Source organism: Solanum pennellii, chromosome 1 (genome assembly GCF_001406875.1).
Source record: "Solanum pennellii chromosome 1, SPENNV200".
Lineage (NCBI taxonomy): Eukaryota > Viridiplantae > Streptophyta > Magnoliopsida > Solanales > Solanaceae > Solanum > Solanum pennellii.
This window is the reverse complement of record NC_028637.1, coordinates 96007772-96148196: the sequence shown is the minus strand read 5'-3', so window position 1 is coordinate 96148196 and position 140425 is coordinate 96007772. Positions and strand designations below refer to the sequence as shown.

The 140425-nt window shown below is 32.4% G+C and overlaps 15 protein-coding genes and 1 pseudogene across 26 annotated transcripts in view; 5 read left to right on the top strand and 11 right to left on the bottom strand.

The window, feature by feature from the left end:
• The window catches only part of LOC107025219 (O-glucosyltransferase rumi-like), a 2228-nt gene extending 557 nt beyond the window's left edge, over nucleotides 1-1671 (bottom strand). The window contains exons 1-5 of the mRNA XM_015226026.2: nucleotides 1423-1671; nucleotides 806-1308; nucleotides 514-706; nucleotides 319-383; nucleotides 1-204 (exon numbers count right to left, since the gene is read on the bottom strand). The exon at nucleotides 1-204 is cut by the window's left edge and continues 7 nt beyond it. Coding sequence (XP_015081512.2) covers nucleotides 1-204; nucleotides 319-383; nucleotides 514-706; nucleotides 806-1308; nucleotides 1423-1602 — 1145 coding nt within the window. The 5' untranslated portion in view covers nucleotides 1603-1671. The remainder of the gene's footprint in view (nucleotides 205-318; nucleotides 384-513; nucleotides 707-805; nucleotides 1309-1422) is intronic.
• Nucleotides 1672-2544: 873 nt separating this feature from the next.
• LOC107028992 (O-glucosyltransferase rumi-like) lies at nucleotides 2545-8004 on the bottom strand. Its single transcript, XM_015230265.2, has 6 exons — nucleotides 7783-8004; nucleotides 6189-6730; nucleotides 5322-5514; nucleotides 4648-4712; nucleotides 4297-4507; nucleotides 2545-3078 (listed from the first exon to the last, which is right to left on the bottom strand). The coding sequence occupies exons 1-6, from the start codon at nucleotides 7945-7947 to the stop codon at nucleotides 2710-2712; spliced, it is 1545 nt and encodes a 514-aa protein (XP_015085751.1). The 5' UTR covers nucleotides 7948-8004; the 3' UTR covers nucleotides 2545-2709.
• An 8504-nt stretch (nucleotides 8005-16508) lies between these two features.
• Nucleotides 16509-20199, top strand: LOC107008449 (remorin 1.4-like). The gene is made up of 5 exons (XM_015207493.2): nucleotides 16509-16847; nucleotides 18662-18709; nucleotides 18933-19020; nucleotides 19362-19443; nucleotides 19781-20199. Exons 1-5 carry the CDS (start codon nucleotides 16739-16741, stop codon nucleotides 19976-19978), a joined length of 525 nt encoding a protein of 174 aa, XP_015062979.1. The 5' UTR covers nucleotides 16509-16738; the 3' UTR covers nucleotides 19979-20199.
• A 91-nt stretch (nucleotides 20200-20290) lies between these two features.
• Nucleotides 20291-23112, bottom strand: LOC107008448 (transcription factor MYB41-like). The gene is made up of 3 exons (XM_015207492.2): nucleotides 22461-23112; nucleotides 21369-21498; nucleotides 20291-21235 (listed from the first exon to the last, which is right to left on the bottom strand). The coding sequence occupies exons 1-3, from the start codon at nucleotides 22591-22593 to the stop codon at nucleotides 20569-20571; spliced, it is 930 nt and encodes a 309-aa protein (XP_015062978.1). The 5' UTR covers nucleotides 22594-23112; the 3' UTR covers nucleotides 20291-20568.
• A 4980-nt stretch (nucleotides 23113-28092) lies between these two features.
• On the bottom strand, nucleotides 28093-37766 carry LOC107008061 (DEAD-box ATP-dependent RNA helicase 8-like). Its single transcript, XM_015206962.2, has 10 exons — nucleotides 37241-37766; nucleotides 35325-35385; nucleotides 33735-33969; nucleotides 31647-31885; nucleotides 30963-31214; nucleotides 30695-30875; nucleotides 29931-30019; nucleotides 29775-29848; nucleotides 29580-29692; nucleotides 28093-28763 (listed from the first exon to the last, which is right to left on the bottom strand). The coding sequence occupies exons 1-9, from the start codon at nucleotides 37522-37524 to the stop codon at nucleotides 29614-29616; spliced, it is 1494 nt and encodes a 497-aa protein (XP_015062448.1). The 5' UTR covers nucleotides 37525-37766; the 3' UTR covers nucleotides 28093-28763; nucleotides 29580-29613.
• A 910-nt stretch (nucleotides 37767-38676) lies between these two features.
• On the bottom strand, nucleotides 38677-44091 carry LOC107004153 (acetyl-coenzyme A carboxylase carboxyl transferase subunit alpha, chloroplastic-like). Of its 7 annotated transcripts, none has more exons than XM_015202429.2 (11): nucleotides 43870-44091; nucleotides 42570-42946; nucleotides 42264-42338; nucleotides 41891-41998; nucleotides 41628-41788; nucleotides 41198-41312; nucleotides 40947-41101; nucleotides 40592-40643; nucleotides 40455-40523; nucleotides 40241-40318; nucleotides 38677-39897 (listed from the first exon to the last, which is right to left on the bottom strand). In XM_015202429.2, the coding sequence occupies exons 2-11, from the start codon at nucleotides 42924-42926 to the stop codon at nucleotides 38890-38892; spliced, it is 2178 nt and encodes a 725-aa protein (XP_015057915.1). In that variant the 5' UTR covers nucleotides 42927-42946; nucleotides 43870-44091; the 3' UTR covers nucleotides 38677-38889. The 7 variants fall into 7 exon arrangements, with proteins under 7 accessions (XP_015057915.1, XP_015057886.1, XP_015057908.1 ...); XM_015202400.2 differs by having other exon boundaries at nucleotides 42570-43022; nucleotides 43816-44090; XM_015202422.2 differs by having other exon boundaries at nucleotides 42570-42983; nucleotides 43816-44090.
• A 1819-nt stretch (nucleotides 44092-45910) lies between these two features.
• LOC107011643 lies at nucleotides 45911-52646 on the top strand. Of its 3 annotated transcripts, none has more exons than XM_015211264.2 (14): nucleotides 45911-46036; nucleotides 46316-46382; nucleotides 46477-46678; nucleotides 46828-46902; nucleotides 47021-47122; nucleotides 47247-47275; nucleotides 47501-47614; nucleotides 48615-48729; nucleotides 49054-49244; nucleotides 49354-49467; nucleotides 50085-50165; nucleotides 50288-50520; nucleotides 51475-51514; nucleotides 51835-52646. In XM_015211264.2, the coding sequence occupies exons 2-14, from the start codon at nucleotides 46329-46331 to the stop codon at nucleotides 52411-52413; spliced, it is 1929 nt and encodes a 642-aa protein (XP_015066750.1). In that variant the 5' UTR covers nucleotides 45911-46036; nucleotides 46316-46328; the 3' UTR covers nucleotides 52414-52646. The 3 variants fall into 3 exon arrangements, with proteins under 3 accessions (XP_015066750.1, XP_015066830.1, XP_015066909.1); XM_015211344.2 differs by lacking the exon at nucleotides 45911-46036 and adding an exon at nucleotides 46143-46190; XM_015211423.2 differs by lacking the exons at nucleotides 45911-46036; nucleotides 46316-46382 and having other exon boundaries at nucleotides 46523-46678; nucleotides 46818-46902.
• A 3093-nt stretch (nucleotides 52647-55739) lies between these two features.
• Nucleotides 55740-58264, top strand: LOC107028175 (LIM domain-containing protein PLIM2b-like). 2 transcript variants are annotated; one of them, XM_015229227.2, is made up of 5 exons: nucleotides 55740-56139; nucleotides 56994-57093; nucleotides 57186-57211; nucleotides 57321-57410; nucleotides 57798-58264. In XM_015229227.2, exons 1-5 carry the CDS (start codon nucleotides 56005-56007, stop codon nucleotides 58116-58118), a joined length of 672 nt encoding a protein of 223 aa, XP_015084713.1. In that variant the 5' UTR covers nucleotides 55740-56004; the 3' UTR covers nucleotides 58119-58264. The 2 variants fall into 2 exon arrangements, with proteins under 2 accessions (XP_015084713.1, XP_015084709.1); XM_015229223.2 differs by having other exon boundaries at nucleotides 55742-56139; nucleotides 57183-57211.
• A 759-nt stretch (nucleotides 58265-59023) lies between these two features.
• LOC107025211 lies at nucleotides 59024-60668 on the bottom strand (annotated as a pseudogene).
• Nucleotides 60669-69732: 9064 nt separating this feature from the next.
• LOC107002560 (K(+) efflux antiporter 2, chloroplastic) lies at nucleotides 69733-80910 on the top strand. Its single transcript, XM_015200625.2, has 21 exons — nucleotides 69733-69953; nucleotides 70146-71808; nucleotides 71973-72144; nucleotides 72245-72335; nucleotides 72620-72756; nucleotides 72847-72906; nucleotides 73021-73140; nucleotides 73521-73589; nucleotides 73812-73877; nucleotides 74084-74173; nucleotides 74581-74685; nucleotides 74787-74915; nucleotides 75269-75478; nucleotides 75930-76079; nucleotides 77118-77171; nucleotides 77291-77349; nucleotides 79435-79501; nucleotides 79574-79750; nucleotides 79977-80033; nucleotides 80237-80311; nucleotides 80424-80910. Exons 2-21 carry the CDS (start codon nucleotides 70214-70216, stop codon nucleotides 80544-80546), a joined length of 3606 nt encoding a protein of 1201 aa, XP_015056111.1. The 5' UTR covers nucleotides 69733-69953; nucleotides 70146-70213; the 3' UTR covers nucleotides 80547-80910.
• A 418-nt stretch (nucleotides 80911-81328) lies between these two features.
• On the top strand, nucleotides 81329-84532 carry LOC107008442 (bifunctional protein FolD 4, chloroplastic). Its single transcript, XM_015207481.2, has 5 exons — nucleotides 81329-81637; nucleotides 81981-82306; nucleotides 83026-83262; nucleotides 83397-83564; nucleotides 83854-84532. The coding sequence occupies exons 1-5, from the start codon at nucleotides 81433-81435 to the stop codon at nucleotides 84022-84024; spliced, it is 1107 nt and encodes a 368-aa protein (XP_015062967.1). The 5' UTR covers nucleotides 81329-81432; the 3' UTR covers nucleotides 84025-84532.
• Nucleotides 84533-86691: 2159 nt separating this feature from the next.
• Nucleotides 86692-90206, bottom strand: LOC107008445 ((+)-neomenthol dehydrogenase-like). The gene is made up of 4 exons (XM_015207489.2): nucleotides 89814-90206; nucleotides 88172-88273; nucleotides 87708-87887; nucleotides 86692-87217 (listed from the first exon to the last, which is right to left on the bottom strand). The coding sequence occupies exons 1-4, from the start codon at nucleotides 90072-90074 to the stop codon at nucleotides 86840-86842; spliced, it is 921 nt and encodes a 306-aa protein (XP_015062975.1). The 5' UTR covers nucleotides 90075-90206; the 3' UTR covers nucleotides 86692-86839.
• An 11193-nt stretch (nucleotides 90207-101399) lies between these two features.
• LOC107008432 ((+)-neomenthol dehydrogenase-like) lies at nucleotides 101400-119595 on the bottom strand. Of its 3 annotated transcripts, none has more exons than XM_015207467.2 (10): nucleotides 119302-119595; nucleotides 118595-118665; nucleotides 117720-117838; nucleotides 108247-108443; nucleotides 107020-107568; nucleotides 106682-106934; nucleotides 102478-102736; nucleotides 102300-102401; nucleotides 102017-102202; nucleotides 101400-101910 (listed from the first exon to the last, which is right to left on the bottom strand). In XM_015207467.2, exons 6-10 carry the CDS (start codon nucleotides 106837-106839, stop codon nucleotides 101650-101652), a joined length of 966 nt encoding a protein of 321 aa, XP_015062953.1. In that variant the 5' UTR covers nucleotides 106840-106934; nucleotides 107020-107568; nucleotides 108247-108443; nucleotides 117720-117838; nucleotides 118595-118665; nucleotides 119302-119595; the 3' UTR covers nucleotides 101400-101649. The 3 variants fall into 3 exon arrangements, with proteins under 3 accessions (XP_015062953.1, XP_027771808.1, XP_015062962.1); XM_027916007.1 differs by having other exon boundaries at nucleotides 119331-119595; XM_015207476.2 differs by lacking the exons at nucleotides 106682-106934; nucleotides 107020-107568; nucleotides 108247-108443; ... (1 more) ...; nucleotides 118595-118665; nucleotides 119302-119595 and adding an exon at nucleotides 102842-103488 and having other exon boundaries at nucleotides 101401-101910.
• An 872-nt stretch (nucleotides 119596-120467) lies between these two features.
• On the bottom strand, nucleotides 120468-123756 carry LOC114073840 ((+)-neomenthol dehydrogenase-like). Its single transcript, XM_015207562.2, has 5 exons — nucleotides 123607-123756; nucleotides 123161-123407; nucleotides 122999-123070; nucleotides 121912-122091; nucleotides 120468-120988 (listed from the first exon to the last, which is right to left on the bottom strand). The coding sequence occupies exons 1-5, from the start codon at nucleotides 123627-123629 to the stop codon at nucleotides 120608-120610; spliced, it is 903 nt and encodes a 300-aa protein (XP_015063048.1). The 5' UTR covers nucleotides 123630-123756; the 3' UTR covers nucleotides 120468-120607.
• Nucleotides 123757-125531: 1775 nt separating this feature from the next.
• LOC107008501 ((+)-neomenthol dehydrogenase-like) lies at nucleotides 125532-127968 on the bottom strand. The gene is made up of 5 exons (XM_027916006.1): nucleotides 127816-127968; nucleotides 127360-127612; nucleotides 126654-126713; nucleotides 126220-126396; nucleotides 125532-126140 (listed from the first exon to the last, which is right to left on the bottom strand). The coding sequence occupies exons 1-5, from the start codon at nucleotides 127848-127850 to the stop codon at nucleotides 125763-125765; spliced, it is 903 nt and encodes a 300-aa protein (XP_027771807.1). The 5' UTR covers nucleotides 127851-127968; the 3' UTR covers nucleotides 125532-125762.
• Nucleotides 127969-128369: 401 nt separating this feature from the next.
• Nucleotides 128370-139224, bottom strand: LOC107008018 (NAD-dependent malic enzyme 59 kDa isoform, mitochondrial). The gene is made up of 20 exons (XM_015206905.2): nucleotides 139133-139224; nucleotides 138884-139021; nucleotides 137527-137623; nucleotides 135603-135721; nucleotides 135337-135504; nucleotides 134061-134189; nucleotides 133526-133586; nucleotides 132660-132763; nucleotides 132499-132582; nucleotides 132280-132386; nucleotides 132064-132157; nucleotides 131638-131751; nucleotides 131389-131454; nucleotides 130614-130686; nucleotides 130445-130531; nucleotides 130221-130275; nucleotides 130074-130145; nucleotides 129854-129916; nucleotides 128926-129040; nucleotides 128370-128806 (listed from the first exon to the last, which is right to left on the bottom strand). The coding sequence occupies exons 2-20, from the start codon at nucleotides 139010-139012 to the stop codon at nucleotides 128738-128740; spliced, it is 1806 nt and encodes a 601-aa protein (XP_015062391.1). The 5' UTR covers nucleotides 139013-139021; nucleotides 139133-139224; the 3' UTR covers nucleotides 128370-128737.
• Nucleotides 139225-140425: the final 1201 nt, after the last annotated feature.

Below are 140425 nucleotides of genomic sequence, written 5' to 3'. Positions count from 1 at the left end.
GCATTCTTATTGCCCCAGTCTACTGCAAACTTGATGGATTTGCATTTGTCTTTCTCATTTATTGGCCAATAATGGACTGTTGGCAGCAAACTCCTTGTGTAGAAATCATAGTAGTGAGGATTTATGAGCAGAGCCACAGAATCACAGGCTAAAATGTACTTTTGACTTACTGACCATGCTAGCCCTTCAACATAAATCTTATATCTGTTTCATCATGTCAAAATTAGTCCAACAGAAATGAGTTGAGAACAATTCAAAACCTCGAAGATAACGAAAGATTCAGAAAAAAACAGTCTTTCTGAGAGATTGCCAGCTTACCTATGAGTGCATTGAGCGGCCAAATCTGAGGTTTTATAGCCTTGTTTGCGTTCGAGAGCCCATTGCTGAATAAAAGATCATTATCAACTTATCAAACATAGCATAGTATGAAATAATGTTCGACTTTTCAGCATCGTGAACCTAAACTTGCAAGGTTCAGCCTGTTGAAATGAAATGCACAGAGTTAACACTTACCAAGCCATAAATTCGAGCATTCCAGTCCTGCTTCCCAGAGACGTTACACTTCATAAGGTCACGTCTAGCTTCGCCTAACACTGCATTCCCTTTCCAATAAGCATAAGGCTCCCTTTCTGTCCACTTAATCATCTCATTACTCTGCTGCAAATCTTTTTCCAACTTATCCCATGGCCTTATGGAGAGTTCAGGCCTGCACAAGTACCAAAAAACAAAACCATTTCTTATACAATTCAACACATACTAATTCAAAAACAAAAACTTGAAATAGATATAAGTATATGTTGTTTACCAACCCCAAAAGGACCAATCAGGGAAAACAATATCAAAACTCGATCGATTTCCACAGTAATGAAACAATGGTGGTGGAACTGATTCCTTTGATTTTCCATAATCACTTCTTTGTGTTACTGGTTGATCACCACACTCGAAAACTAAATCTAAATCAGGTAACATGCCTGGATAAAAACTAAGAAGCTGCAATATCCCCCACAATGTAACTATATCCCTTTTTTGAAAAGTTGCTTTATACTTCTCAAAATACACTCTTCCATTTACTACAACTACTCTAAAATGAGCTACTTCTCGTGCTTTTTCTACCATTTTACGCGTTATCCCTGTCTCTTTCCATGGCCTTAAATCTTCATGAATCCATCTAAAATACTCAGGACACGACTCAGATGATGACATGAACTTAGGCTTCATTGGTGAAACTCGCGGACATTTTATAGAGCAAGAAACTTCAGGGAAAATATTAACTTTATTACTCTTTTCCAAGGATCCTGTTTCCACAGACTGAAAAAGAATTTAAAAAACAAAAAAAAAAAACACTGTTAATTTCACTATCACTGAATTTTATCCACTATAACAGTGTCACGTTATACACGTTCGAGTTATGATGATACTTACTATATTCATCCATTGAATTGTCAGAGCTAAAATGGATAAAAGAATTATACAGAATCCAATAGTTGTTTTAATTGAAGAAGTGATGTGCTGCCTGGTAAACATTCCTAATTGTTTGGGATGTAAAAAGATAAATTTTTTAAATAATAGTATTTTAGCTTTATATGAATTCTTCATATTCATATATTCAAGCAAGATCAAAAGTATATATATATGTGATATATCAATCCTTAAATGTTTATATTTAGTAAACAAAATGATTGTGTTTTTCTTTCTTCTATATATCTACATGCCCTCTTCTTGCACAAACTTTATTAATGGTTGAGAAATTTTAGCATTTTGTTCCCATGTGGGGTGAATCTTGATTTCTTCAAATTAAATATGAGGTATATAATTGTTTGCTCCATTAAAAGAGCAACATTTGGTGGAAAAGAATAATAAGGATTCTCTTATTTAATTGTGTTGCTTCGAATTTCTTAGAAATATTGGAGATTTTTTTATTTTATTTTATTTAAAAAAATTTAGTAATCACGTAAACGTATAGTCTAAAGAAACACGTAGAGGTGGCAAACGGGCAATGATTTTTAGTGACAATTTATTAATGATAATATCTTAATCGTCACTAAATATGTATCTTCAGTCACTACATCAGAAATGATCTTTAGTGGCAATTAGTTAACGATAATAACTCAATTGCCACTAAATATGTATCTTTAGCGTTCAATCAACATTTTTTGTATATGTTCCTAAAGTCTTTAGTGATATTGAATCTAATGACACTTAACTAATGATGGTAAATGCTTTAACACTCTTTATTAATGTGTCTATTTATTGCCACTAATTAAATGTTATTTTTGTTGTAGTGGGTGACGGTTAACATTCTTTGTAAATGTAAACATTGAATCTAGTGGCAATAATTAACTAATGCTTGTAAAAATTTTAACACTCTTGCTTAATATGCATATTTATTGTCAATAAAACTATTTTTATTATAATGAGTTAAATATGAACATATAAAAAACGAATCAAATGAAAATGAACAAAATATCCGAATCGACCAATATTTGAAAATGTAACACACACATAGCTTGTATGTATATAGAGAGAGAGCTACTAACTAAACTCTACTTGGAAGTCTATAATTTATTAAGATGAGAAATAGGTTGAAGAAGATCTACATAACAAATCATCAATACATTAAGTTAATATTTTTCCTAAAATACAAGTACAACATAACTAACATATATTATGTATTTATAAGTTGCATATATAATTAAAAAGGTCCCTAAGCTATAACAATTGCTTGTTGTTTTGGTTACTCCAAAACTCATTTTCCCATGCCTCCACTTGTTGTGTGGCTTTTATCTTTTGTTCAACAAATGATTTGATTTCTTGAGGTTCATAAGGTGGAGGAAGTGTACATGGATTTGTATAACTAGGAGATTTCTCTAACCCTTCTTCCATGAATTTTCTCCATATACCTTGTGAAGTACATGCCAATGATTCTGAACATATTTCAACTGCCTCTAATGGAACTTTTGGTTCAAATTTTTGTAACTTTGCATATTCATTTAACAAATGGAATATGTAATCAAATACATATTCCATCTTCATATCTTCATGAATGAAATCACTTCCTGCCTTTCCAATTTCCTCTGCCTGAAATCATAATAATATTTAAAAAATTGTTAAAAAGAAAATGAGTCATTCACTCAATGAACTTAAGTCTTATCGATGCCTGGTGAACAAAAATGTATGATACAGACACTCTATCATATCATATATTATTATAAGTAGGAAGCTCTAAAGTGAAAAGTTGAATTACTATTTTGCCCTTCAACTAAATTAAAACTTTTATAATTTTTTTCTATATAAATTTAATCTTCTTATTCTCATTTCAAAATCTTGACCTTTCAAATTTCTCACACAATTTTTAAAAAATAAAAATGAGTAATTATTCCTTAAAGACAAGAAATTAAATGAGATTCATGTATCTTTTAAGTTAAATTTTATCTCTATTTTTTTTATATTTATTTTAATAGTATTTGACCTTTCAATTTTTCATGTGTCTTTTCATGTCTCCGTAATTTTGTTCTATAAATTTAACTTTTCAAAGAAAAACTTTTATTTATTTTCCCACAAGAAAGTAGGAACTCTAAAATTTATTTCACTCATATAATTTTCTTTCTTTCGTCTTCCAATAACTTCTTTTTTTATTCTTCATTTATATTTTAATATATAAAATTTCTCTTTTATTGTTGGTCACACATAGTTTAATCTTCTCAATGATATTTATTCTGAGCAATCTTTTTACATTCATTAATTACTCTATAGAGCGTATCATAAGTTGAGTTTTTTCAATTATTTCATGTGCCTTCGTTGGTTAGATTTCTCCTCCAAAAAGAGTCTACTTCAGGTAAATCTATTTCAATATAATTGATTTAGCTACAAAAATTGACCAACACTTTTTGTATTATTGCTAATCTAGCAGCATATTCACTTCTTTTAGTATAATATCTATTTATGAAAAGTTTTTGTTGTAATAAAACTCAAATTCAGATATAAGTTGATATGTGCATGCATTTGCATCTTTGAACTTTGAAATGTAAACATGAACTATGTTTAGAGCACATAGGTTCATAGTTGACTGTGTGTTCGTGTAGTTTAAAATGGTATGAAATACACGTGCGTTGCACGTGTTCGAGAACTAGTTCTAATACAAACATAATTAGTAGTTGCTTGTTCTACGGCCTGAACATGTGACCTAGGTCACTCGGAAACATTGTAACTCTATTGTTGCTGCAAGGCTCCCCTTCAAGTCTTATCGACTGACGATATACATGTATTTAATAATGTAACATATAGAAGTGAGTATACCTTGTGAGTGTGATTGTTGCCCCATTGAACAGCAAAGTTGAGGGAACCACATTTATTATTTTCTCTAATGGGCCAATAATGTTTTTGAGGAATCATTCCTCTCATGAAAAAATCATGGTAACGAGGTTTTATGTACAATGTTGGTGAATCACAAGCCAAAATGTATTTTTCACTTACTGACCATGCCCATCCTTCCACATATATTTTATATCTGCAATCAACCCACAACAAATATTTCAATTATAACAATATACACCCCAACAAAATTAAAAGCTATTTTTTTTATAAAAAAAAACATGTTTTTTTTTTGTTTTAATTAAAGGAGACTATAAAATAGAAATATGGCAATACCTATGGGTGCATTGATTTGCAAGATCTGATTCCTTGAAACCCTTTTTGGATTGATCATTCCAGTCCTGAACGGTTAATTATGAGGTGGAAAATCGAACCCTTATCAATAAGATGAAAATGTATGTAGATAACTAGTTAAACTATATTTAAGATTTCAGTATTATACGTTATGAATCAAAAGTAATTAGATTGATTTAGGATAGACCACCATCTATTATTTTATTTTTCATATAAAAAAAAAAGAAAGAGTAAGATGGATTGAATCAACAAATGAGTCATTGTCCAATTCGTAGAAAATTGGTTCATAGTTGAAAGTAGCGTCAAGATAGACAAAATAATGGGTAAGTCCAAATACACTAGTTGTTTTCTAAATTTACTTAATTAGAAAAAATTAATAATTTAAAATATTTTTCTTTATTATAGCTTTCTATAACATATCTAAGTAACAAAAAAAGAATTTTCATTTAAATTTTTTGACAAGATTTCTTATGATCTCTTTAGAATTTAAATCCGGACCAGATTAACACAACTTTTAAATAAAACATGTTCAGATGCTTTGAGTTGATAAATAATGATTCATCCAAATTCGATATTAGATAAATTATTTTCAGAGACTAACTTTTACGATACTAGTTATGATGCAAATTTTGAGAAGTCAAATTGAGAGTACAAACCTGGATATATAAGAGAGTATTAAAGTTTTGTTTGTCAGTAATATTACACTTGATGAGATCTTTTCTAATTGGTGTAACATGTGGATTTCCCTTCCAATAAGCAAAGGGTACCCTATCCTTCCATTTTGTTCTTTTGTTACCTTCTTTTATCTCCTTAATCACACTTCTCCATGGCCTTATATTTGTCTCAGCCCTACAAAAATAATTAACCATAAATAATCATGTCCTAATGAGTCAACAATTTCTAATCAGAGCCTCAATAGTCAACGTTTAATTAGTGGTGCTATATGAGTTTTATATTTATAATTAATTTTGCCAGCAAAGTTAGGACAATGGAAAACAAAATATTTATGACACATGATCAATATCATAAATAATTATTCTCTTCGTTTAAAAAAGAATGACTTCATTTCCTTTTTAGTGTGTTTCAAATTCTTTGTTAGGTAAAACTTTAACTTTAACTTTTCATGTGACATATTTAAGTTCACGAGATTAAAAGACATTCTGGTACATTTTTCATAACTTTAATTTAGAATTACAAAATCAAAGAATCTTCTCTTTTTTTTCTTAAACTTCGTTTCAAGTCAAACTAGGTCTTTTTTTTTAAACGGAAGGAGTTGTACTTTGGAAGACTCAAACAAAAATTCAATCGTTTACGTCAAACACACTACAATGTTTTGTCTTATTTCTCTAGCAAGACCAAAAAAACACAATTTCATAAAATCTGCGTATTTTATTTTTTTAAAAAAAGGAAAAAAAAATTCTAAATTATGTGTAAAAGGTGCATTGTATTAAAATCTTAAAAGACAGATAAAAATAACGAACTTCAGAATAGTTAAAGATAAAAGAAAGATAGTAATTAATTACCAGCCCCAGAACGACCAATCCGGGAAGACAATATCCAAACTATGCCAATCTGAACAATATCGGAACAACGGTGGTGGGCCGGAGTTAGGTTTCCGGTAGTCTTTCGATCGGACGACCGGCCGGTCATCGGTATCAAACATGATCTCCAAATTAGGTAATTTTCCAGGGTACCACCTTAGTAGTTGTACAATTCCATACATAGTGTACAAATGTCTAGTTTGAATAAATTTCTTTGTGTTATATTTTTCAACATAAGTTTTTCCATCTAATATAATTAACCTAAAATGTGCATTTCTTTTCCCTTTCTCCAACATTTCTCTAGTAATTCCTGTCTCTTTCCATGGTTTTAAATCTTCATGAATCCATCTAAAATACTCAGGACATGTTGAGTTATTAGGGTTTAAGGGTTTATGAGAAGTAGGGTAATTTATTGGACATTTATTGGTTTGATTCCATGCATTACAATCCAAAGGGAATTCAAGAATTTGAGGTTTGATTGTTGGGGTTGCTAATTTTTTGTAGAAATGATTAGTGTATTTTGCCTGCACAAATTTAAAAAAATAATAATTAAATAAACTCATTGAAAATTTTAAATACGATAATTACGATCCTAAACACTTCGATTGGTCAACTAGTTTAACAAAATGTATATGATGTGTATATTTCAGTCATGTTTTCGATTGGTCAACTAGTTTAACAAAATGTATATGAGGTGTATATTTCAGTCATGTTGATAAACTAGTTGAATGAACTCTACACTACATGTCTATAATTAAGAATGTAACTTAAAAGAAGCACAAAAAGGCAGAAATAAAAAGAATTATCATGCATTTATTTCCATAAACAAAAAAAAAAGGTTGCTTAATTCATTCTCTATTTTGTCAAAGGATATAGTCAATGAGTTTGAATTTATGAGTTCACAATTTTAGAAAAAAGATAATTGAATTCTTGATAAATTATTTATTTGAGCTAGAGTTAATGAATTTTATCGAACTTATTATAGACGGACTTGCATCAAACTTTTTATGTATATCAAAGGTAATCAATTATTAAGTCCTTTCTCCAAAATTTAATATATTTTTAAAATAGAAAAAAAAAAAAAACTCCCACTGACCCTATTTAATTGTTCAAATTTCCTCTTTTAGCTATTTCTATTTACTTGTCCATTTTGACAAATTAAGAAAGGACAAAAAGAATTTCTATTATACACTCATTTAAACTTCTTGAAAATTTTCAAGTTTTAATTCATCCTTTTTGAGACCATAATTAACAAGGGTAAAGTTTTAACTTCACTATGCTAATTATTGTTATCTTAATATGTATGTCATTTCTAAAATGGACAAGTAAATAGAGACAGAGAGAGTATGAGGTAGGTTCAATATCAAACTCATTAACTTAACTAAAAGGTAGCTATTAAGTTGCTTACATGTCTTTTATCTCAATTTATTTCAAATGCATTAAAATGACATTTAAGGTAATAAAAGGAGAGAGTACTAAACAAAACAAAAGTGAAGGTACGTGCAAGCTGATTCAAAAGATATTTACGAAAAAAAAAGAAGTAAAAACATATACGAAAAGGAGAATGGAAACTTACGTGATCAAACCATCCCGCGAAAAATAAGAGAGAAACCACGAGCAGAAAGAAGAATATAGTCAACGATTTCGTTAATTTTGTTGTAGTTTTCTTCTTGAAATATTTCCATTTTGGTGAATTGTTATGAAATGCTGGCCTTAGCCAGAATTCATTCTTTTCTTTCATGATTTTTGCCACAACTTATATATATATTTGCAATGCACTTAATAATATAATATAAGTGTTTTTAATTTGGGTGATTTTTTATATTTTTTTTTGGAGGTTTAGAAGAGAAGAGGTGTAGGTTTTCTTCACAAGAGAAGTGAATCAGTATGTATTAATATATAGTAAGTAAGTTACCAAAATTAATGGCTTTTGTTTGAAGGAATATTCATCAAGCTAAGAGAAATTATAATAATAATAATAATTAATGACAGAATAAAGTATTAGTCCTCACATGTGTTATGGGGTTACTTAATTTTGTGATAAGTTGAAACTGACAATATTATATGGATGTTGGATAATTAAGCTTGGATTTTATTAAAGTGTCGAAAGAAGACAATAAGGCAAACACATTATTTAGCACCCACAAATTTATTTATGCTAATTTCCTTGCAATTGTATGTAACCAATTAGAGTCGAAGTCAGAATTTTAATTTTATGGGTTCTAAATTTTATATGATATAAATAAGGAAAAAAGCACAAATATAGCCTTAAACTATCGTAAATGATATGCAAATACCCTCCGTCATATTTCTAGGACAATGATGCCCCTGCGGTCTAAAAACTAGAGCATATATACCATTTATACCAACGAACATACGTGTGTCATAATTTTATCCACAGATTTAACATTTAATGAATATTGTATCGACGGATAGCCTACATTACATGCAATAGTACCTGAATTACTACTGGAAAAATATATAAAACATCATTGGGCCATGCGGGCTCGCCATAATAATTATGACCCATACCTTAGCCAATTTAGCTCTTAATTCATGATCATTCAAGTCAGGTTTTTTTGTTATTGTGATAGGTGAATTCTTATAGATCCATCCCCCGAGGGAACTGGACATGATAATTTTTAATCATCCAGCTCGAGCAAGAATAAAAAGAACCAAATGAATCACGTGTTCCTAATTAGTTTTTCGTAAGAATGAAGGACATATATGCGCTCTAGTTTTTTTACGACAGGGGCATCAATATCTCAAAAATATGACAAAAGGATATCTGCATACCATTTACGATAGCTTGAGGTATATTTATTCTTTTTCCCAATTAATAACTAGATTCTGGATTTGATATTTTATATATACTTAATAAATTTACACAAATATATTATTTAAGCAAAATCTACTTAACTATTAGGTTCGTCTTTTAATTTAAAAAGAAAATTCCACGCCAAACTTTAAAGAAAATATGTGCTTGCTAGGGCCTAGCTAATAGAGTAATTAAGAAAAGTCTTGATTGTGAAGTGAAGTATACGTCCAACTCTGACTGAGTCCAATTTTTGGCAATAGACCTACTTATTATTCTAAAGGGAAAATTAAATGTATTTAATTGCCACTGGATTTTTTTTTTAAAAAAATAATAATTAAAATTGAAGACTAATTAAGCTACTTTTGAAAATTTTAAGTACTAATAATATAAATCCCATTGTAATTATTTTTACCCACTTGGTACAATCCTTATAATTAGGCCAGTTATCTTCCCCTATTATATATGAGGCCTAAAGTACAATAACAGTAATTAATTAATGTTTTGACAAATTTTGATTTTCCAGTTCGATTATATTTGAAAATTCGCACCATATAAGGCTCCATTCGGGAGAAGTGTTACCTACTCCCTAGTAAGAATTTTTTCATACTCGAGAGCTCTAGTTAAGGGCTGAGCAACCTCATCTACTACACCAAAATTATACATTTTGAAAGAAGGTAACTTAGAATTTTTCTTTTTAATTTCATTTAGGATTTCAATATATATATATATTGAAAAAATGTTCCAATTTTTTCTTTTCTTTTGCAGGATTACTTATATGTGGTCAGTTTATATCAACGTTGTGACTTGTGAGTACATGAAGCATGTTTTTACATAGTTTATTTTTACTATCACTAAACCATAGTTAATTAATTAATACATATTTTGCACCTAACTTTACTTAACTATGATAAAATTAGTATGATTTGATATAAATATTGGGTGCGTATAAATTATAAATTTTTGACAGATTGGTTAGGCTAGGGGTCGATACTCGGGGGGATCAGAGTAATTAATCAACGCAGTTACAAATTTCAAATTAATCATAGTGACAATTATACCTCAAAGCACAATTATAAATGCCCACGAATTTTTTGCGTGATTAACGTTACATTTTTACTCATGCTTGTAGTGAAGGTGAGTATTATAAGCATGATTTTTAACCTAAATAATTGAATGAAAATGCAAAATGCACATCCTTTAAAAACAAGTGAAATAATTGTGAACCAAAAGCAAGTTTCATGTAGTAGAGTGTTGTAACTTGTGAATGGGACGGATCAAAGTCGATGTCAAAATTATTTCTTAATGTATTTTTATAACAGATGTTGAACCATTTGCTTTCCGAATTAAGATATATATGTGTATAGTATTATTTTATTGCAAATATAGCCAAGTGGAGGATTAAGGACTTGGTCAATATACTAAGAAGTTACTTAAAAAGGCCATTGAGGATTTAGGAGGATTTTGTGTGAAGTAATTTGGAAGCCGATTAGCCTGTTTAACTTTTAGTGAGAACTAAGCAATTCAATTAATGTGAAACTAAACTATAAACATGTGATTAAGCCTCCAAATAAAATTAATTAAGAATTTGACTTTGACAAAGTCATTCTATGCAAAGTTTGTCATTAAGCAACATCACAATATTTATAACATCCTTTCACATGTATAATCCATTGATTGGTCAAAAACTAAAATACTGTAAAAATCCTTAAAAATGAGGAAAATGACTTTTCTAATAAAAGTAAGAAAAACTAGTTTCATTAGTCACACTCCAGATTCATTTTCTCTTCCAACTCACCCGACATTCGCAATCCCCACCCGTTGACCATCTCAACCCTATCACCCCCGAACCCTCACCCCTTATATAATCCCATGTCACATAGTGTTTTGTTAGATTACCTATAAATACTCTTCAAATGATATTTCTTTTCTTACTTATTGAATACAAACTTACCCAATATTTTAGAAAAATACTTTCCATCGTAAGAAACGCATTATAAAAATTCACTCTGATGGAATCTTCCAGAACAATGTAATGTAAGAAGGTTGCCTAGAGAACCAAAAAGGTAGTCAGATGGGCGATGATAACAATCATAACAATTTTAAACTACACGAAGATTAATAATTCTATGGGCTTATAATGTCAAACTCTGCTTCAAATAGGGCCCATGTTCATGTACACTTTCAAACTCCAAAATTGCAACTTGCAAAATTCACAAATCAACTTTTGGCCCAACAAGGCCTACTTGAATTTTGGTTTGGGACCTTTACTGATTAAATTTACTGTTTATTTTTTCTAATTGATGTAGATATACTATATACCGAGTATATACATTATTATACATATATCAAACATCCGACCATAACTTATAGTTTAAAGGGTTGCAAAGACTATTCAATTTTACTGTTTATTTTTTCTAGTTAGTATACATATACTATATACCGAGTATATACGTTGTTATACATAATTTTTGTACATACATCAAAATCCAACCATAATTTATAGTTTAAAGGGTTGGAACAACTATTTAGATTAATTATTCGGAATGGTGTTATGGGTTGAAGATGATATGAAAAAGCTCCTAGAATGTAGTATGGCAATAATAGAAGTCCAAACCAATAATATTAGATATTTTTGCCCATAATGCTAAGACTGTATGACAAATTCTTCTTTCGTCTTTGATCAAATAAAAATATCAATAATTAGTGAAAGATTTTCTTCTATAATTCCAGTTTCCACATGAAGAATATAGATATAATGTACATTATGAGTAATTGGTAAATTCATGCATGTGTATCAACGATATTTATTGGAGTATATCAATACAATAAGCAGAGAAGACGGAAGTATATCAAATTAATAATAGTTGTATGTACATTTTTTTTTAGAAATTTTTCAGTTTAAAAATCTGTAAAGTGAACGATTATTTTTCACTCACCTTATGTTTGTCACAAATTTATCCTTCAGACTACCCCTTCGTTGAGCTCAAAAACACACATAAAATTCTTCGATATTTTAAATGACATGGATATAATGTTTCAATAAATCCCAACTGAAAGGTGATATTGTACATTATGAGTAATTGGTAAATTCATTGGCTGTGGTGATATTGTGCAATAAAATACCGACCCCGGCCCCTACTTCTATAACAACCTATTATCACACCTAGAAATTTTTTCCAAATAATTTTTAGCGACATTTAATTAACGATAATAGTTCAATTGCCGTTAAATATATATTTTTATTGATAATTAACACTTTTTATATGTCCCTAAAGCACATTGGATCTAATGACACTTAATTAATGTCGGTAAAAAGTTTAGCACTCTTTATTAATATATCTATTTATTACCGCTAAAAGTTATTTTTTTTAGGGAAAATTGTATATATAATAGCAAACTAATAACCTAAATTAAATGGAATAGCTAGGGTTTGATTTAATTGTGCTCCATAGCAAACATTAGCTAAAATTTGCCAGCGTCTCTCTCCCAGAAATCTCGCTCGCCACTCTCCATTCTCGCTCGCCTCTCTCGCTTTATACACAGAAGTGTATAATTCTGTTTCTGTTTTGTATAAAGCGAGAGAAAATTGTATATACACATGCAAAAATATATATCTTCGTGTTATACACTTAATTATACAATTTACAAACATTTTACTTCAAATATTGCAGAGAAAAAGGCCAACGAATTATACAATTGCGAATTATACAATTGCAGTGAAATACAATTTTCTCTAGCTTTATACAACAGAAGTGTATATATTGTGTTTCTGTTTTTGTATAAAGCGAGAGAAAAACATATATCTTCTTGCTATACACTTAATATTGCAGCGAAATAGGCAGTGAATTATACAATTGTGCATTATACAATTGCAGTGAAATAGGATAGCGAATTATACAATTGCAGCGAAATAGGCCAGCGAATTATACAATTTAGGCCAGCGAATTATACACTTGTATATGTATAGCGAATTATACAGTTTTTATGTTTGCTATGGAGCGCAATTATGCAAAGTTTGCTATAGCATACAAATATGAATTTTTTGTTTGCTATATGTGAAAGTTGCCCTTTTTTTTATAATATAAATAAAGATCATCTGTATTTTTTATTTGAACATTGATATTAAAATCTGACTAAAATGCGATGAAAAAATTAGCATAAGACTCTAAAATTTAAGAAAACTCGAACATGAAACTTATTGTTGATATGTGTTGGAGTGGGTCCATAACTCCATATACATGGTTTTTCTTTCTAAAGTGAGTAAAGGAAATGGGGGAAAAGAAAGAGTAAATTAAAGAAAATGATGGATTCTTCATGATTTGACAACGACGACCACACTTTGTTAAATTATTTGATGTACAAAAATCAATTAACGGATCACTATAGCTACATGAATAAACAAATTCGATGTTAAACAATCAGCATAAATAAACAAAATAAGCTTAAAATTTGAAGGACATAAAATAATAATAGTAAAAAAGGGAGGTGGAGTTATAATAAAAAATGATATTGAAAGTGAGAAATTTTAATAAAGACGACAATGAAATTTTGAAGAAGAAGGAAGAAAGAAAAAATAAAAAAACTAATAAGGAGAAAAATTTAAATAATAATAAAAAAATAAGAAAATATATTTTACAACAAAATTTTTGCAAAAATAAAATTAATTTCATTTTTTTAGTTTGTTCACACTCTTTAACAGAGTGCATACACTCTCCATTCCAGGTGAACAAGAAATGATGTAATAATATCAGTTCATGATTGTTAAGAAAAGTAAAGGACGCATGCATAATTTAGATGTCTTTTTTAAAATTCAAAATTATTTCAAATATCACTTTATGTTTATTCTCTTCTCTTTTTTTTTTTTAGCTTGAAGCGTGTCAAAATATTATCTTTAAACATAAATATATTATACCATCATTTATATTATATTTATTGATATTACTAAAAATAAAGATCTCCTTATCTCAAAGATAAATTATTATTTAATGCTTCCACTTAAATTACAAATCTCTTTTGTCTTCTACTTTTCTTTAGTTTCTACCGAAACTTTTCATATTTCTTTACTTCTATAAAATCAATAGTTCTAGCCTTTGGTCTATTATCAATTTATTATAATGTTTTGTTTTATTATAATGTTTTGTTCTTTAAAATGCTCAAAATATTTTTTGGGATAAAGAAATATTCTTTTTATATTAGTTTTTTCAATTAACTTTTCTTTTAAGTTGTGCAAAACCTCTGTTTCACTTTTAATAATTTTTCACTCTTTTGCTCTTTTTTGTTTATTGTTTGTATCTTTAATGTTCAGATTTTGTTTTATATGAATTACGTCACTTATTTAGCTTAGTCTTCAAATTTTGAAATTCTTATATTTACACAATTTTTATTTTATTTCTTCTTTTTTTTTTTAAATCATACTAACATAAAGTACACTTACAACACAAATATTCGGGAATTAATATTCTAGAATTTAACAAATTTTTCTAATATAAAACTAAAAATACAAAAATTACGCACTAAACATGAAAACTTTTATAAAAAACTTCGTTGAAAGTTAAAAATCAATTACCACAAAAATATATTGTATCAGGACAAACAAAAATTGATCTTCACCAATCGATAAAGAAGGTTGTCTACCAAGCTTATAACTCAATGATCTTGAATATTTAACCTCATTTTATTTTTGTTATGTGAATTTTTTAAAAAAAATAGTTTTTAAAAAATAAAACGTTGATTTTCAAAATGTAAAATATGACAACTAATTTGAAAATGTAAAATATGACAACTAATTTGATTATGAAAGTAATTAGCTACTATAATAGGGTATACTGATTAGCTGAGTCTACCTACTAATTTGTAGGTTCAATCTATATATATGTAGACAGTTTGGTCAAATTAATATGATTACAATTACTATATAGGGTACTTAATAATGATTATGTGTTCTAATAAAGTAAAAGTACCGGGTCCAACTTAAATTTTGTTGTTTTTCCTTGTTTCATACAATAATTAGTTTAAAAAGAAGTGTATCCATTTTATTTATTCTTTATTTTTAAAATTAAACTGCGCCTATATGAACAGCTAAGATACATGTGTTTTTCAATCAAATACGCTAAAATAGGGAGAGAGGTGAGAAAATTTTGTTATGTATTGCAGATAGAAAAGAATCATACTAAATATATGTGTTTGCATGTATATAATGTGATTCACATGTATCTGAAATATCAGATGCATAGGAGAGTGACGAACGAGATGTGAGAAAGTCGAGAGAGTGAGCGGGATTTATTATGCATCTCATATACATGCGTATTCACTTGGATATGATGTAACTAGAACGAATTTGACCCGTATCATGTGATATATGTATTTGGACGTACCTTAATACACCAAAATCTGATAAAATATTTAATATTGCAAGCTATAGTGTATCTAAGTAATTAATTCTAGTGGAATTTAGATAAATTTAGTACTTTATTCTTATCTCCTATGCTCTTAAAATTAAATTTTCAATAAAATGAACATAAATTAATTCATCTGAATTTTAATTAAATTAACTAATGAACATAAATTAATTACTGTATTTAGTTTTTCTATGTTGTTTAAATTTATTTTTCAAAGCTAATAGTAACTCTCAAGGTAAAATTAAAAGAATAGTGTTATTTATGTATTGATTTTTTTGCATTTATTTTTAGCAAGGATGATATAAAAATAGATAGAGTCGTCAATATGTGCTAGACCCGTTGGGCCGGACTGGCCTAACCCGTAATTTGATAGGATGGACTATAATTTTCTAAGCCCATTTGAAAAAGGATTTATTAGCCCAACCTGAATAAGTCTGCCGGTTTGTGAGACTTAAGAAATGTGAATAGAGCCCGCTCGCGAGCCAAAAAAAATAATTAAAAATTAAAGTAAAATAGAGTATTAAAAATAACAAGAGTCTAAACTCAAAATCTGTTTAAAGTTTGAAAGATTACAATTTCAATACAAATTACGTTTATAAAATATGTATTACATAGGCCGTAAGCACGTAACCTATGAAATATTGTCATAATTTTTGTATTTTATTATGATCATTTGAAAACAATTATGTTAATATTTCTATCTAGTTATTTATGGTTTTACTTAAAATCAAACTTAATAAATATTAAAAAAATAATTTTATTTACGAATTCGATTAACAAGAAGTAACATTAACATCATGTAATATTGTCTTTTCGATATTTACGATAATACTTCTAAACTATAATTTAATTTTAAAAATATAAAAAATATACTTTTAACTCACCCGATCAGCCTGTAACTCATGTAATTATAGACTAGACCAATCATTTTTTGATTCACATAAAAAAAATAGTCTAGCCATAATTTAATTCATAAAATTTTAAAATTTATATAAATTGACTTAAATAGAATGAACCAACCCATATTGATAGCTCTACATAATACGTTAAATTAAATATATTTAAATTGATAGGGAAGTCTGCCGACAGTCCCACATGTGGACACGTCCCCAACACTGTCTCCGTTGAGTCCAATTTGATACCAAAATTATCCAATTTTCTTCACTACTACTCTTCTCTTCCTTTCTTTTTAACCAACAAAAAGTTTCATAAAAACAGAATCTCCAGATATTATACAACTAATTTCCATTTTGCTTTTTTGTTGATTGATTCCTTCTTCTTTCACTATATACAGACATTTAATTTCAATAATAACAATGGCAGAAGCTACTGCAGTTGCAGCTCAACCTCAACCAGAAGCACCAACTCCTCCTCCCATGGCCAAATCTGATGACTCTAAAGCTCTTGCTACTCTTCCCCCAACAAGTAATTATTCCTTAAATTTCAAAACTCTGTTTTAGTTCAGAGGATGAAGGTTTTCAATTTTTTATGTTATTATTCGAAATTTTTAATGTTTGTGCCTGTTAAATATTGGTATGACCGCGATAAATATTGATGTCTTGTTTGATTGTTATGTTTGAGATAACTTATTTCATCGTTTATACTATATTATATTGATGAGATAAATTATGGTGATATAAATTATTTCAGGATAATTAATCGTGGGATAACTTGGTTCCCATCCCCTAAGTAGTATATATCCCTATTGATATCTTTTATTTCGTTTATTCATTGTTAAATTTTGGTCTAACACACTACATTTGAAACGGTGCGGAGAATCTAACTTGTTTTAAATTTTAGACTAACCAATTGAACTGCTAAGATTTTTCTAATTTTTTTATTCAAACCTTTATATGAACTTAATATTATGTATTATGCTTAGAGATGTTTGATAGTGAGGACAAGGTTGAAGTTTCTGTTTGAATATTTGAAAACCACAAAGCATCCAAAGATAAAACTTTTTTACTGCCCAATTCTGTTTTAGGTCAATTTTTCAGCAGACATAATCAGTTAAACATGGTTGGTTAGGTAATATATCAAGGTTAAAATATACATTAATTAATCATATGATTAAATAATAGAGTTATAGCCTATATGTAAATAAAAGTATTCACTTTAGTTGGAATTTTCGAAGTTGGTGTTGGAGTTAGAAGTTCGCTTTGCCATACTTTTTGCAAAGAATATTTAGACGTTAATACTTTTTTATTTTAAAATATGGTTTATACCTCTGCAATTTCTAAAAACTAGCAAAATCATCTAACTCAACTAATTTAACCTCAGACATGCAGTCAAATTTTTAGAAATCATAGATTTGAATTTTGATCCCATCTTGAAGATGGAGTTGTTTTTTGTTTGTCTTTATTAATTGATCTATTTTCAGTTGAGGTATCTAATTCTATTATTGTTCCTATCTGGCTGGACTCAATTAATTTTGATGCCTTTATACTCATAACAACTTTTGAATTATTGGAAAGACTTGGTATACTGTTTTTTAAAGTTCATTAGTAGGTCCAATATCTCTCCTTTACTTTTTGGCAAAAATAAATCAATATTTGCTTAATTAGTGGATGGCCACTCTTGTTTAAACTTTAATCAATAGAATTAGTGGATGGCCGCTCTGGTTTACCTTGATCAAAAAAATTAGTACTCTGGGAATCGTTCGTAGATAATGATTGTAGTGAAGGCGGGTAGGTGATACCTACTGTAGAGTCACTTGGTACCCGCACTTGTAGGAGGTAGCAGGTACCACATGGAATAATCGAGGTGCACACAAACGGACTCGGACACTAACCTTCATTTAAATAGAAAGTTGATAATAGTATCTCTGATACTTGTTATGATGAAAATTTGATGCATTTCAAACAGATCATTGGTGTTAACTTTTTTTTTTTTGATAACCGAGAATCTGTCTGTACCCGCCCTTCGGAATCACAGTTTTTTAAACTCGGTGGATAATGGGCCCGCCCCTCTACCCTTATCCACTTAAATATTGGACTTCGCTTTGCGTGGTGTGGAGCCTAATATGCGTCCTAAGACACAAATCCTCCACCTTTTGCCACTCGAGCTAGGTCTTGGGGCGTCATTGTGTTAACTTGGCTGATCACATTCTTGAAGTTTTGTGATTTTTGTAACTAATTTCTGATTGAGAAGTTGTAGAGAAAGCACATATATGAACTTCTTGTGTCTCAAGGGAAATATTCTGTGACTGATGATATATTCTCATTTACTGATTTTGGCAGAGCCTGACTCTTCAACAAAGAAAAGTTCAAAGGGATCCCTCGACAGAGGTATGCACCAATATTAGTTCTTGAAACTTCTCTAAGTATATAGGAATGTGCTTATGTTGCATCTTGAAATATTTCATGAAGAGTACATTTAATAGCTGGCTTAGGTGACTTTGGTTGGAGCTTATCCTGTTATGTGACAAAGTACCGCAAAAGATTGTGTTTATTAGAGTCGGTCACATCTTACTCTCAGCAGTTAACAAGTTCATTCATTTTTTTTCGCCAGATGTTGCTCTCGCACACCTTGAAGCAGAGAAAAGGAATTCCTATATCAAGGCATGGGAAGAAAGTGAAAAAAGCAAGGTGAATAACAAGTAAGATTTCTAACTTGCTGTGTTATTCAAGAGAAATTTACAGACAAAAACTTCATTCCCTATATGGATATCGTCACTTTTGAAGTTGCACAACATTTGTTTGCGGATACTTTATGCATCCTCTATTATTTTTATTGTTATCTTAAACATGTTCTTATGTTCTTGTCCACCGTTTTTGGTTCAAAATGCAAGCATTTATATAGATATTCATTTACTAATGGAATGAAATGTACGAAATCTTCTAAATTTTGTGCCCGACATTAATATAGCATTCATCTATACTCGAAAACCTTTTGCCAATTCAATAACCTAAGTCATAACCTTACTTTATTATTGAATAGGGCCGAAAAGAAGCTCTCTTCAGTTGGAACATGGGAGAACACCAAGAAAGCAAATATTGAAGCTAAACTGAAGAAACTTGAGGTAACCAGGCTCGAGCTCTAGTATACATGCTTCTTCAATAATTTTGAACAAGGGAAATACTTCAAAACATGATATATTGTGGAAGATGACTCATTTTGAACTATTCTGCGATATTCTTTCATGAGATACTCCACATTCTGGCTGCAAGCTAGGTTGTCATCTAAAGACTCTTATTTCCTTTATCATATCGAGAAACGTTAGTAGTAACTTGCGACTTTAGAAACTGTTTTTTGTCGTCCAATGCTGACCAAAATATGGGTAATGCATTGGATGCGACATCTATCATTGTCTAAGAAAATATTTAATGATTGTTGATAACCTCCTAAAAATTTTGCAGGAACAACTAGAGCAAAAGAAAGCAGAATATGCAGAGAAGATCAAAAATAAAGTAGCTGCAGTTCACATGGAGGCAGAGGAAAAGAGAGCTATGGTTGAAGCCAGACGAGGAGAAGAACTTCTTAAAGCAGAGGAGATAGCTGCCAAGTATCGTGCTACGGGACAAGCCCCTAAGAAAATTGGATGCCTTGGATGTTAAAGCCACGAAATGTATCATTCTCTTTTGTGAATTTTCATGCTTGTTGCTCTTTATTCGTTGTTTCAAACATATCGAGTTTTTCCAGTTTGTGTAAGAAAAGCACTCATGAAAGTTTAAAGTGTCATGAAGTTTCTACTAATACATCATACTGTATCTGAGATTATGTATAAAATGTCTGGAAACTACAATCTTGAAATGTTTTCAAGAATCAATTTGTGTTCCTAGTTTGTGTCATGAAGTTTCTACTGTTTGCTTGCTGCTATTCAGGTTGGCCAAAAAAATAAGAACTGTAATATGTAAGCATGACTAATATAGAAACAAAACATAGTCCTGAATTTCTATTACAAAATATCATGCATTATAGTACTATTGCTATTACAAAATATAGAGGGAAACTGCATTTGTCTTTTCCTCTGATGGAACTGAGATAGCCCTATTAATATGACATTAATATATAGTAGAGTTAGAATATGTGTTCTTTCCACAGCTGGAGCTACAAAAATAACCAGCAGAATTTTTTTGAAAATCGACGATTCGGAGCTACTGATATCAGAGAAAGAAGCACACTGCATATTCTGGTTAAGTGCAGATCATGAGCTTTCACTCAAAAAGGGATACAAGCTATAGGAATCACTATGTCCAAGGAAGCTCATGTCATTGTTACTAGGGAAATCCAAAAGAAGTTGCAATGCTGATTCAGATGAATCTTCCATGGCGTTGGAGCTAGACGTGTCTGATCCTTGCAAGAAATCTTCTGTGTATGGTTGGCCAATTTTCCACTCTTTATATTCATGTTGGTTGCTTCCTGTCACTGGTGAACCAGCAACACCGAGTTCAAACTCAGTCGTAATGCCTGAAGCTGATCCATACTTTGTACACGAAGATGCTTGAGAGGTTGGACTTTGACAAGCATTTTTTTCTCCCTTCTTGAATTTCCTAAATGACTCACCTATCTCTGAGTTCCATATGCGCAGAAAATAGTCAGTCTCAGACCTTCCGACTGATGATGGAACCAAGAATTGTGACTCTCTGGAAAGACGAGCCTCAGCTTCGAGCCTAGCACTTTCCCATTGTGCCAAGTGACGCGCAGAAGGTGAGGTAGCTGGTCTTCTCAGCAGTCCATTGGGGTCAGAGTACTGTTCATGAGTCTGAGGATCAATGCCCATGGAAAGCAGGCGCTTTTTCAGGTGAGTATTCCACAGATTCTTTATCTCATTGTCTGTCCTCCCAGGTAATTGTGAAGCAATTGCAGCCCATCTAGATACACATACTAATGATTATTCATAGCTATTGAAATATAAATGATGCTTATAGTGTTTTCTACACTACGTAAACGAGTACCAAGAAATACTAGAAGTTAAGCATGCAACTACACAAGGCAAAACCTAACCTGTTTCCAAGAATGCCATGTAACTGTATGACAAGCTTCTGTTCTTCGGGACTAAAAGGACCTCGTATGATGTCTGGCCTTAGATAATTCGTCCATCTGAGACGACAACTTTTCCCACAACGAAGAAGACCTGATTGTGAAAAAGTGGAAAACAGTTGACAAGAAATCAGGCAAACTATGAGGTTATGATACCATAGTCCATAGAGACCAATGTTACCATTTTATTCTATTAGTCCATCATTCTAAACTCTCCTACTAACAGCCTTAGTCATTAACACAATATCAGCTGCTCAAGCTGCTTACAATAACTAAAGAACTATGTCATTAGTCAGAAAACTGTGACTAGGCTGGAAACAGTGAACCAGCACCGCATCGAGGCTAGTTCACTCAGAGAAGATTTGGCACCAACATAGACCATTGGCTCATTTCCACATTAGAGGATATGTGTTGAGCCCAACATTCTAAGTGTCTTTCGATAAATCATCGATTGATTAGCTCAACATTCATAGTGTACACATGGAGAAGAGAAACAAAGACCAAAAGCAGCCTTTAAACAAGGAACAATTCTCACTAGTTTAACATATTTACTGAGTTCCCAATTTGACATTAAGTGAAGAGAAAAAAGGAGAGTGAAAATTTTAACTTTGTTGCTGATTAGAGGTAAAAGTAGAACAACACATTGAAGTACAGGTGAATTGGAAAGGGTAATTTATGTCATTTTGTAAAACAGAAAACTGAACTCAGAGTAAAACTATCACTTTTCCATATTAGTATCACATGAAAAATTGGAAGGACATTAATGCTCATCAAAGAGTAAATTGGTTTCTTTCACATCAAAAGAAGGAAAACATCAAAGTACCCCTTCTCTTTAATAACAACAAATAAATGAAATTTATAACATTGTAGAGTTCACCAAAGCCAATAAAACCATAAACTAGAAAACAAATATTAATGTCACTAAACTGAATAAAAAATTAACACAATTCCCCTGTTACTCATTGAGGTAGGGGGCAAAATGGTTAAAAACTATGTTGCTCAGACTCTTCAAAAATGTCGAAAAACATGGAAGATGAGAAGAGTAGTGAAATAGACCTGCAAGTTTTGGGAGTGAACGCCAACTACCATGACCATTCTTGTTGATAAACAGAACAAGTTTTTCATCTTCTTCAGGGGTCCAAGGTCCTCTAGTTAGACCATTTTTATCACAACATGGTGTTCTCCCCATTCCTCTCTTTCATACACACACACACTAAAATCTATGATCAACAAAAAGTCAAGTTTTTTAACTTTTAAGTAAAAAAATTAAAGAGGAGATGAGTGTTCCTAGGAGAGGGAAAAGTAAATAAAGAGAAAGAAAATTGACCTATCAAATGGAGTAGGACAGTAGATAGAGTGTAAGAAGTATCAGCAACTCCATAGCCGGCTACACATTAAATGACATGATATGATATGATGTGCTTACACATATACTACTGTTTACACCGACAAAGATTATGATAGAGCGGTAAGTATTCCTTCATCTTTAACCTAGAAATCTCACATTCAAGTCACTCTGGACTATCGCACCTTCTAATGTGAGACTTTCTGACACATATTCAGATATAAACGACTCCAACGTGGGCAGAGGCGAAGCTAGAATTTTCGATAAGGGAGTTCAAAATATGAAGAAATAGATATACGAAATAGCCAAAGGGGATTCGACATCTACTATATATACCTAAAAAGTTATTTTAACCATATAAAAATAATATAACATACTGTGGGGAGCCACAGAATGTGGGTACTGATCACCGGATGAAAAAAAAAACTACTGTATACTACCATTGCATAAATGTAACCATTAAAAAAATAGGAAAAAAAATTGAATGATTGACGTAATAGAACAAGAAAGTTGCATTAAATGCATGCCCTCTTTCTTACCTTTTTCAAACTCTTGAGGTTTTCGCTATTCAATTTCAGCATATAAGTAACATAGTTATTCTTTTTTGGAAATTTTCACTTATAGCCACTTGAAAATAATTAATTATTTTTTATAGCTATAGTTTGATAATTATAATTTGTAGCTATACATTATTTGGAGGAGAGAAGCGAGCAAGACTGGGAGAGAGATGGGGCAAAAAGTGGGAGAAAGGTGAATTCTATATGTATATTGGTTATATAATTGTATATTAAACATATGTAATTGTATATATGGCAAGAGAGATTGGGAGAGGGAGGAGAGAGGCAAGCGAGACTGGGAGAGAGAGGAGAGAGGCGAGCGAGACTGGGAGAGAGAGGAGAGAGACGAGCGAGAGAGAGGGCAGAGAGTGGGAGAGAAGTGAATTGTATATGTATATAATTGTATATAACTGTATATTATACATATACATTTGTATAAATGGCAAGCGAGATTGAGAGAGGGAGGAGGGAGGTGAACGAGATTGAGAGAGGGAGGAGAGAGGCGAGCGAGAGAGGGCAGAGAGTGGGAGAGAGGTGAATTGTATATGCATATAGGCTAAAAAATTGTATATTATACATATTTATTTGTATATCTTGGCGAATTATACATATACAAACATGACTAATTATACAAACTCGAAGTCAGCCCACATAATTAATGTATAATGTTAGTCGCGTGTGATAATTATAGCAAACTATAGCTATGATGAATAATTAAATAGTATAAGTTTGCTTGTTCGCGTAATTTTCCCTTTTATTTTACTTTGACTCATATCTCACAAATGGATATTTTATGTTTATTTTTACTTAGTTTGCTATTTCAAATATAAATTTTTATGTTTATTTGTTACTTCCATATATATCATCACAAAAGATAAAAAGAATTCATGTTTTCCTCTTTGTATTAATTATTTATTTTCTAAAATTTTAACACTTAACATCAATTTATATAGGTATTAGTTACATAAAACACTCTCTTTGTTTCTAATTACTTGTCTAATTTTTCTTTTTTATTTGTCTATTTTGATAAAATAAAAAAAAAAAATAATTTTTTACTTCTTATATACTCAATTAATTATTTTAAAAAAAAAAAGATAAAACTTTTTGAAAATTTTAAGAACAAAATAATAAATGAAATTATTTCATTAATAGATGTGTCAGTTCAAAAATAAACAAATAATTAAAGGCATATGGTGTAAAAGTAGATGGAGGAAGTAGTTGTCAACTTAGCAAATCACAAGAGTTTTATTACTTTAACACGACAGTTTTCTTACTCCGTTCTTTCAATAATAGTTGTTAACTACAACATTTTGGATTGTCCAACAATACTTATTCACTTTATGAAATTAATAGATAATTTTACACTTAGTTCTTAATTTATTCTTATTGTTAATCATAGTTGTTTTCCTACTTACATTTCTCAAGACGTTAATTTATTACATTTAATGGGTGATACTGTATACTTCATCTGTCTACTTTTAATTGTCATGTTTTATTTTTCAAAAGTCAATTTGACTAATTTTCAAAGTTAAATTAAATTATATTAAAAATTCAGTGTTTTTAAATAAGAAATTTATATATTAAAAAACTATATGAAAAAGTACTATAAATTCCAATTTTGTACATGTCAATATGATGAAAAAATATATCGTAACAAAATTATTTTTGTTTGACTCTACAAAAGAAAACTGTGACAATTAAAAGTGGACAGAGGTGGCAATACCGTTCTATTTATAGTTTTTTAAGAAATGTGTAAAGTCAAAAGTAGATAACTCACTCCGCCCATTTTTATTTGTTGAGTTGCGCTTTTTCGAAAGTCAAGTTGATTAATTTTAAAGTTAAATTAGATTACATTAATTCGATATCTTAAACAAAAAATTTAGATATTCAAAATACTATAAATTTCAATTTTTTGCATTTCAATATAACAAAAAGTACATTGTAAAATGTTATCCTACGTCATTTTCATTTCACACTAATAAAGAAAATCATGATAGAGTAGTGAGTACTCTTTCATCTTTAACCAAGAGATCTCGAGTTTGAGCCCCTTTATTAGGAGCGGTTATAACCAGTCACAGAGTGGCAAATAATAACAATATACTTTTTATAGTCATACTATCCTTTAATATTAAATAACAATATAACTTCTAGTAGTCAATTTGCAACTCAAAACATAGTTTAGTAAAGTATATCTTTAACCAAATATGAATCAAATAATATAAAATCAAAGTATTATTAAGGAGTGAGGAGAGTAAATTAGAGTGATAAAGTGGCTCCAATCTTATATAATAATGCAATGTGAGCAATACTCCGCATCTTAGTTCTAAATGATAAAAGTTAACTCATGACTTGGACGAGTTCAAGTACTGCTCATGCGAACTAAGTTCAATGGGCCTACTATTTCTGAATTTCGAAATTTGTGATTGATTCTAAAGATTGGTATCAGACGAATTTCTCGACTATCAAAAAAAAATAATGCAATGCGCATTGAATTCAGTTGAAATATGCATAGAAAGACTGAGAAATCAAGGTCAAGCAATTAAGGCACACTAGTACTTTACTTTCTCTGAACAGATAAATCTTATGGATCTTCCTTTTTTTTTCCGATAACGTAATATTTTTATTTAACAGGAGAGTAACGCAAAAGAAGCATACGTACGTATACAAAAAGTATATAAAAAAAAATAGGAACCTACAAAAATTAAATGCTCTACACATTTTCAAAAATTACGTGAAATATGTAAGTGTACATATATTGACGTAACATGAGGGACGCTATGTATGAGGAATAAATGTGTAGACAATTGAGAAATCGAAGCCAAACTTATTGGACTACAAGTCTACAACTAATCTTTTACATGTCATATAGGGTATGAAAAAAGATACTTGTCAATTGAACTTTGATCAACTAAATCAATATTAATACTATATATCAAAACTTACATCTATCAATCAATCGTGTCTTATACTAGATATGTTGTCGTTGAATAGAGTAGATAAAGTAAAATATTTTAGATTTATATAATCCTGTGCAATTAAATAAAAAATTGTTCCGACAAATATGAAGTAACATTTAATTTTCATATATAGATAGATAAATGCATATACACCCTATAGTACACAATAAAGAATGAAAGGGAGGGTACATCATAAATAAAAATAGAGCAAATGACCCCCCCCAAACCACCCCCCACCCCCCAAACATATATATATATAGACATGTATTAATGGAGAAGATGAATTGTATGACTAGGGGAACATACAAACAGGCAATAAAGGAAGCATCTTGTTCTCGTGATAGGTCACAATGACTCCAGGCCCCTACACCCTGCTAAGTGCTAAATGACTCCGCTAATTTAATAAATTTTAGTTTATCTCTTAACTGTACCGTAAAATAAAATAAGTTTTATAGGTGAAATTTTACTATAAAACTTTTGATTATAACATCCGAAATATTTTTGTGTCGATTAATATTCACTACTATTCTACCACAATCATCAGTCTTCACCATCACAACTAATATAATCGACAACATCCATTAATATCATCATTAAATATCATTATATAAGCATAATTTCTGCATTAGTTGGTACTTGAAATTTTTTTCTAATGCTATCTGTGGTCACCGAAGGTCTAATCATAGATAGTCGCTAGTCAGTGAAATGAATGCGGTCAATTTTAACTTTGATTTTTCATTTACTCCACGCCGTCCTATTTCCATGTTCCACATTTGACTCGCCACAACAATTAAATAAACCCCTTCAAAAAGAAAAATAAATCATTATTTAATAACTGTCTTGCTTGAAAATAGAGACTTCAGAAAAAGAACTTTAACCTGCAAAAGATATATTTATTGAAGTAATTAAATATAGAATAATGACATTAACGCTTTAAAGCTTAAGTTAATATATTTGAAAATCCTAAAATTTGTAAAGCTTGTGTAGAAATAAAATAACTTCAACCTTTTTGTAATATATAAATATATAAACTTCCCGTAACCAAATGGTCATAACAACCATCGATTCTCATACATACACAAACAGGTTTTTCATTAAAAAATCAAAATTCATACGCAAAAGAAATTATATTATTTTAACTTGCCCTCCTTTGATGGGAGAGATGACCTAAGTAATTTTCAAAAAAATATTTTCCAACTTTTGATTGGTGTTTTCCAAAATAGTATACATCGTCAAAAATTAATATCAATAGTAGCCATATCAAAGAACATCTTTATACTGTTTCTAGTATCAATAATAATACATCCAAGTGTTACTCGAAGCAAGTAATACTATGAAGTTTAAAGTCAGTTAGTTCTATGAAAATTAATTTTGTACCACGAAAGATAAGTCATATTCCCCACTCCTATGGGGAAGATACTCCCATGGACGACATTTTCTAGTAACCAGGCATCAAGAGATAACTTCCTCATATAAAACCCTTACTGAAATATGATACCAAACACACCTTTATGATTATGGAGAACAAGATGCATGAAAAGTAGTTTCACACTACTTTACCAGATAAAAGAGAACGGAGTAAAAGCTCTCATCCTGTATAAAAACTGTACCTTCATGGAAAGAGCTTTTTTCATATAGTAGCGCCAAAAGATGCTCTTTATGCAAAGAGTTTTGAAGTCTAAGGACTCAAACGAGTCATCACAGCAGGAACATCAACATACCAAATATAGTAAGGCTGTTTCGGATAGACCCTCGGATAGTGGTTACTGTGGTAGGGAAAAGGACTGCATTTTGCAGCACAGCTTAACGCTGGGGAAAAAAACAACTTCTTCTGCAACAAAACATTCTCCTTTTTGAGATATCAGAAAAGGAGAACAGTATCCACACAACAAGAAACAAAGACAAAGCACTACATTAGGATCATACTCTTCAAAATCAGCCAAATTGACTACTACACCCATGAAAAAAGCAACACCGTCAAGTGTTCCAAAACATAACAAAACAAGAGAAAAAGCTATAAAGGAATAATGCAGAGCCCTTCAAAGACGGGCTATACAAACTTCGATAAACAAAAGTGCAGTTGGATATTTATTAGATATCTGATCCTCATCTCACAATCAATTCAGCCAAACTCCTTTCCATCATTTAAGATGTTCCATTATATCCTTAAGCACCACTTCTCCAGGACAATGCCCAAACACTGAACCCATGTGCACACGAACACAGATCGAAGAAAAGGCTAAATACCCTGACAGTTTCCAACAGACATACAGAGCAAAGGAAACAACTACAAGTGCCAAATACTACGTAATCCAGATGCCCACAAAGATAGACGCAGTTACTGAGGACCGATTGAGTGTCAATATGTACCATTTGATTCTTTAGTCATTAGAAGCCTGACATCTAATATGCATTTTTGTTGTTCCACAACCATGAATCTGCCAAGTTCCTCTTTAAAACTCTGGAGTTGCACGCCCTTAGAAAGTGAAATCTGGCATCTCTGCAAGAAAGCATGAGCTCAAAAAAATTTATTCCCATTCTCCTCTCACTGTCCTTGTTTTGAAGGTAAAAGTAAAGTGCGATCAGCAAAACAAGCCTGATAAGATAACTCGAAACAAAAAGCTAAGAACAACTTAACATGATGTTGTCTTTTGCCATTTCAAGAACTTTTGAAGCTTGACATTACATAAATTAATTGATTCTGTTTTGAAACCTCCTTTCGTTTTGCCTACCTTCCTTATTCTTGTCATTTTAACAGCACTCAACTAATCACAAAATAACACCACCAGAGTCCAAAACATTCCAGACAACACATGGTTAAAAATAAAACCAGCACGCATACACAGCTTTATATCTATTCTCCAACCCAAAATTTCCTGAGTAGACTGTTCTAGAGCTGAAAAGCTTGAGCTGGTAAAGGTAAAGAATATTAATCAAGAAAATGTTCATCTGGGTGAAATAAACATGTTCCCTATGCAAATGAGCAAACAATATCATTCAGAAAAACAAGAGGAGCTTCTAGTCATAAAATGCGAGAAACAAAGAGCGAAACTCCTGCTCCTCCCAACTTCCAATATGGAGTATGGCTACACATCAAAAGAGAACATTAATTTTTGTAAAAAGCACAGGAGTAAGAAAGTAATATTCCAAGTATCCGTCAACCTCCAATGCAAGTAAATTAAACTACCTAAGATTGATGGGCTACTAAAACTGAAAAGAGATAAACTGTCAGGTCTGCATGTCGAAAATCCTCAGGGAAACAATATCCAGCAACTTAACAAACTGCATACAAAGCATCTCTATTATAAATACTTACCCACTTGCAGCACCATCAACCACAGCTAACTGGTTCACTGACAATATATAGCTTGATCTATCTGTGGAGGGATTTGCTTGATCTCTGTTCCTAATTCTTGTTCAATTCTATACCTGTCAGTCAGATAGATACAATCAGTATCAGCAGAAACCAGCACACGGAAACTTAAAAGAAATGAACATAATTAATGCATACAAATTGAAGCGATCCTCAAAAGTAATCAGGCTAACAGCTAAACCAAGGTGTCCAAATCTCCCTGATCGTCCAACCTGCAAAAGCAATTATCACTGAGAATATAGCACAAACAGATAGATAAGTCAATAAGCAAGATCAAAGATCTGTAGTGCATACCCTGTGCAAATACGTTTCTGAGTTCTTAGGGAAATCAAAATTGATAACAACATTAACTGCTTGAATATCTATTCCTCTAGTAAACAAATCTGTTCCATCAAGAAAGAACAGTAAGTTACCAAATCAAATAATCAACAAAATAGACATTGTATCACAGGAATACATGCTGATCCTCATAAAAGAACAAGAATCAATAAGATTAGTTATGCATCATGAAAGATAAAGTCAAAATTCATCATTTAAGAACAATGTGAGAATCATTCATTACAAAATAAACAAATGGATGGCATACCACTTAAGATAGCTCAGCAACACCAAGAATATCACCACATGGAATAGATATCAGTAAAACCACAGATTCCAGCAAGAAAATGCATTAACTTCAAGTAGCATCTAGTTTAGTCCCCACCCCACGCAAGTCCCCAACCAAGACTTAACCAAAAGAGCCAATCAACATAACTAAAACGATGCAACTACATACAGCAGTGTATTTGGTCATATGATAAGTACATGCAATACGACCCAACAATGGGCAGTTGTAACCAAACAAGTTACACCACTATACACCGGGCATCGATATTTCTCACGATATATGCCTATGTGAACATATTATGAAGAGAAAATTGTAGAATAAACACACCATTTAAAGGACTACTATGTACTTATAAGTACCAATAAATAACAATGAATTCTAATATTCATATTTTAACACGTGAACACATAAATACTTAACCGTACTAATTAAACAGATGCATTAATCATACCAGTACAAACAAGGTTCCTGCAGGCACCATTGCGGAAGTCATGAAACACCCTGTTTCTATGATCTTGAAGCATCTTAGCATGAATGTAGAAGCATGAATAGCCCAGCTCAGTAATCTTTTTCGCAAGAAGTTCCACACGATTTACAGAGTTGCAAAAGATAATTGATTGGTTAATTTGAAGCTGCACCGGAAAGAAGATAGAAATTGGTTAGCATGTGCACATTGCACTAATTTTAACACCTACGCTCCATAGTAAAACTAGGACTACCTTTGAGAAGAGAGTGTTAAGGCAGTGAATCTTCTGTCTTTCTTCAACGAAAGCATAAAATTGTGTTATACCCTTGAGTGTAAGTTCATCCATGAGGTTGATAACATATGGCTTGCGCAAATATCTTTCTTTAAAGTCTTTGACAGTAACAGGAAATGTTGCAGAAAACATCAAAATCTGGCGATTTGCAGGTAGGAAGCAGATCAGCTGCTCGATGGAAGGCTGGAATTCCGGTGAAAGAAGCTTATCAGCCTGAAGGACAAAAGTAAACACAGTTGAATTTACAATTGTGTATGTTGTCTTGCTAGGAAGGAAGAAAAAGAGGTCAGCAAGGGCAAGCAGGAAACAATTTATCCAATTCCAATTAACTCATGTAAGGTAGCCATTGCAAAAAAATTCTCAACGTGTCAGAAACTTGCATCAAGACTTTGTAGATTGTAAGTTAGAATCATAAATAATCTTAGACAAGTCAGTGCTAGTTTCTCAACATCGATAATAAAACTGAGTGCACCAGAGATCTTGAATTGATTAAAACTTGACCTATATTGCACATGAAGTGTACTCTATAGTTAATATAAGATTATCAAAGAATTTAAGCATTTTGTCATCACTTGAGCATTCAAAACATTTCTTCAAGAGACAATCTGGCATTAATACTCTGATCTATATACTCAAGAGGATTACCTCATCCATGATAAACATGGAGCAATCTTTCAAAACACACACCCCCTTTTTTGCAAGGTCAAGAATTCTTCCAGGAGTACCAACAAGTAAATGAACTGGCTGATACAGTCTCATTATGTCGTCCTTTAAGCTAGTCCCCCCAGTGGTAACCATGACTTGAATTTTTAGGTGCTTCCCGAGTTCTTTACAAACTTGAGATGTTTGGAGGGCCAATTCTCGAGTTGGGACAAGAATAATAGCTGCATATGGAAGCACCGAACAACAGTCAGAAACGAACTAAAACAGAGTAAACTATAGTTGCACAACTAGGGAAAATACTACACATTTCCTCTTAATTTGCAGGAATGCAAAAACTATGCTATGACCAATTATAAGCTCTATCACAGCACACTGTACAAAAGAATAGCTTGCACCTAACTAAAATAAAAGCAAGATATTCACAGCACCATATTTCATGTGTAGCAAAGTAACATAAAACATAGACTATATGTGACAGGAGAAGGCCAGCAACACTTGTTTCTAAAGCTAAAATTTGCTATGCCAGGTTAACATTGAGACAATATGATCTAGTAATTACACTTGTTAAATCTGAGTGACATACTTGCATTATTAATGAGGCCATGGAACGTGCAACTGTCAATCTGAAAATGGCTCTACATTAACTTAGATCACCAGTAAATAAGCCAGCCCAAGATTATGCTCAAAAACTGTTGAGCGTCAAAACAAAATTGAGCTTAACTTCATACAGTATATGCATGTATGTACAAGAACCTTTTTTCCTTCTTTCTGACAACAAGTGTTTTACAAGCATGGGCTTGGATTTAAGTTCAAAAAATGGTGATATTTTTTACAAGTAATTACTAATCTTCCAGAATTGTAAATCGTCAGTGCAATTAACACCATAGAATTGATTCAAAGGGATCTTTGGTTCAGGACTTTAGGTGATTAAATGTAATATGCATACATGAAAACCATTACATCGCAATTCCCATAAAAAGGAAAAATGGGATTCCACTTGTTGTGAAAGGTTATCAGAGGTTTGCACCTCACTTCTGTTGTCCCTGTTTTTAAGAAAGAAATAATAGACAATACATATGGTTCGTAAGCTAATATAAATTGTTAAAAAGTGTTATGAATACATTTTTCGTACTTATGAAGAATTTAAAATTTTAGCATAAGAAACTAGCTCCAAATAATATAGAACTAAATCTTTTCATCTAAATCAGAAATTTAAGGCGGTTTCTAACCTTGATAGATCTGAATTTTTCGCTTACACCTTGTTTGGATAGTTGTTACCCATTGTGTTTTATTGTTGGTTTGAATACTATGTTTGTTTTGATTGTTACTTAAATTTATTGTATCGTGTCGTTTATATCTACTGTTAGAATGTTAGGTGACGACGAAAAGTCTCATTTTGTGTAACAACCAATTTAGTGTGATCATGTCATTACCTTCATATTTTCTTCTCATTTTATCTTTACTTATTATTGAATAATCATATTTTATTTTTTACCCTACCTTTTCATAGTAGCTCTACCATGTACTCTATTTTTCTTATAGGTTTATCATTCAAACAGTCGATGTGTGACATTATGTAACTACAAAGAACGATACAGTCTATACAAACATTGTATTCATTGAAACAAATCATTACGATACAATACAATGCAATACAATACAATACATTATGAAGCAATAAGTAACAACCATCCAAACAGAGTGTTAATTATAGTTGTTTCAATTCTTTTTGTCCAACTAGTCGTTGTTTGTGTTTGTAGTTATTTTTTGTTGCATTACCTATATATTTCATTTTCTCCTAGTGTGTTGCGTATTCTTCTTTTTGGTTATCAAAAACTTTGGCATTTTTCTGAGCTTTTGACTACTCTTACTTGAAGGGCCTAAATTATTTCAGGCCTAATTCAAGTACTCAACTCCTTTAGTAAAGGATCTGTACGCCAGATTATGCAAAAGCTTTTCTAGCTACTCAACATGTACTAGTATGCAAAGCTTAGTTCAGTTGCAGTTTTACAAGCAGTCAAGCAATAGAGAGGTCACAGTGTAACTACTAGTAAATGCTTAGCTACAAACCTTGAATCACATTCTTGTCTTGATCAATTTTCTCTAAAGCAGGAATGCAGAAGGAAGCAGTCTTCCCAGTTCCATTTTTGGCCCTAGCCAATATGTCACTTCCAGTTAGCGCAATTGGAATGCTCTCCTCTTGGATTGGCGATGGTCTCTCAAATCCCTTTTCATAAATTCCCATAAGCAGTTCGCGCTTAAGAAAGTAGTCTTCAAATTCATTTCCCTTAGTTGCTGTCACGTCCTGTAAGAAAAAGTAGCAGCGAAAAAAATCATTTTTTTTGTAAGTAGCCGTGAAGACAATCAGTAATGCAGAACAACCAGAAATAACCTCATAAACAACATTAAGTAATAACAGCAGTTCTCCTAGATCCAGAAAAGAAAAGAAAAACAATCAGGGAGTAAACAAACTACATCAAGGAAGGCGGACTGATAAGTGACAACTCAACAATCTGTGAGCAAAATGTCATGCCTAAAATTACTCCCTCTTTCCAAATTTATGTGACTTACTTTCCTTTTTAGTCAATTTCCAAAAAAATGACACATTTCAATATTAAGTAACTATTAACTATAAATGTCTATTTTACCCTTAATGAAATGATTTACAGCCACACAAATTTCTATCATTCATTTTGAACCACAACTTTAAAAAGTCTTCATTTCTTTCTTAAACTTAATCGAGTCAAACTACATCACATAAAATGGGACAGAGGGAGAGTACTACATTGTGCATCAAATATCTGTTAAAACATGTATAGATTTATGCATATGGAATTAAAATGCAACGCTACACATCAAACAAATAACCTAATAGGCTCTAGCACTTGTATAAATAATTCATAAGGATGTTGTGCTCGGCCTAGAATACAATCATGACATGTAAGTACCAGAGATTCCTAGAGGTGAAGGTTGTTAAATCATGAAGATGATGAGAAATGTAGACTAACTTATCATATGAATATCGTCAATTTCTAGAACTTATGGGAGAAATAGACATCTTTCAGTAACTCTACATAAGCAATTTTGTTTTTGTATTTCCAGTTAATTGTCAGATGATCTCGTTCTCCTAATGGATTATATTATAGGCACAAGAGCGCTTAAGAGGTCCTCAAGTTAGAGAGTTAGATCAACAATGTCATGAGTGAGGAATGCCAAAAAGGGAAAAATGAGAGACACGAGCTGAACTGCTTAACTAAGGAAAAATCCCGGCTATAGAAACATCAGTCCCTTTGTCCCAAAAGATAGCCTACTTTCTTCGTTGGTCCATCACAATGGAGATCACTTACAGGATTTTTTCTTTTATATGCAAGCACTCTATGACAAAATTTCATGGCTCAAGTCTCAAGCTAATAGTTTACGAGAATGCTAGAAGGCAACCTCATTTCTTATGGCATGTAACTTATGGTTTCAAGTTTTCGGTAACAATTGAGTAATGGAACTGCCTATGAAGGATGTGATACCTTGTGTTGTATGAGAATGATACAGATGGATGAAAATTGATATCGGGAAGAAGCAGAACAAACATGGTCGACAAACATGCTGTCACAAAGAGAATACAATGGATTGAACTACATGGACAGAGAACAATTTCCAACTTACCTCTGTTCTGTATCGAGTATCAGGCTGTGGTATCTTCAATCTAGCCTTCCATTCTTGTGAACTGAACAAAGGGGAAAAGAGAAGAAAAGGAATTGATTTATCATTAATCCCACTACAGCTTAAGAAATGTTCGACAGAATAAATGAAATAATTCAAACTCATGATAAATGAAACTCAAAAACGTCAAAATTCTACCAATCAAATGTAAATTTTGAGAGAACAAAAATCCTCCCTTGATACTTACCGTTTGCCATCAATAGGAGAAATAATTCTTCCTTTCCCTATTAAGGAAAAGATACTAACAATCCATTTCCATATTGAATCTAGAGTCTCATCCAAATTGCAAGCATTCTTTTGGTCCCCCTGCCCCTTGAAAGGTCCAATATTAATAACTTGTGTAAAATGAGGAAACTAAGCAAGGCTCTGTCCCCTTTCATTGAATACATTGTCTGCAGTTATCATAATGAGATTCACAACAATCTCTTCAATCACAGTCCTCTTAGAGTCGTTCTAGGAATAATCTGGTTTCACAAAATGCTAGCACATCCTGTTAGCAGTTGAAGGTGATGACAGTCTCAGATCAGTGTAGTAAAAGGCACGCTTAAGCCCTGAAGCGAGGCTCAAAACATGTTGAGCACTTTGCCACGCTTTATGTGCGCTTCAGAAGTCATCCTCAAGGTTCTAAGGCAAACTTTTCCTTGCCAATCAGCCTCTTCTGAAGTAGCGACACTAAATAATTGAGATTTCACTTTATCATAAAAAAAAAATTTCAAGTTCTTTTGTCATATATTTGTCATGCTTATAATTATTAGACTTGGACTAGACATATAGATTTGTATTATTTTTCTCCCTTTGCGTCTTTTTTCATATAAGCCCACGCTTTATTCGGCTTGAACCCCAACAAACCTAAAAGCTTTTTAGTGCTTTTTGCCTTTGATAACACTGAGTCTCACAATAATTTGATTTGGTGTATGTGGACCACAATGTATCAAGAAAATTTTTTTACGTCCAACACAGGCGAATAAAATTAATCTAAGAGGAAGAAATGTATAGAAAGCCAATTGCTACGCCAATATGATAAGATAGCTGCACGGATCAAATAGGCATTACTGCATTTACGAAGATTAGACTTGCCAGCATCTTGCATTGGCATATATCCTAACCCTCTAAACTAATAAAACAAGCAATGTTCTGATTATCTTGAGATTTCTAGTCTACTAAGTCTAGTTGAGAAACCAAAATGGCTGAATACTCTAGCTTGAGGTTAGTTATATTCATCCCCACCCCCCACCCCAAAAAAAAATCAGAAAACTAAGAGAAAATCGATCACAGCCTCTTAACATTTTCCTACTAATTTATAACCTTCTTTTTTCAATCCATAAATAAGTTCCCTATAATCCAACCCGACATGATGACTCAAACTAGTCTAGGTAAGACACGGTGATTTTTACAAACAAGTCAGCTAGCTATAATACCATGACCAGCACCCACCAAAACAACAATTCAACCGATATCTCTAACTTGACAGATTTCTTCACTTACCACTCATATACAAACAAAAGCTCCCTAATTCAGTGGAAAGTGTCAATCATGCTGTAAAGTAATCCACAAAATAGCTGATGTCTGGATCTGAAGCAGAACTCTAGTTCAGCTATAACTTTGAACTACTCCAGCAAAGTCTACATTCTATGCGTGATACAACTACAAAAACTAGCCTCTATCCCAAACTAGTTAGGGGAGACTATGTGAATCCCCTATCCGTGCACTCTAATCGAGCTCATTTCATTACCATACTCAATAATTTGAGTTGGAAGACAGATTAGGGTTCTCTAATACTACAAATTCTCCAAATCTCACACTTTTTCCTAGATTCTATGCATAAGAAAGTGAGAATGAAGGGCGAAAAGAAACCCTACCTCTGGTCAACGGCTTCGGACTGTACATTCTTTTCAACCTCGGCAACGGTGGAATCGGGAGATGGCAACTGGTTTCTTCTAAGCCACTGCTGTGTTTGCTGATTCTGAAAATGCTGTTGTTGTTGTTGCGGCTGCGGCTGCTGATAGGGTGCTGGTCCTCTCTGAATGTACTGCTGAGAATTTCTATGTTGAAAGTTTGGGTTAGTATTTGGATGCATACTCCCACCGCCGCCGCCTCCACGGCCCCCCATCCCTGGCGATTGAAATCTTGGTCTCGGATTCATCACCAACTAGGTCTCCTGAAGAAACTAAAGAAGTATTATGTACAAAACTTTGTAAGTCGGCGAGAATGTACGATCTCCGGCAACCAACGGCGATAGAGAAACACAACGAAAATTCCACCTAAAATTCGAGGAAAAATCGATATGGAAGAAGAAAAAGGGGAAAATGATTTAAGAGGAGAAAAGTGTCTAGGGCGTAGAGAGAAATTTATTAAAATTACAGAGCAGTCAAATGTATTTATAGCTTTTTTCGGAAACGGGGCATTTGACAGTCAATGTGGAGAGCACCGGCCTTTTACTAAAATAGGACTCAATTTGAATTCAGCGGACGCTTTATTATCGTACTCCGTTCCGTTTCATATTTATTTGATTTAGTTTTAAAATTAAAATATAAAAAAACAAAACACAGAATTATCCTAAAAAAAAAATTAATTCTATCTTAATTTAATAACTAATAAATAATTTGAGATAACTATTTATAATCATGTACGACTAATATGAAATGGGAAAAATAAAACTTCTACTTAGAAAAGACATTGGTTATTTTTACAGTGGTTATCATTATTCATTGGCCACAATATTTTAGTATGAAATTATGATAAAATAGTAAAGAGTTACCTCCTTAGTCTCAAAATAAATATTACTGCAAATAAATTTTTTTTCCAAAATAAGTATTGCATTAGAAAGATAAAAATCATTTTTTATATTAAGAAATTACTTTTTCTTAATAGCGCTCATTCAAAAATATTTAATAAATAAGATAAGTAAATGATACCTTGTTTTTTTAATGAACGTGAAATGAACTAAAGTAACACACGATGTGAGATTTTTACTATGCTGTATATTCCTTGCATAGTACAGTAGTACTTGTTATTGATGTAGGTATACATAAAGAATTTAAGAAGGCAAGCATTGGTGTTGCAGCTTTAGATGACTTTGAGATTAATTGTGAAGATGTTTGGAAGTTCATGGCATATCTTGTGGAAATGACATGGAGAAAAAAATCTAAACGGTATGTTGGTGCTCGAGTAAATGTACACATCTCAACTATTCCATCGAATACCTGTTATCTCCTACCAGTACATATCGTGGATAACTTACTCCTCGGATTGCTCCTTGTCAGTATTTCTCAATCTCAAAGAATAATAAGGCATATATAAGAAGGAAATGGACATGCATATTTTGCTGCTAACCAAGTTTACATCTGTAATCCATATACATGTTACAACTTACAAGTACAACATCATATTCCAAGGTGCAAATCACTAATACTTACAATATCTCAGGAGGACCAGAAAAAACTCTTCCAAAACCAAAATCAAGTACTACTGTCCAATCTAGCACAAGGAGTAAACTCATGAACTAGTTTCACCATCTTCCATTTTCTGGGACGACTTTACTATCAGCATCATCTTTGGTGAGTGATGCTAGTTTTTCTCTTAAATTTTCAACCTTTTTCTTCACTGGGGTGACACTGAGGGTAGCAGCAATACCCTCCCTGATCTCAGTTTCCAGCTCTTTTACCTTTTCTGAGTTGGAGTCCTTCACAATCTCTGCCTTCAGCTCTTCAATCTTTTCGCTAAGATCTGATCTAGTCACTGCTCTTTCCATCTCCTCTTTAATCTCCGCATTTACCTTAGCCACCTCCTCTTCCAATTCTGGAGGAACAGCAACATTTGTCCTTTTGCGCGTGCCGACTATTTCTAGATTGGCTGACCTTAGAACATCCTTCAGCTCTTTCTTAGCTTTTTCTACTTCCTCTACAAGATTTGTATCCAAAGAATCCCCATTTCTTAGCTTTTGTGAAGCTGCGTTTAAACGGTCTATCTTGGCTTTTACAGTTGTTGTAATCTTCTGATTAACTTCATTTTTTATTTTTTCACTTTTGTTCTTCAGCTCAATGAGCCTGCTAGCCATGTTCACGGTGTAAAGCTTTTGCTTTAAACCAAGATACGCCCCAGGTTGTGACAACTTCTGCTTAAATTCTTGCATAATCTTATCGGCTTTCTCCTGCAAAGACTTGTTTAGTGGTTGATCCAGAATAGGAGCTCTTTGCAACTCTAATTTAAGAGATTTAATCTTATCATCCAAGCCCATAGCTATGAACGCTTTAGTCATCTCAGTGTCTAGATCTTCTTGGAGCTTCTCAAGGACTTGGATAGTAACAGGATCAGATGGTCCTTTAGCTTCTAGAATTTTCTTTTTAAGATTTGCAAGCTCTGATTCCAAATCAGCAGGCGGTGTGTTAGCTTCGGATAGCTTCATGTTGCGCTTCCTTTCAGGTTCAACCTGTATTCCCTCTTGGAAACCTCCAATAGAACGAAATTTAAGCATCCGTTGGTGAAGCAATTGTTCAGAATTCATCCTTCCTAGTTCCTGAATCAAGAAGCCATAGTGAAAACATGTCAAATACAGAATATACAGAAATGTTGGAATTTGGTATATCAATCAACTAAGCTCAATCCTAGTGGAATGACCTAAAATGTTAAAATTTGTCATCTGATAGAGTTAGCAAGCAAACATTGGATCAATACGTTGTAATCCTATCCCATCTCATCCCACAGAAGTGAAATTCTAATACCTAACCCCAGTCCATCCGTGATACAATGTGGAAAGGCCTTTGGTAATTTGCTGATATTTCCATACAAGTCAATACAGTTACTTTATTTCTAAACAAAGAATTAGCCTTTGGTCTGTTTCCATAGACAGAAGGTATTACCGCCATGGCATCGAGAATAGCATGTTTAATCTGCTGAGATGCCCAGAAAGGATCAGCATGTGCACCACCGAGCGGTTCCTGCAAGAGATGACAAACAAAGCCAACATTTATGGAATTATGGCAATGGAACTTCACCATAGATTCTAAATCTTTTCCAACCTAAAATTAAATTAAGTATAAAGGTGAAAAGTATATAGATGGTGAGAGTTTTTACAGGAATAATTCCATCCGCTATCCGGAGCCTGTAATGTTCCTGAGCTGTGATCCTCAGCTTCTCAGCTGCCTATTCAATGAGAAATTTAGTAATGCTAAATCACTTTTTTCACAAACTTGAACAACTTTCTCGTATACCTTTGGAGCTGCTTGTGAAGATTTCCATAAAATTGCAGCACAAGCTTCAGGACTGGTCAGAGAAGCATAAACTTTGTAAAGATATAGCAAAGATGATATATTCAAGGAACCAATGCAAGAAGTGTAAAAGAAACAACTACAAAATCTATGCCTCAACACATGTACAATGTGTCCGCGTCTTTAAGCTAACACGACATGTTTTTGGTCCTTGATATAGTAAGACGAGAATTCATATCTTGCTTATATTTCTGCAGGCACAAAAATTATTTTTGAACTTGAACTTTTCCTATTCTTCAAATTGTCAGATAAGTAGCAAAATAAAGTTATGGAAGAAGTACAAATGAACCAAACTTACCTAGCAACATAAAATGCTGAGTTTTCCAACATTAACAACTTGTTTGCACATCCAATGGCAAGAGCGCCGCCTGAACCACCTTCACCAGTTACAACCGTTATGATTGGAACTTTCAGGCCGAACATTGCCCTTAAATTGTAGGCTATTGCCTCACCCTAGATGAAAATATTGGAGGTGATTATAGATTCTACATGAACAATTAAGCTCAATCTAATAACACAATATTTGAAAGTCAAGGTAAAAACTCACACCTGACCTAGCTCTTCAGATCTTAAATCAGCAAAAGCCCCTGGAGTGTCTACAAATGTAACAATAGGGAAGCCATGATGATCAGCATATTTCATCATTCTCAAAGCCTTTCTGTAGCTGCAAGGCAAAGACTTAGTAGTTATCAATCCATCCTTTTACTGAACCAACTTTAAGGTATCAAATAAAACAATTTCCCCCTTTAAACAACTGAACGCTGCGTAGACTCTCCAAAACCCTGATAACCTGAGCAATAAAATTAAATTGGAAACATGTGGAAAGGCTAACAAGCAACAACTTCAGCCTAACTTGTTGCTAGATTAATGAAAAAAGCACTTCAATTTAACCAGTTATTGCCCACAGAACAGGTTAATCACGAATGCTTAATGATAGTAGTTAGTAATGATGCTACGAAGGAGAATTCTTGAAGCATACCCATGAGGGGTTGGCATTGCAAAGTTCCGCATGATGTTTTCTTTTGTATTTCTACCTTTCTGATGACCAATGAAGAGGTAACTTCTACCTTCAATGCTCCCAATGCCAGTCACCATGGCTGGATCATCATAGCCAGCACGATCTCCATGGAGCTCTACCCACTTCATGCATGATATAGGAGTGAGATTCCTCGAGTTGTCAGAAAAGCTGCTAATAACAATAGTGTAACAATAGTGAAAAGAGAAAAAAATCACAAGGTATACCTTCTCTGTCATATTTAGTATATGATCTAGAACAGTTGGTCTATTAGGGTGTCGAGCAATTTGGAGCCGTTGGATGGGTGTCAAATGAGTGTATAAATCCCTCAGGGCCTGAAAGTATGGCATATGTATCAAATGGAACAGGAAAGTGTTGGTCAAATAATCATATTTGCACAGGTATAAGCATTATAATCTGATGCTTTGCATAATGAACAATACTATATGTTTAGTAGACTGATTATCATAAGTTGGCAATACAAGGAAAACAAAGTTAATTCCCCTCTTTTCGATCATATTAGTTCAAACTAACGTAAATTTTGATAAACACACATACTTGTACAACGAGCTACCTATTGTAAGAATCGGGTGAATTTACCTGTTGATACTTAGCTTCCAAAGCATAAATCTGATCGGTGAAATCTAGTCCAGTGTCTTCGGCCATTCTGCGTACCTGAATAAGAAATGAGTTTGAATAAAGCATTAGTTCTATGATTCTAGCAACTACTATCAGTACCACGAGATTCTACCTTTCTATTGCCATAATCGTGAAGTAGCCACATTGCACCAAATACTTAGTTTATTTCAGCAATACATTAAGGTCAAGGCATACAATATAAGTGTGGATCAATTTCATTATGAAATGCAATTGTTCCTAACCAAGCATCTTTTGTAAGCAAGTCACCTCAATAAGCTGCTTCTCTAAATTAACCAATGGCTTCTCAAAGGCAAGTGTGACTGGTTTCGGTTTCTCATCAAGAGGCTTAAAGTAGGAAAGATACTTTAAGGGTGTCTTAGTGTCTGGATCAATATCACCATGCCACGGGTAATCTTGCTTCTTCCACTTTTTTATTTCAGCAGCTGTGCGAAACTTCTTCCTCGTCCTCACTTTGGGACTTCCCAAATCCTTCAAATTCAGACCATACAACCTTTTGGTAAGAAACTCACTCCCGAGAGACGAGTGTGGCACAAATTCAGAACTCAGGTTCTCTGCATTTCTACCTTTTCCACAATTCCCAACTGCTAGAGATAAGGAGGACATCTACCCTTTGAATTTGCTAACTGCAAAATCGACTTAAATGCCTTACAACCCAAATATCTACAATAGCCACACGAAGAAACAAAATTAACAATGAACCTGCAAAAAGGAGAAATTAACATCAATTACTCATTCCACTATGGTGACATGAGTAGGAATCGAGGGCGGAGCTAGCTTGACGAAGGGGGTTCAATCGAATCCCCACTGTGCAAACAGGTAAAAAAACTAGTCTTTTTGGTGATATATTAGCTGTTGAGAGGAATGGAGAAAATTGTGAGAAACCGAACTCCCTCAACGTGATGAATAGTTCTAGTGAAGTGGCTAAGGGAGTCCCAAATTTGCTTTAGGTCATAGGAGATGTGACCATTTTTGAATCCTCTCATATAAATTCCTGGCTCCGCCACTAATAGGAGCTGTACTAGGGGAAGACATCTACTGAGATAATAATAAATAGTACTAATCAGAAAGAGTTTTATCATCAAGAACAGCGACCCACAAGTGGGAGTTTGGGAGGTTAGAGTGTACGCAAACCTTATGAACTAACTAAGAAAGACCGTTTCATAAAGAGTTCTATTATTAAGAATTAATCATTTACGTTCCATCAATTACCCAGTTGCCAAACATTTGTTGAAATTGATTAAGACAAAGATTTCATCTTTATACTTAAACATCACAAATAAACAACCACCCTGAAGAGCCCACATACATAAGCAACAAAGGCCAACACAGAGCTCAATTCTTGGTTAATAGTAAGAAACAAAGCATATATATCAAATGAGAATTTTACACTAGATAAACAAATTAAACATACAAAAAATGCAATACAGGACACAAAAAAGATTTAGGCATGTAGGACTATACTGTAATCCTAGAAATATCAACGACAACATACTCAGTGAAATCTACAAGTGAGGTCTGTGTAGGATAGAATGTAGGTGGATCTTACCACTAGCTCAGAGATTGTTTTCTAAAACAGTTACCATGAAATATGATGGAGCAGAAAATTCTGGGGTTCTCCTTTCTTTATCAGCTAGTATGTTCTTTGTTGTTGAAGAACATGAATGAACGACTGAGATTAAGTATATATGTATCCATGGAGAAGCCATGGAGGTCCCCGCCTAAACATGGACAAGTAAGTTTTTGCCTTTTGAGGAGACAAATATTGGTTGAGCTGACTATTACACAATGCCTAATGTTTATCCAAACTGTTCCCCACACACAATTTATTTTTATTTTTTTAAAAAAAATAGGAGATGATGGAAAATTTCGTGCGTAATAAGATCTTTTAGCTTATGCCAATTGCATAATGTTTTTTTTTACGTGTGCGGTTAAATATATCGTAATTTTTATTAATTTTTTAAATATAAATATAACTATATATATATATATAATTCTTTCTGAAGTTAACGGAAACACGTACACCCCGCTTAGAGGAGGTATTTGACAAAAGAAAATGATGAAAATGAAATGATATCTTATAATTATAGTTTGAAGTAACAATAAATATATGATATCTTTGAAATACTAAAAAGAAATCAACATTCAATTTTTGAAATTTATGGTAAATGTGTTTTTCAAAGTTCTAGTTCGAGCAATAAAATTTTTATAATGCTCTATATATTGATTAGTTAAAAAAACAAATTGCTTTTTATAAGAAAATATATTCTTCAAAATAAATTATTTTAAAAAATTGGAAAATAAAAAATACGTAATAATACACAGTAAAATAGTAATATTATTATTAGTTTATTATATAATATATAGGCCATAATTAGTAGAGTTGTGATTTATTTTAGCAATTGGTATGTTAGATTAATTAGAATTTGCGTGAGTAAATCGATTTACCATTTATGACTCGACTAAATGTACATACATTGCCAATAGACATATTGCGCGAATAATCAATTGGAAGATTGCTATTCAAAATTATGAAATATTTAATGTTTATCATTTTATAATTAATTTTTTTAGAAACAGAGAAGAAGGAAAAGGTGAAGGAATTACCAAATGGAAATCACATTCTTCTTAATAAAGTGCAAATTTAAATAGTTAATAAATAAAATTATTAAAATTTAGCATAATTAATTTACTTTTAAGATTGCAATTGAAAATTTTAATGTTTATCTCTATGTCCCGTTTAAAATTAACATAGTCATATAAATTTTTTCCTAGTAACCTGTTTCCATGAATTTTGTATATTCAAACTTCAAAGTATTAACCAGAATGACCTTAAGAGTCTCTTTACTTGTTTCAGATGGCTAATTGAATATTTATATTCACGATCTTATTTTGGCCATAAGTTTAAAACTTAGTTATAATTGTAAAATCTAAAACTATACATAAATAATGTCCCAGAATTTCTAGGGTAAATTTTGAAATTTGATCGTAATATTTTCTTTTAATTTTGTGATACATTTCGAATTTTGAGATTTAAATAATTTTTTTATCGTAATTTTTTCATATTTCGTTCAAATATTTTAAATTGTAAATTATTGTGACGTATAATAATTTTTTATGCAGTTTCAAATATATAAAGATTTCATGTCGAAATTTACGATCAGATTAATATATTTAATTTTTGAAATTCAAATTATCTCACATAAATTTAAACAAAAAATATAATATAAATACACACTTAGAATTTGCTACTAGTGAATTTATTTCACCGCTCCTATAGACTATAGTTTCTCATTTTATTTTTATCGTTTGATTTGAAATAAGTTATTTAGAGATAATTATTCAGAATAAGTTATTTGAAGATAAGTTATTCATATATACTGTATAATCTATCTTATCAGTTATCACTATAACAAAAGTAACGGAATAAATAATTAAAATGCTATCTAATACCTCTAATCAAACTTTCACATTTTATCCTCAAATTATTATACCTTATATCCGTATAAAAAGTTATTTTTGTTTTACTCCCTCGGGCATAGTATAATTGTTAAAGTGGTCCTACAAACTTTACGATATGCATTGCCACGACTGACCATATTACTTATTAGACCACGTAGAGCAGCAGTGGCAAAATTCTTTTTGAATTCTCTAACGAGCCGGCGAAAGGGATCAACAAAAACTCAGATACTATTGCCAATTCTTCAATCTCAACTGTAATTCATCTTATTATTCCATCGAATTTCAATTTTTTTATGCATTACTGTGTTGCTAAGAAGTTCATATTGTTCCTATCTTTTTCTTTGATGAATCCATAAAAAGTTTTAGCATCAATGTTCAGCAGAATGAATTGATTGAACGATTGTTAGGGTTAGTTCTTTTAGTATGATTTTATTGAAGTTGCAATGCTGAACATTTTACATTTAGTAATTTAAGCTGTAGTGCTAAATTCTAATGGTTAGACCCGTTTTGCGTTGTTGTTCATGGTGTTGTAGTTATCAGATTGTAATGGAAGAACTACGTGGTGACACACCTGATACTTTTGATTGTGAGATCAGACTGGTTAGTTTTTTTTTTGTTTTTTTTTCAATAGCAAGTACAATCGCAAGGGAAAGTGGGAAAAGGAAACTAAATGACATGTTTCATGAAATTGTAGAGGGTGAATCCTCAAAGGCGAAAGGAAAAGGTTTATGTAGGTTGTGGTGCTGGATTTGGAGGTGATCGACCAATAGCAGCGTTAAAGCTACTTCAGAGGGTGAGGGAGTTGGATTATTTAGTGCTGGAATGCCTAGCAGAGCGCACCCTGGCTGAGCGCTATCAGGCCATGAAATGTGGTGGCGAGGGTTATGATCCCCGTAGTATGTTTTTCTTATTAAGTAGTTACTTTTGTTTCATTACAGAGAAGCATTTCAAGTTCCTTTATCTGGTTTGTCTATTTGTCAGTATTGATAGAAATGTGATAATTTTGCTTGTTTGGTGATAACTGATTACTAGCAGTTTGGTATAGTCTCAGAGTGGATGCAACTGCTCTTACCTTTGGCTGTGGCGAATGGAGTTTGCATTATTACAAACATGGGTGCAAGTATGTGATATGCTAGATTTACCTTGTCTGTCTTTCTTGCACTTTCTTTGTTTTCTGTAGAAATTGTCTTTGTTTTCTCCATCGAATAAATATTTTCTCTTTGAAATGCGGGGAACAGATGATCCATTTGGCGCTCGGGATGAAGTTCTTCGACTTGCAAGTGGACTGGGCATCTCTATAACTGTTGGTTTGGCTCATCAAGTTGCTGTTGTCAGATCAGGTGAAGCTTGAATTTGAAAGATGAAATAAGCTGATGTAGTAACTGCATATCTTCCATTTCCTCATTCTTCCTTTGAGCTGAAAAACCATGGCATACTTATAGAATTCTTTTGGGGTACATTCAGATTTGGAGGAGCACCTTAAACATGTTGATGTAAGATTTGGCAATATACAATTTTTTCAATGGTACATGTCAGCATCATTTATTCCATCAAGTACAAAAATTATGCTGTGCAGGTCTTGTTTCTTAATTTTCTGATGCTTCTGGGTGGGTTCATATGTTAAATCTCGATTGAGTGATCATTTCATCCTCGTTCTCTAGATCCTTTCTTACATAAGTATTACGATAGCACCGTTTTCCCCTTTTTTTTTTCTGCAGGATGTTAGTGTGTATCTAGGAGCAGCTCCTATTGTTGAATGTCTTCAGAATTTCAGACCGAATGTAATTATTACTTCTCGAGTTGCTGATGCTTCCTTATTCTTAGCCCCAATGGTATGATATTCCTTTTTCCTTTCAAATATTCCTGGCAATGACATTTATCTTTCACTTGTACCAAATATAATCCTTTGACGGTATAATTTAGAGTCACTTCCCTTTCTGAGAGTAACAGCTAATGAAAGCTACTCACCTTTCCACAACTTAAGCAACTGAAAATTGCTATTATGTCAAGTTACTGAAATTTGTTTTAGAAGTCAAATTCATGTACAACAAAGTTAGCTTTCCTTTATCATTTTCTTTAACTCATCAAATTTTTATCTATTATTATGATGAAGCATAGAAAACGATACTTTTCAGTTGGACATGAAAAGTGTTACTAGGATGGGACATTTTTCATCTTATCTAAAATTAGCTACCGGAGTTATAAGGTGGAAACTGCCTTCTTGTTACCACTTACTGGTGGAAATGATTCAAAGCCATCTTGTAACATATAAGTGAAAGAAGCAGAAGCCTTATGAGGTCTCTGAATTCACGTTCATTTGGTCATGTTTCTGAGTCTTTTGAGCTTCTCTACATGCCTCTTCCTGGTGCTGATCTTATTCCGTAATATAATATACTGGATGGAATAAGTTGGTGGAACTGTTTTTTTTTTTTTTTTTGCATGAAAGATAATCAGTGTTGAAAGACCAGGCAAAAAGGATGCCTTCTAGTGATATTTTAACGATCCAACTAAAGTTTGAGTACATTTCTTTTGTGCTGATGCTGGATGGGAAATAAACAAGCTTACTGCAGCTAAATGTGGTGTGAGAACAAAATTGCCAAATGGAGTAGATAACAATTAGGCAGAAAACTCTCCTCCGAGGGACTGCCTTTGGATTATTTTGAATGTGAAGTGCAATTGGATTCGTTTCATAATTATACATTTATGTCACTGTTTATGGGATAGTTCCTAGTTCTTCAATACTATCTTTGACAAAATTATGCTGATGCAATAATACTGAAATTAGTTAGAACTCTCTTTAGAAAAATATCTGAAGGTCCCTATTATGATCAGGTGTATGAGCTCGGTTGGAACTGGGATGACTTGCACCTGCTTGCCCAAGGTTCACTGGCTGGCCACCTGCTAGAATGTGGTTGCCAACTTACTGGAGGATACTATATGCATCCAGGTGAACCTTTCGTTCGTATTGCGATATTTCAGGAATGTGCACCTTTCTTTCGTAGGGAGTATGATGTGTGTATATTATGGTGGAGTCTTGGGGTTGGAGGAGTTACCTTCCACTTGCTCCAGTAAGCATGCACTTTGAGAACTTTATTATTTTTCTCTATGTATCTCAAACCCATTGAACCGTGTTCTTGAAAATTTTTAGTTCCTCTTTATTTAGTACTTCTAATCTTTGGCTTCCCTTACTTAATAGTTCTGAGCTTTTGACTCTGATGCTGTTTCTATGTCACTTCACCTGTAACTCATTGACTGTATTTTCTCACTGTAGGAGATAAATACCGTGATATATCTCTGCAAGATCTCCTAGATTTATCTCTTCCTTTTGCGGAAGTTAGCTTTGATGGGAAAGTATGTGTAGCAAAGGCGGAAAGCAGTGGTGGGGTTTTGAATCCCTGCACGTGTGCTGAGCAGCTTCTGTATGAAGTGGGGAATCCTAGTAGCTACATAACCCCAGACGTGGTAAATGTTTTGCAACTTTTATCGGCTGTCTCGATTGATTAGGGAACGTACATGAGAAGCTTAAATCAGAGAAGCGGTGTGTTAGGACCTTGTGTTTTCCTTGGGACAGGTTGTAGATTTTCAAGATGTTTCATTTCAGACATTATCAAAAAGTAAAGTTCTCTGTACTGGGGCAAAGCCATCTGCATCAGCTCCTAATAATCTGTTGCTGCTGGCCTCCAAGGTGATCTCTTTGTTCATGTACAGAAAAAGTGGAGAGATTTCTTCCTTTCTGTTGTCATGTGGTCCCAAAGGCAACATTTGGTTAAATAAATTATGCTTTTTGTAACCTCAACACCCCATAGCACTTGCCTTCTCCCACTTGTTAAAATTTTGATTTGATTCTGGGTTGTCAAAATCTTAAGAGCCCAAAGATATAATGATAACCAGTTTTTTTATGCCATCTGCTTCTTTGACCTTAATCTCATGAACCAAGACAAGATAGAACTTCTGAATTCATGCATCATCGAACAATACCCTCACCAACACTTCCATTCACAATTATTTGGAGTTTCGGTACCCTCCTAATATAATGATATTATTACTCTGCTTACCATCTTATTAGACCGTACAATCTTTTATTGGATGTATTTCCCTAACACAGTAGCACCACTATAGTTTCATTTGGCTAGTTCACGGAAGATGAATTTTACTTTTAAGATCACTATCTGCTCTCATCATCATTTCCTTCCATTTCCCTTGAGCTAGTGTTGTTTGTGAATTGTGGACAATGGGTTTACTTTATTTAGCTGGATTGATGGATATTTCTGTTTGTTCTAACTTGGTGACTGCCTCATTTAGGACAAGGGGTGGAAGGGCTGGGGAGAGATATCCTATGGTGGATATCAGTGTGTTAAACGTGCTAAAGCTGCTGATTTTTTGGTAAACAAGTCTTCACTTCTCCTTCCTGGACTGCTATTATGGTTTTATCTTGGCTCCTGGAATGCTAGATTAAGAAGTGTAGTGTTTCCGTTTTAATTTTCTAATTGTTTTTCTTTTTTCAGGTAAGATCATGGATGGAAGAAGTATACCCTGGCATAAGCAAACTTATAGTTTCATATATCATTGGACTGGATAGCCTGAAAGCTGTCAGCATAGATGAAGATTTGCCAAGGGATAGTCAAGATATTAGATTACGAATGGATGGTTTATTTGAGAATAAGGAACAAGCAATGCACTTTATAAAAGAGTTCATAGCATTATATACAAATGGACCTGCTGGTGGGGGCGGTATCAGGTCTAATTCATACCATTTATTGTGACCTATATTAGAAAATTGTTGAAATGAAAACTGCTATTAGTAAATTCTCCGGTGCGGTAGATGTGGAGCCAGATTTTTTAGTTTATTGGTTCTTAAACACAATTCTGTTTGCCTACTGTGTTCGGAATCGATTATTTGTACATATTAAATGCATTTTAATACAGTTACAGGGTATGAGCCAAAGCTATTGGATTCTGCCGAATCCGTAGCCTGCACTGTGGCTCTGTCACTGCTGGTGCCTCAGATAGTTTCTGTTATATTTATTTGTAAATAGTTAAGTTGTTGAAGTATTTCTTAGTAGTAGATAGCTAGAAAATTTAGGAACTTTTCTTTCCGATAGATACCCTATCATATAGATTGTTGTTACATAGTGATTATTCTTTTGTGGAGAATCTATCTCATCAGGTAAAGGGACTTCATGGTATGTATGATATGCACTCATAGTAATGAGAAATTTGATCTGCACTGTTGTCTTCCATGTGGAAGTTGTAATATCCGTCGCATGTCATTTACTAGAGCAGTTTCTTCACTCAAGCACCTAATTTTGAATACTATAACTCGATGCAGCATCAATCTGAGTATCTTGAACCATTACCTACATAATATGTCTTTGAATTTTTTCCATGTGCAGAACTGTCTTTGTTTTTCGTGGTCAGCAATGATCAAAGGCTTGTAATATCCTTCACTTCATGTTAATAATGAATGTGTCTCTGACTCTCATTATATCCCCCTCCCAGTTTTCCTCTTGCTAGACTTAATTCCCTTTCTTGATTATGTCAAAACATATTTCCATGACATCTACATTATCTTCTTTTTAATATGGATAGCTTTCTCAGTATTCCTGCCTCAATTCATTTAATACTTCTGTATGTTGAGAACATATTTCTTTGACACGTATTAATGCTCTATATCTTCTTTATTGTATGGCAGCACTGGACACAAAAAAGAGATCATTCTTGAGAAAGCACTGGTATATCTCTCCATATCTCTCTCATATATATACATGTTTGTGCACATATGTGTGCTCGCGTATGTGTGTTCACGTGTGAGTGTGTGTTTATGCATGACACAGATTGACATTCTCTCTCGCTATTGATACTCTGTGTTATGATATGTATACTTTGCTAGTTGTTAATTTATTAGATTTTTCTCCTATAGCTATTCACAGAAAAGAACAATCCTATTGTGAAGTGGCTCCTGCATTGTGGTATTTGAACTTTCAATGGTTGCTTCATGCTATATTGCTAATACTGTATAAATAAGTTTTAAAAAGTTCTCTGTTATCTTCAGGTAAAACGTAAAGATGTTCAGTGGCATATGACAGCAACAAGAAATAAAATTATGCTATCAGATGGTCTGGCTAGCCCTAAAAACGTAATACGGACCAGTTCATTCCATGAATCAGTCTTGCAATCACTTGCAACGGAAACTACTTTGAATCACAAAGAAGGCTCACCGCAAATTGAGCTGATCTCCCCTGCTCCACATGACAGGAAGATTCCTATTTATGATTTTGCACATAGCAGAGCTGGTGATAAAGGAGATGATATAAACTTTTCCCTTATCCCATATTTTCCTCCAGATATTGAAAGGCTTAAGAAGATTGTAACTCAAGAATGGGTGAAAAAAGTTGTCTCATGTCTTCTTAATCCCTCTTCGTTTCCCACTTCTGATGATATTGAACGAAGAGACAAATGGGTCACTGAACATGTTGAAGTGGAGATTTATGAAGTCAGAGGGATCCATTCTATGAATATAGTGGTTCGTAATATCCTAGATGGAGGTGTGAACTGCTCAAGGAGAATCGATAGGCATGGAAAGACTCTATCCGATCTCATATTGTGCCAGAAAGTATTATTGCCTCTGTAATTGAACATATGGCAAGACTGGAATAGACACACTGGCTCCATTTTCTTTATCCTGGGAGGTGATATTGACAGTGGGTTGGGGACAAGCTCCTAACCTAGCTACAAGTTGGAGTATATTAGAAACTGAATATTTGTTTTTGAAATGAAGTATGTTGTAGTACCAATACATGTTCATAAACAAGCTATCCGAACTCTTTATTCTGAAATAAAATTACTGTTGCAGAGTTTTTCACTCTTTGTGAAAGCCATGAATGTCACAGGTACAGAATCAGAATTTGTTAGTGCACAACATGGATGGTAAGTAGAAAGGTTTGCAAAAGTACTTTTATGGTTGATCCGCAATCCAATAAAAACATAATAATTGTTGAAATTAGCGATCAACGCATCAAATAATTCACAGTTGCATTTATAGCTATGCTAATTAACTTGGCGCTTTTCTTAGTTTTTAAGCTATTTGTGGCAGTTTGAACTAATTTAACAGGTCAGTTATAAGCAGATGGGAGGTTTGCTTCTTCAGGTACATAAGACCAAGGTACACATTTCTATACAAGTTAGCAATATAGTATCCATCTTACTACTTCCACTCTTCTGTACATGCCTTTCAGTTGTACTCAAATTAAACACATTACTGTGAACGATAGTCGATATATGCTTAGTAAAGTAGATGGAATTTCAACTATTGATAGTAGTTTTTTATGGTAGACAAAATGATATTAAGCTGAAATCATTGCTGGAGGAGCTTTGAATCCAACTGGAAGACAAGTAATGAAGTAAACAGTGACCTTATGCTTGAGCCTTCGAAAGATTAAAGCTCTTTCTCCTTTCCAATGGAAAACTGCTATAAATATTTTCTTGATGAAAGTCTTCTCTTCACTTCTTGGCATTACTGTTGCAGCCTCCTCTTCTTTGTTTTCTCCATCTTCCACTGAATCTCCCCAGTGAAGTGGATAGCTCCTCAGGAACACTCTTCTGTTATTGTAGTCTTCATTACGAAAACTTCTTGATCTAGCACCATTTTCCTTTGAAATTGTAGCATCCATGAGCCAAGATATTAGTAAATCTTGTGCAGGCTCTGCTTTATAATAACTAAGTGGATACTTAGAATGTGCTTATGTCTATGAAAAAAGAGAGAAACGACAAGTTTTCACCTAGAAAAATGAGGCTGGGGGGAATAATTTAATCACTTCGTTTGGTATTTTTAGTTGTTTCTTGTCTTTTCAAGAGTTGTTATTTGTACTATACCCTAAAAGCTATATCTTTTCATTATTTGGAAAAATAAATTAAACCTATTTTGTAAACTCCACTATGGCCCATGTTAGAGGTTTTCTATGCTATTATTTCTAACTTTTTGTTCTTGTGAATACTATAGAGATCTTCTAAAGCATTTCATTTTTATCCATATAGTTAGTTATATTTTATTAGACCGGAGATTAGCTTTATTGAAGCGAAATGGTCTGTGAGAATTCATACGTCTAACTTGCTTGAAATTGGGAAGTTATCGTCGTTGTTTTCTTGTTGTTGTGTTCTTACATAAAGTACAAAGCTAATCTTTTGGTAATGAAACAATTAGTAGCCAGTAGGTATATGCTTCTAGTTTTTCACTTTTCCTACATAATCTATGAAGGTATATTTACCTTTACTTTATACGCATGCACACAGAAAAACATGTGTACAATTGTGGCCTTGGCTATATTTTTCTAACTGTTCCTAGGAATTTGTCGAAACAAATCCCCCTTTGACCAAGTTTCATTTTCTTTTTGACCCATTTTCAACATTTTATGTATTTTTGAAACAAGGGGCATACTGTTTCTCTCTCTCTCTCTTTTTTTTTTTTTTTTTATAATTATGGTGTTTGGGTCAGCTTTCACGTATGTTGACTAATTCTACAGGATATCTATCACCTTTCACTAGCAACAAGTATCAAGTAGCTCAATCCACCAAAGCCGAGACAGATAGGAAGAATCACCTAGTGTTTTTGTCTCCACTCGAATTTGACAAGGGACATCAAGTTTCAATCAAAAAAATAGAGTTGAAAATCTGTTTTTTTTTTTTTTTTAAATCTGGTTTGTAATCAAATTCTTTTAGAGTGAGAAAGCTAAAACAAAATCAGGAAAAAGACATAAAACCAAGTGGAAACAGTTTAGATTCTCTTCATCCGTTCCAAAAGAAGATGACATATTCAAATATTTGAAAAGTCGAGAGTTATTTTTTTTTAATTGTTCGAATATTTTAACTCTAAACTAATAGTGATTTAGTTTTATATAAAAAATTTAAGAAGTTTGAATTCACACCACTATTAGATAATTTCTACCCTAGTAAGCTCCTATTATGACCCGATACATTCTTTTTTAGACCGACTAAGTACAAAATGTGTCTGAATAAATTCTCAGAAGTGAAGCAGTTTGCCATTAACGGCAGTGGTTAATTCTTGTCAATGATGTTAAGGCACGTTGAAAACAACTTAGCATTTTACTAAGGCAAGACATATATACCTGTCAGTTATCTAAACAATAAGATAATCCCCATTAATTAATCATTATTAATTACAATGATTAACGTGTTGTGTCTCTTATCTGTAATTTTAATTATTAAGAATGTTGTATAATTGGTTGTTACACCAATTATTTCTACTTCTTCTCTTGTTGGTCTGCACAAGTAATAGTAGTTGTACCAATTTATTTATCACTCGATAAAAATTCAAAGCATTGCTGAGATTACAAATTACGCAAAAAATATTTATTAAATCAAATTACCTAAGTTATAAGGTCATTAAAAGTCTTAAGAGTTTCATTTTAAGAGAAGTTCAATTTTATCTACTCTTTTGAACAAACACTTCTAAAATGATAACAACATGAACAACACACACGTTGTCATCCCACAAATGAAGTTTGAATAGGTCGAGTGTATCTTACCTCAACCTTTATAGCACTATGGAGAAATTGTTTCGGACCTCGACTAAAAAAAATATTAATAAAAAAAGCAAGTAAGAGTAAAGATTATTTCATGGGTTTTTTGCCGAGTTAGTTCCATATATTTCTATTTGGACTTTGCATTTTTCTGATGCTTTCTAATATCATTTAATTTATTTTTTTAAAAAAATAAGTAAGAATAAATACTTCTAAAATGATAAAAATTTAAATTAGTGATGGGAAAGAGTCAAATTAGAGCCTAATTTCACTCAAATCCAAGATAATTACATCCATCCTATTTGAGAGGCAAAGAAATAAAAATAAAAAATTGAAACTCCTATTATTTGGATCTCCCAATCACGTGTCATTAAATTATGGGGTTATAGTAATTATTTTGCACATGAAAAATAACTCAAAATTTGTGTATTACAAACTGAGATAGAGAGGGTGCCTTTTTTTGTTTCTTTAATCTCAATAACAAAACAGGTTAGAATATTAAAAAAAAAAAAAAAAAGGCAGAACATCTTTTTGTTGTACAAATTTCTTTTTTTATTCTGCCATATTTCTAACTCTGAATAGTTATTGAGATTGAAGATTTTCAGGCTTCTGTGAATATAATTATTTATTTATTTATTTTATATTTTAAAAAAAAAGATAAAAAATATATATATACATATATAATAATGGCATTCACAGGAACATTGGATAAATGCTCAGCTTGTGATAAAACTGTTTATTTTGTTGATTTGTTGTCTGCTGATGGTGTTACTTATCATAAATCATGCTTCAAATGTAGCCACTGCAAAGGCACTCTTGTGGTATGTATCCCTATTTTCTTTACACATTTACTATTCAATTCTACACGCGTCCTAAAAAAAATTTAAAAATTCGAAGAATGGTCAGTTGAATCGGACCCTGGCTACCTAACTCCACTCGTGTTCCTGTCCTACGAGCTATATAGAAGGGTAATAAGTAAAATATCTTTAATCAGAAAGTTATATATTGCATAAAAAAAAGTATCACATATCTGTTAAAAATTATTTTTCATGCGTATATATTAAATTTTAACATACTTGGATGAAATTTCTGATTTCACTTGGCCTCACCCTCCCCTTCCACTGACCAATAATCTATCAACTATACCACAATCTCGAATTTTATTTACTATCAATTGTATAAATTATTTATTAACATTTAGAGGAGATATTATAATTAGATCATTTTTATATATATTGAAGGCACATATTCTTAAATGCAAGTTATGTTACTTCCTCCGTCCAGAAATGTTTGTTATATTGCGCTTATCGAAAGTCAATTTGACTAATTTTTAAAGATAAATTAGATCACATTAATTCGATATTGTAAACAAAAAAAATTAGATATTCTAAAACTATATGAAAAGTACTATAAATTACAATTTTTTCATATGATGAAAAAATGCATCTGAAAATGTTAGTCAAAATTTTTATAGTTTGACTCTATAAATAGAAACTATGATAAACAATATCGGACGGAGAGAATAACGTTTTGGCTTTCTAAGAGATCAAGTTATTAAAGAAATTAAATTGTCAACCATCATTAAGTATCTATTATTTTTGTGTTTCTTATTTCTGTTATTACATTATTCATAATATATATTTGATAATTTGGAATTACTAATTTTTTTTGGCAGATGAGCAATTACTCTTCCATGGATGGAATCCTATACTGCAAGACTCATTTCGAACAACTATTTAAGGAATCTGGAAATTTTAGCAAGAATTTTCAGAATCGTAAGACATCATAATTTTATTAAAATTAACTTTTGTTAACCCTTTTTTATCTTAATTTTTACTAATAATCTTAATTATTAACGTTCCAGCAGCTAAGTCTGAGAGGCAAAATTCATTGGTATGTTCACAACTACACATTTCAAAAAATATATGTTTTTTCTTTTAAAAATAAATAAATTTGTATCTCAAATATTTTTAGCTAACAATTAATTATATATTTTGTGCAGACAAGAGCTCCAAGCAAACTTTCAGCTTTGTTCTCTGGAACCCAAGATAAATGTGCTGCTTGTGACAAAACTGTTTACCCACTTGAAAAGGTACAAATATTAAACCATTAATTAATTGTTATTTTTTTAAAAAAAAATATATAAATAAAAAGTTTTATTCATGATCAATTAATCTCAATTCATTCATAGTTCAAAAATTTCCGAATCTATGCTAATTTTCAACTCCTCAAAGTATTTCATCGACCTAGCTTCAACCTATCACAATTTTCTTCCTTTATTTGAACTAATTGAATATATACATATATATATAGCTATAACATGTTATTGTTATATTTCCTAATTAATTAGTTAACTACTATATCCAATTTTCTATGAAATGTTAGTGTATTATTATAAGTTAATTTATAACTTTATGCTCTCGTATATATTATAAGTGTATAAAACGTAAAGTCTGATTATTTTAAAATCAAAATATAGGTGACAATGGAAGGAGAATCATTCCACAAATCATGTTTCAAGTGTGCACATGGAGGTTGTGCACTTACTCATGCAACCTATGCATCCCTTGATGGAAACTTGTATTGCAAGCATCATTTTGCTCAACTCTTCATGGAAAAAGGAAATTACCAACATGTCCTCAAAGCTGCAAATAACAAAAAGAATAGTGCTGCTGTAACACCATTAAATGATGATGAAAATAATGCTGTTGAAAATTCATCAACAGAAGAGAATAATAATGATGATAATAATAATAATAAAAAAGAGCCTGAAAATGCAGAGGAATCACAAGAATCATAATATTAAAAAAAAAAAAAAAAGTACCCTCTCTTCCCTGAGTATTATAATTACATTTAATTAATTGGATCAATTGATCCTTCTATCTATTTTGATAGCTAAAATGTTTGTGTTTATCATATATTAAATTTTTCCTATTTGTTTATATATATAGTTATCCAGGGCAACCCCTCATTTGTAATTAATTATATTTTATTGTCTGGATACAATATTCCTTTGTTAATATAATATATAATATATATACATTTTGTGCAATGTTGTGTCAAGATGTATATTTCACATTAACAATATTGGATTTTAATTTTTTTACGGAGCTATGTTCATTACAACAAAAATAACTTTTAATGACAATAACTATTGACATTAATTAAGAGTGCTAAAATTTTTATCGGTATTAGTTAAGTACCATTAGAATCAATGTAGCTAAAGGCTTTAAGAATATATACAAAAAGTGTTAATTGCCATTAAAAATACATGTTTAGCGACAATTAAAATGATATTTTTTTTGATAGTGACTTAGCGTACAAATTATAATTATAGGGTGTATATACATCATATTATGTGAGAATAGTGTTACACATTAAAGATGTGTAACAAATCATGGTAATTTGTTACTAAACTGTTTTGATAAATTCTAAGAGGAAATCTATGTGTTTTTCCTTTAACTAAACAGCCATAAAATTTGTTTTTACGAAACAGCTCTTGAAACCATTCTATAAACTTCAGTCAATTACTTTTTCTTTCAAACAAACATAAATTGCGCATCATTTTGGCCTTTCGGTTTTAAAAAGGCAATTGATTTGCAGCTTTTCGAATTTTTGACTCCAGATTCCTTACGAATTAAGCTAGGGAAGGAAAAAAAAGTAAGTAGATGAAACTTATTGTTAGCAGCTTAATTGATTGAGAGTTTGAGTCAGGTAGGAGACTAAGCGACTCTGATCCAGAGGACTAGATTTATAGGGTGGAGTGCATAATTCATATGAGAATTGACATGCAAAATGAAAGAATTGTTACATTTATTCTTGGAGTTAAATATCAGTAGTGAATACAGGTGAAAAAGTTATATTCTCTGGTGCATTCTGCTAACTTGTATAGTAAATGCTCGATAGAAGAAGCTAAAAAGGCAAGAAAATTACTGGACATGAGTGGTTTGCTTCATTTTGTCTTTAATCTTGGAAAATGTTGCAGTTTCTGAGAAATAATGACTTGTGGCTGCGTGCTTGGCCTGATCAGGATTTGATAGCTCGATCCCTTGAATTGGGGTGAAGGCCAAGCTTGAAGTCAATCCTGAGAATACACGAGTACTAGCAGTGCTGCTTTTGAATTTCTTCTTAATAACTGATAGACGTAACTTGCCAATTCCATCTGCTTGACTAAGCATACCATAGCCCTGCCCTAATCCATCCCCCAGGGAGCTTTCTTCAGCTACTCCAAACTTAATCCTGTTTACTAGCTTTTGCCTCTCCGTGATCTCATATCTCTTACTCATCTTTCTCTTCCGACTTCCGCCTCTCTTTTTCTTATAAGCATTAGAATCTAATGGAACTGGAAGAGGCTTTGGTTGCTTTGCTGGAGGTAACTCTTGCAGTTTCTCCATCTTCTTAAGAATAATACCCTTAAGAGATGTTCCATATTGCCCAGTCGGATCTCCTCTGGCGAAGTCCACACGGGCTGCTAATATACATTTATCTGCCAACAGTCCATAGGCTTGCTTCCTTAAGGAAGGAGGTGTACTCTGAATTATATCAGTTTCCTCAATATAACAACCTCCAAACATGGCTGTGGAGAAGGAGAACCCTGCTAAATTATTAATATTCGTTTTGGCACCAAGAAGCTTGATGCAATCAGCGGGGATGTTTACCAAGGACGAGAGACCACCAGCAGTAGCTATAAGTTTAGCAGCAACCGCACTCCCAACTACAGCAGAAAGATTGGGAGCCATAAATCCCATTCGACTCTCAACAAAATCAACTACTTTTTTCTTTGCTGAATCAATAGAAAGAGCTCTGTCACATGCTTCCAACGTCTTGTGGCAATGGCTTGCCACTGGTAGTAGACGCGGTAACAGAGACAACCATGATAACAGCTGAGGGTAATAATCCTTCCAAATCAACTAAGGTCATGTCCATTTCATTCCCAATCCTTTTAACTACCCGAGCATAATCAATTGGGTGATTAACAAGCGATTCCAATTCAGGAAATTTCAATCGGTACTGGTCGCGTATAAAATTGTGGATTGTAGAAATTTCATTCTCAATATCGATTAATAATGCATTGCAGTCCATTATCAAAGCATCATATTCTGAATCACACTTACGATCACAACTTCTTAGGGCATCTTCAACTCTGTGCATAACGTCAATGTAGCCATATGAATTTTGCAGTTTGAATATATCTTCCAATTCTCCATCATGTTCCTCCTCTATCCATGATAGAGTCTCTTCGTTATCGGACAATTCATCCAGATCTGCTAAGAAAGAAGCAGCAAGAGTAGCCATGAACAAGACTACGATCGATTCTGCAAACAAAGAAGAATGTTGTAAGTTGAAGAGTATGCTGCTGCGGCCGTATACGGTATATATAGGGAACATCTCTGTGATTATTCTTTTCCTAATCAAATTAGGAAGACCGAATAAATTAATAAATCATTTCCTTTTAACTTTTAAGGTAGTATAGATAAATAGTTTTGATTTTATATTCTACATTAATAAATTAATTGGAGAAACTCCTTAATTTTCGTTAGCTTAATCTCAGAATTATCGCCCACATATGATTCTTGAAATCAAAGTAACATTAATTGATAAAAAGGAATCCTAAACCGAATCTAATAAGTAAAAAAGTTGTAAATCATTTTTTTTTATAAAAAAAGTAACAGAAGTTAGTACACTGTTAATCTTTCTTGGGGTTGGGTGGAAAACTAAGAATTTAGCAGCTCTTTCTTGCTTTGCTTTTTCTTATAGCGTACTCTGGTCCTAGTAAGTTGCTGCTTTTGTGGTTGTAATTTTTTTTCCCTCTTCAAAATCTTATTGGAGTGGCATATTTGATCTTGCAAATATATACTATATAGGCCGCGTAGTAGTTATACTAACAACATTTCGATTACATAAGCATATTTTTTACTACCATTAGAGTTACAACTCTCTGAATTCTTTCGACGGAATAGGATTTTGAATCCATATGGAGACTTAATGGGTGAACATAAAATAAAGTTTGAATTAATTTTATCATAAGGTCATTCGATTATAAAATAAAATTACATATTTATTTAGAGTGGAACTTATTTTATAAAGATGTCACGTGTAAAATGCTATATTAAAAAAAGTTACTTGCATATTTGCCTATACAAGTCATTACTGCCCATTCCATTAGATTGGATACAATTTTGGCTTTGAAATTCTCTTTTTTTTTTAAGGGAAAGGGTCTGATATACCTCTCAACTTTGTCATTTAAAATTGATATACCCTCGTTATAAAAGTGGTTCATATATGCTCTTGCCATTATAAAGACGACTCACATATACCTGCCGTTACAAAATGACTCACATATACCCTTCATTTAACGAAAGTTAAAAAATTAGTTTTAAATTTATAGTTATTACTTCTAATTTTGTAAAAAAAATTATTTAGGGGTATATATGATTCTTCTATCAAAGTTCAAGGTATATTTTAATTTTTTTCATACATAAATTATTTTTTGACTTCTTTTATTATAATTATTTGAGTTTCTTATTCTTATTTTGTTTTTTTCTTTCATTCCTTAGTTTAAAGAAAAAAAATTTAAACTATTTTTTTTGTGTCTATTGTAATTTATTTTCGTATACGAAGAAAAAATTTGATCATCTACAATAAGTTTTACAAGAATATTAGCGAAACATAAATAAATTTGGTTATCAAAATAATAATTATAAATTAGTCAATGAAACAAAAAAATCAAAAAAAAATATATTTGACGAGGATTAAATTTACTCACATGGGATTATATTTTTTAGAAAAAATAATAAAAATTAAAACTAAAATTATTTTTTTTTCATTTCCTTTAGAGAAAAAAGGGTACATGTGAGCCATTTGTTTACAAGTAGGGATATATATGAGCCACTTTCATGACAAGAGGTATATCAGCTCTAAATGACAAAGTTAAGAGATATATCAGACCTTTTTCCCTTATTTTAATACAGTGTAATCTAAACTCATGTAGTCTCTCTTCTCTAGGCCACAAAGCCTTGCAAATCAACCTTTTGAGCTATTTCAATTTTCAAAGTAACGAACCAACACCTTCAAAGGTGTGGATGCCATCTTCGCGTCATAATGTATCTACATGTGATCAATATATGTCTTTCCTTCCACTTGGTAGTCTACTTTTCTTTCTGCACATTATTGTTGTTGGCACGAGATTTAACCATCTACTATAAAAAAAAAATTTTATTTTACGTGTTTCGCATTTTAACTTTTGTTATTGATAAAATTATAAGTAGCTATTGAAGGTGATATTACTATTTTAGGCACTTACTCATTTGCAACCGCAAAGTCCTACACCCTTGGTGTTAATGAGATGGTGATCTCCTTTCTCCTCGATGGATGATCTTTTTGGGCAATTGTTCTCCCTAGCTTTGAACTAGCTTAAGCAAACATACTGATTCATTGTGTACAGATATTACATTTGCCACGTGGAGATGCATCCTTCTTTAATTTTAAATTCTCCAACTCAAAATTATTATCGTTAAGATCTATTTTCAATAAACAAACTTAAATTTGAAGTAACGACAAAAATGAAGCTCAGTTAGGTCTAAAGATTCAATCCTCACTACTCGAAACCCTAGCAATATGACAGAAATATTTCATTTTGTTTCAAATTAATTTATAACTTACAGATATCTAAAAAATTATTTCTCTAATTCTACCCTGGGAAATCTATTCTCGAAACCATTACCTATTTTGATAATGATCCCAATAGTGGACCTCATTGAGATCCACCTACAGTATGCTTCAGAAATCGAAAGACATGCTCCACCTTTCAAGTGGACACTTAAGCCATCATTGTTTAGATAAAATAAAAGATATTAAATTTAAAATAAATATTTATTTAGTAATTAAATGTTATATTATATATAGTAACTTTACTATCGTTATAACACATGAATAGTTAAACTGAAAAAGGAAATAATTAAACTTTTATCAAAGTTGTTCTCAGAAACAAAGTTATTTTAACAGAGGATAGAGTCCTTTTTCTAATCCATGAGTAGCCGAGAAAAATTTTCTAACTATATTTTCCAAAACTTGAAACATGAATGAACACCAAATTAATTTGAAAACGCTATCTATATCCTTCAACTATTGTTCATAGCTAACAACACTTCCATTGAAATTCTTAACAAAGACTTTTTCCGTCTTTTAGAATATAATTGACCAATATATTTACTAACTAATTATTTTAAATTGAATTAAATTTAATTTGTATGAACTCGGATACAATATATACTCGTGCAAAAATGCAAATGACTAGAGTTATTGACTATATTACTATTTTCCCAGTAAGTGTTGTTTTTGTTTTGTCTAGAGAGACACTTATACTATACTAAAGTTATATTACCCCTGAACTTATTTTATTTATAATTTTCTATCCCTTTTCGGTCTACGTTACACTAACGTTGGTTGACTTCTTTTTCAATTTAGTGCCACGTAGGCCGAAAAGGAGTAGAAAATTACTTATAAAATAAGTTTAGGGGGTAATAGGACCCTAGTATAGTAAGTGTGTCTCTGAACTTTCAGACATAGATTGAGGGGTACTTGTGCATTTTTTCTAAAATTAATAATTTTCTTTTGTTTTTTATAACATTTGAAAGCATAGAAGGATGTGGCAAATATTATGAGAAGCAACGTGCATGAGTATATATTTGAAGTGTAAACAATCATGTATAATTGACATATGTTTGATTGTAGGGAAAAAAAATGATATGAGAAACAAAATTTGGCATGGGAAAATCCCTTTCAAAATGTCATTCTTTGACACGGAGATTGGTACAAAATAAACTTGACAGAATGGTTCGGTGGACCATTATACTTGTATCAGTTTATATTCTGAATCCTTCTATTTATTCATTTGTCATTTGGACCTTAACTCCACCAAAATGATATTTTTAAGTCTTTCCACCATGTGTGTACCTCATTCTTTTTTATTTAATTGACATGTCATATCCACATAAGATATATTAATGACACATCATAATTATTTCATATTTTTTTTTATGACCCATTAAACAATGCCCTAAAATCCTCAAAATTGATTGTAGCAGCTCCCATGGCATATGAATCCTTCTTTTCAAATCTGCATTATCTTCTCCTACTTTTCCCTGACCACCAAACTCTGCAAAATTCGTAGAATTCAAGTTTCGGTTCAACTAGAATTTGGGAGATTTTGGTGTAGTAGAGTTTCAATGCTACCCCGACGATACCTCGTTTCATTAATCTGACAGTTCCGTATGGTTTTAAGGTAGGGGAAATTACGGCGAGATTGAGTTCTATAGCGGAGTTTTTAGCTGTTTTGTTTGTTTCGTGGTAAATACTGAAATATGATAGATCTGGGATGTTGACGGTAATGGATTGGGAGTTCCGATTTGAGATTTCGTGTGCGTGTAAGGGTCCACCAAACCATTCCGCCAATAAACTTTCTTTCTAGCAGATTTTTCGATAATATTGATTCTAATTGTGTTTGTTGTAACAATATGAAAACTGAGACCATTAATCATGTATTCTTGGATAGTGATGTTGCTAGCTACTTAATGGAAAAAATTTGTAGGCCCTTTGGGCATTGATACGAGGGCTTCGTCCACTATTAACTTTGTAAGGACTTGGTGGATTGTACAAACTCATAATTCCATTCATAATATGATTATCCATACTCTACCTATCTTGATTTTCTGGGAAATCTGGAAACATGCATAGATGTACTTGTAAATATGATATGGGAAATCATATTTGTATGTTATAATTATAGTTTGTATAATTGTGCTTCATAACAAACTTTATGTTTGCTATGACTATGATATGTATATTTCGCTATACATATATAAATGTCTATTAATATGTATATTTCACTATATATAAACGGATGACTATTAACATGTGTATTTCGATATACATATACGAATATGGTTATTAATATGTACATTTCGGTATACATATACGAATCAATTGTATACCCTGTGTTTGTATAAAGAGAGAAAGACAAGAAAACTGGGCAGAGAAATATCTGTATTTGTATAATTATAAGTGTATAAGACAAAAATATATGTATTCTGTTATGAAACAATATAAATTTAGAAAAAGAAGAAAGTAGGGAGAAGAGAAAAGACTTCTTGGATCTCTTGAAGTATATTCAGGATTCATAGATCTTTCACAAATCTTATTTACAATGAAGGAAAACTCTTTATTTATAGGGAAAACCTTACTTGGTCCCCAAGTAGGATTCCTAATCATATCCTACAAGGACTCTACATAATTAGACATTCACTATAATACAAATTGTTTATAACACTCCCCTTGAATGTCAGTAGATTATGTGCCTCGTTAAAACCTTACTAGATAAAACCCAATGGAAAAAAAATCTAGTGAAGGAAAAAGAGTACACAAAACTAATAATACGCATTATGGATGTCTCATTAAAAACCTTACAAGGAAAACTCAGTGGGACAAAACCTTGTGAGGAAAAAAGAGTATATCGCGTATTAACTCCCCGTTATGAGAAACATCAATTCAGAGACTAGAATCTTCATTTTCCAAGCTTGTGCACCATCTTCATGAAAGTTGTAGTTGGTAGAGACTTGGTAAATAAATCAACAATAATATTACTTGAACAGACCTCTTGCATGTTGATATCACTATTCTTAGGAGCTTATGAGTGTAGAATAACCTTGACGAAGTATGCTTTCTTCGATCTGCTTTTATAAATCTTTCCTTCAGGGTCAAAGATTTCTGCAAGTTCCTTACTTCAACTTCTTTAAGCAAATAATCTATTGTCAAGAGTTTCAATTCTAGTCATCAACTTGCATAATATGCTCTATGCATTTTGAATCTATTTAATCCTTATGAGGATGATAAACAAGTTTTCCAAAAACTTGTTTATGCTTTAGATTTTGAACCCATTGGATATTTAATTTTGTCAAGTAACAACATTCAAATTAGATGTATGACATCTTCTAGTGCCTAGATTGCAAGTCAAATAAGTTTTACGCTTACCAAGATGCATCATTTCACTTTTCACTTGATAATTATTTCTACACAAGCATGCTTTAATAGATGTAAAATTCATATCCTCATAATCTTTTACAATATTGCGCGCTATTGTATCAAAGATATCGTCAACGATATACCATTTTGTATCGATTCACAATACGACTAAACTTATTGAGATCTCATCACTTCATTATTTTTAGATAGCTACCCCTCTCATGAGGTTTTATGAAGTGTTGTCGTAGGCTCTCCAAGAGCACATTGTATCCTTATTATGATCATTTTGATTCTTTGATCCTCCCCCTTTTTTAAGGATTATTTTATTTAGAATTAATTAGTCTATCATGTTTCATGCATGTCATAGACTCTATTGGACATTCCATAGGAGTATTTACAACTTTTCTGTTGCTTCTTTTCTCCCCCTTATGTTGCACATCAAAGTTATCAGATGAAAACTATTTGGTCACTGACCATAAACCAATTAACAGAAAAATTGATCATAACTTATTGGTTTGATTCATACAATTATGTTTGTATGTAATATCATATTTCAGATCAACACATGAAACTTTATTTTCATAAGCAATGATTCACTATGTGAGACATTTAATGTCACATCATCTTATATATTTATCAATATTATCAAGATGAATTATCTTGATTTTATATTCTGAAGTTGTGCTTTTAGCTCAATTATCTTGCACAAACAATTTTGTGAATGTCAAACTGCAAGTTGACAACAAACGCACATGTGATTATCTTATTGATACATCTTTTTTATCATATCACATGATAGGTGAACGGGCCCATATTCACCTTTTATACTTTTAAGAATTTAGGGATTTAGTCCCAACTTTAGTTGAACTAATCAACTTTATCACGAGAACAAGCAACGTAAAGAATTCTTGAAGAATCTTCTAATTTTTCAATGTATGTCCATTACTCAGTATGCACATCTTTGGGATGACAAAATTATTCATGCGAACTAATAAAATTATTAGTACTCGTAAACTCCAAGTTTACTACGTCATGTGCCTTTTACTTTAGTAAATTTCTGATTTACTATTATATGAGTAAATTTCAATTTTATTAATGCAAGAGTAATTTTCAGATTTATTTCTTTTCAATTACTTCACCCTTTAGGTGAGTCATGATCCTATCATTGAATGAACTAATCTGAAGAAAATTGTGCATGTAACATATTATTTGTGCCAACATTTTTTGCAAACATCAAGTTGCGAGATAATAATTGACACACATGAGATCATATAGAAGAAACATTTATTAGGACCATTAAATATCTAAATAATCGACTAAGTGGATGATTAGGTCCACAAATATCTGTATACGTTCCTAGAACGCAGAGAATTCAATCTCAACTTTCGTTTATGATGGTCTCACAATTAAGTTGCCTTGTTAACAAGCAGTACAAGAAAATTCACGTCTAGCATGCTGGCTTATCCCCTCATTCACTCTAAATAATGGATCTGTATTTTTACCATTTATCAAAGGCTCTCATTCTTCATGAATGGAACACAATCATCTAACTACATCAAATTTTGATAACTTAGTACCTCATTCCATATTCATGTGCATCATTTAATCAATTGTCTTCTTTTAGACATTTATGCACAGCTACATTCACTTTGGGGAATGGATCTGCTTCAACGAGATATATTTCATGACTAATTTTATCAAAAACTCATTATTTCCCTTAGTCATCATAATATCATCAATATGGTGCACTGAGACTCAAACCCAACGTCTTATGCCATAAATCAATGAGGGACTTGAATCCAACATCTTTCATCACAAAGCATCAAGACTTCTGATGTCTTACCCTCTTGGTGCGATTGGACGTAAATCCATCGTCTTATTCTTTTGGTGCGATATAACTTAAATTCATTGTCTTACCCACAATGAGGCTCAACCTCAAGCTTTTGAAAATAATTACAATTTTATCACTTTTGATGATCATTAATATGATTATATATTATAATTACACACAAAACCGAGACTAATGATTTCTTATAATCAACACTAGCAGTTAATAGATATAGTTTAATAGATCGCGTATCTCATGTAGAGATTGAAAACATATCTTTCACTAAATTGTGCTTATTTAATTATTAAAATAAATTAAGGAATTCTCTTCCCAGTCGGTTAAAATTAAATATAGAAAGTCGATAGGTCTCTTTAAATACTTACTTTAGATGGTATCTCCAGATCTGTTACATAAATAATTATAACATAAAGATAAATCATACCTTGAAGATATAAGAACCTTATTGCATAACTTATGCAAGATCTCTTTTGCACTTTTCCCGTCTTCTTCATAATTCTTTAATAATAGAACAATCGTGCTGATAACGTGTTATGAAACTATATAAATTTAGAAGAAGAAGAAGAAAGTAGGGAGAAGAGAAAAGACTTCTTATTTCTCTTGAAGTATATTCAGGATTCATAGATCTTTCACAAATCTTATTTACAATGACCCTTTTATTTATAGGGAAAACCTTACTTGGTCCCCAAGTAGGATTCCTAACCATATCATACAAGGACTCCACATAATTAGACATTCACTATAATACAAATTGTTTATAACATATTCATATTTGTAAATACAATTTTTCTCACTTTATACAAACAGAAACACAATTTATATATTTGTGTTTGTATAAAGTAAGAGTCAAAGGGATTAATTTGAAGTCCATAGAGATTTGGGCCTCTATGGCCTACTATTTGAAATGCAAAGAAATTTGAAGGCCATAGAGATTTGGGCCTTTATGGCCCATTTGAAATGCAAAGGGATCAATTTGAAGTCCAGTGGACTCAGCCCAAGGAGGATTCATGCACGGAAGGAGACGATCGACCATATCCTAATTTTGTTTGGTTTTATTTAATTTATAAATCTAAAAATCTAAAGACAATTAATTTAGTTTAATCATTAAAAAAATTATTATTCATATAAAAAGGAGATAATTTCCTATAATTGATTAACTTCACATAAAGTTGATCAGTAATTTTGAGTTCAAGTCTTAAATATGGAGAAAAACGTCAACTTCAATCAGATCATTTAAATTTAATTGAGTATTTAATATGAACTTCGAAGAATAACGAATCGAAAACTTTTTTTTTTAAAGAAAAGTTAGAAAATACTTTCAGGTAGGTACGTTACCCATTGTTTATCACATGACTAAATATCTATTTGTGAAATGAATTTTCCATCAAACAATAGCAAGAAGGATAATTATGTAAATGCAGAAAAATGGAATATCCACCAATAAACCCTTTAATCCAATTTTGTCATATTCCCCAAATGGGAGGGAGACAACAAAAACCTGAAAATAAAAAAAAATAAAAAAATAAAGTAGCAACTGAAAATGAGAAAAAAAAAAAGAAGAAAAATATATTTCTTCACATCATTTCAACTTTTCAAGTAAGCACAGAGTCGCTAAACGAAAGGCTCTTTCTTCTTCGGACAAAGCTATAAAAAATCGATAGGAAGAGCCAATAGCAAAGTCAATCTATCATTATCTGACCTAATTTTTCTCTCAAATTCCGCCGTACTGAAGATATCGATATCTTCTCTCACTGTCACTTCTCTGTATCGGTAAATTCAAATTTCTCTTTTAACTCTTCTTTGTTGAATATGTGTATTGAAGCGGAATGTTGATTGATTGCCAAATCTATTTTCAGTTTGTTATGGTGATTTTTAGCTGATTATTTGTGGTAGTGTGAATTGATTTTTTTAAAATTTGTTTGTTGATTGGAATAGAAACTTGTTTTTTTTTTGTTTTGTTAGGTGATTTGAGGTAATGAGAATTACGGTTTGGTGTTTTTTTGACGTTTAGTGAATTAGAGGAGAGGAGTATGGGATTTGCTTACTGTTTATGGCAGCCGAATGCTTCGCATTGTGGTGAAACTTTGAACTACAGTAAGAAAAGCAGCTGTGATGTAGGATTGAAGCATAAATTGCTTGGAAATGCTAGGGTTATTTGTAGGAATCGGCCGGGGAGAAGGTTGAAACGGATTGTGGGATGTAGTAATAGTAGTTTAGCATATTCGAGGATTCGATTGAGTTGTGCTTTGTGGAAATCTGATTCGAGTGGGAATTTGGCGGGTGTGAAGGATTCTAGGGGAGTAAAGTTGCTTCGCTGTCAGGAGAATGATTCACTTGCTTTTATTGATGGTAATGGTAGAAATGTGGAGTCCAGTGAGAGTGCTGAGGAGGGATCTGTGAGTGTTAGTGCTAATGGCATCGCTGAAATTAGCAGCGCTAAGGAATTAGAGGAAGACAAAGGAGAAGAAAAGGAAGGGGATAATTTGGATGAACTAAGGGAGTTGTTGCAGAAGGCACTCAAGGATCTGGAAGTTGCACAGCTGAACAGCACAATGTTTGAGGAAAAAGCCCAGAAGATATCAGAAGCTGCTATAGCATTAAAGGATGAAGCTGCTAATGCATGGGATGATGTGAACAAACAACTTGAAAGCATTGAAGAGATGGTAGTTGAAGAGATGATCGCTAAAGATGCAGTTCAAAAAGCAACAATGGCCCTTTCTTTGGCTGAGGCAAGGCTTCTAGTTGCTCTTGATTCAATACAATCTGCAAAACAAGGACGTATGTCTTCAAAAACTTCTGACGAAAGCAAAGGGGAAGAATCAACTTCATTGATGGAGGAAGAGACAGCACTTTCAGCTGCTCAGGAAGATATGGAGGAGTGTCGGGACCGGTTGGAAAATTGTGAGGCTATATTGAGGCGGCTGCAGAACAAAAAAGAAGAGCTGCAAAAAGAGGCTGACAGGTTGAATGATCTAGCTGAGGAAGCACAAATCAATGCTTTAAAAGCCGAGGAAGATGTTTCAAACATAATGCTTTTAGCCGAACAAGCTGTTGCTTATGAGCTCGAGGCTACTCAACGGGTGAATGATGCGGAGATTGCTTTGCAGAAAGCTGAGAAGAACCTAGCTGTATCACCTCTTGACACTGCAGAAACTTCAGTCGTACAGAATGGATCATCAGCTCTAGGCCAAGTATCAGTCGATGGGACACTTTGTGAGGATGAGGTATTCCCTAGAAATTCAGTTGAGAGTGTTATTGATAAAGATCGGGAGGTACAACTGGAGGATGCTTGGGTGGCCAGTGGGCCTTTGTCTGATGAGAGTGACGATGAAGATAGAAAGTTAGTTCTAGACTCCTCAAAAGATTCTGATTCTGATGCAGAAAAACCAAAAAGTGTTCAAACTGTGAGGCAGGAGGTCAACAAGGAATCAGCTAGGGACAGTTCACAGCTTAGTGCTCCCAAAACATTATTGAAGAAATCATCCCGTTTCTTGCCTGCATCTTTCTTCTCATTTCCCTCAGATGGTGAAGAGTTCACACCTGCTTCAGTTTTCCAGAGTCTCATTGAGTCGGCAAGGAATCAATTGCCCAAGCTGGTGGTTGGCTCATTACTGATGGGAGCAGGGTACAACTACTATAACACTATCCATTCTTTGTTTCTTTTAGAAGATGAAGCTAATCTCAGTAGCTGCATGTATAAGTGCCTCATAGGATACAATCTTTGTATCATTAGATTGATATAGCTTGTTGTGGTTATGGCATTTGATATGCTTCTGACATCTGTCACAGAATTGCCTGTTACGTCAATCGATCAGAGCGAGTTTTTCAGTCATTTCAGCAGCCAGACATAATTACCACAAGCATTGATGAGGTCTCGACAAATGCAAGACCTCTGGTTCGACAAATAAGAAAACTGCCCAAGAAACTTAAGACACTAATGGAGATGCTTCCTCATCAAGAGGCATGCCTCTTAAACTCCCACTAGTTTAATGCCTGCCATCACCATTTTGTTAGGATGGGGCTTTACTTTTACTTGCTAATGGTGTTGTTTCTCATTTCAGATAAATGAGGAAGAAGCTTCTCTTTTTGACATGTTATGGCTATTGCTTGCAAGTGTTATCTTTGTGCCCATCTTCCAGAAAATTCCAGGAGGTAATTGAACTTTGCTACCTTCTTTATTGCATGAGGATAGTGACTTGTAGCTTATTATGTATGATAATTTCACCAAACTTGTTCTTGATGTAAAGGTTTCCTGCTAGGTCTTTTCTTGAACATGTTCTAAAGGTTGAAACATGATCTTTGCTTATTGGACACTTAAGTTGTTGTGACCTTGATGTATATCACAGATATCGTGCCCTTTGCTCCTCCGTGATAGACCGTAGACGTACTCCTGTTTTTTTATTAATGATTCATCTTCTCTGTGCTGTAACATATAGGAAGTCCTGTCCTTGGGTATTTGGCTGCTGGAATCTTGATTGGACCTTATGGTCTTTCTATCATACGTCATGTACATGGGACCAAGGCTATAGCTGAATTTGGAGTTGTCTTCCTTCTATTTAACATTGGCTTAGAGGTATACTCTAGGAAAATTGACTAGCTTATTTCTTTCTGAATGTGTTACAAGTACTGCCTTAATAACTTCTGTTTGTATTCTCTTCGACAGCTATCTGTTGAGAGACTAAGTTCTATGAAGAAATACGTTTTTGGATTGGGCAGTGCTCAGGTAATTGCAAAAGTTTGAGCACTTGGTATTATTAACCCACACCATATTGCTTAGTAGAGGTTCTCAACGAATAAGCTTTTCACACTAATTAGTAATTTCAATAAATGAACGCAGGTCTTAGTGACAGCTGTGGTGGTCGGGTTAATTGCTAATTTGGTTGCCGGGCAGGCTGGACCTGCTGCAATTGTGATTGGAAATGGGCTTGCCTTATCTTCCACTGCTGTCGTCCTCCAGGTAAATCCTTCTATACCTTTAGCAGGTCTTCCTTGCTAATGAATGATGGGCAAGATTTGGCAGTTAAATGGTTTTGTATACTCATTAAGCACGTTGATTTGGTGACCAGTTCAACACTCTAATCAAAGTTAATGCTTAAAAAGGGAACATTATTATGATATGTTCCCCAAAATCCAGAAACAGTAATTCTTGATAATGGCTTATGCTGAGATATCAAATCAGTATTGGAGTTTTCCTGATATTTTCCTTGTTGATTCAACATGTTTTCTACAATCCAAGGCATTGTAGTTTATCTATATATGGTTTGTCTATGTGCCTGTGACTCTTGCTCATCGTAAAATGAAGCTTTAGTAACTAATGATTATGTTGCATATCTGCAGGTATTGCAGGAGCGTGGTGAGAGCACATCACGACATGGACGAGCTACATTTTCTGTATTACTCTTTCAGGTATCTGCATATAGACAGTACAAAGCTGTCACATCTTTCTCATGAGATGGGTGTTGAAAGTTATAATATTATGTGTATCAAGGCATACACACAACTCATATATATGTACTTTCCATCACCGTATAGGTGCCGTTATGCACTTGAAATGATATACTTGTGCTGTGACACTTTTAGAATTTTCCTTGTGATATGATTTAACAATTTTTTCCTTTTATCCCCCAGGATCTGGCGGTGGTTGTTCTACTCATACTGATACCACTAATTTCACCAAATTCATCAAAAGGAGGGGTATAGAATCTTTTACATTACCGTCCTGTCTTCTAAAAATAATTTGAAATTTGTTGTTTTGAACTTTTTATACTTACGATTCCAGCTATATGAGGTTCTGGACCTCAAATCACATGCAAAAACAACATTCTTTCCTTTTGATAGCTGTGAGTACACACTGTTGCCATTTTCCAAATTGCCTTGTTCTAACAGAACTTTCTTATTAGGTTGGTTTCCGAGCAATAGCTGAGGCTCTTGGTTTGGCTGCTGTAAAGGCAATTGTAGCTATCACTGCCATTATTGCCGGAGGACGTCTGGTAAGCTGTTTGTTCGTGTAGAATCTCTTCCAATATTATAAATGCTTCGGATTAGTAGTATATAGTTTTTAAGTCCAAACTGCATCTCTTGTGACATTTGACCGTGGTCTTCCATTTTCTATTGCCTATAGATTATTAAAATTAATTTTGACTGTTACAAAAGGTAATTAGGGTGTTAAATCCAGTTTTCATTTTTTGCAAGTCTTGTAAGATATTTTTCTGTTAAATCCAAGGATTCTATGTATACCGGTTAGAAAAGAGTAAACAGTAAATCTGTCCGGCTATTAGTGTAAATATCCCAATATTGATTATGGTACTAATTAGACTTTTCATTTTACAAGTCTCGTAAGATATTTTGCTGTTAAATCTGAGGACACTAATATGTTCGTTCTCTGTTCTGATTTCAGCTGTTGCGGCCTATTTATAAGCAGATTGCAGAGAATCAAAATGCAGAAATATTTTCGGCAAATACGCTCCTTGTTATCCTAGGGACTAGTCTTCTGACTGCCAGGGTACTTACAAAATTCTTACGGGTCCATCTGTACTGCCCATGTTTGTTAGAACCATTAATTTGTGGAGTCTACGATGTGTTAACTGACGTGAATTAATGCAGGCTGGCCTTTCAATGGCTTTGGGTGCATTTTTAGCTGGTCTGCTTCTGGCAGAAACTGAATTTTCGTTGCAAGTTGAATCAGATATTGCTCCATATCGTGGACTCCTGCTGGGTCTCTTTTTCATGACGGTAGGTGATAATTATCTTGTTTGGTGTACAATGTGAATGCAGTTTTGTGATCCTACAACTAGTCAATTGGAGTTAAGGTAGGATAGGTCTTGGTAAGGTTCTATTTACATTTTAAAATTCTTGCTCTAGTGTTCTCGCCAGCTTGTAGAGCTTAACTGTCTCTCCTGAGTTGTTCTCATTGAATGACTGTACTTCTGCATTCTGTAATACCACTTCAGCTGTGTAGCAAACAAAGTTTTTTCTATTTTAATCAACTTTTATCAAGGCTGAAATGAGAGTTTTCCATGAATATATTATTATGACTATGGGTGCTTTGCGTCTTTACAACTGAACAAGTATTATCTGGCTTGCAGGTTGGAATGTCCATTGATCCCAAGCTTCTTCTTTCAAACTTTCCAGTGATTATGGGCTCATTGGGACTTCTATTAGGTGGCAAGACTATCTTGGTTGCATTAATTGGTAAACTGTTTGGTATTTCAATTGTATCGGCAGTAAGAGTGGGTCTCCTACTTGCTCCGGGTGGAGAGTTTGCCTTCGTAGCCTTTGGTGAAGCTGTCAATCAGGTTTATTTCTTTGATAGCTTTAACCTTTCACAAGCAATTCATATCCGTCAATAAAATTCTTTTATTCCATTTTTTCTCCCTCTCTTGCGATGCTGTTTAAACAGCTTGTGTTTCTTTGTCAAGGAATTGTGGACCTTTTTTACAAATGACCTGTGTACTGAAATCAAATATTGAGCTTATCTGATCCTGTTGTTGGGCAAGTGGAGACTAATTACCATCAATCCTTCCAGTTTCTATCTACGTCGGCCATCTTATATCTACTTACATTTTGTCTTATTTCATGAGGCTTGTTCGCCCTTATCTACCCTTAAATAAATTTGAAGCTGCAACTTATCTGGACAGTGCAATGCTAAGATCTATGAGGAATTTTGCCCCATGAAAAAAATACATCTTCTTAGGATAAGTATCAGCTTATTTAATGATTCCTCATGGTTTTACCTTTTTTTTCCAGGGAATAATGTCTCCTGAATTGTCATCTCTGCTGTTTCTTGTGGTTGGAATTTCAATGGCCCTCACACCATATCTAGCTGCTGGAGGTCAATTAATAGCATCTCGTTTTGAGCTGCAAGATGTGCGAAGTTTATTGCCTGATGAAAGTGAGGTACTGCCTCCTACTTTTGGTGGCACTAGTTTTCTTCTGTGGTTTTTAGCAAGATGAAACTAATGAACCGTGTAGATGTTTGCCAATTCTTATATTTTGACACCTAAAGACGGATCACACTAAAGCCTCTGTTTTCGTTTCTAAATTTTCGAACATTTAGTATATTCTACTTGATTACATCTTACTTCAAGCAAAATATAGCTGCCAAAAATTGGTGTATGTCACATAATTATTTGTTGTGGTGCTAGATTTGTGAATTGATCACAGAAAAATACAGTTAGACCTGTACTTCAGGTTCAGGACCTTGCAAGCTAACACAAAATAGTTTGGTTTCAGGTTGTCAATAGTTACAGGGTATAAATTAAAGGGATAAGGTTTAGGGGCACAGTACTGTTGTTAAGAAAACCATAACGTATTTCTGGAGACGAGGAAAGCTGGAATTTCGGTGCTAGAAAACATTTCCTTTTTCTCCCCTTCCCTTTCTCAAATTTCTTCATCCCTGACAGTCCTTCCCTTTCTCAAATTTCTCCTTTCAATGCATTTCTTTTATCCTGGTTCATCTCTCAAGTTTTGTGCTGTACTTTTTGTTGCTACTTAAGTTTCGTGCCTCAGTGTTGTGGTACTGTTACTAAGCCTTCTGAACCCTTTTAGTTTCTCTGCCGTTTTACTTTTGGCCCAATTTTATTTTTTGCAAGGAATTATTCTTGCCTTGAAAAGTAATTATCTATGGAATTGTAGATCCATCTCATCTCTGATTAGGTTTCAACTGAACCTAATGCCTCACTTGGTTTTCCTTCTGACCTAATTTAACTCATTGCTGCTTTGCTCTATGTAAGTTGTTATCGTTAGCATTTATTATGGAGATCAATGGTATGAGAAGTAACAGATGTTTTGTTACCAAAGTTCATTACTTGAAGGACTACATCATGTAATGATATCTCTATGGATTATTACCTGCATAAATGTAAAGAAGATTTCACTGACTTCAATCAGTTGCTTAAAAGAATATAAATTAATAGTTCCCTTTTTCTTTTTCAGACAGATGATTTGCAAGATCATATCATTATTTGTGGTTTTGGTCGCGTTGGCCAGGTTTTGCCCCCTGCTTTCATGAATTAGTTAATTGATCATTGGACAAATCATTGTCAAACTTTGGAAAATGAAGCTATCCATCCCATCTTCTGTCTATTGAGTTAGTTTCATCTTAACAGATCATTGCCCAACTTCTCTCCGAGCGACTGATTCCATTTGTTGCACTTGATGTGCGAAGGTATGATTCTCTTTTTGCTCACATTGAACTGGTTTCAGTTCCTGTGGGTTCAGTGAAGGTTAGAATTTTATATATTTTCACAACTTATCTCTCTACAGCACCTCCACTATCAACCTTTATATCTAACCAGATGCAAGAAAATGGTTTTCCTTTATAAGATATTATACTGTAGAGAATGTTTTACCCCTGAGGAAACAGAGCCAGCGAGTAATTATTATCAAGTTTCATGACTTCCCAATGGTTTTTGATATTCTCATTATATATGAGTCGTGCTATTCTTTTGCAAGTTTTTTATGATATAGCATCTATGTGCAATGTGGAAATAGATACTGAACAACTGAAAATCAGAAGATGCCAATTTCTTTTAGAATTGTTATTTAAAAATATTTTTTCTTTGCAATTTGTTATTCCCTCCAGCTTATATGACAATATTACTATTTTGGGACATTCCAAATTGTTTGATATGTTCCGTTATTACTCTATACAACTTTCAGGAATTCAAATACGTTTACTAGTTAAATTTTAAACCTTGATGTAATATTTTATCAATCAAACTAATTTTCTGCCCACTTGACTATTTTGTTAAAATACTCAAGTAAAAATGACATCTTACCTCTACCCCACGAAGGTAGGGTTTGCGTACATCCTACCCTCCCTAGGCTCCACTTGTGGGATTACATCGGGTATGTTGTTGTTACTCAAGTAAAAATGACTTGTTAAACTTGGTGTCCTATCAAACATCATTATACAAAATGAGGTAGAAGGAAGTTTTGTTAGGTGGTACAACAATTCAGTCATGAAAGCAAGCAGTGGAATTGACTATATAGTTTATTAATTGTGAGTCATCAGTCATCATCCGCTTTTAGGATTTGAATGTAAAAGTTTATTTTTCTGTATATTATACATGTTCACATTCATGCATGCATCAAAGGAATAACAATGAAAGAGAAGAGGATGATGGCTTCCCAAAAGAGTGCCGCAGTGCCAAGCCGGAGAATTGAGGAAATTGAACTAGATTGTAGTAGTCTTTCATTGAACTATTAGATTATTTTACAAATCAGATTTGATTATTTGAATGTTAATCAAAGGCCACACAGATAGCCCCTTAAAACTTGTCACAAATTTTCATAAGACACCTGGAGTAAGGCTTGTAAAATTGTACCTATTGAACATTTGATCCATGTTTAAACTGTCCTATTAGACACATTGCTGACATGGCATGATGTGTGTAAGGCATTTTGACATGGCATGATCCATGTTTAAGAGCGTGAAAGGCATTTTGAATAAAAATAAATCTCTTCTTCATTCTCTTTCCCTGCCACCATCTTCTCCCCCATCCCAGCACCACGATAATGCCTTTACTCTTCCCCTTCCCCTTCCCCTTCTGCCACCACCTCCACACCAGATTTGTGTCTTCCGTTCTGCCTTCTCTCCTCACTATACCGGCTGCAACCAAACCCCACCATGAGAAAGAAACTTAAAAAAGGAAAAGAAGTGTGAGAGGTTAGAAGGGAGAATAGAGATCGTCAGAGTTGGTTTGAGCAATTCTGCTGTAAATTTTAACCAAAATTATCTATCATTACCTTGAATGGAAACCAATCTAATCTAACCAGAGAGTAAAGAAGATTTGAGGCTACAAGCTGAAGATTCTAATTGAGCAAAAACAAAGCAACCAAGATACCATGGTGGCTAAAGTCAATTACCAACGAATCCTTGAATTCCTTCAATGAATTTATGAACTGCGTAAGTCTATGAGAGGATATGAAATAAAAAAAAATCACTTCCACAACTAAAACCACCATGAAAGAAGATGTAGAAGCAACTGGCCCTGAGCAAATATAAAAGGGTATTAGACTTTCCTTATATGTTGGAGTTTTGATTGTGATTGGATCTTGAATATCATCATATTCATCTTAGAGTATTTTCAGTAGTTGATTATAAGAGCATCAACAAGCTGATTTTAACTTTATTATTGTATCTAAAGAAATCTTGGGAAGGGGGTGTGCAGGAGGCGTTGTTCACTTGTATTATCCAATTATTATCATGATGCTCGTCTTAATAAATGTTTTTTTACAATAAATGCAGTGAGCGTGTTGCAGTTGGTCGTGCACTTGATCTTCCTGTATACTTTGGTGATGCTGGTAGCCGAGAGGTAAAACAAATTTCTGAACTTACAAATATGGTGTCAATATTTTATTTTGAGATTCTGATTCTCGATTTCTAGGTTCTTCATAAAGTTGGAGCTGAAAGAGCATGTGCTGCCGCAATAACATTAGACACTCCTGGTGCAAATTACAGAACTGTTTGGGCCTTGAACAAGTACTTTCCCAATGTGAAAACATTTGTACGTGCTCATGATGTGGATCATGGCCTTAATTTAGAGAAGGCTGGAGCAACAGCGGTATCTTTCTTATTCTAATGTTTGCTATTGATCTTTTTGTTGGGAACTTGTTCATATTGGTTGCACTTAGGATTCTCTGGATAACATCAGGATTCTGAGCCTTGAAATATTTATACATTTGCTGTTGTATTACATTCTGCTACCGTGACAATTCTAGTTGTAACATATTATGCATGAAAGAGGAAAAGTTGGGTAAATGATGAACAATGGATAAATGTTTTTACAGGTTGTGCCCGAGACCTTGGAACCAAGCCTGCAGTTGGCTGCTGCTGTCCTTGCACAAGTAAGTAGATTTGATAGATTGGATAGAGATCTGTTCTACTGTATACTTGAGTATTCTTGATGGGTTGTTGGATGTTCTGATGCAATAATCTAGCTGCACGCTACCTTTGCATCTCGATCTCCTTGTAGTTGGCTTTTGACATTCTTCAACCATTCCTTGAGTGTAGCAAATAAAATTCTGAGTATATATATTATATCTTCTAGGCTAAGCTGCCAATGTCGGAGATAGCAGCAACAATCAACGAGTTCAGGTCCCGCCACCTCTCTGAGCTTACTGAGGTAAATTATACTTGCACTACTTGTCTTTCCTTTTGTAGTGTTGCTAGAGTTTGCATCCGTTTCAGATTTTGTTAGATATTTAATACAGATAATACTTGATTTTGTTTTGCAGCTATGTGAAACTAGCGGAAGTTCTCTAGGCTATGGTTTTTCTCGTGTTGTGAGTAAAGCCAAAGCTCAGGCCTCAGACTCATCGGATGAGAACCAAATCGGTGAAGGAACACTAGCAATATGATAGCCATTAGAAGAAAGACGAATCTGCATTGCTTGGACCTACAACCAAAAACGAAGGGCAATAGAAGGGAAGATAGTCCTTATAAGTGTATAGTGTTTTTAGTTAACCCCCATTTTTAAAAGAATGTACAGAAGTATGTATAGCAAGGAAGAAGCTATGCAGGAGAGCAAATTTTTTTTATGGCAATAACCACTAGGTGATAGACCTTTTAATTGCTTTGGTTCGAAAAGTTGTTGTTTTTGCATTTCAGGATATAAGGTCATACAGGTAGTTTGCATCGATATAGTTGAATGTATGCAAAAGCTACGTGGAATGTTCTTGCATATAAAAAAGAAAGGATGCCTTTCTGGAATATTTTTTTTTTCAAGCAAGTATATGATGGATACCACTTTAAAATTTAAAAGAAAAAAAGTTTTTGTCCAAACTAATTGTGGAGGAGATTAGCCTTTAGATTTCTTTTCTAAAACTAGTAGTATAACTTTGTTCTGCTTTGTGTTCTGAACTTTTTTTACCTTATAGATGTATAAGTTTCCTAAACCTAATTTTTATCAGTGGTTTTTATTTTGGTAATCAGATTAAAAAATTAAAGTTATGTTAAACTTATTTCGAGTTATTTAAGCCTTATCAAACATTTTCAAAATATTAGTAAGCAAGGAAGATCAAAATTAATTGTATTTGATAAAAAATGATAGGAATTAAATTAAAATTTACCTATAACTGAGGGACCAACAGTACAATTAAGCCAAATCTGAAATGAATTTCCTTTTTCTGTTTAAAATTTAATGGTCCAAAACCCTACGGCAAAAAATCTTAAACCCCAAACACAAAAAACGGTGCAAGCATAGGGCTGAGACTTAGAGCTCAACTTCATCTTCTTTGTCGGAAAATGGCGTCATCTCCGATAACAATGATGAAGATGAAGTTAAACAACTGCTCACCGCCGTCAACCGCCGCAGTCGCAGCTCGGTTTTTACCACTTCTTGGGCCCCACCAAATTCGCTTCCGTTCCTCTGTGGCTTCCCTTTACAACCCATCTTTTCCCAGAACCATCATCACTCGTCCAACGTTTTCCTCTTCCTCCATCATCACTGGTAAATTCTTTTACTTTGCAATTCCTCAAGCTTTTAAATTGCTTTGTAAGAATATCTTTGTTTGGAATATGGATTTGTAAAAAGGTTTAAGGTAGTATATATCTTTTTGGCGAATGAACTAGATATAGAGGAATTGACAACACATAAAATCTATGTTTTGAGTAAAGTTAGCGTGATGTTGAGAATCGTAAGCGAGAAGATGATCAAACATGGTAAAATGGAATTAATTGATGGTATAGGTATTAAAAGTTCAGACCTTTACTAAATAAATCATCTCTATAAGCTGTTTAATTGGTCAGAGAGATATGTCGACAATTTTTGAATTATTCAAATTGCTGTGCAGCTGCAATGGCTAATGAGGCATCGGTAAAAGTGATTGATGGGAAAAAAGTTGCAAAAGATGTTAGAGATGAAATAAATGCTGAAATAACTAGGATGAAAGATTCGATTGGTGTTGTTCCTGGCCTGGCTGTTATACTTGTTGGGGATAGGAAGGATTCTGCAACTTATGTTCGCAACAAAAAAAAAGCTTGTGAAACTGCTGGGATCAAATCCTATGAAGTGTGTTTGCCTGAGAACTCAACAGAAGAAGAAGTTCTCAAGTATATTTCAGACTTCAATGATGATCCTATGGTTCATGGAATTCTTGTTCAGCTACCATTGCCTTCGGTATGCTACTAAACCTTGTTGTTTTTTTATTGCTGAATTTTCATAGAGTTAAGAATGTTTAAGGTGTGACATCATCTGGATTAGTTTTATCCAAGATGGATATGAATGAGTTATATTCCCAGAATCATGTCTAAATTGTTACTATTGGTCGTTGGATCTTAAGAGAGAGAGAAACTACTGGTCTATATCAGTTCAGTTTATCAGATATTACACCGTGACATCATTTGTGGGTTCTATTCAACAACATACCCCATATAGTCCAACAAGTGGGGTTTGGGGAGGGTGGGGTGTACGCAGACCTTACCCTACTGTTGTCGTATAGAGAGGTTGTTTTCGATAGACCCCGGCTCAAGAAAATCATTTTTAAGAACATGATTTGAAAGGAATGCAAGAGTAAAAAGATATGATGCTTATATTGAAAAAGACAAGTACTGACTCGAAAAATATTAAGAGATAACCAAAGTTAATTAGATTGTTAATTTGGTGCTTCATAAAGCCAATTGCCAACAGATATGATCCTTTGAAGTAACAGTAAACAAAGTTATCAGATCATGTTCCCTTATGATAAGAGAAAGTACTCTACTCAACTAGTGCTGTTGTTATGGATGAGTTTATAGATCAATGATATATCTCAAAGCTATTCCACTTCTGATAGGGTTGATATCTTTCTAGACCTTTATCTTCTAATTTGAATTGTGTCTTCATCAACTTTTGATCAGCATATGGATGAGGAGAAAATCCTTCATGCTGTTTGCATTGAGAAGGATGTGGATGGATTCCACCCACTAAATATTGGCCAGCTTGCGATGCGAGGTAGAGAGCCCTTATTTATCCCCTGTACACCAAAAGGATGCATTGAGCTTCTTCATCGGTACAATGTGGAAATTAAGGGGAAAAAAGCGGTTGTCATTGGCAGGAGCAATATAGTTGGAATGCCTGCTGCCCTGCTGCTGCAGGTAATAGTCTAATAAACAATGATCTTCATCTTCTTGTGATAGAGCCTTTTTTTCTGATAGCATTGTATTGAGCTCTTAATCTCTTATAATTTTCTGTGTATTGCTTTTGTTCTTTCCAATGTTTCTTACATTAGAGGGAAGATGCCACTGTCAGCATTGTTCATTCCAGAACCAACAACCCAGAGGAGATCACAAGAGAAGCAGATATCATAATAGCAGCTGTAGGGAAACCAAATATGGTTAGAGGTAGCTGGATCAAGCCTGGGGCAGTAATTATTGATGTCGGGATTAATCCTGTGGAGGTGTGAAAGCTATATACTGTTTTCTTCTAATTGTCATCCTCGTGATTATGCAGTAATTTTGTGTCTTCTTGTGCCTTCCCCGCATGCTCTTCAAATAAATATGATAGAATTGCTCTTTCAAGGACCACTTAAAGAATGTAGTAATTATTATTTTTTGTTTAACAATATTCCAATCACAGTGATACATCCCCAAAAGAAAGAAAAAACAGAAACAATTTCCCTATAGTGGAATACATGTTTGCCTTCTGATTTACCAAGATGATTGCTGATTTTTATTCTGTTTTAACAGGATGCTACAAATCCTCGAGGCTATCGACTAGTTGGAGATGTTTGTTATGAGGAGGCCATCAAGGTTGCTTCAGCTATTACTCCTGTTCCTGGAGGAGTTGGGCCCATGACTATAGCAATGCTTCTCTCCAATACTTTGTTATCAGCAAAGCGAATTAATAACTTCAAGTGAGATTTTGAAGTTCAGTAGTCTAACCAAGTGGGCCATATTGTTGAGCTTCTCAGCTGTCTTTCCTGTCCCTTAGTCGGCATGTATCTGCTGTTATGAACTTGTAGTGTGAAAACTAACTTTAGGGAACAAGGCATCTAAACAATCTTCAACTCGAGGGACAATGATAAGCTACCTAAGAGGTGCAATCAAAGCTGGATGCCATGACACACTTTATAGAGTTTGGTAGGGAATAAGGTCTGATGGCGGAAATCAAGTCTTAGGTGAAACAAGCTCGCCCACCATGGTTTGATTGCACATTTTAAACCCTTTTTCCTTTTGGAATGTTGTCTTCAGTTGTTGAGTGGTCTGTCTGAAGCTCTTGTACTCGGAACAATTGTATATGTGCTATTAGCTGTAAGGTTTGTTCAACATATATGCAGATTCATATCAGTTGAGTATAACATGATTCTGGTAAAAACGCTTCTTTGAACTTCCAAGAATGTGGCACTATGACTATTTTACATCCATTCATTTGCAGTGCTTTTATTCCTTTAGTAAAATGTACTACTGATATATGATAGGGATATTCATTGTTATTTTTTACCTATGATCAGATTTAACATGCATTTTTTCTTTTTCCGAGTTGAATATCCGATTAGTGCGTAGCACAACATACATATTTGTTGGAGTTAATTGATATTATTGTTACATTTATTACATCTAATCATAGAATGAACATACAAAATTGACGTAGACATTCCTTAATGTGTATTTCTTATGTCCTTTTCAAGGATAAATAGTAAATGAAAGGAGTGCAGCTGATTCAAAAGTTTGTTTTCTGGTTATAGTGAATTTGCTGTCTTTTTGTTATAAATCTAATTCAGATAGGTAAAATATAATTTTTGAATATTACATACAGATATCATTGACATTACCAATTCAAAATTCATTCGAACATCACAAGCATAATTTTTTTTTCTTTTTCATTTCAAACTTAAAACTCTATAACATGGAAATGAAAGGTGCCATCAAATATCATACCCAAATAGAAAAACGGTCTAGACATCATATTTTGACCGGGAGGAACTGAATATATAATTTTTACGCTTTTGTAAAATTATAGTAGCGTAAATTTGAAACAAAATCAAATCTCTCTGTCATAAATATTCATAGGTACACAAATAGTCGATGTAACAAAATATTGAGGGTGCAATATCAAAAAAACAAAATCTCTTCTGAGTTTGCCGTACTTTACTCAATTTGTGATTGTTAACATATTATGCCAACAAATATACCCTTCATGTATGAAGAAGTTGATAAGACTAAAATCATTTTTTTAAGGAATTTCAAACCGAGCTAATGTAGACAATTTAGGACTTATATCTCATAATGTTGATGACTTAAAACTTTGATTAGGTTGGACAGTAATTTAAGAATTTTAAGGAATTTCAAACCGAGCTAATGTAGACAATTTAGGACTCATATCTCATAATGTTGATGACTTAAAACTTTGATTAGGTTGGATAGTAATTTAAGAATTTTGAATTCACTTGCTTACACATTCATTTGTTATTGTAGAGTTACTTTACAACAAGTGTCATTAAAAATGTAATCAATGTGTTCTACTATTTAGTCGAGTTTGTGATTTAAAATGTAACCAATGTGTTCTTCCCTTAAGTATTCTTCGTTGGACAAACATATTTTGTAGATATAATATATGTTGTACAAGGTCCTCTGACGGCCTATGTTATGGGCTATGCTCCTTCCTTTCAATTTTCTATTGCTTCTCATATAGTGTTGTATTGATAAAACATTCGGCACGATAATTTTATTTACTTTTCTTTACATAGTTAAATATAAATATATTTATAATTCACATTTCAAAGGTCTTATTATTGATTATGTTAATAAAAATTTAAACAATTTCATTTTTTAAAATTTTACCGCATTTATTCTCGGATAAAGATTGAGCAACTTTAAGGAAAATGTAGTTCTTGATTCATAGCGATCGTAGCATAACCAAATAAAAAAAATTTAGCACAGCAAAAAATAAATGATGTTTTTTTTACTATAAGAGTACTCAATATCAAAATAATTATAAATATTATAATTTAGAGTTTTTATTTTTGTTATTTTTATTAGTGTGGTATTCTTATAGACCTACTGCATTTATCGTTAAAGTAACATTATTATTTATAATCATAAAATTTTAATAAAATGTTAGTAATGTATGTGCAATATATTACCTTGGATATTATATATAAAAAAATAATATATTATTATGAAGATTTGAATAGTTTAACTCAATATTCTAATACTTTCTAAATTTTTGTGACTCAAAAGTTTTTGTATCGAAAAAAGATTTTACAAGTCTCATTTTTGAGATAACGTGGATCTAAAAAAAGATTATATTCATAGTTACGCCTTACTCATTGTAAAATTTTCCAAAAAGCTTAATTTAAAAAAGTTAATTGGTCTGAGAAGTAGAACATAACGTAACAGAGTTTTAATACAATGGTCTCACATTCATTAATTTTAAAGACCACTTGTGAAAGATCGACCAATTGAAAAATGTATTCGAAACCGAATCAATATTATTAGTGGAATTAATTAACTTATCATCCCTAAAAAACATAATGAAATAATAGAGTATATAAGAAGCTATATCAAAATAAGTAATCCCATATATTAGAGAGAAGAAATGCAATTCTTTAAAACCAAATTAAACATAACAATAGAGTGAGTTCTAAGGTGAACCTCTATCCTTATTTAAGGGCTAAATATTGAATTCTATCGAATTCACGAACAATTAGAAATATTTGAATGGATCGAATGTTCAAAAAAGAGTGACCTCTTGTCTGTAAAAGAAGAGGCCAGAAGGTCCATCATTTGGCAACAAAGCAAGTTTCACAAAGCTTTCAGCACCTTCTTCAGCAGTTAAATTCCCAGTATGAGCATTTACGTCTGTTTTGCAATAGCCAGGACACACCGAATTAACGCGAAAATTCGGATATTTTGTAGCTAAAATTCTTGTATAGGCAATCAAGGCTGCTTTTGAGACTCTGTAAGCTGTGAAATTAGTTGGCCATCCTTTGGATTCAATTGCATTTTCTGTAAAATCTTTCAGAAATTCATTCAACACTTGCTCCACCTTTTCTTCTGTTAGGCTTTTTGCATCACTTAGCACTTTTTTAGCCCTTTCGTTGCGCAATAGCTGTACAGAATAACAATTAATATCCCAAACAATAAATTGTACCCAAATTTTTATCACTTTGTTTCTAATAAACCTTAGGGGAAAAAACAGTCCAAAGAAGAATATAAGACTAAATTTTAAGGGAAAAAGGATAAATATATCCTCAAACCATCGTAAATCATGTACAAATACCCTCTGTCATACTTTTAGGACATTGGTACTCCTGTAATTCAAAAACTAGAGCAAATATAAAGATATACTCTTTATACTAACGGATAGACACTTGTCATAATCTTATCCACCGACCCGACATTTATTAAATATCAAATCGACGGATAAGATTGCACCACGTGTCCCTATTTATTTGCGTGAAGGGCACATATGCTCTAGTTTTTGAATGACAGGAGCACTAATGTTCCAAAAGTATAACGAAAGATACAATACCATTTACGATAATTTGAGGATATATTTGTTATTTTTTTCCATAAAATTATAGCGAAAGTATCGTTACCTTTAGCTTCCCTAAGAAAGAAGCAACATTAACAATCCTTGGTGAATTAGAGAGTTGAAGGAGAGGAGCAAATGCTTCAATCATTCTTTTTGCACCATAAAAGTTTGTCTCCACACATTGTTTTGTCAACTCATAATTTGTTATAATTTCAGGATATGATTTCATTGTACCTCCATCTTCCTACATAGTAATTAATTAATAGTAAGGATCGATATCGTAACTAGCATTTAATGTATATATATATACATATATATATAAAATTAAATATTTCCTCCGTCCTATTTTATGTGGTATCATTTGACTCGCACGGAGTTTAAAAAATAAATGAAGACTTTGAATTGTTTATCAAATTATCCTTCAAAAGTGACATTCTTTTCGAAACTGATCAAAAAGGAAATGGTGTCACATAAAATGAGACGGAGAGAGTAACAAAATATATTAGAATTGGAAAATATATATCTTACTCCATTTTCAGTAGAAACGGTTAAGAGATCTCCTTCTATTATCTCTTTTAGTACAAGGACATCTCCTTCTACCATTAATCCACCAATTCCTGCGTTGTTAATCTGCAAATCATAAATTCATAATTTCTTATTTCTCTCAACAATAATTAGGAAAAATTTTAAAAAATGTTATTAGATTAATTTATATATATATATATATTGAGAATATAATTTTGTCAGTATCATTTCCGTATATTATAAAAGAAAAAAGGATCAAAAATACCCCTTAACTTTGGTTTATTAGTTAATTATGTCCTCGCTGTTAAATTGAAGTTATTTTTTGCCCTTGCCGTTACTAATTTCATCATTTATGTCCCTCTGTTGATGGAAATATCCATATTGACTTAAATTAACTCGAATTCCTTTAAATAACCCATTTTCCTTTTAAATCCATGCCTGACCCATCTAAAAGCCTGACCAATATATTTTAAAAATATTGCACATGGATGTTACCTATTTTTGTGGATCTTAAAGATATTATATCTTTTCCTCACCAGGAAAATTATTTTATCTTTTTAAAAAAATACTATAGTATATGGTTGGGTATTTTATAAGATCTCAAGGAACATAATAAACATTTTGGACCTAAACAAAACTGAATAGTGTACAACATTTACGTGTCCCTTACAAAAGATGTTTATTAAATGAATAAATTTGCTTAGATTATCGTATTTATTCTTTGATTTCAATTTAATACTATTCTATTTTTACTATATTAATCTTTTCTTTTCACGTCTATTGAGTAAGAAAAGATACGAAAATTAATAATACTAGTTAATTATCTGTTGATTTTAAACTATTTATTTTTAATAAGAACAATAAGTAAAATTGACCAGAGAGAGTATTAAATGCATTGCAACTTGATTAATTAACACCATGGCTATGAAACTTGTAATGTTCAATTTTCTTAGAAAGACATTTAATAAACTTAATTATAAGATTATTTGTCTGTATTTTATTTACTTCTTAAACGTATGATTTAACTAATACTCCAAAATCTGTAATATTTCCATTATAAGGGCCCGTTTGGATGGGCTTAATAAAAGCAGCTTTAAAAAAGTATTTTTGAAAGTGCTGAAACTTATTTTTAGAATAAGCAGTTATGCGTTTGGATAAAGTGCTGAAGTTGCTATGTGAAAAAGAAAAAATGGAAGAAAGAGATGTTAGGGTTATGTGGGTAATTTGGAGATTGCATAAAAATATTAAGGGCAAAAAGATAAAAATGTGGTCAACTTAAAACAGCTTATAAGCTAAAAAAAAAAAAGCACCCCTACCCCAGCTTTTAACTTTTGACTTAAAATAAGTTTTTTTTAACTTAAAATAAGTTATTTTGAGTATTGCCAAACAGCTAAATAAGTCAAAAACCAGCTTTTAAGTCAGTTTGACCAGCTTTTAAGCTGAACCAAACAGGCTCTTAATCGTACTTTTAATTAATATTTCACAAATTGGATGATGAGATTTTGAGTTTATCAGTTTTACAAACTCTTAAAAAAAGTTATGCTACGGAATTTTATATAAGTTATTTATACGTAATTTTTTTAACATCAGTAAAATATGTGTTGAAGCTAATGAATTTTACCGAACTGGTATAAGTAGTAGTTACCAGAATATCAAGCCTCCCAAATTTTGTGTTGATGAAATCCACAAGAGAAGAAATACTAGCTGGATCCATAATATCAAGTTGATGAAACAAAACTTGATCATTAGTAATGTTTGACTCCTTTTTAAGCCTTTCAATAGCTTCAATCCCTCTTTTTTCATCTCTTGATGTCAACACTACCACTACTCCTTTGCTTGCTAATTGCTTGCATGTTTCATATCCTAGTCCTTTATTTCCCCCACTCACCACTGCATACCTGACCATACCATATATATCGAAAATATTTAAATTATATATATCGATACTATAATATTTTCTACACTAACAACGTAGTTCTTATACATCGATGACATATTAGATGACCTAGTTACAACATCAAATACATAGAACTTACAAAAAAATTATACATACAGAAAAAAAAAAAAACTACGCGATTATATATATATCTTGTGCTCTCAACGCTGGTGATTTTTTCTGCCATTGTTGGAAGTTGCAATATAAGTAGCTAGCTAATTTAGATGTGGAGATCCTTTGCTAATTGCTGTATGTTGTGTTATTTTTATTTAGGCCGAGTGTGTGTATTTATATATGTATGCGTATTGTCATGTTTTTAGTGCACGTTACTAAAAGCCTAAAAATTATTAAGCATTTCTTAATCATTACTCTATTATGTATTCAACTTGCTATATATATATAATTATAATGAGTAACGAATTTCAAAATATCCTCCAGCAGTTTACATATCAAATATTTTGGGATCTGTTTCCTACGTATATATTTTTTTCTCGGTATTTTTTATACGCACACACTAAGCATCTTCCTAAATAATAACTTGCTTCATCTTATGTATACTCTCTCCATCCGGTATTATTTTTTATGTTACGTTTTTCAAAAGTCAATGGGAAAATTTCATATATGACAAACTGAATTTATGAAATAACATTATATGAGTATAGTTAGATAATTACATTCTATAGGTATAGTTTAGTTTGTTATGTAGCTTTTAATTTGTATAAAACATTTTTTAAAGTTGTACTATATTTTACTTTTTCATTAAATAGTAACAGTAGCCCTAATATTTTCTTAAAAAAGAATTCTATGGCGACCGAAAGACCATAAAACTTGTTTCCGGAAAACTAAACTCTTTACTGTATATAAAGTTTATATACGAATGTAAATAAATTGAATATAAATTATTTAATTTGTACCAAATTATAAAGTAATTATCATATACATATACAAGTAATTGTATATGTATGAATAAAAATATGATTATAGTACTTATATACAAATCCCTCAAGCAGTTTTGTATATAATAACGTAAAGTACAAAAAAAAATTTTCATACAAATTATTGTACCAGATTTTTTAAAATAATCACTTATATACATATATAACTAGTTGAATATAAAAAAATTGTATATGTATAAAAAAAATTTATATACGAATGTAAATAAAATGAATATAAACATATTCAAAATGTTGTATATGTATAAACAAATTTATACACGAATGTAATTGTTTGATTTGTATCAAATTGTAAAATAATTATTATATACATATACAATTACTTGTATATGTATAAATAAAAATATAAATATAGTACTTGTATATACACAAATCCCTCAAGCAGTTTTGTATATAATAATGTAAAATACAGAAAATTTGTGGTTTAAAATAAATTATTATACAAATAATTGTATCAATTTTTATTAAAGTAATTACAAAAACTTGAAATATGAATATAACAACACAAATACATTGATCAGTTTTTGTATATAATAATTCAATGTACAGTATGAAAAACTAAGAAGCATAATACATATACAATTGTTGATGAAGGAAAAAAATAGATTCATGGGTTGATTTTGGCGGTTACATGAGAAAATTGAGAGCAAGACGAGAGGGAGAACATGAAATCTTCTAAAATTTGAAATTCAAAATAGAGTCGAGAAGTGATTTTAGGAGAAAGAGATATAATGTGGATAGGAGAGATAAAATTGATTTTGTATAAAATTGTATACAAAATCATAAATAGGTCTTCTACGGTTGGTATACAAATAGGTGGTGGATCCCATTAATTATGGCAAAAAAAATTAAACTATAATTACAATAAATTAAACTATACCCTTATTAATTAATTACGGGATAATACTCAATTACCCCCCTAGCCTATACCCAAAATCCCTACGACACACCTTATCTTTGATGAGGTCCTATTACCCCCTCCAACTTTTTTTTTAAATAATATATTACCCCTTGCGTGCCTACGTGGCAAAAATCGTGATTTCACCCATCTAGGGCGCGTGAGTGCGGAGTGAGTGCAGAGTGAGTGCAGCTTTTGGCTAACAATGGCCAATAAAAATGAGCCACGTGTCAAAGCAATTTGAAAAAAAATTCAAAGATAAATTTTATTGTTTCTCTCAAAGCATCTTCTTCCTCTTTTCAAAAAATAACCCCATAATTATGGTTCTTCATTTTTGAAGAAGCTTCATCCATTATCATTCAAGCTCCTTGATTTGAAAAGGTAAAGTAAAATTTAATATATTCTTTACATCTTTTTATGTCGATTATTAATTCTTATTTTATGTCGATTATTAATTCTGAACTTGATAATTATATTAAACCAAATGATAAAATAATAAAAGATCAATATTAACAATTTGAAACAAAACTCATTATCTTTATTCATATAGATTTATTAATTATGGGGTATAGGGAGTGGGGTGGGACGTGAGAGAGGAGGAGTATATTTCATTAAAGTCACTTTATCGAAAACCGAAAAAGTGGGTCCCGGCGCGTGTTCAACAAACAAATCGACCTTGCAGATTATTTTTGCCACGTAGGCACGCAAGGGGTAATATATTACTTAAAAAAAAATTGGAGGGGGTAATAGGACCTCATCAAAGATAAGGTGTGTCGTAGGGATTTTGGGTATAGGCTAGGGGGGTAATTGGGTATTATCCCATTAATTACTTAGTATAGTTTGTCATGCCATGTAATATTTCCTATTCTAAAACTATATGAAAAGTACTATAAATTTCAATTTTTTAAATATTAATATGATAAAAAAAAATACATCTTAAAATGTTAGTCAAAATTTTTATAGTTTTACTCTAAAAATAAAAACTATGACAAATATCAACATCGAATGGAGGAAGTAATTCTTTGAACCTGTTTTTAGTGTTATTGCGCGCGTTGACAAAAGCACGTTGTTAAAAGCATAAAATTACAAACATTTCTTCACAGGATTCAACGTGTGTCCTTAAACTATTTAATTCTGAGACGTAGAATTATTTCCTCCTTAGGATAAAACCGAATACCTTTTGGCGGGATTCACTTTCTTAAATTGTGTACAATCAGATACAATGCCGCTATATTTATAACCAAAAAGGACTGAGCATTAAGATGAAAAGGTGCAATACAATGTTACGATGAAAAAAAAAATTGACAAGAATTTAAACGTTATGGTTTCTGAACCCATGACAATTATTGATAGTTGAATTAGCTAAATGTTCAGAAAGAGGTGACATCCTTTCTGTAAAAGAAGAGGCCAGAAGGTCCATCATTTGGCAACAAAGCAAGTTTCACCAAGCTTTCAGCACCTTCTTCAGCAGTTAAACTTCCAGTATATGCAGTCATGTCTGTGCCACAATAGCCAGGGCACACCGAATTAACGCGAAAATTCGGATATTTTGAACCTAAAACTCTTGTGTAGGCAATCAACGATGCTTTTGACACACTTAGCACTTTTTTAGCCCATTCGTTGCACAATAACTGTACATAGGAAATCGAAAATCACTAAGTTAATTATAGTTAGCAATTCTGTTCAACGATCTCTTGTCCACAATCTTATATTTCTACTACATAGCTCGAACGGGTGGCTTCCTAAATCATATGAAACAATTTTACCCTTCGACAATAATATTAAAATTACATGATTGATGATGAGTGCATTTTTTTCACTTTTAAGACTAACATATAGTAAATAATTGTAAGAATTAATAGTGATTTACAAACCCCCAATATTATATATATAATATAGTATAGTAGTTAGAAATATGAAAATGAATTTCGTAGAGATATATTAAATTAAGATTCACTTTATTATTTGATCTCAGATTGATATCATGAAATGTATTAAATAGCTTATCATGTGTAGGTGTTTGGTGATCTTGTTGATTTTTCAGTCATTACATTATTGTGTTTAGTAATACCTAATCTTGAGTTGTCAGAGATGAATTATTTAAGATGAGTGTCAATTAATTTAGGCTACAATAAAGTTGGATATAAGCTCGTTTACAACAGTATATTTAGTGTAACTTTTCAAAAAAATATGAAAAAAGCAATGTATGTATCATTTTAGTGCATCTAGTGAAAAAAAAGAGATTATCTATGATATATAAGACAATTTAGTATATGAAAAATGAAATTTAAATCTATTTCTAATTGGGGTTAATGAAACTCTATTACACTAAGAACATTAATGAACCCAAAGTCAACAAACAAGTATCAGCAAATTTGATTAGACAAAGAATATAGATTCAACACCAATTATTAAAGGCATAATACATAAATGTACTCTTTAACTTGACTTTAAATCACATTTATGCCCTTTAACTTTGGATTTGCACAAATAGACACTTAAGCTTGTATAAAGTTGACCAAATAGACATATATGTCCTACATGTCATTTTTTGTCCTACGTGGTATTCTAGTACGTGTATTGTGTCATGTAGGATTCATGTGTTTATTTATTTAAAAATTGGATAGTTAAAGTGTCTATTTGTGCATTATGAAAATTAAAGGTCAAAATTAAAATTTAAAACCAAGATTAAGATCCAATATATGTATTATGCCATTATTAAATTTCACTTAATCCTTACCTACCTCAACAAGTCAACTATTTACCATTAAGTACATGTTATAGTATTCACTGGCATAATTAATTTATAGTCTACTCATCAAGACGTATCTTGAGAATTGAACTTGTTCTATCTATAGTTTTAAAGTTGTTACATGTCATGATGTCAATTCAATATTTTAAAAGCACAATAAATTTTTTGCTAAAATCTTTAAAAGGTCGACCTCGTCACATTTTTTAAATAGAAAAAAAAAACTTATTTCGATGTCAAGTTTTCAATTAAAAAATTTCTAAAACAATAATTAGAAAAAAACTAAAATAGAATATATCTAGTGAAATAATAACCAAAACTAATTAACAAAGGTAAGATAGGGTAGGCAATTTCAAAGAATATTAAATGAGGCGAAAAATAGTGGGAATTAATCTGTTGTTATAAATCAAAAATTGATTAGGCTTGACACAAGAATTAAGAAACAGTAAATTTTAAGAGTAATTTTACCAAATCTCTCTTATTAAATATAGGTCATCTAAGCATTAAAAAATGAACTCTCCTATTTAATCATAAGGACAAAATAAACACAAAATAACAACTTATCAGTTGATTTTATATACTAAATAAATATCGTTAAACATCTAAAAATAATATAGTGGACAAATAAAAATAAACAAATATAATTAATTACCTTCAACTTTCCTAAGAAAGAAGCAACATTAACAATCGTTGGTGAATTAGAGAGTTGAAGGAGAGGAGCAAATGCTTCACTCATCCTTTTTGCACCATAAAAGTTTGTTTCTATGCATTGTTTTGTCAACTCATAATTTGTAACGATACCTTCAATTGATTTCTCCACAACATTTTCGTCCTCAACCTGCACAATAAATTAATTAAATTGTTGTACGTATCGATCGACTTTATATGTTTATATACATAACATATATAATAAATTTTAGAAAATGTGATTTTATTAATTAAAATTAAAATTCCTACTTCATTTTCAGTAGAAATGGTCTCGAAATCTCCTTCAATTAAATTTTTTAGTATAACAAGATTTCCTTCCACCATTAATCCACCAACCCCTGCGTTGTTAACCTGCAAATTAAAGTATTTATAAATTCTCATTTCTTTAACGAATATAAATTGATTGAGGAAATGAAAGGAATCAAATTAAAGAACTTAATTCAGAGAGTGTAATTAGTGGAATAATTCACCATTTATCATGGTAAAATAATTCATATAGATTTTTGAATTATTTTTATAATAGGTAATCTCAATATTAATTTTGTTGTTTAATTAGGACAAAAAAAATTTATTTCTTGATCTAATTTTTTATCGAGAAAAATGTCGCTAAATGTGGGAGTATTTCTAAATTAGAAGAAATTAACACTTTTTCCAACCAGTACTCGTCCACCGAAGTAACTCTCTCTGTTCATTTTTGTTTGTCATTTATTTTTAACATATATTTTTGTTTTTACTTATCATTTTTATTATATCAATAAAAAAATAATTATATTTTTTTCATATTTATCATAAACATTAAATAATGTATAAGTAAAATTTTGAGAAAACAATAAATAATCTTTTTTTTGTGGTTAAAATAGAGTCAATTTCTCAGACAAATGAGAGATAAGAAAATGACAATTAATATAAAATTGACTGTCTTTTTGTGTTACACGCGATGAGCTTGATCTCCACTAGGAAAAAAAATATTAAATAAAAATAAATTGCACTTAATTTTGTAGATCTCAAGGACAAGGACCATATATCTTACACCCTATCAGGAAAATAATATTATACGCACTCCATTCTATATTAGTGGTCTGCTATATTATTTTAAGATATTTAATAATATTTGTTTATTTCATTAAATTAATAAATAATTTTATAATTAATTTGTAATTTATTTTTATTATTAATTATAATAATTTTTCTATTACATGTTTTAAGATAATGTATTTATATATTAAAAGATAATATAGTAAAATTATTCTTCTATTTATATTTTCTGCATTTAAAAAAGAACGATTTTTTTTCTTTTTAGCTTGTTTTAAAAAGAATGATTTATTTCCTTTTTTGATAATACTTTACTCCTAGTTTTTCACATGACATGTTTAATACCACAATATTAAATGATAATTTTGTATATTTTGACATAATTTTAATTTAAGACCATAAAATTCAAAAAAAAATTATTTTCTTAAATTATGCATCCGATTAAATTAGATCACTCTTTTTAAAACGAAGAGAATAATTTTTAAGAAATATGCAAAAATCAATAATGAATAACTATTATGGGACATGCTCACTATTGACTCGACACGTTAAAAAAAAAAAGCTTGGGATAATATTAATACTACTTTATCCGTACCTCAGCTTTAAATATTTGATTTCCCTAAAAATTCTCCAATTTTATCCATATTCGTACTATCATTCCACTTTGAATTTGTTAACTTTTATGAATCTTAATAAATAAATAAATGTGGTTATATTTGTATTATTTTTATTTCCAACCCACTCAATCAATGAAGATGAATAATTAAGATTTACAACAATTTTTAATATTATAAATTAAGATGTATATTCAAATTGTTCACCACTAGTACATTCACTTTCACTTTTTTTAATGACACTTCCTCTTTTGATCGTTAAGGTTTATTATTATCAACTGTCATCATTCATCGTTACCATAATTTCAATCACAAGCACACATCACGTTAGTCAATCATCATAGTCACAATTCACTAGTATTTTTAGTTATCAATATTAGCCATTGTTAACTATTATTATGGGTTAATCAATCATCATAGTCACAATTCACTATTATTTTTAGTCATCAATATTAGCCATTGTTAACTATTATTATGGGTTAGTCAATCATCATACCCACAATCACCACGGCTAGCAATTAGCATCACCAATGCTCATATAATTTCCTTAAAATATTGAAATAGTATCACATTAATTTGGTAGCTTATTTTAATTTTAATTTTTTTAATTTTTGAATAAAAACAGGTTTTATACATTCAAATGATGAAAAAGTAAATACTTTTATTATTTAACATCCAGACGTTTATATCTCAATGTATATCTCAATATTTAAATATATGTATTGAAATTCAAACACTTTAATTTTTTAAAAAGTAAGTCGTCTGTCTAAGTGATGGAGTGATAAATATTACTTACCAAAATATCGAGCCTTCCAAATTTTGTGTTGATAAAGTCCACAAGAGAAGAAATACTAGCTGGATCCATAACATCAAGTTGATGAAACAAAATGTGATCATTATTATTAATAATGTTTAACTCCTTTTTAAGCCTTTCAATAGCTTCAATCCCTCTCTTTTCATCTCTTGATGTTAACACTACCACTACTCCTTTGCTTGCTAGCAACTGCTTGCATGTTTCATATCCTATTCCTTTGTTTCCACCAGTCACTACTGCATACCTGATCATATACCATATACGAGTATTGCTCAGATATGCGTAACAGAATTTTAAGTTATATATACTGACCGTTAAAAAAAGAATTAGCTATTCATAATTTAAATTACCTTTTGCTTTGGAGGGTGCTGAATTCCTCTGCCATTGTTGAAAGGATAAATGTTAGATCTAGATTCTTGATATTTCGTCTTTTGGTTCTAACAGTGTATTGGTTTGGTACAAGTAATGTACAAGATAGAATTATATAGTAATAGAGACCGCAATACTATATTCTACTTTATTTCTCATGTCTAGATTGTCAATAGTAGAATTATTAGTTTGAGGCATGTCAAATATGATGTTCTAACACCATCTCCGATCCACGTCTATGTTACTGTCTATTTTCTATATTTAGAGAGTAAAATAAATTGAGCTCTTCGATCACACTCTATTTCACTCTTTTTCTCTATTTACATAGATTTAAATTTGGAGAAATACTATCCACACTCTCCTGATTATTTTATTATTAATTATATTATTTTATAATTTACGTATTATTTTTCATATAAGATCATTAATTAAAAATTTAATATATGTTTTTTAAATATAATATAGTATTTAAAAATTATATTATTTAACATATACTATTTTCGTCTCGAGTTAATAATATTTTATCTTTTTTTAAAAAAAAATTCGTCACTTTAATATGATTTATATTAGTATTAATTGTCAATATGATGAATGCACAATATTAAAATGATAAGTTTAAATTATTTATTTAAAAATACAGTACATAATATAATAATTTAAATATGAGATAACACAATACATAATATGATAGCTTTATCACATCAATTTTGGTTGCAATTTATGTTCACTAATTTGTATATTATTAATATTTATTTGCAACTCCTGTAATTTAGAAATTTAGAATAAAAATAAAATTTTATACTAAATAAAAATTTTGAAAATTAAAAATAAAATTTATTTTACATCTAAATTATACATAATATGATAGTTGTATACATCAATTTTGGTTGCAATTTATGTCCACTAATTTGTATATTATTAATATTTATTTTCAACTTCTGTTATTTTATAAATTTAGAATAAAAATAAAATTTTAAACTAAATAAAATTTTGAAAATTAAAAATAAAATTTATTTTACATCTAAATTATGCAGAGTGATTATTTGAAAAAAAGAAAAAAATTATATTGTGAAAAAGAAATAATAATATAATATTGAGGAGAGAGAAAAAAAATTCTTTTTAAAAAGTAAAATAGAAAATTGAGTTAAAGTTGATTGTCTGTAAAATATAGAACTCTATATTTGGAGAGTAAATAGAGGGTAGAGTTGAAGATGCCCTAAAGGACATTTCACTCATACAGATGCAGAGCTAGACGGAGGTTTATGGATTTGGATGAATCGACAAGCTTTTCTATAGACTCCATATATATAATAGAAAATTGTATATATAAACTAGTGAATCCACTAACAAAATTGATTTGACAACTCAATAATAAAAAAAGGATAGTGAAAATATTTTTCACATTCCTAATTCTATATCCAAGTCTTCAAAGTAGAACCTTAATTATAGTTATGATGGTGTTACTCCAACTACTAATTAAGCTTTAAGCGATGTAAAAAAATGATAAGAGTTGAAAATTTTTTACAAGCCAGATATTCCCTTTTAGATAAAATAAATATATTATTAATTTTTTCAACTATATACGCTTTGACTATTATTCATATAGAGTAATAAAAAGCAAGTTGCCCAAATCACTATTTTCTTTTATCATTATTATTCTAACCTGCTTATTCACAAATTTCAAAATGCATGTGTCTACCGTTTCCATTTACGGAGTATTATTTTAAATATAAATACTAATTGCCTACATGAAGTCTTTTTCTTGAAGAGCTCTACTATGTTAAAGCACAATTTGACTAAATTTCATTAATTTATGCTTAATTATTACTGTTATATTTGTTGCTCGAATTCTTTTATTTTTAAAAGTAGGCATGTTAGCTAGGGTCCAGGCTACAACCCATCGATTAATATTAAGGGATCGTTTGGTAGAATGTATTAACAAAAATAATATATGCATTCATTATATGTATTAGTAGTTTTTTGTTTGATACATTTTTTCATGTTACTATTGTATATTAAGGAGTGTATTACTAAATGAATTTTTAAGCATTGGAACACAAAGGATATAATACATCCATTATTATGGTTAAAGACTCAATTACCCTTCAAAACATTTTTACATCTTTTCCATCATAATTTTGAAAGATACTTTTGTAAACAAATATTTTTATACGATGCATATTATTTTTAACACAGAAAATCAAACAATACGTAAGAAATAATCTATGCATATCTAGCGCAAGTATAACTAATACAAACATTACTAATTATGCAAGCAATGCAAATATACTCTATTGACCATTATTTTTATACACTTTACCAAACGACGCATTAAAGCATGCATGTTATTTCTACTTTTGAATCATATTTCCCGTTAACTTCTAGTTGTTATGATCATATGTGAAATTATGATTAGGCCGGTCTTATGATTAAGAGTTTGGGGGTTTTAAATTTCGTTAATAACCGTCAATCAATTTTGTTGGAGTTCACAAATTAATAATAATAAAAAGGATTATGTTTGAATTGGTTTTGATTCGACTAAAAAATCAATTTGAGATCAAATCAATCCGATATATTATATATAATTTTATAGTTTATTTTATATCCAAAAATTATTTTTCAAGTTTTTTTAAGACTTAAAATTTTGTATGGTTCAATAAATGTTATATATAGTCCATAAATATTAGTAATTCTAATTAAGCTCAATTTAAAATGAAATCAACACTAATGCTAACACACACAAATAAAAAAAAAACACTAAGGATGACAATAATGTTGAATATTTGATCCTTAATTTTACATGGTTTAGACATTTTAAATACATAACCTAATTTTATTTTTTCTTTAATGTCTAATCATGTAAACAATACTTATTAGACTTATTTTAGCATGATTTACTATTTCTGAATTATGATCATTTTCATATTATAACTTATTAATTTATAATATTTATTTCATGCAATTTCATTATTATTTTCTGTTGAAAATTTTAGTTCTATCACTCGTCTCATCTCATATAATGTTTATTTTCTTAAGGAACACCTTGAATAGTTATATTTTGATTGGACTAAAAATATAATTTAGAACACAAATTGATTATATTTTTCCAACATGATCCTTCTAAAAGTGATCAAACACAAGCACAATACTATAATATCTTTTGAGTATCAAACACAAGCACCATACTATTATTTTTGGATTCAGACACAAGTTGAACTTTTTTTTAAAGTGTCTGAGCAACATGACACTTATAAGTAGGCCTGTTGTTTGCAATGAAAGCAGTACAAGTAAGAATAAAACATAATCTAGCTGAATAGACAAATAATTCATATAACCAACTCGACTTATTTCTTATGGAGCAGTTGATTGATAATAAGTTATTACTTAAAAGTTGAATTAGCTAAATGTTCAAAAAGAGGTGACGTCCTTCTTGTAAAAATAGACCCCAGAAGGTCCATCATTTGGCAGCAAAGCAAGTTTCACCAAGCTTTCAGCACCTTCTTCAGCAGTTAAGCTTCCAGTATATGCAGTCATGTCTGTGCCACAATAGCCAGGGCACACCGAATTTACGCGAAAATTCGGATATTTTGAACCTAAAACTCTTGTGTAGGCAATCAACGATGCTTTTGACACACTTAGCACTTTTTTAGCCCATTCGTTGCACAATAACTGTACATAGGAAATCGAAAATCACTCAATACCAATTGTACAAATAATATTAAAATAGTACAGTGAACAAGTAAAAATAAACAGATAAAGTATTTTAGTTAATTACCTTCAATTTTCCTAAGAAAGAAGCAACATTAACAATCGTTGGTGAATTAGAGAGTTGAAGGAGAGGGATAAATGCTTCACTCATCCTTTTTGCACCATAAAAGTTTGTCTCTATGCATTGTTTTGTCAACTCATAATTTGTAACGATACCATCAATTGATTTCTCCACAACACTTTCTTCCTCTTCCTGCGCAATTAAGTAATTAATTAAATCATTGTACGTATCGATCGACTTTAATAACTTTTAAAAACGTAATTTTATTAATAGAAATTAAAATTTTTACTTCATTTTCAGTAGAAATGGTCTCGAAATCTCCTTCAATTAAATTTTTTAGTATAACAAGATTTCCTTCCACCATTAATCCACCAACCCCTGCGTTGTTAACCTGCAAATTTGAAGTATTCATAATTTCTCATTTCTTTAAAGAATACGAAAGTGATGGAGTGATAAATATTACTTACCAGAATATCGAGCCTTCCAAATTTTGTGTTGATAAAGTCCACAAGACAAGAAATACTATCTGGATCCATAACATCAAGTTGATGAAACAAAATGTGATCATTATTATTAGTAATGTTTAACTCCTTTTTAAGCCTTTCAATAGCTTCAATCCCTCTTTTTTCATCTCTTGATGTCAACACTACCACTACTCCTTTGCTTGCTAATTGCTTGCATGTTTCATATCCTATTCCTTTGTTTCCTCCAGTCACTATTGCATACCTGATCATATACCATATACGAATATTGCTCAGATATGCGTAACAGAATTTTAAGTTATATATACTGCCAGTAAAAAAAAAATTAGCTACTTGTAATTTAAATTACCTTTTGCTTTGGAGGGTGCGGATTTCCTCTGCCATTTTTTAAAGGATAAATATTAGTTCTAAATTCTTGATATATTTACCCTTTTGGTCTAACAGTGTATTGGTTTGGTACAAGTAGTGCAGAAGATACAATTACATAATAATAGAGGCCAGCTAACTATATTTTGCTCTATTCCTCATGTCCACATTGTCAATAGTAGAATTTATTAGTCAAATATGATGTTCCAAAGGATATTTCATCAGCACTTAAACGCGGAGCTAGAGAGGGGCTGATGTGTTTGGACGAAATTCACAAGCATTTTATAAATCTCATAACAAAATTGATTGTCAGCTTAATAATAAAAGTTGAACGTAAAAATAATTTTGCATTATTATTGTTAATATTTTTCTTTAAACTCCTAACCCTACGTCACTTAGATGAATTCTATATCCAAGTCTTCCAAGTAGAACTTGTTGGTGTTACTCAACTACTGGTTAGAGTTTTGTTTTGACAAGTCAGACATTCCTTTTTAGATAAATGTATAATAATTTTTTCAACTATATGCTCTTAGACTATTACTCATTTGTTTGAGTTAGGCCTCCGGCGTTTAGTCTTACCGAGTGTGAATCTTAGTCATTTAAATTTGTTTCATTAAAGAGTGTTATTTTTGAGAATTGAATTTTATTTATTCAGATTCAGTTCATTAAGTTTGTTTGTTTTATTTCTTTATAAGTCTCTTTATGGATTTAAATATATTTGAATAAATCAGACCTGTAACATACTCTTAACAAACTTAAAAAGAAGACTCATATCTTAATTCAACTACATCTTAATTAATGTTAATTACATGCTTACCTTTACAATTTCATTTATTCTTATTAACTTAATTTTTGATTTCATAAACTAATCAATATTCATAAATTAATATTTAGCACGGTTCCAAAAAATAAGAAAGTATTAATTATTTGATCGATAACAATAACAAATGTTTATTATAAAATAATTCATAAATATTATATTACTACTCTTACTATATATAAACTATTTTACATTGCATTATATTAGATCTTCAAAGTTTTTGAGTGCAAAAAATAGTCATATTAATGATGTAACTTAATATTAAGTTGTTAAAAGATAAATCATATTGATTTATTACTATAAAAATGTTCAAATTTATTAAAACAATATTTTATTTAAAATGATTTTAAAAATATTTTATTGATATAGCATTTAATTTCATATGTATATTCAGATGTTGCAAACAAACAGTCTCAATAATTTTATTTTTAGATTCAGAGATAACATCTTAATAATAAGATATTCATTTAGATTTATACATTTAAATTTTAATGCATATCTTAATATTCAAATGTGTATTTAAATTCAGACGTCTTAATCTTAACGAAAACAAATAGAATCTTTCTCTTATACACTTGTCCTGATTTTTAGTGCGAGTTGAACCATAACGTGTCTGACATAAAAAGCAAGTTGCCCAAATCACTATTTCTCTTTTTGGTCATTAATATTCTAACTTGCTTAGTCACGAATTTCAAAATTTATAGGCTAATTTATTGGTGATCATTTAAAGTTTAACTCATTAGTGATTTCTTAAAGTTGACATTAATTTTTACTTACATTCCTTAATTAAATTTTGTATATTTTAAACACCTCGTGTCATACTGCACTGTGTGATTTTAACACTTTTTGAACAATCAATCAATATATAAGGTGTGTGTAACACACTTGCTCGATGACATGTCAAAGAGACAAACTAAAAGAAAAACGTGACATATATATTACAATTATTTTTTATATAATGATATTTTAGTAGAATGAAGAAGTAGTCAATGACTTAATGACATGTGAAATTTTTTACACAAAAAATTCAAAGAAAAAAACCAAGCCCACCAAGGTCATCTTCTCCGCCCCACCCACTCAAATCATTTTCTTTACTATTTCCCACCCACTCAACATCTTCTACATCTTTGCCCACCCTAACCCCAACCCCTTTCCCACCCATATCGTCTTCTCCACCCCTCTCCCATCCTACCCGTGGTCTTTTTAAAGTTTTTTCATTGTCCTTTTTTCTTTGCGACAACATGAATCGTGGCTTTTTAACGGGTTGAAATTTATCTTTTGTGAATTCTCTTCATGTTGAAATTCGTTTTTTTTTTGTTTGTAGCATCGTCAACACTATTTCTCCATTGAAGAAGTTCAAGTTTTGAGAGATGGTGACTGAATAATGAGAAAGAAAATGAAAATAAAATAAAATAAAAATAATTAAATAAGTCTTTCACCGCTGCTATTGAGTGTATTATATTCACTATGTCATGTCAGTAAAAAATGTCAAAATGACACAACAAGAAATGACATGAGATGAGATGTCTAAAATAAACAAAACTTAGTTAAGGTATCTAACTGAAAATTAATACCAACTTTAGAAAGCCTCCAATGAATTAGGCCAAATCCATATGTTTGCAGGTTCCATACTTAAATTATTTTCCTGTTCTTGAAGAGCTGTACTATATATGTTAGGTCCAGGTCCCAGCCTCATCAATTAATATTAAAAGCACGCAAAATGAACAAGAAGACTGTTACTTCTACTTTTAAATCATATTTTCTGTTTATTTTATATTATCATAATTTTCTTTTTAAATATTTAATTTTTTAAAAAAATATTAAATTAATATAATTTAATTTCATTTTAAAAATCAATCAAATTAAGAAGAAAAATACAACATAACAACTACAAATGAATCGAGGGAGTAATAATGGCTACAAGCCACGCATTCACAAAATTTTAACTTGAGTTTTGGTGTTAATTGAGATGATGTAATCAATGACATCTCCACCTGTTAACTCATTGTTCTGAAATATTTTGGAATATGACAAAATTCTGTGGTACAGGTAATAGCAATACGTTTTAGCTATTCTGATTCTAAATAGGTTTTAAAAATATGTTTTTATTAGAGCCGTCAATATGGGCTAGGTTTGTTGGGCTGGTTTGGCCTAATCCGAGATTTAATAGGGTTGAATTAAGATTTTTGAAGCCCATTTAAGAAAAAGACTTTTTAGCCCGGCCTGAATAAGCCTACTCATTTGGAAGGCTTGAGAAATATTGGTAGGGCCGGCCCGTGGGCCAATAAAAATAAATTTAAAAATATAATATAATATTAAAATTTAAAAATAAAGAGAGTCCAAAATCAAAACAATTAGGCTAATATTTCTATTTAGATATTTATACTTTTAGTTGAAAAAAAATTTAATAAATATTAAGAAAAATGCACAAGTATCCCCTAGACTATGACCAAAATTCCAGAGACACACCTTAACTAAACTAAGGTCCTATTACCCCTGAACTTTTTTTTTTGTAATTTTATACACCTTTTGTCTTATGTGGCAGTCTATGTGACTCCACGCAATTGAGGCGCGTCAGAGATATTTGGATGCCACGTAAGCCAAAGAGGTACACAAAATTACAAAAAAAAAAAAAATCAGGGGGTAAAACGACCTTAGTAAGGACCACGAAATTGAAGATCGACGCAAGAGATATTTTGGTATGTTCATGTTTAATTTGGTAGGATGTATTTCTTGTGGTAGACTTTACTTATTGAAAATATTGCTTATCGTATGTGGTTCCCGAACCAACATTTGATTAAAAAATAATTTTTGCATTACTAATTTCTATTTTACTAATTCTTACATTATCAATCTTTGTACTAGACAATTCATTAAAATTTTTTTAATAATGTAGGAATATATTTGAATCGTAACTCAAACTAGAGGTATAGCATTTCCTCTAAACATCTTAATCTTAATAAAAATAAGTCATCAAGATAGAGTGATATGAATAGTAGTTACCAGAATATCAAGCCTTCCAAATTTTGTGTTGATGAAGTCCACAAGTGAAGAAATACTAAGTGGATCCATAACATCAAGTTGATGAAACAAAACTTGATCATTAGTAAAGTTCGACTCCTTTTTAAGCCTTTCAATAGCTTCAATCCCTCTTTTTTCATCTCTTGATGTCAACACTACCACTAATCCTTTGCTTGCTAATTGCTTGCATGTTTCATATCCTATTCCCTTGTTCCCTCCAGTCACTACTGCATACCTAATCATACCACATATTTCTTAGATTGATAATAAGCTCACGAGAATTTAAGTCATATACACCGATAGTTATTAGTTAAAATTACCTTGTGCTCTGGAGGCTGGTGATTTTCTCTGCCATTATTGAAAGGATATTTTTTGTCCAACAGCGTATTGGGTTGGTTTTTAGTGCGACTAGGACCATTATATATTGTATATATATATACTACTCCTAGGTTTACATAAAAGCAAGTTGCCCATATCACTTTTATTCTGGCATAATATATAAACATGATCCTTAACTTGGCGTCAGTTAGCAATTATGATCCTTAACTTTAGGTATGCACAAGTAGACACTTGAGCTTGTATAAAATTGAACAAAGTGACACATTCGTTCTACATGAAAAATTTACGTCTAAAATGTATCATGCCATGTAGAACACGTGTGTCTACTTGATCAATTTTATACAAATTTAAATGTCTACTTGTGTACATTCATAGTATTCATAGTTAAGGGTCATAGTTCCAAAGAAAGAAGCAACATTAACAATCCTTGGTGAATAAGAGTTGAAGTTTGTCTCTATGCATTGTTTTGTCAACTCATAATTTGTAACGATACCATCAATTGATTTCTCCGCAACACTTTCGTCCTCTTCCTGCACAATTAATTAAACTATTTTACGTATCAATCAACTTTAATCTATGTTATAGCATATATATAATAAATTTTTTTTTGAAAATGAAATAATTTGTCTTACTTCATTTTCAGTAGAAATGGTTACGAAAGAGGGTCCTTTCGAACAAAATCAAGACAAAGAAAAGAGGTCTTCTTTATTTTTCTTGAGATTCTTGGCTCTTCTGAGCCCTTCCTTTACTTTAGATAAAGAGATAAAGGAAATTGATGATAAAAGTTGTACTCATTTGTCAGAGTTAATAACTTTGATTATCAATCAACTTTCAATTGTTTTCACAGAAAGTCACTCAACTTTCATTTTCAACTTAAAAATCACTCAACTATGAATGTTTTTGCACAGAAAATCACTCAACTTTCATTTTCAACTCAAACATCATTTTGCATAGAAAGTCACTCAACCTATTTAATTGTTTTTACATTAAATTTAGTGACATGAAATTTTAATTATTAACTAAAATTTTGAAAACCAAATATATAAATCATTAAATCCGACCCGCTAAAAATATAATATTGAACATTTTATTTTACCATTATTTCTCTAAATCATTCTCCCTTGTCTCCCACATACTTTTAGCGAATTAATGGTAAAATAAAATGTTTAATATTATAATAGGTGCATCACGATGAATCACGATCTTACCTTCCCAACACAAGAGCTGCTAATATTGCAGTCATTGGCTAGAAGAAACCCCTTACTAAGAGAACTCTCCAAACCCCTTCTAGAAATGCATCATCAACTTCTGAAGTCTCAGGAAAATTGGTGTCTGTAAATAATAATCTGAGTACAATTTTCCTCACATGAGCTGCAGCCTCTGGTCCTCCATGACCATCAAATATCTGTAAAATTATATGTTAGAAAAGCTTTGCCTTTGAAAATGCACAGTGACAAATAAGGCATATGCAACAAAATGAATTGCAATATTGTTGACTCTGGGGATTTGACATCCTGAAAAAAAAAAGTCTGTCAAGACTAATCTTACACACAACCAAGAAAAATAAAAACTGATACTAACTAGAATTAATCATTTTGGCAGGGGAGAAGTTATATTGAGCAGAAGGCAAATCTGCTAAATATACTCAATTTCGAAAAAACGAAATTCCCAAATGAAGGAAGGGACTTGCAGATGAACTTTTTTCACATCCTCAAGTTAGTAAATTAGATAAAAGACATTCAATGGTCAACGTCTTTTTTCAGAGAAGTGAGAGGTGACTGAGAAATTATCTAGCATGATTTATCAGGTTAACTTCTTCAAATGAAAACATTTCAATAAAACGTTTCATCCCAAACATCTGAATTCTTAAACTGTCAAGTGTTCACAAGTTTGACAATCTAGACAGAAGCTTAAAATGTCTTAGCATAAAAAAATATCAAAAAGGAACTTAAAAGGTTACAAATTTAAGAAAACCCCTCATTTTTTATCAAGTTTTCTGATTTGTTTACAACCATCAGCTCTAATTACCTCTATCCAGGTGGTGTGACTTAATCATGGATAAGTTTTCGGTTCATGGAAACGGAACAAATTTTGATGTCCCTTCTCATTTATCTTTTCACTTTTAAAGTATCTTTGATTAAATAAATAGTTTTCTCTTAAGATATAGATAATTTTAATGGATTAAAGTAGTATAATTACTAAGAAAACATAATTGGAATCTCATTTCTCTTAGTTAACTTGGTTAAAGACTTACTATTAACAGCTTATTTAGATTTGTTCTTCGAAGGAGAACAGTGAAGTCATGTAACTCATTATTCCCCCAATCCCTTACCCCCGATCAAACGAGAGAAGAATCTGTCCTCCTCCTTGTCCTGCCTTCCGATCCCCTCTGTCATCCTCTCTATTCAAGAATAGCCACAAGCCAGATAAATCAAGCTACCAAATTACCACAACTCACATTAGACAAGAAGAAGAGTTGGTTTATTTAGTTGGGAGGACTTGACTAATTCTCAACTATTCAGATAACCTTAGCAAATGCTATAAAAAGTATATTGGAAAGCCAATTAAGCTCTGCATTTCCAAGTCTACATAGGTCAATGTTCATTTTCCATCAGTAAACAATTTCAACATGGCTGATTACACACATGCACCTACAGACTTATCTTCATCAACCACAAAGAGATACTTTACTCTGTTGGTGTAAATGGGATCTCCAGAATTTTCATGTGGAATATTTTTGACATGATTACATTTATTGGCTAAACTTAACAACAGTTGTTAACTATAAAACCATCAACCTCAACATCAGAAACTTAACAGCTTAAAGGAATTTGTAATGTAAGGAGATAAGACACATGCCAGCCAAATCAAGCCACCACTTGAGCACAACCCGCATCAGACAAGAAACACAGTTTATTTAGTTAGGAGAGTTCAACTAGTTCTCAATCATTCAGTCCGCCTCAGCAACTAAAGGCAATTATCAGTACTTTGCAAAAGTCATTTCCAACTCTACATTGGTCGGTGCCTTTTTCCAACAAACACTAAACGCTTCCGATGTGGCTGGCTAACCGATGCACCTAGATTTTCGTCATAAATGTGAAAGTGGATGCATCATCTCTGTCCACTAGGAGATATTTCACACTGTTTGTGTAAATGGGATCCTCCAGAGTTCTGTATGCCTAAGCATCACACTATCTATATGTAGCAATAGCTGTCAACTACAAAACCCTTAAGCATTTTCTTGATCCCGTTCATGTCAAGAAAATACAAGGAAAAGGGACCTTAAACCACTTTTTAAAAATGTTTGCCCAACATGGCACCTACTTTATAACCATANTGCCTCGAGGCCCGCCCACGCCACCCAACCCCAGACCTCGAGGCACCGTGTGAGGCTCCACCCCCGCCACCCAACCCCAGACCTCGAGGCGTCAAACCTTAGACTATGTCACACTAGCCATTAACCTACTGCAGCCTTCTACTTCATTTGACTTTGATATCAATCTGCTTTGTGAAACTACCACATGCAGAGTCTTCCACCAACATGAAAACTTTTTAAAATTTCTGAGTTTGCTAGTACTTAGAAACCTAAAAGGACTATAGGAGTGACTCATCTTCTTAGGAAACGTGAAAGACCAATTTTTGTGTTCCACTGTTGGGTTTTAGCAAGTGTGAATGGGAAAAGAAAAGAGAGAATATGAAAAGTGAGGGAACTACTTTGGAGGGAAAATGAAAAGTCATTTGCAAAGTGCAAATGAAAAGTCATTTCTCTCATATCGGCAAAAGAAAGGGAAATTGTTGTCCTTATAGAAGGAAACACTTCCATTACTTCTTAAAGAGCTAAGAAGAAGATGCCCCCTCGCGCCGTCGTCGTCGTCGCTCGATTTGGATTTGGATTTGGATTTGGATTTGGCAAATGAAGTGATTGATTGATAATTTTTTTGGACAAAATTTATTTAATCAAATTTTGTTAAATCAAATAAATCCTGTTAATATTATCTCTTATAAATTTGCGGGTAGCGGTAACATTCCGAAAAGTCGTTACTTTCCAAAAAATAGTTATTTTCTAACAGACACAATTTTTCGAAAAGTTGTTATTTTTTCCAAAAGACACAACTTTCTGGATAAAATGGGTCTGAACAGATTTCACTGAACAGACATGTTCCTTGCTGAAAATGGCTATAAAAGGAAGTCAATTTTTGATTTTTTAAACACTGAATTTTTTTTTTCTCTGCATTTATTTTTCTCTCAAATAAAATCAAAGTGTCTCGACTGAGTCTGTGTGACTTGTTGCTGTTCTTAAGTTCGTTGAAGTTAAAGAAGTTTGAGGTACCGCTATTTCTTTAACAGGTTTAATCCGTTTTATCTTGGGAGAAATTAATCCATAACCTTGGGTACAGTGAGGGGATTAAATTTCTTAAGGACACACAGTAGTTTCTGTGGACTCGGATTAATTCTTGTATTTTATATTTTTTTTGCTTCATCTTATTTCTGTTTCTGTTTATTAACCTTATAAATACAGGTTATTGTAAGAACAACAATCTTAAGAAATTTAATAGTTTCTGTATTTGAGGTTTCTGGAGATTAAAACCTTTATGGTTATCTACTCTGCTTGAATTTTTAAAATTCATTCGATTAACGATTAAAAGAACATAAAAACTTTATCGTTAAATCAGAAACAGTTTGTGTAAAGATTTGTTCTTTACTGTTAGTATTTTAAATACTTAATTTATCTGCCATTTGTGACAGAAAAAAATGACTAATTCAAGTCAAACAAATGCTGGAACAGTAAGTGCTGCAACAACAACGGTTGCACATAATCGTTCAAATGCTGCCTTAGCACCGGCTGAGAAACCTGCAAAGTTTTCTGGAGTCGACTTTAAGAGATGGCAGCAAAAGATGTTCTTCTATCTCACTACGTTGAGTCTGCAGAAGTTCATCAATGAGAATGTTCCTGTTATGTCAGATGAAACTCCGGCTGATGAACGATTCTTGGTAACAGAAGCATGGACACACTCAGATTTTTTGTGTAAAAATTATATTTTGAGTGGTCTGCAAGATGATCTGTACAATGTGTACAGCAATGCCAAAACCTCAAAAGAACTCTGGGATGCTTTAGAAAAGAAGTACAAAACAGAAGATGCCGGAATGAAGAAATTCATTGTGGCAAAATTTCTGGACTATAAGATGATAGACAGTAAGACTGTCGTCACCCAAGTTCAAGAATTGCAGGTCATAATCCATGATCTCCTTGCTGAAGGTATAAATTTATTTAATGCCTATGTTAGAAATATTAAGTTTTCCCTTAATACTCACATAACCTTTAATGTAGGATTGATTGTGAATGATGCTTTTCAAGTGGCTGCAATTATTGAAAAGTTACCTCCATTATGGAAGGACTTTAAAAACTACTTGAAACACAAACGCAAGGAGATGACTGTTGAAGATCTCATAGTAAGGTTGAGAATCGAAGAGGATAATAAGGCTGCAGAAAAGAGGTCACGTGGTAATTCAGCAATATCTGGAGTAAATTTTGTTGAAGAAGATCCCACAAAATTAAAGAAAAGAAAGAAAGCATCTGGTCCAAAAAGCAATCCTCCTAAGAAGAAATTCAATGGAAACTGCTTTAATTGTGGTAAACATGGTCATAGGGCTAATGAATGCCGGGGTCCTAAGAAGGACAAGAAAAAGAAGGATCAAGCAAACTTGGCTGAATCCAAAGGAGAAATGGACGATCTCTGTGCAATGCTTTCAGAATGTAACTTGGTTGGAAATCCAAGAGAATGGTGGATAGATTCTGGTGCCTCATGCCATGTTTGTGCCAACAAAGAATTATTTTCATCATATACTCCAGCACTTACAGATGAAAAATTGTTTATGGCAAACTCCGCTGTTGCAAAGGTGGAAGGAACTGGCAAAGTCCTATTAAAGATGACATCAGGCAAGGTGGTGACTTTGAATAGGGTCTCATATGTTCCAGAATTGAGAAAGAATTTAGTTTCAATTCCAGTTCTGACCAAGAATGGATTTAAATGTGTATTTGTTTCTGATAAAGTAGTAGTAAGCAAAAATGATATGTATGTAGGAAAAGGCTACCTTAGTGATGGCCTTTTCAAACTCAATGTAATTGCAGTTGATATGAATAAAGATTTTGCTTCTTCTTACTTGCTTGAGTCTAAATGTTTATGGCATGAACGTTTGGGACACGTTAATAACAAAACCTTGCGAAAACTGATTAACTTAAATATTTTGCCAAAATTTGAGTGCAATAAATCAAAATGTCAAATTTGTGTTGAATCTAAGTATGCTAAGCATTCTTATAAATCTGTTGAAAGGAATTCAAATCCTTTAGAATTGATTCACACTGATATTTGTGACATGAAGTCAACACCATCACGTGGTGGGAAAAAGTATTTCATAACTTTTATTGACGATTGCACTAGATATTGTTATGTCTATTTGCTAAATAGTAAGGATGAAGCAATAGATGCATTTAGGCAATATAAAACTGAAGTTGAAAATCAGTTAGATAAAAAGATCAAAATGATCAGAAGTGATAGAGGTGGAGAATATGAATCTCCATTTGCAGAAATATGTTTAGAAAATGGAATAATCCATCAAACTACTGCTCCCTACACTCCTCAGTCTAATGGAATTGCAGAAAGGAAAAATCGAACTTTAAAAGAAATGATGAATGCATTACTTATAAGTTCAGGTTTACCACAGAACTTGTGGGGGGAAGCTATCCTTACAGCAAATCAGATACTTAACAGAGTGCCTCACTCAAAGACAAATGTAATTCCATATGAGAAATGGAAAGGTAGAAAACCCAATTTGAAATATTTCAAAGTGTGGGGGTGTCTAGCCAAAGTCCAAGTTCCTATACCTAAGAGGGTAAAAATAGGACCTAAGACTGTGGATTGTGTATTCATTGGATATGCCACAAACAGTAAGGCATGTCGATTTTTGGTTCATAAGTCCGAACATCCGGATATTCATGATAATACGGTAATGGAATCAGATAGTGCTGAATTTTTTGAACATATCTATCCGTATAAAACTAGACTTGAGTCATCTAGTGGGGGATCTAAACAACCCAGAGAAGAACCAAAAGAGAATGAACAAAATGAAGAAAGTCCAAGACGCAGTAAACGTCAAAAGACATCTACTTCATTTGGATCAGATTTTGTAACATTTCTTCTTGAAAGTGAGCCTCAAACATTCAAGGAAGCAATGTTGTCTAGCGACTCAACCTCTTGGAAGGAGGCTGTTAATAGTGAAATTGAATCAATCTTAAGCAATCATACTTGGGAGTTGGTTGATCTTCCTCCAGGGAACAAACCCTTGGGTTCAAAATGGATCTTTAAAAGGAAGATGAAAGACGATGGAACTATTGACAAATATAAAGCAAGACTTGTTGTCAAAGGTTTTAGACAAAAAGAAGGTCTTGATTATTTTGACACATACTCGCCAGTGACTAGGATTACATCAATTCGGATGTTAATTGCACTAGCTGCAGTATACGGTCTTGAAATTCATCAAATGGATGTGAAAACAGCCTTCTTAAATGGAGAGCTTGAAGAGGAAATTTACATAGAACAGCCTGAGGGTTTTGTAGTTCCTGGTAAAGAAAAGAAAGTGTGCAAACTTATTAAGTCACTTTATGGGCTAAAACAAGCACCAAAACAATGGCATGCAAAGTTTGATCAAACCATGTTGTCAAATGGATTTAAGATCAATGAATGTGATAAATGTGTTTACATTAAAGATACTCCAAATCAGGAAGTTATTTTATGCCTATATGTAGATGATATGCTTATAATGAGCAAAGACATTGCTAATATAAAAGCTACAAAGCGTATGCTTGCTAGTAAGTTTGATATGAAAGATTTAGGAGTTGCTGATGTGATATTAGGAATTAAAATTCTTAAAACTCCTAACGGTCTAGCATTGTCTCAAACTCATTATATTCAAAAGATACTTGAAAAATTCAAATTTTTGAATTTTAAAAGGGCAAAGACTCCAATTGATGTAAATCTTCATCTTGCAAAGAATAAAGGCGAAAGTCAGTCTCAATTGGACTATGCTAGCGTATTGGGAAGCTTAATGTATGTCATGAATTGTACACGACCAGACATAGCTTGCGCTATCAGTAAACTGAGTCGATACACAAGTAATCCTAATCATAATCATTGGTTGGCAATGAAGAGAGTTTTGGGATACTTAGATGACACTCAAAACTATGCTTTACATTACAACAGATATCCAGCCGTTCTTGAAGGATATAGTGATGCAAATTGGATTACTGGGTCAACTGAAACAAAATCCACAAGTGGATACGTTTTTACTATTGGTGGAGGAGCAATATCTTGGAAATCATCCAAACAAACATGTATAGCTCGCTCTACAATGGAGTCTGAATTCATTGCTTTAGACAAGGCAGGTGAAGAAGCTGAATGGCTCCGGAATTTCTTAGAAGATATTCCATTTTGGCCCAAACCAATGGCCCCTATATGCATACATTGTGATAGTCAAGCTGCAATAGGAAGGGCTGGAAGCATTATGTATAACGGCAAGTCTCGTCACATAAGACGAAGACATAACTCTGTGAGACAACTACTCTCTAGTGGAATTATCACAATTGACTATGTGAAGTCAAAAGATAATGTGTCGGATCCACTTACAAAAGGCCTAAATAGAGAGGGAGTTGAGAAATCATCGACGGGAATGGGACTATGGCCGAGAACAAGTCATCGTGGCGGTAACTCTACCTAGAAGACTGGAGATCCCAAGATCTAGGTTCAAGGAGATAAAACAAAGTCATTGATGACGGTTCAACATTGTCAAAGGAAAAAAAAAAAATTTTTATTATTTTATGGTCCATTCTCATGATGAGACAATGTTTAGTAACCAGGATAAAGACATAAGGACTCTTTAATGGTTTCTAAGTTTGATACAGGGAATATCAAATGGTGTATCTATGGGATAACACATTTAGAAATCACCTATGTAAGTGTGAAGTGTAAGCCGCTTCAAGGAGAATCCGGTAAGGCCAGTTCTTTAAGCACTTACTATCCAAGATGTGTTCATGGCTGAAACGAACAAAACAATGAGAACTAAGAACAGTTCAAGGGTTGATTGTGTGACATATGTTGTCTAGGTATACACCAAAGCTCGACGGTTCAAAGATATCAAATCTACCGATTGACCGAGTATATCCGATATATGTTCACTACGGAAAGTTTAAAGGGAAACCTACTTATCCAGATGCGATTAACCTTTACCTACAAGACACACAAGTTTTTTCATGCATATGTTTTAACAATAGCCTTCCCCATTCATGTGGGGGATTGTTGGGTTTTAGCAAGTGTGAATGGGAAAAGAAAAGAGAGAATATGAAAAGTGAGGGAACTACTTTGGAGGGAAAATGAAAAGTCATTTGCAAAGTGCAAATGAAAAGTCATTTCTCCCATATCGGCAAAAGAAAGGGAAATTGTTGTCCTTATAGAAGGAAACACTTCCATTACTTCTTAAAGAGCTAAGAAGAAGATGCCCCCTCGCGCCGTCGTCGTCGTCGCTCGCTCGGCTTGGATTTGGCTTTGGATTTGGATTTGGCAAATGATGTGATTGATTGATAAATTTTTTGGACAAAATTTATTTAATCAGTTTTTGTTAAATCAAATAAATCCTGTTAATATTATCTCTTATAAATTTGCGGGTAACGGTAACATTCCGAAAAGTCGTTACTTTTCCAAAAAGTCGTTACTTTCCAAAAAATAGTTATTTTCTAAAAGACACAATTTTTCGAAAAGTTGTTATTTTTTCCAAAAGACACAACTTTCTGGATAAAATGGGTCTGAACAGATATTTCACTGAACAGACATGTTCTTTGCTGAAAATGGCTATAAAAGGAAGTCAATTTTTGATTTTTTAAACACTGAATTTTTTTTTTCTCTGCATTTATTTTTCTCTCAAATAAAATCAAAGTGTCTCGACTGAGTCTGTGTGACTTGTTGCTGTTCTTAAGTTCGTTGAAGTTAAAGAAATTTGAGGTACCGCTATTTCTTTAACAGGTTTAATCCGTTTTATCTTGGGAGAAATTAATCCATAACCTTGGGGACAGTGAGGGGATTAAATTTCTTAAGGACACACAGTAGTTTCTGTGGACTCGGATTATTTCTTGTATTTTATATTTTTTTTTCTGCTTCATCTTATTTCTGTTTTTGTTATTAACCTTATAAATACAGGTTATTGTAAGAACAACATCCACTTATATACACAAGTTTGGGTACTTCTTGTAATTACTGATATTCAACAACATTCAACGACTAAGTGTAATTAGCATCTATAAAAAAAGGGAGTTTAATCGAACATTGAGAAAAACCAAGGTTTTTTTTATACTTCAGTGGATTTATCAGAAAGGATACCAAGACTAAAGACAATGTACAACACTCAAATAAGAAAACACCAGAAATTTGGACAAGGCCAAAAGGAGAAATATGCACAGTTTGTAACTTGTACACAATCTACATAACTAAGGATTAAGCCAGACCAGACAGCACTAAATGCATTTCTCTTTCCCTCTTTTGTTTTGTTGGAGTGAAGGGGGTGGTTGAGGATAAGTAACAGCGAAACATGCATCTACTATGCACATAATCAGAAAAATTTAAGAAGTCTATCAAACCTGCTCATAGCAAACATCAATTAGTTCCAGAGCCTGGGTCATCTCTACCATTCCAAGTTCCCCAACTGGAGATGGTGTATTTTTCCATCTATAACTTTGGGAGCAACAAACGCATGTACCTGCAAGTAAGGTTTGACATATATAACTGCAATACAAAAACAAAAATTTCCCTCCACATGCAAACTTATCAGAAATTTCCTTTAGTAGAGCAGACAAAAATTTGTTGAACTAGAAGAGCTTCCAACAAACAGGACTGCTGAATTGTCAATAAGATGAAGAGAACACCATAAAGAGTGATACCGTAAACAAAGAAAGGAAGAAAACATGTGAACTCCTGGGTGTTTGATATACTATTCTGTGAGCAATGCTGAAAATTTTGACAGTACCAAAAGTAATAGAGTGAATCAAAACGAGTATGTGCACTGGACAAGTCAGACTGATGCCCTTATTTAGTTTAAAAACAGAAGAATTAGACAAGTATCTATCCTCCATTTGGATTGTTCTGTGGCAAAAAGTCGCTGAATCAGGCATCTACTGTCATTTACTGGAGTATAATTATACACCAGTGAATGAGAGATTATTGTTTAGGAATACATTTTGAAGATAAAAGAGGGAACGACTGGAAGATTTGAGAGAAACTCGGGTGGCTGCAACTATCAGGCACTTGAAGCATGAGAGCTAGAGGACTAGAAAGTTGTGCTCTCGTTCACTGCTTCTTTGGGTGAGATGCTGAGAAAGTTTAACTTGATTCAAGTGTACAAACTAATCACTATATGATTTCTTCTGTCCTAAAATTCTATAATGAAAGTCACTTTGTTTATGTTCGAATTCGATTCAACAAAAACACCAGGATAGACCAAGATAAGAACACTTACAACTCCCTTTCTACCCAAAGCCAGGGCAGATTGAAATATCATCTCCATTGCATCTGGAACCTCCGTATTTCCTGCGAAAAACAACAGCACAACCAAACTCTTTAGCTTTTTGTCTAAGATCATAAAAGCCAGTCCTATGCATCATACTCAAGTGAAAAATGAATATATTTTAAGGTCATTATAACTCAAGTTATAAACAGAAGGAACAGTACAATACAGGAAAAAACCAAAAAGCAGGAATTGGGGGAAGTTGTTCCAAATTTTTCATTCATAATACTCTTTAACCATTAAAAAGATTAAACAAATCCCTTGATAACTAAATCATTTCCTGCTAGTGAACTTATTTATACAAGGGAAGTCAATAAACAAAGAACTCAACTTCCAAATATCACTAAGTCTGACCAAATAAAGAAAAAATCCCGCAAAACCCTCATATCACTAAATTCTTAACCACTATCTGCAATCATTTTTTCATGAAACATTAACCATTTTACTTATTTAATGATCCAAGAAGAAAACCCCCAAAAAGAAATCACAAAACCCACCTACATTTCCCTTGCATACACAAATTTAACCATGAAAACTCATACCCAACATACAAAAAAGTGAATTATCTAACCAGTAATCAAAAAAAGAAGATAAAACTCAGTATAATTCAATTATTTTCCTACATTAATAAACAGAGACCAAAACAGAGAAACACTCACAAGTTTGGAGGAGTGAGAAATCACATTACGAGCAGATACAGTTGTATGAATTCGAGATATTAAAAATTTCCAGTAGTTTCTTGGCCGCTCCAGCATTCAATTTTCCGGCCTGATTATTTCTCCAACCCAGATGAATTCGCCACCATTGCTTGTTTCTTCGTCACCGCACTCGAAACTGACCGTCATTTCCTCTTTCTACTGTAAAATATCGAAAAATTAACCCTTTAATCAACAATTTTTCATCACCCTCTTCCTCAAGAAAACAACAAGAAGAAGAAAGTCGTTATTGTGAAAAATGTGAATCTGAAGTAATATATACCTCAAGATTCGATTTAGATATGCGTTAGGAGAGGTCAAGGTTGGGTCTGTTTGAATTGAACTTCAGAGGACCAATTATATGAAGACACATAAGCTAATGTATTTTCTAGGACAGATTATTTATTATATTAAAATGAATTTTGGTAATAAGGAATGAAATACGTGAGCTTATACTATTTCCAAAATCTCAGAAACACATTTATACTACATTAAGATTTTATTATTCTGAATTTATTTTATTAATTTTATACCCCTATTCTCCCTACGTGACACTATTTTCTGGACCATCGCGAGTTGACAATTTTTTCAATGATATTGTCACCTACTTTGATAACCATAAAATACTAAGGGATCGTTTCATTTGAGTTCAAGTTATGATGGGATTAATTATGACGAGATAAATTATGGTGAGATTAGTTATGATGAGACAAGCTAGGATGATATTGTTTTTGAAAAATTACCTATATATACACACCTTTATTTTTCATATTTTTCATTATTACTTACTATTTTTAAAAAAAAATTCTAAAAAATCCCTTATTTTTTCCAAAATCTCAAGTGAGCCAGATTCGTTCTCCCACCTTAACCCACTATTCCCCTTCCATTTTTTCACTCATTTAATCTCCCTGATTTCACTCCACAATCCGTTACAATTTTAATGTCAATTTGATTTTCAAAAGGATTCTCTCTCCGATAATCAAATTGAAACAACTCAATAGTTACAGCATCTCCTCCATGGTCGTCTAAAAAAAATCTTTTTTTCTAATATATATGGATCTGGATCGTTCTTTTAGTATTAGTATCACTCAACTATACGAGTGACTAATATATATTATGATGATGATAAATGAGCTAAAAACAGAATTATGTATAATCCATACAAAATGTTGATACAACACACAATTGCATTTCATTGAAGATTATTCATTAGTACATGTTATTCTAGGCTTATATCATCAGCTGCGCGTTCACAATTAACAACACACTCTCAATCGAATGATGAAACTCCATTTCGATCAAAGAACAAACCAGAAGGACCGTCATCAGGCTGTAGAGCAAGCCTTACAGGACTCTCCGCGCCTTCTTCAATAGACAATATCCCACTATTGAAATTGATATCTGTTTTCACATAACCAGGACAGACACAATTGATCTGTATAGACGGATGCTTCTTTGCCATGACCCTCGAGTAAGCGTTCATTGCTGCTTTAGAGACTATGTAAGCTGACGTTAAAGAAGGCCAGCCTTTGGCTTGAAGTGAATCTTCTTTGAAATCCTTCAGATATTGATTTATCACCTCTTCTATTTTCTCTTCTGTCAGGTTTTCGCTGTCATTTAATACTCCAGTAGCCCATTCATGTTTCAAGTTCTGGAAATGCAAACAGAAATTTTCAGTCACTACTCATGGATATTATCTAATTAACATACAAGAAAATTAAAATTTATCAAATTTGCTGATAAAGAACCTTAATCATTTAAGATATGTATAATAAGTTTGCTGGGATTGTTAAGTGTTCCGCAGACAAACATTTCCTTCATAATTTTTATTCTCCGGAGGTCGGACTAAGGCTTAATAAACATGTCCTAGTCCTCCTATGCACATGTGAAAAGTTTTTTCCTGAATTAGCCACCCCACACTTGGGCTACTAATAATGGGATAAAACCTTACTACTGTATAGGATATCTTAACCTCTCTCCAGTGAGTACAGTGAAGAACTCGCACCTCACCCGTCTGTTTGACTTATGACATCATCAACTCGCTTTTCGATCAAAGTAATTTCATAACCAAAAAGAAAGAACTTTGTTCAGGGACCAGTCCTGTCTCTAGATGTATTAGTCAATCAGTGGGACACCCAAAGCACCTTAACTGAATGTTAATGAAAGAAAGCCCTTCCATCCTAATCTCATCTACTGAAAAGAGGGCTGGGCATAGGCCATAGCACATTCTTTAAACAGAAAAGTCAAAAGACTAAAGCCAGATGATGTTTTGTATCAATGAGTCTCCACAACTGTTAGGACTTCCTCAGAGTCTGTTAATCTTATTTTAATTGCTAGGAGAGCAAAAGAGTAAGTAATTAAGTTGAAGAACACTGTGTAGAAGATCAATTGCTTTAACGGCATTTGTTTAGTACGCAATTGCAGATTTGAGTAGTTTCAAACTTTTAATCATACTTTTACTTCAGAATATATCAGTTGCACCAGCCAAGCATGTATAAACATAAAAATATAGAAGTTAAATCACAGTAAACTGAAAAATTACAAAACTCTGAAGAAATGTTGCCAAGTTAATACCTTTAGCTTTCCCAATGAGGATGATACATTCACAATCCTCGGCGACTTAGATAATTGGATGAGTGGAATACATGCTTCAGTCATTTTCTTCGCACCATAATAGTTTGTCTCAAGACACTCCTTTGCAAACTCAAATGACTGAGTCAATATTTCATGCCAATTGCCTTGAGATCCTCCTGTCTAGCACAGAGAACGATAAATAAAGCGTGATAATGATGAAGTTACGTGGCAAAAGTTTAATTTTCCACAAAGAGAGAACGAGCGAGAGTTATGGCTACTGATTATGTTGCTTGATTGTAGAACCTAATAGACTCATTAAACAGGACATGTTCTGTTTCTTGATCACTATGTACAGGGCTACAGCAGAAACCTCAATCCCAATCAAGTTGCACATAAATTGATCAAACATGTAGTAAAATGAAAGATCTGGTATAGTTGCTTTGAGCGTATTGCGTGCCTAATTAAGAAACTTTCGGGGTTGTGAATTCTCTTAGACGCGTCACAGAACATACATTATGATATGATGCATGACAGTAACTATAATTACAGGTAAGTTACAACATTATAACGTAATTACAAGTAAATCTCTATAATAAGCATCAATTAATAACTTCTTGCACAATCAATTAGGCACTAAGTTACAAGCAAATATCTATGATAAGCATCAATTAGTAACCTGATGAAAATGGTAACAAAACTGCTATATTACACTTCAGATTTGTCATACAACAATCAACTATGTATATTCGTCCGTTTCAATTTGTTTGCTCTTTTTCATAGTTTGACAACTCTTTAATTTTAACTTTCCACGTGACATGTTTAACCACAAGATTAAAAGTCATTTTGGTACCTTTTAAGTATCTTTAGTTTAAGACCACAAGATTCAAAAGTCTTTGTATTTTCTTAAACTCCATCATAAGCTAAGCTAGGTTGCTAAAACTCTTAACAATGTTAATGAGTGCGAGTTGGATTCTCCAAAAGTTGTGTAATTTTGGAGAACCCAACACAAGTGCAGCAACAAAAGTACAGAGCCCACGCAACAAATTGAAACGGAGGGAGTAATTGATTCAAAGTTATAAGGGGTTACCCCACTGGACTGTCGTTTAGCTCTTACGGCATCAGCATCAGCACTGGCTCCAGCTATTCCTGCATTGTTCACCTAATGAAAAAACACCACAAACATCAACAGCTTATTTTACCACATTGTTTAGGTCATAAAACAAGAAACTTAAAATCAAGAACATTATACCAAGATATCAAGCCTGCCAAATTTTGTCTTAATAAATTCAGCCAAAGAATCAATACTAGAATTATCCACAACATCAAGCTGATGAAACACCACATTTTCAGCCAAACCAAAGCCTTTAAGTTTCTCCAAAGCTTCAATCCCTCTCTTCTCATTTCTAGCACCCAAAATTACCAACACTCCATTAGAAGCTAGCTGCCTACATATTTCAAATCCAATCCCTTTATTTGCCCCTGTAACTACTGCATACCTGCACGCATAACAATTGTGACATAATTTGAATCGACTCAAATTGCTTATGTAGTTATAAAAACCTAGGTTATGGTAAAATAAAAAATGAAAATTAATTATTTGAAACTTAGAAACATCTATATATATATATATATATATATATATTTTCTATAATATAACACATAAATCAGATAAGATAATAGGGTATAGTAAATTACTTTGTTGCTCTGCCTTCTGCCATCGATAATAATTTTGGTTTTAACTAATTGCTTTGTTGGGCTTATGTTCCAGTGAGCTGATTATATATCTGAAAAAATATGGCAAAATGGATATCCACGTACATATCTAGGTAACAGAAATTTGGTAAAGTATTTTTATTATTATTTTAAAAAATGAAACAAGGTTCTTGTAAAGAATTAAAATTTAACTTAGGTTGATTTTCATTAAAAAAAAATATTCAATTTTTAAATAAATTTATGTCCAAAAATAGCAAAAATGAAATAAAGGGTAAATAAAGAGTCATTGTATTCAAGTGCTTTTTTTCTAATAGGTTGGGAAAATAATGGATAGGAATTTAAAGATACTTTTCACATTCTAGTCTAGTTTTCAATGTAGGAAGTTGTCATTTTAAATAAGATCACAAGAATTAATTTTATAATCATGATTGTAATGTGGGACTCATAAAGTTACTTCTTATTTTAGTTTATTAATATTATTACTTACAAACTATACAAAAAGTTTCCTAGTGTAACCGAATTCCAATTACAATCGGGTTGACATAAAGTCATAAACAGATGTAAATAATAATAACGTATTGAATGAAATTTTATAAATGAAATTTGAAAAAATAATATATATGCAGTTTGTCTCAATATAAATTAGGATGAGAGAAGCATAATAAAAAGTATCAAAAAGAAATATAATAATAAATAAGCCATGATAGAATATAATATAATATTTAAATGTTAAATAAATTACCTTAATTTTGATATTTTTCTTAATTATTGCAAAATGATGGCTCAAGTAGTGTCCACTGGAGTTCGATTGTTCAGTTTCTGTTTGGCTCTATTTCCTAAGCATATAAAGGTATACAGTACTAAATAAATCATGCTACAAACAAAGCAAGAAAATAAATAAATAAAAGTAATAATTAATAATACGATAATTAAAATAAAAATAATAAAATTAATTATACAAATACAACAGATGTAAATCTAATTTTTCAATCGACTCATATTGACTAAATAGTTATCGATAAAAGATCAATGTGAAATGTTAATAGTGAAACTTATTTTTTAACACTTTCAATTGAAAAGTCATGCACAACTTTTGTTTTCCTAAGAAAAATATGCTTTTTAAATATTTTGATTTACAAAAACAAGACATTCAATAGATAATCCAACAATATTTAATTTATGTATTACAAATTACAGTTTACAATTTATACATTATAATATGTTCCTCCATAACTTTGTCCATGAACCTATAGGAGAATAGGGTCATCGGTTATGTCGAATCCTCTACAGACTACTATGCATTTAATAAAAAAGCTAACATAAATACAGTAACACTTTCGAAAAGTTCAAATAGTAATAGTACAGTTAATGTGCCACAATTGCAACATATATCAATTTTTACATAACCTGGACAAACACAATTTATGAGGAAATTTGGATATTTCTTGGCCAATACTCTTGTGTAACCATTTAGTGCTGCTTTTGATAGAACATAAGCAGATACAGTTATTGGCCAATTTATTATTTCTAGCAAATCCTCTTTGAAATCTTTGAGAAAAACATTCAAAACCTCATCTACTTTGTCTTCTGTTAGGTAATATTTAATTTTTTATATGACATTCGAAATAATATGAAATTTCATAAAATGACGTAGAATTTCATGTGTAAATGGTTGTACTACCCTCACACATATAAAATAAGAAAGGGGTTTACAATATTACGTTTTAGTGAGTTTCAGTGTTCAATTGACAAATGCATATCTAAAAGTCCAACTGGCAAATTGAGCCAAGTATAAAGATATCCCAAATCATTCTATATTTTTTATTTACTTCAAATATAAGGGCAAGATTATAAATTTTTATATAATATGTTATATATCCATTTTTTTTAATACAATGAGCCAAACATTCGCAAAATCAAGCCATATGCCATAGACGATAATCCAATAATTATTAACTTATGCATTACAATTTACAATTTATACCTTATAATAGGAACTTTGTCCATGAACCTATAATATGGTCGAATCCTCTGCAAACTATGTATTATATGTTTACCGAAAATCCAACACAAATACGATAACATATTTTTGAAAGATTCGAGCAACATAGCTGTGATCGCAAGATTTCTTAGTTTCATTAGAAAGCTGAGAGCTTTTTCCTATTGTAGAAGTTCCCTGATGGGCCTCCTTGAGGTAAAAGAGCAAGCCAAACAGGACTTTGAGCACCCTCTTCAACAGTCAATATGCCACAATTGTAACATAAATCAGTTTTTACATAACCTGGACAAACACAATTTATGAGGAAATTTGGATATTTCTTAGCCAATATTCTTGTGTAACCATTTAATGCTGCTTTTGATAGTGTATAAGCAGATGCTATTAGAGGCCAATTTTTGCTTTCTAACAAATCCTCTTTGAAATCTTTGAGAAAAACATTCAAAACCTCATCCACTTTGTCTTCTGTTAGATTGTCACAATCATTCAAGACTCCTATAGCCCATTCATTGCGTACGTGCTGAAACAAAACATCGTGTCAGTTACTGTACTAAAAATAGATGTTCATAATATAACGATTAGATAAAATATGTACGTACTTGGAGCTTTCCAGTAGAGGAGGAAACATTGACAATACGTGGTGAATCGGATAATTGAAGTAGAGGTAATAATTCTTGTATCATCCATTTTGCACCATAGTAATTTGTTTTTATGCATTCTTCACCTATATCAATAGTTTGAGTGGCTACCTTCATCTTCTCAATGAATAAATTTTGCTACAACATGACCAACACAACATTATTTCATTTCAGATGTACTAAAAAAAATTTACATAACCATAAAATTGAATGTTTTTTTTTTAAAGAAAGTGAAAGCTAGAAAAATTGATGATATAAACGAACGAAAGAATGGACGCGATGACAAGAGGGCGCGAGTTTGAGTTATATCAAAGGGAGTAAAAAATTGGGAGCTCGTAGGGCGAAAAAATAAATAAATAAAAAAAGAGAAATTCATGTGATATATAGTGACTTACTTGTGGGTTTATAATGAAATCTTTATCCAAAAGCACTCCAAGAATTGCCGCATTATTCACCTGTTTAGGTTATTTAGAAACTAATAATGATTTGTTATATTTGCATCACGTAGTACGGTTAAGCAAATTCATGAATCTATTAAGCAAACACAAAGTTATAAAGAAAATTGAGATTAATTATGATTAATGCATAAAGCTTGATTAAAGAAACCTTTTTCGGTTTTTTTCATATTCGTGTGGTCAAATAATTTTAAAAACATTTTCTATGCGGAAAAAAAACTCTTAAAAAAAAAGAAAAATTATTTTCCTAATAAAAGTAAGGAAAACAAATTTCACAAATGATTTGGTATCTCACTATTTATCTAAAATATCATAGACAAATAATTTTAGGAAATATTGTTTGCTAATCAACCAAACACGAGAAAATAAATAAAAATATCCACTTATTTTTATAGAAAACATTTTTCAAACGAAAAATTTTCTTTAATACAAAATTAATCACTAATCCATCTCCAAATAGCCGGTAGAAAACACTTCTTTTAATCTGTCTCTTCATAGCACATCATAGTTATATAATTTTTAATTTTTCAACCGTGAATTCATTATTAAATAGGATTAGCGACAGACATTTTTTTTATTTTTTTTAAGCTTTGGGTTCAATTCTATAGAAAGAATTAAAATTGAAAAGGAGTGGAAGAGGAAATACCAAGATATCAAGTTTGCCAAATCTATCCTTGATGAAATCTTTGAGTGTTACAATACTAGAAATGTCAGTGACATCAAGTTGATGAAAAATGATATTATAATTAGAGTGGTCATCCATATTTAACATATTAATAACAGCTTCATTCCCTTTTTTCTCATCTCTTGCTGTTAAAATCACCAATATTCCCTTTGATGCTAGTTGTCTACATATTTCTAATCCTATCCCTTTGTTGCCTCCACTCACAACTGCCATCCTGATGATAACAACAAATTAATCCAAATCATAAGAAATTAATTCATTTTTCGATACTTATTATCTTAAAAAGTCAAAATTGGAATCATCAAGAGAAAAAGCTGATAATAAGATAATATTATTAGTTGAGTGACCATGTAACAAATCAATCCAAATTTGGAGTGGTAGATTCTGCTTTAAAAAGTAGTGAAGTTGAGTACTTGCCGTTGAGTTTCCAGGAAGTTTGAAGCTTCAACCATGGTATGAAGTTTTTGTGTGTTTTAATGTGTAAAAGAATGAAAGAAAAACTATACACTAGTGTATAGGTGAGACTTGAGAGTTTATATATTTATATGTTGATAGAAAAGCTTTTGTCATATAATTTTAAAAAAAGAAAAAAGAAGGCGTCACTATTATTGAATAATTAAGAAAATAATTGTCAAGAAACACAAGTGTGGTTGTTAATTGAGACAAATGACAGCCATAAGTTTATAGGACCACATAAGTCTTATTAGCAATGTTTTATACTTTTTGTTCGGTATCTAGCAAAAAAAAACTATTATATCAGAAGTATTTGAATATAATTTAAGATAAATATTATGGGAGATGGAGTATGATGCAATGAAAAGTAGAGAACTTGAGGTGTGTTGAATGTTGAAATGACACCTCTACCTCCAGTAGGAGGGGAGTTGTACGGACTCTTTTAAGAAAATATTCTAAAAATTTTGACCAACCAAACATGAGAAAGTGAATTTTTCGTCTTGTGCCAATTTCCTTCAAGCCAAAATCAAATTGTTTCAAATGCTATTTCATTTAAGAAAAAAACCACAAAAAATGAATACAGTTCAATAGGTGGTGGTGCTGAGAGAAAGTATCAGCTTTTATTCAGGGATAACAAATACATCTCCTACTCCTCAATTTAAAGGTTACATATGCTTCATGAGATAAACAAGAATGGCTTACAACAAAAAAAATGAAATATTTGAAGAGCCCTTGTCTCTTTCGTGGTTCAGCAACATTTGTCCTTGTAATTGTACACCTAATACAGTCAAGTTTGTGAAATTTTTTGACCTTTACAGGCAATTTGGAGCACCAGACCATACTCCACTTCTCGTGGACCTGTGATCTCAACCCAGGAAGTGCTTCACTATTCGTGAACAAGAGGGCCATAGACAGGATACCACATATTTTCTCTCACGTGTTCAATGGTCTCTTCCTGCATCCATCGAATGAAGCTCTTGAAATAAAAAGGCGGAAACACATTTTTCTTAAATGTATATATCGTTATGATTCTTGTTTCATTTCGTTTAGGAGATTCTAGTAACATTTTCGTACCTTTGACATATGCTGCAACTCTCTTACCCCAACATCACCGTGACCTTCTGCCAGGTCTTCAGCCACAGCAGCCCGTAAAACAGCAGCTCCCACCTCTGCTGTAATATCCCGAATACTGCACACACAAAAAGAGATATTAGATACGATTACCAGTAGGAAGCAATTTTTCCTTTGCCACATCTAAGTGAATGCATTCTGCAAGTGCAAATGACATCCAAAATGCCCTCAGAAAGGTTATCACTAAGTCTGAAAATTAATAAGCGTGGGAAAAGAAAAACAAAATGATTCAGCATCAATAGCACCACAACCTATATGATTAACTAGTAGCCCGTATTCATAGCCTCAAAGATTAGATCTCTAAATGCATGTCTACAAAAAAATAAACAAATGTATAAAAGAGCAACTAAAGATGAGCTGAGTGATCAAGTGTTGCCCATGTGAACTAACAAGATTCGGGTGTAGCAGCATTTCATCAGAGTGGTCACTTTGCTGTTAATGTTGCATTATAGCAGCAAAGTAAGTGTGCATTCCTTGTCATGTAACAGAGAGAATCAAAATCAGGAGAGATAAACCTAGACGTTTGTGCTTTATAAAGCTGCGCCTTGAAATTGAAGCATCATTGTCATCAAAATTTTGTACGTTGTTAATTTTGACTCCCTCAAATATGCATATTACAGTTAAATGGTGTAGTAACAAGGGGGACAGGAAAAAGCATGTGACCTAGAAATCCTATAAGGCCAAAACCAGTCGCTAATATGTTCAACTAACAGAATAAATTTTTTTTATCAAATTTGTAAGTTGCAACAATCAGTCAAGTCATATCTAGTCATTGCAGGGACAGGGTGGAGCTAATTTAGTGCTTAAGATTTCACATCTCCAAATAAAACTCTATGAGCAAAGAATGCTTTCTCCAGAACCAAGAACTTACTCGTCAATGGATGGATACAAGATTCCTCTATTGATTTCGTCATCGGACATGTAAGAAGCGAGGCTGCACAATTAAAATAGATATACAAATCAGTAAATGTATAGATAAGAAAAGGTTTTGTTGCACCACATGCTTTAAACTAAACACACAATACAAACTGAAAAGCTCACACCACTGATGGTCAAATCAAGTACAAGGAGACAGGATTGTCAGATCATACCACTCAGCAGCAGCTTCTAACATTGTATCACTTATGTTTCGAGCGCCAGAAAGAAGAGCTCCCAGCCCAATGCTGAATTGTCAACAATAATCTTAGATGAGTGCAACACATTCAAACAGTTAACATAGGTTTACAATCAGCACCTACCCAGGGAAGAGATACATGTTATTCGCTTGATTTACATGGCCTATCTTACCATTCCCTGAGAACATATTAGAATAGGATTCATGAGGTAATACGTCATCAATAAGCACAAAAGAGGCTTAAACTGGGAAGTGGAGATGAACAAATGAAGAGGAGTTGCTCAGCGACTACAACAAGTATGCATAAAGGATACAGAGAAAAAATGCATTCAAGAAACCAGAAACTACCTAGATCAACATTTGCAAAGGGACTCCCACTAGCAAAAACAATATCTTCTCCAGCAAGCTTGAAAGCATCAACAGGACAGCATTCAGCTGTTGAACAGAATATACAATTTAAATGCAAGATTAAGACAACAGCCGATTGAGGAAGCAAAAGATAGATGAGAAGACAAACCATTGTTTGTAGGATTTGACATAGCGAAAATTGCAGGTCTAACAGAATCTGACTCTTTCATGGCCCTCAGCACCTGAACATTACACCAAGACAAACACAAGTTGATATCGATGGAACAGACTAACTGCAAGAAACTTTCAAGTGACTTAACTGATCAAAAAGAATGTTCAAGTGATTTCATCCAAAGAGTGAATAACACCTCACATCATACTTCAATAAGAAAATTCCAGAAAATAAGAGATCACTTCAACAGTCGCATGTATCTCTTTCTCATGATTTATCCTAGAAAACTCTTAATATACTAGTTTGTTGAAAAGGGATGAAAAAGGAAAAAAATAAATGTCTGAAAGGAACCTGCTTAAAGGTGTAGGCAAAGGAATAGGAAGCAAATTGGTAGATGAGATTAGATATGATTGTCAATGGCATAAGCTTCACAAGTATGTAATGAAGCAAGCGAATTGACCAGAAAATAAGGAATAAATATGCTAATAACTTCATGATGTAATTTAAGGTAGAGCAAAGGAGTCAGATGTGGATATATGACAAAAAAAAATTCAAATAACATATTGTCCTACATGTTAAATATAGAGTAAATGATTAAATGTGCTAAGTAACTTCGGCCAGCTAGAAAATTAAAGATCCAATCATTTCCATAAAGTTTCACGATAAGATAGATGTCACAATTGAAAATAGCTGATCCAATGACACGGTTCTTATCTCTGAGCATCGTAAATAAATGCTAAAGAAGAATAAAAAAACAAAGTACATGACCCACCTCCTCATGAAATATGCCTCCAACTCCTGACAAACCAAGAAGTACATGAGGCTTCACCTTTTTGACCTGACAAACATTTAACGCCAGCCTTATTATCTTGGAAAGCATAAAAAGAACTAAGATGAAGATAGAAATTATTAGTCGCCTACAGCCCAATAATCAACAAGGTCAACAAATTTTAACAAAGCACGGACATCCTTCTACTAAGAGCAACTTAGTTTTGTATCCCTGAGATTCTATTAACATTACCACTTCAGCGAGTCCTGCTCCCTCCTGTAGTCCTAGCCCCTCAATCTCGTGATGGGCTTTAGCAAATGGTAATGCTGCTGGATCAATATCTTTCCTATCCTTTGTGATAAGACCCTGCATCAACAATCACCAATGACCATTACCGATCATGTTGGAGGGAAGCAAATCTCTTACACCAACTGATGTCATGGACAGAAAAACATATGGTACTTGTCACAGAGCCCAGAGGCCCATTCATGTGATTAGTGAATGAAACATTGTTTTCATCTATAATACAGTTATATTTGATGCTGATTTGTCTCCCAATCTAAAATGCTAGCGTGGTTAAACATATTTGATGAAAGACACATGCAAAAAGAGGGAACACATTTACATTTTCTGAATCAACATGGACTATAAACAATCTGTATATATACAAAACCTCACATTTTTATCCAGAAGAAAAAAGTGGGGATCTGCTGATGGTCCAGCCATTCTTGAAACGGCTTGTAATGCCATCTTAAGAACACCAAGCCCCGCACTGAAATCCATAAATTAATAAAGAAGAGAACGCACAATTAAGTCACCTCAAACAGGCATCTAAATAAGACAAGAATTTATTAGTAACCAAGGATAGATTGTCAAAATTAATTTTGCCATTACCTTCCTGCTCCAACTACCACTATCTTTTGGTTGGCAAAATCAGTCAGTGGCCGGCCCTGTGCCCTAACAGTTCCTAATAGCCCAGCAAGAGCAACACCAGCTGTTCCCTATTGAACAAGAAGAGCAGAAGAGTAATTCTTTCCGTCAGTGGTGGCTGCAGAAAGGAGAACAAGGGCCAACAAATAACCTCCAGAAAAAATAGGGGACCAAGCAAACTACCTGTATATCATCATTGAACATGCAAAACTTTTTCCGATAGCGATCCAGAGTCTCAAAAGCCCACTTTGCTTGAAAATCCTCAAACTACTAGCATTATTCAGATATATCAGTGCAATAGAAATAAAATAGTATCACATATCTTTCTTTAATAATAAATGGACCTGCACAACAGCCTTTGGCCAACGAGCATGAACAGCTTCCACAAATTCATCAACTATTGACAAATATTCTTCCCCTTCCAACCTAGGTTGTCGTAGTCCAAGATCTGTAAAATCAAAATCCTGTAAGAAGCAGAAACCCCTGCGCCCAACTTGGAGAACAGAATGAGGAGGGGTGACAAGGGCTGATTTTCAAAACTAGAACTGTATATCATCTGATAGTTGCATCCTTACTCAACATAAATTGAATAGAGCCACTATGTGTCGTTTGCTATTTGGTGTTAAGAAAATGGACATTGGACCTAACTCAAGTATTTGGTGTTAAGGAAGTGGACCTTGGGCAAAACTCAATCCAAAAGCTAGCTCATAAGATGAGAACTTTCCAAGACCATAAAAGGATTGATAACCAATTATCTCAACCAATGTTGGACACTTAACACCCTCTTACAAGCCCAAAACTTAACATTTGATGCATGGACAATATAACATGGGACCCAACATTGGGTAAGCCAAGAATAAGTATGGCCCAACTCTGATGACATGTTAAGAAAATGGACCTTGCCCTGACTTAATCTCAAAGATCATATATGTGAACTCCCCCAAGAGAAGAGGAAGGTGAAGCAAGTTTTTGGAGTTGATACTTTTAGTCATAGAGACTGCAAACTTACAGAACAGTAATTATTAGAGAGTCAACAGTATGTGCAGATAGAAGACAGCTAGCAACGATAAGACAATAATTTTTTAGGATTAACTGCAAGGACCAGAAAGTCCACCAGCATGTAAGAAGCCAAAAACAATTAGGTGTGAGCATATTAAATTACTAATACATTTTTTGGATGAAGTACTATGCATTAAAAAATCTTACTCACAAAGAGGATCTTCTAGAAGCTTCTGATTGTTGGTCCCGACATCAAGCATAACTGGGAGCACCTGTGAAGCATAGGCATAGGTAAATCTGGCAGACATCATATTTTAAACATGAAGGCACATCATAACACGGAAGAGTTAATTGTTTTTTTGGGAAGTATAACAATCACCAGTTCTATTATTCAAAGAACAGATTGTGTGGTTATCAATTTTGATTAAACTGTACAAGACACTAATTAGAAACGACATAGGCAGACTTACCAAACATCAGTGTTAGCAGTCATTACTTAACACTTAAACAAAATCTCATTTTAAATCTGGAGTCACATCTTTATTTAATATTGTTTTATGTCTTTTTGGATAGGCTAGTTAGTCAGATTGATATCCTTGTCAAATCCATGAGAAACGTCTGTGTCATAGCACTTCAGATTTCCAAAGCAGCATATGCAAAAGATACAAAACATATGCAACCCACACACTGATAATAATAGCTCATGAATGTCAAATTGCTGAACAAACAGTAATTCCCATACATACTCTTTGTGGGTTGATACCAGCAGCTGCTACATACATGTCAAGTTTTCCAATTGGTATACCTATCCCCTGAACTCCAAGATCGCCAAGGCCAAGAATACGACTTCCATCTGTCAGGACAATCATGTCTACCTGCAAACAAAAGAAGAGAATGCATTGGGTGATTCTATTTCAACAAAGTTGTGTGTTTTTGTTCTAAAAAGACAATCCATATCAAAGAGGTTAAAGTCAGGAAGATTTTCTCAGCTACACTATGTTTTAAGTTTAGCATTATTCCGAAATATCAACTATTTAACTTTCTGTACCCAAGTATTTCACAGAAATTTCCGAAAGGAAAATTGAAAGGAATAATATAACTTGGGTCTGAAATTGTCACTGTACTTAAAAATAAACCAATGACCAGTAACTTAACTCCTCATCATCCAAACAAAACATCACAAATTCCTGCACAAGTCATAGGGCTAATGAGATATTTCCTGTGAAGGCATAAAGGAGATAGCACATTTCGGCAGATTGGGTATCTGAAAATTCAAATACAACCATGTTTTGATGGGAAATTGGGAATATGGCTCTAGAAATTCACATACGAGAAGAAAGTTATTTGAAAGTAATGTAAGTAAAGCACGGTGCGGATCAATATGGATGGTTCTGTGCAAGTGACAAAGCTTCACATGGCTCTTGTAGAGAGGATTTGAAGGGAAAAAAACAGACTGGTGAAAATTCATGAGGTTCTCGTGGGGACCTTATCCGCTCTTGGCTTGACTATGGTGTGTGATACTTTATTTTTATCAAGGAAAAAAAAGTATCACACGCGAGAAGACTACCCTAATTTATTTGTGACACCTAATTTATTTTTGTCACAAATAAAAAGATTGTGAGTTTGTTACTGTAGCAAAAATTCTTTTAGGAGAACTTTACATTATCGAGGAATTGAAGTGTCCTGATTTTGAAAGGGTCATCCTTGAAATGCTTCATGGTGAAGTCACATTATAGTCATTCATCTCATAGGGGTGACTAAATGCCCGTACAATAGTCACTTAGAGCTCCAGGTACCAAGGTAGAAGGCCATTTTTTAATGGAAAGCGACAAATGCTATTTTGACAGCATACAATTTAAGAAAAAGAAGATGTACTATTGTCAGATTTTGTTTCTGTAAATGACACAGAGATTAGGCGAATGCAGAAGACAAAAAGGGGTTCCATATATCTGAAACTTCAAGATAATTGAAACAACAGAAGGGACAGCTGAAAAATCAGAAAGTTGTGAAATCACATAGTACCTGAGTGGAAGGCCAGTTGAAGATCATTGACATCATCTCTCCCTTATCTTTGGCACTGAAATACATGCCACGTGGACGTCTAAACAAGCCAGAGTAGTTTTGGCAAACCAATCCTACTGTTGGAGTGTATATTATGGGAGCAAAATCTTTGATATTGTCAATTAGAACCTGAGAAGCAAGTTCAGGATTTAACTTCAGTTTTCAGGTAGAAATAATTTATTTGCTACTTAGCATTTGCAAGCATGATTTGCAACCACCAGACTTACTCGGTAGTACAGTGTCTCATTCCTGTCATGCAGCCTGTTTAAGATCCTCCATTTTGCTAACGAAACAACACTTTCTGGTTGACCCTCAGTATTTTTCTCAAGTGACCGAAATGACTCCACTAGATACAGCAAAAGAAAGAATATGGTATCAGACAACATAATTCACGAAGTATATCTTACAACAAACTTATTAAACAGAAGATATAACAATACACTGATGGATATAACGTGCTTGAGTATGATACATATAATAGATGAATAGACAAAAAAAATAAAGAGCTTTCTAGAAGATTTAACAGAATGCAGTCAAATGGATGATTGGAACAGAAAGTTAAATATTTTAATTTCAGCAAGATTAGATTTAAATGTTGCAGAAATCTTTCTCAAAAAGGAAGATTCAAATGTTCCAGAAATTCCTCCTCTCTTTTTCAGCAGGGAGGAACTAAATATAGAGTTTTTAATACATGTTGGTGCCGACATGCAACATGCCTTTTTTTAAAAATGAAGTAAGGAGATTCCATTAAAAGGCATCAAGAAGATGCAAGGCAAAGGGGTCTGCTCCTGTACAAGAATTTACTAAATAACTAAAGAGCAAACATAGTTCAAAAAAACATCAACAGTGGTTACAGGGTCCTGGTTGAACCAGCTATATAAGAAGACGAAACAGTTATATTTAAGAATATGGTTAGGAATTGAAATCCCATCAAAACATCTACAATTCCTTTCATTCCAGATGCACCAAAAAATAGCAGCAGGAGACCATACACTGACATCTCAAAACTACTTTTTTCCAATAACCAAGAAATCTGTTGTTTCGAGTTTTGAAACTCAGTAAATAATGGCTTCACCCTTTACTCACTTAAATACCAGACTTTTTCTTTATACAAGGGAAACCCGCAGCCGCTATCCTTTGGGTGCGCACAAGGTAAAACCCCCGGTCCTATGCAATAGCTCACAAACCACATAGGAGAAGTTACCCGCACTAGGAAAGCCTCGTGCGACGAGCTCGACCCAGAAGTCCAACCCCTTGCTTTCGCTGGCAAGGGGTTTCAAACTTGAGACCTCCAACATGGAAGTCTCAAGCCCAAACCACTGGGCCACTTAAATGCTAGACCTTTTTTTTTGATAAGTAAACTTAAACACCAGACTTGGTTTACAATAGGATCCAAACTCATGATGTGCGTCAACTATACATTCCATGTCGTATTACCTTTTCCATTAAACCAAAGTCCTAGGGGAAAAAAGAAGTCAAAATAGATGGTGCATTCAAGCCTCATAAGAATTCCACTACAAGTTTTGGAATATATGGAATTCGAGAGCATAATGTTGACACACCTCATAAAAAACACTGGTAGGTAATAAACATGTCAAACCAACTTAGACAGCTCTGCCAGCGCTTCATTCCATCAAGCATTTTCTTCTAGTTATTACTAGATAGTCTGGTGAAAACTAACAGAACCGTTCACCCATGCTCAAGAATCTTCACCAACACGGTACGCTCTGAAAGCACTTGTGAAAACTAATAACAACCATAATTTTATTTTAGGAAATTCCTTAGGGGTTCAAATCTCCACCCTGCCAAAGAAAAAGGACAAAAGATTGATAATGGAAAAAACCCACAAGTACTACTACCAAACTAAGTTGATGTTCTCGTCAAATTTTCATGGCAGTTCTCATTGTCCATATTGGTTCTCGATATACTTCGAAGTACTTGTGTGTAATATATAGTACTTCAAATCAAACCCACAAGTACTTTAAAACCAGGTTCTATCTAAGTTAGAAGCCAAAAACAATGGAAGAGAGAGATATAGAACAAGAAGTTTCTTCTAAATAAATTGAGCATAGTCCCCTTTTGTTACTATAAAGAGTTGAATATTAACTTTCATGCAAGCAACAAGGGCCAAATATAAAATAGCCAACTTACTGAAGCGGTCATATTGCTGTTCAAATGATATTACACGAGGTGGGAGGAGGCCGCGCAGACCCAATCGATCTCTTTCCGTCATTGGGAATCCTGTGTCCTGTTTTTTATTTATTGCAGATAATAACATCAATAACATTCAACTATTATAAACTTTGAAAGCATAATTGAGTAAATAAAGTCTGCTCTCTCTAACATTTAAAACTTTTAGATGAGAAGGTACACATAATTTAACATGGTATTAGAGTTAGGCAGAGATTCTGGGTTCCTGTCTCAATACTACCCATTAACAACAATTTGTACAAACACTTGGCCTTTGAAAAAGGAATCTACAGTTTAAGCTTTTAGATGAGATATTTTACACAATTTAATAGGAATCAGTCGTATTGTAATCTCTTTTCCTTCGTATGTACCATTATCAGAAAATTGTACTATTCTTAAGGTTGTATCAATCCTGGTAAATTTACTAAGGTTGTATAAATCATGGTCTCTCGAGAAACATAAAGCATAATTCTGGACTCTGAAGATATAACGTAAATTACTTTTTATCTTCTGGTTAATTTATTACCACATGTTCCATATAAAGGTTGATGCTCAGAACAATACAGTCTTGGACAGCCTAAACACCATGACACTGTATATATCTCTACATAATGTTTTACTCATAAAATTTCATGCTACAGCACACAGAAGATTAAAAATCCTAATGAGGTCATCCGTAATATGTGTTCTATTCTGCTTCTATGTTTGGCTTATGAAATTTCAGTATAATTCCTTTCAGTTTCTGGAATCACACCAACTTTATTTTTGCCAGAGCACCGCATTTTCTCCTGTTAAAAAGTAACTTATTGGACAATTTACAAGCAAAATATAACTGATAATATACCCCCATCTACAACACCAGTAATAACACAAAGTCACAAACCATAGTTCAGTTGGCTTTATGAATCCTCTACATCCATTTCCTCAATAAAATTCCCAACTAGACATCAAAATTTAGGTGAAAAATTTAGTCGGTGGACACAGTACTTCAAAAGTAGCATATCATGAATCATATCACATAATCCCAGTTTACAGAGTACATCAACACAAACCAATAAAATGTAACCAATATTTGGCAAATCCAGTATAGCATTAAACCTCCATACAACAACAACTACGCCTTAGTCCCAAACAAATTGGTGTACCTCTAGATTAACCAAAAACCTAATTTTTTTCACCGCAATAATTTCAAAATAATAGTAGCTGAATAACTTTCCAAAACAAAATCTCGAATAATTAAAAAAAAAAAAACAGATCATGACTACACGCTAGTTTCAAGCTAACAGTTGAAAACAAAATTAATAAAAAAAAATCTTACCTTATTGAACCAAGGATCATGAAGAATATCAGCACCGCGCTTGTGTACGATACATGGAGCTGAAATCGCCGTCGATAACCGCCGCGTACGGCGGAAAGTCGACGCCGCAGATCGAGCCACTCTCCACATTGCACGCTCCTTATATAAATAAATAAAAAAAAACGAGTAAAAATTGAATCAGAAAAACTTAGAATTGAGTTGAAGATGAAGAACACTACAACTCCATGAATATGTGAAAGAGTCAAGTACCCAGATATTTATACTCCCCTTCAATGCTGCTGCTTATATTCCTTCTACTTTTCTTCTTTTTTTTTTTTATTTTTTGACACTTTCTTTTAAAGGGTTATTTTCACACCCTTTATATTAATCTTTATAACATTCTTTTAAGGTTAAGATCGTCTTATTAGTTGTTAGGCACATTTGTTAAATGTTTGATATTTAATTTTACTACTAATTATTTTAACATTCTTTCCACGGTCAATGTTCAATATATATTAGTAGAATTTTTTTTAATTCAATAAATAATCTTAAATTTAAACTTTTTCTTAATTAGATTAAGAGCATATTTGGATTGGTTAAAAATAATATTTAGATTAAAAACAAAAAGTTAAATTAAAATGAGTTTTTAAGTTTAAAAATTAAAAATAAGGGAAAACTTTTTTTTTTATTTTTAAGTTATTTTTTACATTGTCAAACATTTTCCACCTAAATTTAATTTATTTTTAACTTATTTTGAGCTATTTTTAAATTTGTCGGATATTTCTAAAGTCAAAATTAACTTAAAAATAGATTTAATTAATATTTAAGCTAATCCAAACACCTCTCTAATTTTTTGAAATTAATTTATGATTTTGTCGTAATTACCAATGTAATACATAAACTAAATTAACATATTAAACTTGGTCCAATTAAAACACCATTTTATTTTTTTATTATGTGAAATAAAGAATGGTTTGTTCACTTTTCTTCCTCTACTTTTTTTTCTTTTCCTTTTATTGCTTTTATTAAATGTTAGCAATGCCTATAATATATAAGTTATAATATGTGAATTTCTCATGGTCAATCATAAGTTCAAAGGACATTAAATTTGTTGGTATTATTAATTTAAATATTTGCAAATTTAGAAATATTTTTATTTTTGGAGGCTGTTGACGGGCAGAGGGTAAAGAGTGGGCTGCCCGCCCGTCATTGGAGAGTTTTTAGTGCACGGTCAGTATGCTGCCACATGGCAGTAAAAAAGAGGGTAAAATGGGAAATTTGAGTAAGCCAATAATAGATTATTGTTTCTCATTGGGCAGTAAAAAAGAGGGTAAAATGGGAAATTTGAGTAAGCCAATAATAGATTATTGTTTCTCATTGGGCAGTAAGCCAAATCTGAGTAAACATTGCTGTACAACATTTAATTTTTGGTAATTTATTGTTTGGATTTTTTTTGTCTTTCCTATTTTCTTCAAAGTACTTTGGGTTCGTTCTATTTATTAAATTTAATTGCTCAAAGAAAAATATTGCTCATGAAAAAATAATTGAATTTTTCACTTATAT

What these genes read in the sequence shown, in the direction of transcription:
- LOC107028992 (XM_015230265.2), bottom strand. Translation starts at nt 7,947, where the DNA reads ATGAAAGAAAAGAATGAATTCTGGCTAAGGCCAGCATTTCATAACAAT. An exon ending in GATTGGTCGTTCTGGGGCTG is followed by an intron (nt 5,515 to 6,188) that starts GTAATTAATTAC and finishes TTATTTTTGTAG; the next exon opens with GGCTGAGACAAATATAAGGC. An exon ending in GCAACAATCACACTCACAAG is followed by an intron (nt 3,079 to 4,296) that starts GTATACTCACTT and finishes TTATGATTTCAG; the next exon opens with GCAGAGGAAATTGGAAAGGC.
- LOC107008449 (XM_015207493.2), top strand. Translation starts at nt 16,739, where the DNA reads ATGGCAGAAGCTACTGCAGTTGCAGCTCAACCTCAACCAGAAGCACCA. An exon ending in AAAGGGATCCCTCGACAGAG is followed by an intron (nt 18,710 to 18,932) that starts GTATGCACCAAT and finishes TTTTTTCGCCAG; the next exon opens with ATGTTGCTCTCGCACACCTT. An exon ending in CTAAACTGAAGAAACTTGAG is followed by an intron (nt 19,444 to 19,780) that starts GTAACCAGGCTC and finishes AAAATTTTGCAG; the next exon opens with GAACAACTAGAGCAAAAGAA.
- LOC107008448 (XM_015207492.2), bottom strand. Translation starts at nt 22,593, where the DNA reads ATGGGGAGAACACCATGTTGTGATAAAAATGGTCTAACTAGAGGACCT. An exon ending in TTCACTCCCAAAACTTGCAG is followed by an intron (nt 21,499 to 22,460) that starts GTCTATTTCACT and finishes TTTCACAATCAG; the next exon opens with GTCTTCTTCGTTGTGGGAAA. An exon ending in CATGGCATTCTTGGAAACAG is followed by an intron (nt 21,236 to 21,368) that starts GTTAGGTTTTGC and finishes ATGTGTATCTAG; the next exon opens with ATGGGCTGCAATTGCTTCAC.
- LOC107008061 (XM_015206962.2), bottom strand. Translation starts at nt 37,524, where the DNA reads ATGAATCCGAGACCAAGATTTCAATCGCCAGGGATGGGGGGCCGTGGA. An exon ending in CCATGTTTATCATGGATGAG is followed by an intron (nt 31,215 to 31,646) that starts GTAATCCTCTTG and finishes TTTGTCCTTCAG; the next exon opens with GCTGATAAGCTTCTTTCACC. An exon ending in TTAACACTCTCTTCTCAAAG is followed by an intron (nt 30,876 to 30,962) that starts GTAGTCCTAGTT and finishes TTTCCGGTGCAG; the next exon opens with CTTCAAATTAACCAATCAAT.
- LOC107004153 (XM_015202429.2), bottom strand. Translation starts at nt 42,926, where the DNA reads ATGTCCTCCTTATCTCTAGCAGTTGGGAATTGTGGAAAAGGTAGAAAT. An exon ending in GATCTGAAGAGCTAGGTCAG is followed by an intron (nt 41,102 to 41,197) that starts GTGTGAGTTTTT and finishes ATTTTCATCTAG; the next exon opens with GGTGAGGCAATAGCCTACAA. An exon ending in TAGCGGATGGAATTATTCCT is followed by an intron (nt 40,319 to 40,454) that starts GTAAAAACTCTC and finishes CATCTCTTGCAG; the next exon opens with GAACCGCTCGGTGGTGCACA.
- LOC107011643 (XM_015211264.2), top strand. Translation starts at nt 46,329, where the DNA reads ATGGAAGAACTACGTGGTGACACACCTGATACTTTTGATTGTGAGATC. An exon ending in AGTTGCTGTTGTCAGATCAG is followed by an intron (nt 47,123 to 47,246) that starts GTGAAGCTTGAA and finishes GGGTACATTCAG; the next exon opens with ATTTGGAGGAGCACCTTAAA. An exon ending in CTAAAGCTGCTGATTTTTTG is followed by an intron (nt 50,166 to 50,287) that starts GTAAACAAGTCT and finishes TTCTTTTTTCAG; the next exon opens with GTAAGATCATGGATGGAAGA.
- LOC107028175 (XM_015229223.2), top strand. Translation starts at nt 56,005, where the DNA reads ATGGCATTCACAGGAACATTGGATAAATGCTCAGCTTGTGATAAAACT. An exon ending in ACTGCAAAGGCACTCTTGTG is followed by an intron (nt 56,140 to 56,993) that starts GTATGTATCCCT and finishes TTTTTTTGGCAG; the next exon opens with ATGAGCAATTACTCTTCCAT. An exon ending in CTGTTTACCCACTTGAAAAG is followed by an intron (nt 57,411 to 57,797) that starts GTACAAATATTA and finishes ATCAAAATATAG; the next exon opens with GTGACAATGGAAGGAGAATC.
- LOC107002560 (XM_015200625.2), top strand. Translation starts at nt 70,214, where the DNA reads ATGGGATTTGCTTACTGTTTATGGCAGCCGAATGCTTCGCATTGTGGT. An exon ending in TATTTAACATTGGCTTAGAG is followed by an intron (nt 72,757 to 72,846) that starts GTATACTCTAGG and finishes TCTCTTCGACAG; the next exon opens with CTATCTGTTGAGAGACTAAG. An exon ending in ACCTCTCTGAGCTTACTGAG is followed by an intron (nt 80,312 to 80,423) that starts GTAAATTATACT and finishes TTTGTTTTGCAG; the next exon opens with CTATGTGAAACTAGCGGAAG.
- LOC107008442 (XM_015207481.2), top strand. Translation starts at nt 81,433, where the DNA reads ATGGCGTCATCTCCGATAACAATGATGAAGATGAAGTTAAACAACTGC. An exon ending in CTGCTGCCCTGCTGCTGCAG is followed by an intron (nt 83,263 to 83,396) that starts GTAATAGTCTAA and finishes TTCTTACATTAG; the next exon opens with AGGGAAGATGCCACTGTCAG. An exon ending in TCGGGATTAATCCTGTGGAG is followed by an intron (nt 83,565 to 83,853) that starts GTGTGAAAGCTA and finishes CTGTTTTAACAG; the next exon opens with GATGCTACAAATCCTCGAGG.
- LOC107008445 (XM_015207489.2), bottom strand. Translation starts at nt 90,074, where the DNA reads ATGGTCAGGTATGCAGTGGTGAGTGGGGGAAATAAAGGACTAGGATAT. An exon ending in TTGGGAGGCTTGATATTCTG is followed by an intron (nt 88,274 to 89,813) that starts GTAACTACTACT and finishes TATGATTTGCAG; the next exon opens with ATTAACAACGCAGGAATTGG. An exon ending in CTTTCTTAGGGAAGCTAAAG is followed by an intron (nt 87,218 to 87,707) that starts GTAACGATACTT and finishes TATTCTGTACAG; the next exon opens with CTATTGCGCAACGAAAGGGC.
- LOC107008432 (XM_015207467.2), bottom strand. Translation starts at nt 106,839, where the DNA reads ATGAAAAAAGAGGGATTGAAGCTATTGAAAGGCTTAAAAAGGAGTCGA. An exon ending in TTGGAAGGCTCGATATTCTG is followed by an intron (nt 102,402 to 102,477) that starts GTAAGTAATATT and finishes TCAAATTTGCAG; the next exon opens with GTTAACAACGCAGGGGTTGG. An exon ending in CTTTCTTAGGAAAATTGAAG is followed by an intron (nt 101,911 to 102,016) that starts GTAATTAACTAA and finishes TCCTATGTACAG; the next exon opens with TTATTGTGCAACGAATGGGC.
- LOC114073840 (XM_015207562.2), bottom strand. Translation starts at nt 123,629, where the DNA reads ATGGCAGAAGGCAGAGCAACAAA. An exon ending in GCAGAAGGCAGAGCAACAAA is followed by an intron (nt 123,408 to 123,606) that starts GTAATTTACTAT and finishes TTATGCGTGCAG; the next exon opens with GTATGCAGTAGTTACAGGGG. An exon ending in TTGGCAGGCTTGATATCTTG is followed by an intron (nt 123,071 to 123,160) that starts GTATAATGTTCT and finishes TTTTTTCATTAG; the next exon opens with GTGAACAATGCAGGAATAGC.
- LOC107008501 (XM_027916006.1), bottom strand. Translation starts at nt 127,850, where the DNA reads ATGGTTGAAGCTTCAAACTTCCTGGAAACTCAACG. An exon ending in AACTTCCTGGAAACTCAACG is followed by an intron (nt 127,613 to 127,815) that starts GCAAGTACTCAA and finishes TGTTATCATCAG; the next exon opens with GATGGCAGTTGTGAGTGGAG. An exon ending in ATTTCATTATAAACCCACAA is followed by an intron (nt 126,397 to 126,653) that starts GTAAGTCACTAT and finishes GTCATGTTGTAG; the next exon opens with CAAAATTTATTCATTGAGAA.
- LOC107008018 (XM_015206905.2), bottom strand. Translation starts at nt 139,012, where the DNA reads ATGTGGAGAGTGGCTCGATCTGCGGCGTCGACTTTCCGCCGTACGCGG. An exon ending in GGCCAAAGGCTGTTGTGCAG is followed by an intron (nt 132,583 to 132,659) that starts GTCCATTTATTA and finishes TAATGCTAGTAG; the next exon opens with TTTGAGGATTTTCAAGCAAA. An exon ending in GTGGTAGTTGGAGCAGGAAG is followed by an intron (nt 132,158 to 132,279) that starts GTAATGGCAAAA and finishes TATGGATTTCAG; the next exon opens with TGCGGGGCTTGGTGTTCTTA.